We start from the raw sequence: 123,404 nt of genomic DNA, 5'->3' as shown, positions 1-123,404 counted from the left end.
TACATTTAAATTCCCAAGTGCAATGACCCCTAAATGCAAACCATTGTTTTTGACCAGCTATGACTAAAATAGCTAAAAAGGATTGAGAAACAGCAAGAGAGAAACTATGCCCTCTAAAGAAGCAGACTTCCTGCCTTGGCTAGCTTGTGTTAAAGCAGATTCTGCCAAATAATACTACTATAAAATGTGTCCCCAAAAAAGCTGTATCTTCCAAAAGATGATGTAACAATTGCTCTAGGGAGGCAATAACAATGTTCAGATGAATGGTGAATTCCTTTCCTATTGCTGCTCTAACAAATTACCACAAATCAGTGGCTTAAAACAACACAGCTTTGTTACTGTACAGTTCTGGAGGTCTGAAGTCTGAAATGGGTTTCACTAGGTGCAAGTCCAGGTGTCAGCAGGGACATGTTCCAGCTTCTAGAGGCTTCCTGCATTCCTTGGCTCATGGCCTCACTCCTCCATCTTCTAAGCCAGCAATGTCAGGCTGAGCCTTCCTCATGCTGCTGTCTTTCTGATTCTTTCTCTCCTGCCTCTCTCTTGTAAGGAACATTGTGATGACATTGGACCCACCCAGATGATCCCAGATAGTCTCCCCATCTCAAGGTCAGCTGATTACCAATCTTAATTCAGTCTGGAACCTCAAGTCTCCCATTGCCATGTGACATAACATAGTCACAGGTTCGAAGGATTGGGATGTTGATATCTTTGAGGGGGGTTATTCTCCCTACCACAAAAGGGAACACCAGAGTCTTCAGTTTGGCATATCTCATCCTCACAGCAGTCTTCAAGGAATGCTGACAAAGTAAAAATCTGAGGCTTTGAGAATGTAAGTAATTTTCCCAAAGACATTCTGCAAGTAGGAGATAGAGCTGGAACATGACCAGATCTGTCTGCCATGTAAGCCCAGGCTCATCCTCCACATGCTGCCGCCATCAGGAGGCAAACTGGCCCCTTCTACTGAATCTCTACATCAGATGGAACCTGCATATGACACAGCAGGAGCCTCAGAGGAAATTCTTCTTCCTTCAGGAATTTCAGGGCACGCTGGTGATCGGAAAGAGTCAGGACAATTGGCCTCTACTTCTTATTGCATCACAACCACTACGTGACTTTGGGAAGTTTGCTAAAACTTTCAGGTTCTAAGGCTCCTCAGCTGTGAAACCAGGAACTTGGACTAGATGGTGGCTAAGACACTTTTCAGTTCTAAAATTCTGTAATTGAATGGTCTTATGGGTAAAACCACCGTTCTGCAGAATAGTGCCACTCAAAGCATAGTTTGTCGACCTCTGTCAGTCGACAGAGTATTTGGTACCTGTCCATGGCAAGATAAGGAGCTTAAACCAAAATGTTAACCAACTACATCAGTAAGTGAGCTGTTCAGTTCTGCTGCCATTTGATTTTTTGTAGCAAGGCTTTCGTGATGAAGGAAGCAGTATGTTGATTGACTTCCTGGCACAATCTTCTCATCTCATTGCAGATTGTTAGCAAGTAGTTCCTGGATCAGATTCCGAATAATGCTGATGTAGAAAAAACTTCAAAGTTCAGAGGTGAATATGTGTTTAATATCAGAAGATTTTTAGAGAATGACAGCTGGTTGTTCTTGCCTCACAGACAGGAATAGTATCCAGTAAGTATTTGTAAAAATACAAATGATGAAACTATCTTTGGGATCTGTGATAGACTGCAGTATTTTTTCCAGATTATTTACACTCTCCCTGTAAGAAAATTATACATCCAGGTCTACTGCCATGAGCCTTCCTGTGGAATACATTTCTTCCCACTATTTACATCAGACTTGAGTCCAAGGACTTGCCTTGGTTAATGGAATGTGATCAGATAACTTATACCATGCCTCAGCAGAAATTTTAGAAGTCATTCATGCCTGTAATCCAGCATTTTGGGAGGCCAAGGCGGGCAGATCACTTGAGGTCAGGAGTGTTCAAGACCAGCCTGGCCAATACGGTGAAACCCTGTCTCTACTAAAAATACAAAAATTAGCTGTGTGGTAAATAGGGTGTGGTAGCACGTGCCTGTAGTCCCAGCTACTAGGGAGACTGAGGCAGGAGAATTGCTTGCACCCAGGGGGTGGAGGTTGCACTACTGCACTCCAGCCTGGGTGACAGAGCAAGACTCCATCTCAACAACAACAACAACAACAAAAATCATTGCATAGTTCAGCCATGGCTTTTTTTCTTCTCTTAAAAAATGTGGGAGTTGATGGGGGAAGGAAGGGCGTGTCCTAGGTAGGGGTGAATCTTTCAGCCTATAAACCAGAATGAAGAAGACATGTAGAGCAGAGCTACAGCCAACCTTAGCTGACATGTATTGTAAGCAACAAATAATCCTTTGTCATTGTTCCTAAGATTTTTGGAATTCTTTGTTACTGCAACCTAACCTAACAAATGCTGACTAATACAGGTTGTATATCTGTGATAAGGAGAGATCTTTCTGTTATTTTTATATCTGTGGTTCAGAACATAATAATCCAAGGTTTTTTATCCTCAATTTGTTTGGCAAACTTGGGAAAGTTGGTGTTTTTTATCTCAGCTTTTATTTTCTTCAGAGAATTAAATCAGCAATACTAATATGTATAAAGCATATTATGGGAGAAAACTAATTTTAAAAAGCAAATATCTTTTCAATATAGGAAAAAGTTATCTTATGTGACAGGTGTTTATGTACAAAATGCCTTTATTTCACTTCACCTGTAAAATTATAATTTAGCTGAGAATGGAATTCTAGGCTGACGGCTATTTCATTTCAGCACTTTGACATTCATCTTTGGGATCTATTGTTATTAATAACAAGTCTTATTTTGTTTGATTACTATTCCTTTCTTGGTAACCTGTGCATCTTCTCCTTGCATTTAATATTTGCTCTTTGTCTTTAACATTCTAAAGTTTCACCATGACATGTTTAGTGTGAATTTAGTTTTATTTATTATGCTTGAGTATTTAGTGTACTTCTTCAAATTAAAGCTGCATTCTGTTTCTTTCCCGAAAATTCTTAGCTAATGGCTCTTCATTCGTTTTTTTCCCCATTCTCTATGCTCTTCTTCTAGAGTTCCTGCTAGATGTAATTTGAAGCTTTTCTTTAGTCTTCCATGTCTTTTACCTTCTCATTTACATATCCACCTATTTATTTTAGTGTGCTAGATTCAAGATAATTTCCTTATATTTATCTTCCAGTTTTTCAGCTGTTTCTAATAAGATGTTTAATACACACACTGAATTCTTGTTTTTAATGACTTTATTTCTCAAATTTCTATTTGATTCTTTCTCAACCCTGTCTTTTTCAGAGCATTTATTCTTTTATTATGATTTCTAATCCTATTAAAATTATTTAATCATTATAAATATGCTTCTTTTATAGTGCCTTTCAGATTATCCTGTTATTTCAAATTCTCAATGTGCTGATCTCCTGTTTGATATGTATGCTGACTCTCCTTCATAGTGGATGATTTCCTGTTTTGGCTAGCGATTTTTTTATTGTACTCATATTTAGTAGGGATTTTTTTCCATGGTAGTCCTATGAGTCTTGAGTGATGAACAACTTTCATATGACTTGGTCAGAACTCTAAAAATACCACGGCTCTGGCTCATTATGCATGTTCATCTCTTGGCTTGAGTTTCCCAATGCATGCAAACAGGACATATTTAGATATAATGTGCAGGGTTTTTACTTTTCACAGATGACTTTTTTTTCCCATATGCCCAAAGATACGGTAAAAGTTCTCACAACTTCTTCAAGCAAATGGACAAAATTTTTCAAATGTATATTGGATTTTACTCCTATATTTTTCTCTCTTAAGGTAAAATCCAGATTCTGCTGTGTTTGAGGCTTGAAAATTTGTTATCCCGAAGTTTTCTCACCAGAGTTGGCAGCCTCTGGTCACTTCCTTCACAGTTCTAAGGTTTTGTTAAAACCAAACATTTTCTTAACCTTAATTCATCATCTTAGTTTGGTGTCTTAGCAATATTATGAAGGAAGTTAAAAATGAATAATGGCAGCACTCCTGTGGTGGTTTTCTGTGTCAAGTTTGCTAAGCTGAACTCTATTTTTCAGAATTCTCTTCCCGTATGTTTCTAGTTAGGGATGGCCAGAAGAGATATTGGCATGAGGCATTAGCCATGTTTCCTCTCTGAAGATTGATGTAGGTCAGACCCTGTTGCCCCCATGCACATTTTCATGGATCCACTGACTCACTTTGGTGGTATGGGCAGTGGCTGGGTGTACAGCTCCTCAAGCTCCCACACAACTGTTCCTTCAGTTTCACCACATTCTGCACTAGGCATGAGTACAGCTCCACAGCAGGAGCACACACTTCTCTGCAAATCATCCATAGCAACAGGATTGGAGACTTAGAGGTAGGGAGGCAGACATAAATGTCATATGCTCACAAAGGTATATACAGGTAACAGTTGATCATGAGATGCTGGAGGAACCTGGGCTACGAGCAGCAGAACTCTCACTACTCCGTAGCCTGAAGGGATGAGAGGAACGAAAGTTTCCAAAACCCAAAAGTAGAGAGATCTATGCAGAATAGCTACCTTAAGAGATGCTGAGACCTTTGGTTAAGGAGCATGACCATCCCAAGGCAGCCTCACAAGTAAAAACCAGGGTGAACAATTGTCATGACTTCCCTCTCCTTCCTCTCTTAGGTCTCCTTTCAGGGTTTCTAATTGTCCAGACCCTCCTGAAAGCTATAAGGGTAGGGATCTATCGACACAGAACTTGCACATCTACCTCCTGGGGCAGACAGCAGAGTGGAGAGAGGCAGTGAGTAGATATGGAGGAGTAAATGGAGGTTATCTATTACAGGCTCTAATTTACACTATCATTCTTTTTTTTTTTTTTTGTATTTTCTATTCATCTTTTATTTAAAAAAAAAAAACAAACTTGTTTTAGGGGCACATGTCCAGGTTTTTTATATAGGTAAACTTGTGTCATGGGCATTTGGTGTACAGATTATTTTGTTACCTGGGTACTAAACTTACTACCCAATCATTATCTTTTTCTGATTATCTCCCTTCTTCCACCCTCCACCCTTGAGTAGGCTTCAGTGTCCATTGTTCCCATTTTTGTGTCCATGTGTTCTCATCATTTAGCTCCCACTTATAAATGAGAACGTGGTGTTTGGTTCTCTGTTCCTGCATTAGTTTACTTACAAAAGTGGCCTACAGCTTCATCCATGTTTCTGAAAAGGATATGATCTCATTCTTTTTTATGGCTGCATAGCATTCCATGGTATATATGTACTACATTTCTTTATCCACTGTACCATTTATGGGCATTTAGGTTGATTCCATGTCTTTGCTAATGTGAATAGTGCTGCAATAAACATACATGTGCATGTGTTTTCATGGTAGAACAATTCGTATTTGTTTGGGTATATACCCAGTAATGGAATTGCTGGGTCAAATTGTAGCTCTGTTTTTAGCTCTTTGAGCAATCATCACACTGATTTCCACAACTGTTGAACTAATTAACGCTCCCACCAAGAGTATATAAGCATTCCCTTTTCTCTGCAACCTCACCAGCATCTGTTATTCTTTGACTTATTGATAATAGCCAATCTGACCAGTGTGAGATGGCATCTCATTGTTGTTTTGATTTGCATTTATCTAATTAGTAGTGCATTCTTCTTTGTGTTAGTAAATACAGCAAAGCTTTTACCTCAATAGCCTCATGGCCCAGTCAGGACTGCTTTACCTCAAAAAGCAAAGCAGAAACTACAGCTATTGTGAAGTCAATGAAAGTAGCATTGTTTACCCCCAAGCAAATATATTTTTTGTTGCTGAGAGTATACCCACCTCCTCCAACACACACACACATACAGGATATGGATTAAGTTTAATGGTTCAAGTGTTTTATGTTTTCATAGCCATGCTCCACTTCCAATAACTTACAAAGTCCTGTCAGTTCTACCTCTACCTCTTACATGTCTTTCCAATGTCTCTGGTTCCACTGCCGCTATTCCATTCCAGGCCATCATTATCTCTTATCTGGACAATTGTGATAATTTACTAAGTGGTATGGCCATATACGTCAACTCTTCCCCCACTCTAGCTAGTTTTCTATATAATTCTACAAAAGTCAGAGCCAGGCGTGGTGGCTCATGCCTGTAATCCCAGCACTTTGGGAGGCCGAGGCAGGTGGATCACGAGGACAGGAGAGTGAGACCATCCTGGCTAATATGGTGAAACGCTATCTCTACTAAAAATACAAAAAATTAGCCGGGTGTGGTGGTGGGCACCTGTAGTCCCAGCTAGTCAGGAGGCTGAGGCAAGAGAATGGTGTGAACCTGGGAGGCAGAGCTTTCAGTGAGCCAAGATTGCGCCACTGCGCTCTAACCTGGGCGACAGAGCGAGACTCCATCTCAAAAACAAACAAACAAACAAACAAACAAAAGTCAGTTTTCCAAAATGTAAAGTTAATCACATTATTGCCCTGCTTAAAACTCATTCAGTAGTCACAAAGGAGAAAAAAAAGGAATCAAACTTTATCACTACAGAAAATGACTAAACTGCAAAAATAAACAGTGAGAGGAAGTAAGGAATAAGTAATATGCAAAACAACCAGAAAACAATCAATAAAGTGATAAGAGTAAGTCTTCACCTATCAATAATAACTTTGAATGTAAATGTGTTAAATTACTCAGTTAAAACTCATAGGTTGGCCAAATTGAAACAAAGGAAGACCCAACTATATGCTGCCTACAAGACATTCACTTCACCTGTAAATACAAACTTAATGTGAAGGGACAGAAAAAGATATGTCATGAAAATGGAAACCAAAAGCAAGGAGGAGTAGCCATGCCTATATCAGATAAAACAAACTTTAATTCAAAAGCTATACACAGAAACAAAGGACATTATATAATAATAGAGGAATCAATTCAGCGAGAACATATAACAATTGTATATATATGCGGTCAATACTGGATAGTCTAGATAAAGGGAGATACAGACTCCAAAACAACAGTAGCTGTGCATTTTAACATCTCACTCACAGTGTTAGACATATCATCTAGACAAAATTTAACAAAGAAACATTGGGCTTAAATAGCATCATAGATCAAATGGACCTAACAGACATTTACAGAATATTTCACCCAATAGCTAAATAATACACATTTTTTCCATCAGCACATGGAATATTTTTCAGGATTAACCATGTGTTTGGAAACAAAACAAGTTTCAATTTTAAAAAAATTGAAGTCATATCAAGTATCTTTTCTGAGTACTGGAATAAAACTAGACATCAATAACAAAAGGAACATTTGGAACTATACGAATACATGAAAATGAAACAACATGCTTATGAATGACCAAAGAGTAATGAAAGAAATTAAAAAGAAAACTTTTTAAATTTTTGCAATCAATGAAAATAGCAACATAACCTACCAAAACATGTAGGAGGCAACAAAAGCAGGATTAAGAGGCAAGTTTATAGCAATAAATAGCTACATCAAAAAAGCAGAAAAAAGCCAGGTGCAGTGGTTCATGCCTATAATCCCAGCACTTTGGGAGGCCAAGGTGGGTGGATCAACTGAGGTCAGGAAATGGAGACCAGCCTGGCCAACATGACAAAACCTTGTCTCTACTAAAAATACAAAAATTAGCCAGTGTGGTGGTGCATGCCTGTAATCCCAGCTACCCAGGAGGCTGAGGCAGGAGAATTGCTTGAACCCAGGAGGCAGAGGTTGCAGTGAGCCAAGATCGAACCATTTCTCTCTAGCCTGGGCAACAGAGCAAGACTGTCTCAAAAAAAAGAAAAAAAAAAAAAAAAAAAAAAGATTTCAAATAAAAAAAAAAAAACGAATGATACATCTCAAAGAAAAACAAGAGCAAATCAAACTTAAAATTATAAGGAAAGAAATAATGAAGATCAGAGCAGAAATAAAATTGAGACTTAAAAGTAACAGAAAAGAACAATGAAACAAAAATCTGATTTTTTAAAAAGATAAACAAAATTGGCAAGCCATTAGCTAGACAAACTATGAAAAAAAGAGAGAAGACCCAAATAAACAAGATCAGAAATGAAAAAGTAGACGTCACAACTGATACCACAGAAATACAAATGGTCATTGAAGACTACTATGAACAACTATATGCCAATAAATTTTAAAACCTAGAGGAAATATAGAAATTCCTGGACATATATAACCTATCAAAATTGAGCCAAGAAGAAATAGAAAGCCTGAACAGACCAATAATGAGTAACAATATTGTATCAGCAATAAAAAGTCTCCCTAAAAAGAAAAGTCCAGGACTGGATGGCTTCACAGCTGAATTCTGCCAAACTTTTAAAGAAGACATGAGACTGCTTCTTCTCAAACTATTTTAAAAAATTGAAGGGCAGAAAATTCTTCCAAACTCATTCTAAAAGGCAAACTTAACTCTGATACCAAAACTAGATAAAGGCACAACAAAAACTACAGACCAGTGTCCATAAAGAACATAGATGCAAAAATTTTGAACATAATACTATCAAACTGAATCCAGCAGCACGTCAAAAAACATCATACGCCATGACCAAGTGGGGCATTCATTCCAGGGATGCAAGGATGGTTCAACATATGTAAATGTTGACCTTTTTTTTTTTTTTTTTTTGAGACAGGGTCTCATTCTGTTCACCCAGTCTGGAGTGCAGTGGCATGATCTTGGCTCACTGAAATCTCTTCCTCCTGGATTCAAGGAAACCTCCCACCTCAGCCCCCCAAGTAGCTGGGACTACAGGTGCCTGCCACCACACCTGGCTAAGTTTTGTATTTTTTGGTAGAGATGGTGTTGGGTTTCACCATGTTGGCCAGGCTGGTCTCAAACTCCTGACCTCAAAGTGGTCCACCCGCCTTGGCCTCCCAAAGTGCTGGAATTACAGGCATGAGCCACTGTGCCCGGTCAACATATGCAAATGTTGATTGAGCTCAATAAATGTGATACTTTACAGCAACAGAATGAAGGCCAAAAACCATATGGCTATCTCAGTAGATGCAGAAAAAGCATTTGATAAAATTCAACTTCCCTTCATAATAAATATTTAGTAAATTAAGTATAGAATGAAAGTACCTCAAAACAATAAAGGCTGTGTATGATATACCCACAGCTAACATCATACTGAATGGAGAAAAGCTGAAAGCCTTCCTCTAAGCACTGGAACAAGACAAGGATGCTCACTCTCACCACTGTTATTCAATATAGTACTGGAAGTTCTAGCCAAAGTAATTAGGCAAGAAAAGGAAATAAAATGCATGCAGACTGGAAATGAGAGAGTCAAATTATCCTTATTTCTAGATGATATAGTCTTATATATTTAACAACCTAGAGAGTCTACCAAAACAAATTTTGGAAATGATAAGCAAATTCAGTGAAATTGTAGCATACAAAATCAACATACAAAATCCACTAGTACTTCTATACACAAACAACAAACTACCTGAAAAAGTAATCAAGACAGCAATCCCATTTTCAATAACCACAAAGAAAATCAAATGCCTCAGAATAAATTTAACCAAGGAAATGAGAGATCTCTATAAGAAAAATTATAAAATACTTGTGAAAGACATTGAAGAGAACATTTAAAAAATGGGAAGACATTCCATATTCATGGATTAGAAGAATATTGCTAAAATGACCATACTACCCAAATATACAGATGGAATGGAATCTCTGTTAAACTGCCAATGACATTCTTCACAGAAATAGAAAAAATAATTCTAAAATATATATGGAACCACAAAAGACCCTGAATAACCAAAGCAATCCTTAACGAAATGAACAAAGCTGGAGATATCACACTACCAGACACTAAAATATACTACAAAACTATAGTGACCAAAACAGCATGGTACTGGCATAAAACCAGAGAGACCAATGGAACAGAATAGACAACCTAGAAATTAATCCATGTATCTCCAACCAACTGATTTTTGACCAAAGCGCCAAAAATATTCACTGGAGAAAGACAGTCTCTTCAATAAATGGTGCTAGGAACAGAATTTCCATAGGCAGAAGGAAAAAGACCAGGGTCCCACCTCTCACCCTATATAAAAATCAACTCAAAATAGATCAAAGACCTAAATGGAAGACCTGAAAGTATAAAACTTATAGAAGAAAACAATGGGGAAACACTTCAGGACATTGGTCTGGGTAAAGATTGTATAAATAAGACTTCAAAAGCACAGACAACAAAAGCAAGAATAAATATCTGAGATTATATCATACTAAAAATCTTCTACATGGCAAAGGAAATAATCAACAGAGTGAAGAGACAGTCTACAAAATGGGATACAATATTTGCAAACTATTCATCAACAGGGGATTCATATCTAGAATATATAAGGAACTCAAACATCTCAACAACAAAAATCCCCTAAACAATCTAGTCAATAAATGGGCATATGATCTCAACAGACATTGCTCAAAAGAAGACATACAAATGGCCAACAAATTTGTTTAAAAAAAAGTTTAATTTAATTAGTTTAATTCCTCTGATGAGGGAAATGCAAATCAAACCCACAGTGAAGTATCATCTCACCCAGTTAGAATAGCTATTATCAAAAAGACAAAAAATAACAAATGCTGGTAAGAATGAGGAGAAAAGGGAACTCATATACACGGTCAGCAGGAATGCAAACTAGTCCGGCCACTATGGAGAACAGTATGGAGATTCCTCAAAAAACTTCAAACTGAACTAACATATGATCCAGCAGTCTTACTACTGGGTATTTAACCAAAGGAAAGGAAGTTAGTATACTGATGAGACAGCTGAACCCCCATGTTTATTGCAGCACTATTCACAGTAGCCAAGATATGGAATCAACCTAGGTGTACAACAGCAGATGAATGGATAAAGAAAATGTAGGATATATACATAATGGAATACATTCAGCCATAAGAAGAATGAGATCCAGTCCTTTTTGGCAACATGGATTGAACTGGAGGACATTGTGTTAAATAAAATAAGCCAGAAACAGAAAGTTAAATACCACATGTTCTCACTCATATGTGGAAACTGAAAAAAAGTTGATCTCATAGATGTAAAATGCAGAACAGAGGTTACTAGAGGAAAGAGAAGAGGGGGAGAGGAAGAGACTTGTTAAAGAACGTGAAATTATAGCCAAATAGGAGGAACAAATTCTAGTGTTTTATAGCCGTATAGGATGACTCTAGTTAACAGTGATATATTATATATTTTCAAATAGCTAGAAGACAGGATTTTGAATGTTCCCAATGCAAATAAATCATAAATGTTTGAAATAACAGATGTGCTAACTACTCGGATCGAATCACTACACATCATATGTATCAAAATATCACTAGGTACTCCATAAATATGTACAATTATTATGTGTTAACTAAAAATAAACGTCTTTTGAATAAAATGTTTTAAAATACCTAATAAAATACAGTTTCTGTTGTAAAAAGTTATTCAGTGGGTTTCTAACACCTTTTCTCAGCATGATTGTTCTGGCTCCAGCTCAGCCTCATCTGGCCTCATCTCATGCCACTCTCATCTCATGGTCTATGACTGCATCATTCTGGGTTTCTTCCAGTTCCTCACATGGGCCACACTCTTCCAGTTCCCAGGCCTTTACACATGCTGGAATCATGCCTCTGCTAACTAATTTTCTTTTTGTTGGTGTTTGTTTGTTTGTTTTTCGCCCAGGGTGGAGTGCAGTGGTGTGATCTCGGCTCACTGTAACCTCTATCTCCTGGGCTCAAGCTATCTTCTCACCTCTGTCTCCAGAGTAGCTGGGACTACAGGTGTGCACTATGCTCGGCTAAATTTTTTTTTTCGTGGAGACAGAGATTTGCAATCTTGCCCAGGCTGGTCTCTAACTCCTAAGCTCAAGTGATCTACATACCACGGCCTCCCTAACTGCTGGGATTATATGTGTGAACCACCATGCCTGACTTCAGTTAACTAATTTGTTCGATTCAGCTTAAACATAACTTCCTCAAAGAAATATTCCATGACCCTTGCACACTGTTGGTGGGAATGTAAATTAGTACAACCCTTGTGGAGAACAGTTTGGAGGTTCTTCAAAAAACTGAAAATACAGCTACCATACAATCCAGTAATCCTACTGCTGGGTACATACCCAAAAGAGTGGAAATCAGTATATCAAAGGCACATCTGCATTCCCATGTGTTGCTGCAGCACTGTTCACAATAGCCATGACTTGGAAGCAACCTAAATATCTGTCAGCAGATGAATCGATAAAGAAAATAAAGTACTATTCAGCCATAAAAAAGAATAGAGTACTACTATTCAGCCATAGAAAGAATGAGACTCTGTCATTTGCAAAAACATGAATGGAACAGGAGGTCATTATGTTAAGTGAAATAAGTCAGGCACAGAAAGACAAACATCACATATTCTCATTTATTTGTGGGATATAAAAATGAAAACAACTGAACTCATGGACATAGAGAATGGAAGGATGGTAACCAGAGGCTGGGAAGGGTTGTGGGGAGGTGGCGGGAGGAGGGGGAGAGAAGTGGGGATAGTTAATAGGTACAAAAAAATAGAAATAATACAACCTAGTATTTGACAGCACAACAGAGAGACTGTAGTCGATAATAATTTAATTGTATATTAAAAAATAACTGAAAGAATATAATTGGATTGCTTTTAACACCAAGGATCAATGCTTGAAGGGATGGATACCCAATTTTCTATGATGTGATTATTATGCATTGTTATGCCTGTACCAAGATATCTCATGTACCCCATAAACATATATACTTGCTATGGGGTGTGTACCAACAAAATTTTTTTAAGAAAAGTTCCCTGGCCTCCTGACTGGATTAGAACTTCCCCTTTGGATGCTTCTGTGGCACCTTGTTCATTCCTTTACATACTCAGAGCCCGTGTAATCATTTATTCAATGTCTGTGCTACTTACTGGTCATAGGCTCCTTGAGGACCAGGACCACTGATGTCTTTTTTGCTCTTTAGCCCTCGCCTCAAACACAGTATGAGCATAAGCTGCTTCATAAATAAATAATGAGTTAATGAGCAACCATTGCAATGTCTCCTGACAAATGACCTTTTTTTGTTTTGGGGGGTTTTTTTGAGACAGGATCTTGCTCTATTACCCAGGTTGAAGTGCAGTGGTGCAATCATAGCTCTCTGCAGCCTCGAACTCCTGGGCTCAAGCGATCCTCGCACCTTGGCCTCCCAAAGTGCTGAGAGTACAGGCATGAGCTACCACACCTGGCCTATATGTGAATTTTTACTTTTTTTTTTTTTTTTCTTTGAGATGGAGTTTCACTCTTGTCACCCAGGCTAGAGTGCGATGGTGCAATCTCAGCTCACTGCAATCTCTGCCTCCCGGGTTCAAGCGATTCTCCTGCCTCAGTCTTCCAAGTAGCTGGGATTACAGGCACCTGCCACCACATCTGGCTAATGTTTATTTTTGTATTTTTAGTAGAGACGGGGGTTTTTGCCATGTTGACCAGGCTGGTCTCGAACTCCTGACCTCAGGTGATCCACTCGCCTCAGCCTCCCAAAGTCCTGGGATTACAGGCGTGAGCCACCACGCCTGGTCCCCTTTCTTTCTTTTCAGCAAATAAAATATTGCTGCACCTGTTTTCTCATAACATGCAGTCAGGACACACCAGAATTCACTCATTCCCCAACTATTTATTGAGCAACTAATATGTGTGAGGCATTATGCCAGGTACCTGGAGTCAACAGTGAAAGAGTATATATCTCCCTCAACCTAGGAGAGAATCGATGTGACTTCCTGTGATACAGAAAGAGAACACCTACCATTCACTTGCCTAGGGAAATCAATACTTTCTGTACTGGCTGTCCTCTTTGTACCACAATATTATCTGCATATGCATTTGCATTTGCTATCCTTTTCTACTTGTATGAAACCCATAACAAAAATATCTTTGTCAACATCAAAATGACGCAGCCTCAATAACGTATTCCAAGTTACTTCTGGTAAGACTCATTTGGTTGCAAGCAATATAAGCTCTTCCAGAGAGCTCAAGTTAAGGGAATTTATATGAAGATACAAATAATAGGAAAGAGTAACGGTCTCTGAAATTTTAAAACAAAAACTGTTATAGGGACTAGATTGAGAGAGGGTTTCTAGATCTGTGGCTGCTCTAGGGACTTGAGCTGCCACTCAGACATTCCTACACCTTGGCATACCCTCTAGGGCTCTAGTTTTGGTACGACTTTATCTACAATCTGGGTTCTTTTATTCTTGTCCTAGTACTAACTGCTCTACTTACTCAGTTTCCACTTCTTTGTAACTTTGACTGGAACACAGCCATTCTTTCTTACGGTCCCTACTCTATTCTTTTCCGTGTTTGTCCTGTGATCTTTTCCGTGTTTGTCACTAGCACAAATTGACTACATTTCTCCTTATCTGAGTCCAAGTTTTTAAGACAGAGCACTCGACTGGCTCAGTTCACTTTCATGTACCAGAGGTTGCTGGCTGGCCAATGGATTGCCTTCCCTCAGGCCAGGTTCCCTTTCTCATCAGATTAGCAGATGCCAGAATACAAGTGTGGCAGGCCACAGGATGTGGCTGGTGCTCCACTGACTCACACTTGCAGGGCTGCGGAGGGCGGATTTCTGTAGCGTGAAACTTGGGCAATGCACATGCAAGAGAAACTAGTCTTATTTTCAGGCGGACTTTGAAGATTGACAGAGTACTGGGTTACTTGTTGTAATCTTTAAAAATGAAACAATTTCTTTAACTGGCAAAAACCATACCTGTATTAAAGTCAGAAATATGGAATGTCACTTTGGTGCATTTGTTAAAAGTCTGAGGAAGTGGAATGCAAAGAGAATAGGATCTTCTGGTCAAATGACTTCCTTGATTCATAATAATCATTGACCCAATGAGAAATTATTGAGTGTTTACAATGCACCAGGCACAGTTCTAGACCTAGGATTACAGAAACACATAAGATAGATGTGGCCCCTGTCCTTTTGTATATCAACTATTGATATTTTTAAAGTCTTAAATGTATTGGTCTATTCTCTGAAGTAAACAGATTGAACGTACTTGGAGTTTTCTTGATGACTGAAAATGTTAAAAATAATCTCATTGAAGACATAGATTTAATACAATAGAGAAGAAGACAGGGGAAGCTGGACTGATGATCCCACAAGATTCTTCAGGAAATTGCTGTTTAAAAATACAATCTCTTGGATTAGCTGTTTGGTCTTAATTTCTATCATTCCTTTATATTTCACGTACAGAGATAAAAAGAATGTTTATTGAAGTTCCGGTGAAAATTAATTTTGAGTAATTGAGGGAATATGGTTTGGATGTTTGTCTTCTCCAAATCTCATGTTGCAGTGTGGTCCCCAATGTTGAAGACGGGACCTGGTGGGAGGTGTTTGGGTTATGGGAGAAGATTCCTCATGAATGGCTTGGTGCTCTCCTCATAGTAATGAGCATGTTCTTGCTCTGAGTTCAAGCAAGATCTGGTTGTTTAAAAGAATGTGGTATGTCCTCCCTCTCTCTTTCTTGCTTACTCTCTTGCCATGTGACATGCCTGCTCCCCCTTCACCTTTGACTAGGATTGGAAGCTTCCTGCAGCCCTCTCCAGGAGGAGATGCCAGTACCATGCTTCCTATACAGCCTGCAGATGTGTAAGCCTATTAAACCTCTTTTCATTATAAATTACCGAGCCTCCAGTATTTCTTTATAGCAACGCAATGGAAACATGAGGTTTTACTTCATTTTTATTTTAAGTGATTTTAATTTTTATTTTATTAATTTTAATTACACACAATACTTACACAGATTTTGGTGACATTATCAATATTAATTTTTTAAACACATATAGATCCATAGTTTTAAAACTTAAAAAAAAAATTTCAAAGTCTGGCCAGGCATGGTGGCTCACGCCTCTAATCCCAGCACTTTGGGAGGATGAGAGGGGTGGATCACCTGAGCTCAGGAGTTTAAGACCAGCCTGACCAACATTGCGAAACCCTGTCTCTACTAAAAATGCAAAAATTAGCTGGGCCTGGTGGTGCACACCTGTAATCCCAGTTACTTGGGAGGCTGAGGCAGGAGAATCGCCTGAATCCAGGAGGCAGAGGCTGCAGTGAGCCAAGATAGCACCATTGTACTCTAACCAGGGCAACAAGAGCAAAACTCTGTCTCAAAAAAAATGCTTATAATGAAATCCATAGCCATATGCCCTGTCTCCCCACATCCTGTTCCAGCAGCAACCACTCTCGACTTTTCTAGCTCTTTCTACTTGTATTTACCTCGATATTTCCAAATGATATGCTTTAACTATAAATGTTCTGTTCTATCTGGTTTAAGTAGTATTTATTGACTTTCTGTCATGGTAGAAAAAAACTCACCTATTACATTTCCTACTCCCAATTCCCCTCCTAACATTACTTTGGTATAGTTATGACACAGCTTTTGGTGAAGTCAAATATCATCCCCCGTCCATGACTTGTGAACTATGACCAGGTCTCTTTATCATATAATCCTCCATTTTACTAAGAATAAGTATTTGCTTGTTTTCATCTGTGATACTTTATGCATCGGTGGCTAATTTTTCCTAATGTTCTTTTATCATTGTCATATACTCATCGGTAATATTTTCCAGATACTCAACTGTATCAATTACTTTTTGTGTTTTCTCTGGGGTCCTCTGTTCTCCTGCTTCAGCTTGGACTGTTTTCTTCCCAAGTTGGTTATACAAGTTTATCCTGTCACTTTCCTTCACTGTCATCTCAGGACTTTTCTTATGCCATTGTCCTGTGTTAGATCTTTTATTTTACCTTCCTCTTTCTTGGCTTACTCTTTTGTCTTAGTGGAACACATCCTCCAGTAACTTCTCAATAACTTGTAAATGGGAGAACATTGTTTTGAGGATGTGTATGTCAGAAAATGCCTTGATTCTAATATCAGTGTATGTGGCATATTAGATTCCAGAATTCTGGATTGAAGATCATTGTCACTCAGAATTTGAAGAAAGGCCTCCATTGTCTCCTAACTTTTGATGTCAGCAGTCTGCTATTGGTCTGACTCACACTCTTTTGTGAGTTGTTGTTTCTAGAAGCTTTTAGAATCTTTATCTTTTGTGTTTTGTAATTTCATAATGGCAAGTTTTGACAGTCTTTTGTCATTTGTTGTGCTGGACCCTTGGTGAGTCCTGTCACGTAGAACTCAAGACTTCAATTACAGGAAATGATCTCATTTTATTGTTTGATAATTTTCTCCTCCTATTTTCTCACTTCTCCTTATGATACTTCTATTAGCTCCTATAGGACTTTTTAGACTGATCCTCTAATTTTCTTTCCTTTCATATTTTCTATCACTTTAACTTTGCTTCTATTTTACATGAGATTTCATCCATATTATCTTTCAGTCCTCTCATTTTTTAGAAATGTCTCATTTTTAATCTCAAAGAAATATTTCTTTTTGTTTTTCATGTATCCCAAAATCCACACAAAGGATCAACAAAACCAAAAGCTGCTTCTTTTAAAGAACAAACAAGATCAATAGACCACTAGCTAGATTAACAAAGAAAAAAAGAGAGAAGATCCAGATAAGTGCAATCAGAAATTACAAAGGTAACATCAAAAGCAATCTCGTAGAAATACAAAGACTCTTCAGAGACTATTATGAACATCTCTATGTACACAAACTATAAAATCTAGAGGAAATCTCTAGATTTCTGTAAACACACAAACTCCCAAGACTGAGGCAGGAAGAAATCAAAACCAGAACAGATGAATATTGAATTCTGAAATTGAATCAGTAATAAAAAAAAAAACCTACCAACCAAAAAGACCCCTGGACCAGTTGGATTCACAGCTGAATTGTACCAGACATACAAAAAAGAGCTGGCACCAATCCTACTGAAACTATTCCAAAAAAATGCAAGAGGAGAGACTCCTCCCTAACTCATTCTACAAAGCCAGCATCACTCTGATACCAAAATCTGACAAAGACATAACAAAAAAGAAAGCTACAGACCAATATCCCTGATGAACACAGATACAAAAATCTTCAACAAAGTATTAACAAACCACATCCAACAGCGGTTCTTATTCTAGATGCGATATCTTAATGTACTGGTGATATTTATTGTTTTAGCTTTTTGTCTTTAAATAATTATAGATTCAAATTTACAAAGATAGTACAGGGAGGTTGCAAGTACCCTTCACCCAGTTTTCCCCAATGACTACATCTTACATACTTATAATGCAGTATCAAAATCAGGAAGTTGATATTGGGGCAATGTGCATGTATATTTTTATGTCACATCACTGTTGTAGGACTCTCTCCTTAGTTCCGCTAAAGACGAGGTCCCTGTCACATGGCCATGAAAAATTAGGCTTACAGACAATTTGAAAGGTGAGAATAATGGAATTTATTGGGCAAAAAGGAAAAAGGGAAACAGGGCCTCTCCACAAATCCAGAGTCCCTGCTAGTGTGCTTCCCGCCTCGCAGATTGAATTCCAGACTCCACCCAGGAAGAGGAGGGGCCAAGCTCCTCCCCAATGCACACAGCGGAACTCCAGTGCACCGGTCAGTTGGGATTGCTTTGGGGACCCCTTCCCACCTGGCTGTGTCATGGCCACAAAGATCTCCCTCATGCTATCCCTTAAGAGACTCACCCTCACTCCCCCACCATAGAATGTTAAAATTAATGTATTTTTTTTTCTGTTTTCAGCCTGATATTTTTTCTTCATGTTCTATTTTTTTCTGTCCTTTTTTTTTTCTAGTGCTCTTTCATTTTGGAAGCTACCTACAAATTCTGGCAGTCTTGACTATTAATCATATTCAAGCTTGAAGCGAATTGCAGGGTCAGGTTGTGCATGGTTGTAGGACCCACCACAGGGAGATCAGTTGGAACATCAACTTCTTCATTGCCAGAGGGTCCTCCAAATGGTGGTGCCTGAGATGTTTTCTCTAAATTCATTCACATAGTCCAGAGAAGATGCTTCCAATCTCCCCAGGAATGGGGAGAATTGTAATCCTGACTGCTAGCTTCCTTAAAGCAGAGCATTGTGGGAGGGTATTGAGAGTCTACTATTCAATGTGCAGATTGTAAGTTAATTTCTTTGTTTTCAACTTGTACCCATCTATTCTCACTCACGTTCATCATGATTCTCCTGAGTTTCTCAAATTCAGTTTCCATAGAGAATAAACCTCCAGGCCAGGCGCCGTGGCTCCTGCTTGTAACCCCAGCACTTTGGGAGGCTGAGGCAGGCAGATCACTTGAGGTCAGGACTTTGAGACCAGCCTGGCCAACATAGTGAAACCCCATCTCTACTAAAAATACAAAATTAGCCGGGTGTGGTGGCACATGCCTGTAATCCCAGCTACTCAAGAGGCTAAGACAGGAGAATCACTTGAATCCAGGAGATGGAGGTTGTAGTGAGCCAAGATCGCACCACTGCACTCCAGCCTAGGTGACAGAGTGAGACTCTGTCTCAAAAAAAAAAAAAAAAAAAAATAGCCAGGCATGGTGGCACGCACCTGTAGTCCCAGCTACTCAGGAGGCTGAGGTGGGAGAATCGCTTGAACCTGGGAGGTGGAGGTTGCAGTGAGCTGAGATTGCGTCACTGCACTCCAGCCTGGGCTCTGAGAGGGCACTTGCCTAGCTTCATGAGGACAGGGGAGGATGTCTCACCACTCCACATACAGCCTTCCAGAAAATGCCCCCATTCCCACCTTTGACTCATGGTATCTCACACCTGTTTTAAGCCTTTTTGTGCCTCTGAAGAGGAATCACTCATTTCCCATCAAACTTCCCCTCTGTAGACACCAACATTGTTACAAATCTTCCATCAATCAAATTTTTTGTTGAAAATTTTCTCACCAGATGCTGTTTCATATTCATTCCACTTTGTCCTCTTGGACTTTTGTATTTTTTCACTTCCTTTACAGATATTTTATTAAAGTTCTAGGAGGGAGGGGGAAAGCACATTTAGTTAATTTGCCATGCTTATGCAGCATAAAACAATCTTTTAAAAAAATATTTAAATATATGATGAAAATGGAATTTTTGTCTTACATAATTTCAAATATAGAAGTAACACGAGATCATATTTCATAAAAGGTATCACAAAAAAGATTACTTTCACTGTTTCAGAAGATAAGTTATATTTTTGCCTCATTCATCTTTAAAACTTTGTTGGGTGATATGTGGTTCTATTTTCCACACATATTTACCCCAATTTGCTGCTATTGCAATATCAAAGTTGTGAAATTTGACAGGAAATGTGAGGGAAGGCTACATTGAAATGAGCTCTAGACAAGACATCCTTTTGCTTCTAGAGTTTAGCACCTCTAACAAAAGGTAGGGACCCTCAGGGTTTTTTCTTTTAGGATCCTTGGCAGATGATTTGAATGACTGATGATTTTTGTTGGCTCTTGTCTCCTGTGTCTTCTAGAGTCAGGCTGCTTCTGACTGACCAAGGCCCAGGGGTGTCAAGTAGCGGAGTGGGAGCTGGGTACAGGGGTTATTAAATTGAAAAGCTGACTTTGAAAAATATGAGTAAGCTATCCTGAAGTTTCAAGTCTGGCAACAAGCATGGAAGCAAGAGAGAGACCTCTCTAGGAAGAAAGAAGTTAGCAGGAATGAGAATAAACACAAAAGTAGACATTAATGGAGAGTAAAAGACAATGGAGAAAGTATAAGATGAAACTGAAAGCAAGATGAAAGAACATATACCAAGCAGGAAGAAAGCAAGTATTGATCTGAACAGAACTAAAGTTAGCACATTTTATTTATTTAATAAATAGTCAATAAGTATCTATCGAGCAGCCACTATCTACAAGCTTTGTAGAGGAGGAACTAAAATAGACCAACAAACATTTTTTGAAAAAGAGAGGAAGGAAAATATCAGATAGTGGGAATTAAAATAGGTTGACATAGTTAAGAAGGACAAGATGACTCCAGGTGTTTAAGCTCAAATTTGAATGACAAGAAGAAGCTAGCCTTGCAGAAGTCATGACAAATAATCAGCAAAATGCAAGTGAGAGCACCACAAGATATCATTTATACCTACCAGACTGGCAAGACTTGAAAAGTTACTTGATACCAAATATTGACAAGGGTATAGGGCAATAGGAATGCTTCTTCATTGACGATAAGATTGTAAATTGGTATCACCATTTTGAAATCAATTTTATGTTACTTAGAGAAAAGGAATATGCTTACATCCTAGAACCCACAAGTCTATACCTAGTTATATGGAATCAATCTTGCACATGTGTATTAGGAGATATGTTTCAGAAGGTTTAGTTTATTGTAATAGCAAAAAGCTGGAAAACTTCAAATGTCCATCAACAGTAGAACAGATAATTGTATTTTGATGTAATGAAATACTACACAGCAGTGAAAATGGATGGATTACAGCTTTACACACAAACATGATGAACCTTAAGAACATAAAGCAGAGTGAAAAAGCAAGTGGCAGAAGTATTGTGATTCCACTAACATTCAATCCAAACAACATATTGCTTAGAGATAGAAACAGATGTGGTAAAACTATAATGAAAAGCAAGAGAATCTCAACACAAAATTTAGGCTAACGTTTATCTCAGACTAAGTAGGAGAGGGGCTGAGATCAGGAAGGAACTCACAGAGTTTATGGTAAATGACTGAAATGGTTAGCAGGTCCATGAATGTAAGATATGTTGTTGTTCTCTAAACGTGATGTGCATTTTATAAATATAGCATTAGTTCATAAATTAACAGATTAATAATTCATTAATTATAAATATATTTATTATAAATTATTTTAATTATTTTGTCTATATATAATAATATGATTAGCTTATGTTATATTATTATAAATAAGAATATAAATATTTTATTATTATAAGTTATAATTATGGATTAATAATTAATTCATTAATTAATGTATGGATTAATAATTAATTCATTAATTAATGTATGGATTAATTATTAACTAGATGTTTAAAAGTGTTCTTAACCAAAACCAAAACAATGCAAGGAGAACATTCTGGGCAGAGGAGACATCAAGTACGAAGGCCATAAAATGGGACAAGCTAGACGCCTCCCAGGATAGAAGAGAGGCCAGCATGGCTGGAACAAAGCAAGCAGGGCAGGGTAGAGAAAAATGAGGTTGGAGGGGCTGAAATACATAGGGCTATTGATGGTGAGAGAGCACAAGTTTCAAGATATCAAGGGCTCAAAGTGTCAAATAGCCTGAGTGAGGCGAGAAGAGTGAATGGGCTGGAGGTAATAGGATAGTGCTCAGATGGTGAGAGGCTTGGAGTTGAGGTTTCAGAGGTGATGCAATGATTGGTGATGATGATATCACGATTTCAGGAGTGTGTGATTTCAGGAGTGCATGGATGAGGTATGTGGAAAAACAAATACTATAGGCAATGAGGTTGATAAAGTAGAAGGCAGGGCAGGGTTGGTCACCCACATGGGTGCAGGGTCTGGACAAGCTTAACAAGTTGCTTGTATAGCAGTCACGTTGGTTGACCACAGAGCCACCTTTCCCACCACCCAACACACCTGCTGCCTGATCCAACTCCGACTCCTAGTCTTCAGCTCCCATGAATGAATGACAGTTCAGATAGGTAAGTAAGCCTGAATGGTAGCATGCATAAACTTCAAGAGGCAGCAATGTGTGAAGGGACAAGCACACTGGCCCCAGATGGGCAGGAGGCCAGGCAATGGGCCATGTGGTCTCTTCTCATGGGATTTCACATCTGCAGGGAGCTTCCTAAACTCACAAATGGTATGTTCATATTCCTTTTTTGGGAATGGTGACAGAGATGAGCCTCATGCCTGTATCTGATACAAGGCCAAAGCATGGTGGCACACACAGGTGTAGAAACCTAGCGGAAGATAAAAGCATGAGAAGTCAGGTCCAGAAACTCTTAGAATACAAGGGGACTGCTGAGGGATCATTAAAGGAGATTAAAGGGTTATGACAAAAAATGCGATGTGTGATTTTGGATTAGAAGTGGCAAATTTTGAATTAGAACACAAGTGGCAAATTTTGAATAATGTATAGATTTTTAAAAACATAATACTATCATACCAATGTTAATTTTCTGATTTTGATCACTGAAGTCTCATTATGTAAAAGAATATCTTATCTTTCAGCAATACTCATTGAAATATAAAAATATTTGGAGGTAAAGAAACTTCATTTCTGCATCCTCAACTCAGACATCTCAGAAGTACAATATGCACACACACACATACAACACAGAGAGAAGTTCACACAAATGTGAACATTTGTACTACCCAAAGCAATCTAAAGATTCAGTGCAATCCCTATCAAAATATCAATCACATTCTTTACAGAAATAGAAAAAAAAATTCTAAAATTTGTATGGAACCACAAAAGACCCTGAATAACCAAAGCAATCCTGAACAAAATGAACAAAGCTGGAGGCATCACACTACCAGATTTCAAACTATGCTACTAAGCTATAGGAACAAAACAGCATAGTACTGGTGTAACAACAGACACATAGACCAATGGAATAGAATAGAGAACCTGGAAATCAATCCATGTATCTACAGCCACTGGATTTTTGACAAAGGTACCAAGAACACTGACTAAGGAAAGGACAGTCTCTTCAACAAATTGTGCTGGGAAAAGAGAATATCCACATGCAGAAGAAAACCTAGAATCCTACCTCTCACCCTATATAAATATCAACTCAAAATGGATCAAAGACCTAAATGGAAGACATGAAACTATAAAACTACTAGAAGAAAACAATGGGGAACCACTTCACGACATTGATCTGGGAAAAGATTATATGAATAAGATCTCAAAGGCACAGGCAACAAAAGCAAGAATAAACACCTGAGATTATATTACACTAAAAAGCTTCTGCATAGAAAAGGAAACAATCAACAGAATGAAGAGACAGTCTACAGAATGGGATATAATATTTGCAAAGTATTCATCGACAGGGGTTAATATCCAGAATATATAAGGAACTCAAACATTTCAACAGCAAAAATTCAACTAATTCAACTAAACGATTCAATTAATAAATGAGTAAATGATCTCAACAGACATTTGCTCAAAAGGCATACAAATGGCCAACAAATATATGAAAAAATGTTTAACATCACTAATTTCCCTGATGAGGGAAATGCATATCAAACCCACAATGAAGCATCATTTCCCTCCAGTTAGGATAACTATTATTAACAAGACAGAAAACAACAAATGCTGTTGAGGATGAGGTGAAAAGGGAACTCATACACTCTGTTGGTGGGAGTGTAAACTAGTCCAACCACTGTGGAGAACAGTGTAGAGGTTCCTCAAAAAACTACAAATAGAACTACTATATGCTCTAGCAGTCTCACTACTGGGTATTTATTCAAAGGAAAGGAAATCAGTATATTGATGAGACTTCTGCACTTCCATGTTTATTGCAGCACTTTTCACAACAGCCAAGATACGGAATCAATCTAGGTGTACAACAGCAGATAAAGAAAATATAGCACATATACATAACGGAATACTATCCAGCCATAAAAAGGAATGAAATCCTGTCATTTGTGGCAACAAGGTGGAACTGGAGGACATTATGTTAAGTGAAATAAGCCAGAAACAGAAAGTTAAAGACCACATGTTCTCACTCATGTGTGGAAGCTTAAAATGTTGATTTTACAGAAGTAGAAAGCAGAACAGAGGATACTAGCAGCTGGGAGAGGTAGAGGTGAGGGAGGGAGGGGAAGAGATTTGTTAAAGGATGCAAAACTACAGCTATACAGGAAGAACAAGCTCTAGTGTTCTATACCATTGTAGAATCACTGTAGTTAACAATATTGCTTCACCTAGCTAGGATGATATTAAATGTTCCCAACACAAAGAAATAATAAATGTTTGAGATGATGGATATGTGAATTAACCCTGATCTGATCACTATATAGTACATGTATCACATCATTATGTGCCCCTAAAATATATACTACTATGTGTAAATTTTTTAAATTAAAAACAAATCAGTCAATAATAAAGAATATCAGTAGTACCTTCAAAGATCTGGAGTGCCTCTCCCTGATCCTGTCCTCCACCCTTCACCTGTGACAACCACTATGTTGCATTATGTTCATCATTCACGTGCTTTGAAAAACAAAAACAAAAAACATTTCTACCACCTACGGGTAGATCTCTAGTGTAAACAACGTAATGCTTGGCTTTGTCTGTGAAATTTATGGTAAGTGATCACTATTGAATGTCTTCCATGATTTGACTCTTTTGCTCAACTTTGTTGTTAACATTTGTCAAGTGTTAAAATTTGTACAATAGAATACAAACCCTAATTAGCCATATGCTAATTAGCCATGTGCTCATTAGGGTTTGTGTTAGCTAATGTGGCCAATTACGGTTTGTATTGCATTGTACAAATATTTCACAATTTCTTTAATCATAAAAATGTCAACATTTGGGGAATCTAAGCAAAAGGGTATGGGAATTCTCTGTACTACTTTTGCAACTTTCTCTAATTATGAAATGATTTTAAAGTAAAAAGTTTTGTTCTAATTCCTCTTAGAGCTAAGGAAGAAGAAGAGGGGAAGCAGAAGAAAAAGAGGAATAGGCCGGGCGCGGTGGCTCACGCCTGTAATCCCAGCACTTTGGAAGGCCAAGGTGGGTGGATCACGAGGTCAGGAGATGAAGACCATCCTGGCTAACACGGTGTAACCCCGTCTCCACTAAAAAAAAAATTTAGCCGGGCATGGTGGCGGGAGCCGGTGGTCCCAGCTACTCTGGAGGCTGAGGCAGGAGAATGGCGTGAACCCGGGAGGGGGAGCTTGCAGTGAGCTGAGATCCCGCCACTGCACTCCAGCCTGGGCGACAGAGCAAGACTCCGTCTCAAAAAAAAAAAAAAAAAAAGAAAGAAAGAAAGTAAAAGGAGGAGGAGAAGGAGGAAGAGGAAGAAGAAGAGAAGAAGGAGTTAAGGAAGAGAAGGAAGGAGATAAGAAAGAGGAGGAGAAGGAAAAAGACAAACAGGAGGAGGGGAAGACAAGAAAGAAGAGGAGGGGGAGGGAGAGAAAGAGGAGAGGAGAAGGAAGAAGAAAAAGACAAGAGGGGAGGAGGAGGGGAAAGAAGACAAGGAAGAGGAGGAAGAGGAGGGAAAAGGACACGGAAGAGGGGAAGGAGGAGCAGCAGCAGTAGCATCTCCTGTTCTCTTCCCTCTCCACACACACCCCTGCAGGCTTTCTTACAATGAGATGTCTCTACATAAACACAATGTTCCTTTGCCACGTGGTTTTCAATCGGATCAGGCTTTCAAAACTTTCTCTGTACAGAATTTAGTTGTGGGAAACTAGAGACCCAAACAAGTTGCTTCAAAAAGGGGAACGAGGGATGCACTAGGCTGCTACCTCCTCCAGTTCTTCCAGGGGCATGCAGTCTGGTGGCGGCTCGCAGCCCTTCTGCTTCTTGCAGTGGGCTTATTCTCCTCTATGGCTGACACCTAGGCAGGCTCCCTCATGCACTGGCCTGTGTGAGGCCACCGGGTCACCCTGCAGCCTTTCTGCTCCTTGAAGTTTTAGTTTGTGCTCCCACTGCTCACCACGCCATCTTCTGATCCTTTAGATCTTGAAAAGCAGGGATCTCACTGGCCCAAAGCATCTTTCAGACCATGAGATGAATGTCCCAGGCCAGGTTAAGGAATGGGAATCCTGGGGTCAGGTGCGGTTGAAGAGGAGCGGGAGGGATCCAACAGGTGCTGAGTTACAGGGGCTGCAAGTGGGACAGTTCCCCCTTAGAAGAGAAGGGGTATGGGACATTCTCAGGCTTAGCCTGTCAAAGACAATCTTGAATATTTTGGTCTCCTGAGCTGGTCCAGAAGAAAGAACCAGTATCTGTTGTTTTCATCTTTAAAAAAAAAAAAAAAAATCTCCATGACCTATCTCTTCTCTCTCTGGTTTTCTCACACACACAGAGACACACACATACATACACCTCAGTGCCTTCTTTTCATTTCAGCCTGGCACTACTGTTAACACTTTTGGTGCATTTTTACTCCCAGAAAGATGGTGTTTCTGTCCTACCTTTCAACTCCACAGAGAGCGCATGTGAAGTTGCTTTTCCCGTGACTGTTGGTTTTGTAAGTCGTACTCACCTGGTCCACATTTACCCGCCCGTGGCTTCTAACTGCAACAGCTGATGATTGGATTAGATCACTTGCAGTGTGTCTTTCAGCTCTAAAATCTGTGATTCAGCAGTTCATGAGAAATCGGACCCTTAGTTCCTTAGACACAAACAAAGCTGCCTGGTCGTTCAACTGGAAACCTTTTGAGGCAGAGCTGTGTCACCAGTGCCCTCTTGTGGGCAGATCTGAAACCCACAATACCTTGAAATTACAAAATTGTAGCAACACTCATAATAATGATTAATGCTTAATTGAGGGCTTACTAAGTGTTGGGTGCTGATCTACAAACATCACAGACGTTACCTAATTTAACCCTCACAACATCCCTATGCAATAGGTGGTGTGGTTACTACTACTTTTTTTCCCCCCCCTGAGATGGAGGCTCTCTTTGTTGCCCAGGCTGAAATGCAGTGGCACGATCTCCGCTCACTGCAACCTCCACCTCCCGGGTTCAAGCGATTCTCTTGCCTCAGCCTCCCAAGTAGCTGAGATTACAGGTGTCTGCCACAAGCCCAGCTAATTTTTGTATTTTTAGTACAGACGGGCTTTTACCATGTTGGCCAGACTGGTCTCGAACTCCTGACCTCAGGTGATCCGCCCGCCTCGGCCTCCTAAAGTACTGGGATTACAGGCGTGAGCCACTGTGCCCAGCCGTTTGTGGGTAGAAATTAGGGATGCAGGGTGTGGGTAACTGTAGGGGCAACTGTGTGTGTGTAGAAAGAGGGCACTATGGATGGAACCCACAGCCTAACTTAGTTTAGCCCTGCTTCTTTAACGAGATCCTCTGGGGTTCCAGTTAGGACTTCGTTTGCTAGATGACAGAAATGTTCTATATTGCTGGGTGCAGAGGCTTACACCTATAATCCCAGCACTTTGGGAGGCTCAGGCAGGCGGATCACTTGAAATCAGGAGTTCATGACCAGTCTGGCCAACATGGCGAAATCCCATCTCTACTAAAAATACAAAAATTAGCCGGGCACGGTGGCGGGCACCTGTAATCCCAGCTACTCGGGAGGCTCAGGCACGAGAATCTCTTGAACCTGGGAGGTGGAGGTTGCAGTGAGCCAAGATCTCGCCACTGTACTCCAGCCTGGGTGACAGAGTGAGACTCCATCAAACACACACACACACACACACACACACACACACACATTCTAAATGTTCTACAAGTTATACTTCAATACAGTTGATTTTAAAGTTCTCTATGTGATTTCTGAAAAAAAATTACTTGGAAATCCACATGGACATCATAAAGATTTGTTGGAGAATAAATTGTATATAATTGGAGTATCCAATTTGAGAGTTTAGAGTGTGATTACAAGATATGCTTTCACTATTGATTTGCCTATTAAAGAATTTCATGTAGATGGATTCACACAGTATGTTCTTTTTTGCTTCTGGCTTTTGGATTTATCAGCAGTTTGTTCTTTTTATTGTCAGTAGTATCCTATTGTATGAATATAACAAGATTGGTTTATTCATTCTGTTAATGGACTTTGGGTTTTTTTCCCAGTTCTTTTGGATAAATATGTAGGAGTGGAATTTCTAGGTCATGTAGTGAGTGTATGACCAACTGTTTCCCAATGTGTTTGTACCATTTCATATTTCTACCAGTGATGCATGAGCTCCTATTGCTCCAGATCCTCACCAGCATTTGGTATCGTCAGTCTTTTAAGTTGTGAACGTTTGAGAGGGTGTACAGTGGTATCTCATTGCAGCACATGCAGAACTTTGAAGCTTAAAAAGTAGAAAGAAAATATGCAAGAATGTATAAAAGTCAGGTTAAGCTGATGAGTATTACCATGGTCTGCGTTATGCTGAGCTAAAATAATGGATTTCCAACAATTTCTCAGTCTGGACCGGGAGAGAGAATCAAGGACTTGCGATATCTTCACTGAGCTGCTGGCCCAACTGATGGCTCATCCCATATCTTGGGGCAGGTTCAGTAAGGACTCTGATTGAGATACGGAGAATCAACCCAACTAATGGACAGGAGAAAGAGCAACTATGGAAATTCTCCCCAGAACTTTCACTTCCAGGAGATAACACACAACTCTTCTTTTATTTTGAGATGGAGTCTTGCTCCCATTGCGCAGGCTGGAGTGCAGTGGTGCGATTTCAGCTCACTGCAACCTCCGCCTCCCGGGTTCAAGCAATTCTCCTGCCTCAGCCTCCCAAGTAGCTGGGATTACAGGTGTGCACCACCACACCCTGCTAATTTTTGTATTTTTAGTAGAGATGGGGTTTTGCCATGTTGCCCAGGCTGGTCTCGAACTCCTGACCTTAGGTGTAACTGCCTCGACCATCTGCCTCGACCTCCCAAAGTGCTAAGATTACAGGCATGAGCCACCGTGTCTGGCCTAAATAACACACAACTCTTAAGACTGGGTGTCTCCTCCAGGTCTCTAAAGGGTTTAGAATTGCTTTCAGAGATAGCAGTTTGATTACTAAACGCTGTAACTAAACAATATTTCTATAATGTACGATCATTTCTATAATAAGCCACTGCTACACAAATAAAGGCTTTTAATGGTTGGTTGTTAAATTTTGGAAAAGGAGTGCTGGAAAGTAACATTATTTGGGGGAAACACTTTTCTACACCTCAGGTTTTCATACCAAGCAGGGAATCATGATTCCCTGATAGAAAAGAGGAGGTGGGGCACGTTCCTGGCCCCTTTCTCCACACCTAGGATATGACAGTCAGGACGTTTAACAACCAGTGAAGCATGGTCACCACCAATCAGAAAAGATGCCACCTGGAGGGGGGTCTTTGGTGCCCCTGCCAGGTGCTGTTGCTGGGAGGTCTGAGAGTCGGAAGGAGGGGCCGGAGGCTACAGAGGATGTTGTTTGTCAGCTGCATGGAAGTATTCCAGTATTGTCACCACTGGTACAGCCACACTCATGTAGAGGGGCTGACCCGGGAGGAAGAATGAGCTGTCATTGGGGTGAGTTTGGGAGAAGGAACTCGATGGCTGCAGTGAGCCACCTGGGCTTTCTCTCTCATGTCAGCCTGCCTGCTTCCCTCTCCCATACACCAAAGGTTACCGGGCAGGCTCTGCCATGAGATGGAGGCTGGCAGGAGACTGGAACTCAGAGGGTCTGTTTAATTCAAGGCTGAAGATTGATTAAGCCTTCTCAGCAATGTGTTCCATCAGTAATATCTGTCTGATTCATGTGCCTCTCAATTTTTTCCATGTTCAGTGTAGAAGGCAGGACTACAACTAATCTGCACCTCTAAACACCCAATACTATAGTCAGTGGGACCCCAGGTCCATTTATGGGAGGAGAACCTTGCTTCTAAATAACCAGTTCTCTATTTTAGACACAAATATCCCTAATAGTAAAAATTGCATAAGAGTCTATAACTCCATGGATATATCATGTAATATCATTCCATTCCTTCTAGTCAATTTTCAACAATGCAAGCAATTATCTGATTAACACGTTGGTTTCCTAGAATACCTGCTCAGCAGAAGAATGTGTCCTGTGCATGCAATAAAATTATGGTGTATAGACAGGGGATATGATTTGTTTGTGTGGCCCTTCCAAATCTCATGTTGAAATATGATCTTCAGTGTTGAAGGTGGGGCCTAATGGGAGGTGGCTGGGTCACGGGGGTGGATCCCTCATGATTACCTTAGTGTCATCCCTGTAGTAATGAGTGAGTTCCCACTCCATTAGTTCATGGGAGGGCTGGTTTTTTCAAAGATCATGGATCTTCCTTGCTCCCTCTCTCACTACATGACGTGCCCGCTCCCCCTTCACCTTCCACCATGAAGAAGGCCTCACCAGAAGCAGATGCTGGCTCCATGCTTCTTGTACAGCCTGCAGAACCATGAGCTAAATAAACCTCTCTTCTTTGTAAATTACCCAGCCTTAGGTATTCCTTTATAGCAACATAAAATGGACTGACCCAGGCCTTATTCAATTATTTTGTGTTAAAATAGCTAAAAGGCTTTTCATCCAAGGAGCTGAACCCTTTATTTTGAATAAGCTAAAGGCCTTAAAAAATAAATTATGGAGCATATAAATATTCCAACAAGAAACACAGTAGAAGGAAGGCAATTAAGGGATAAATCATCTTCATGTGTGCTCTTTTTCCTCTTCTACTTTTTAGCTGGATGACATTGAGCAGGCATCTCTCTGTGCCTAAGTTGTCTCAATAGTAAAATGGAAATAATGAAATCTAATCTTACAGAGCTGTTGGGAAATGTGTATGAAATATACAATAAAGTGTGCATATAAAAATGCTATGTAAAATTTTAAAATCTGATACAAAACTTATTACAATTCTTATTATACTTTAAAAAAGAAAAGAAAAAGCACTGCTAGCAGTAGATACATGATGGAACATTCCTGATGAAGACGATGGTATTTGTCCTCACAGAGCTGGGCTCCACTGGGTTCCTTCTATTTTTTTCTAGGATGCTACCCTGGTTCTAAGATCAACCAGCTGTCCATGTAAGACATTAAATTCTTTAAGAGAAGAAGGAGGTAATGTGGGGAAGGAAGAGATGAGAAAGCGGTAGAAGAAAGAAATAAAAGATATCTGTGTTTCAGGAAAGTATAACTCCTTTCAGTGGCTTGGTACTTTCTCACTACCTGGATGAAAGATGAGTGATTCAGAAAACATCTTAAATTCAGGATTTTCCCAGTGGTTTGCAGATTTAATTGCTGTCCCTACAAGAGCTATGAAAACCCTATTTTCTCCTCTCATCTTCATACCATTTGGTCCTGACCCTACCCTCCTCCCCAGATTCCTCCTTAGTTGAGAATCTCATGCTTCTTTTCTCAGACAATTGAGGACTGACAACTCTGCTGGTCAGTTTTATGTGTTATCATGACTGGGCTGTAGTACCCTGCTATTTAATCCAACACTAGTGTAGGTGTTTCTGTGGAGGTATTCTGTAGAAGTCATTAACATCCACAATCAACCGACTTTAAGTAAAGAAGATTATCTTGGATAGTCTGGTGGACCTGCTCTGGCCAGTGAAAGGCTTTAAGAGCAAAATTGGGATTTCCCTGAGGAAGAAGAACTGATGGCCTGCCCTAAAGATTTCAGATTTGGCTAGTCAATCCCACACACATGTAAGCCAATTCCTTGCAATCAATCAAGCAACAAACAAACAAACAAATGAACATGTATGTGTGTGTCCTACTGGGTCTGTTTCTCTGACAGAACCCTGACTGACTCTAGGAAAACAGACTGTTGCATGACAAGAGTGATGCCATCTTGAAGTGGAACTGCCATGATGGCAGATAATTTGACTCCTGCAGACCAAGGTGTTCTTCAGCAAGGTCTTTAAACAATGCCTGCGGCATAGATAATTCCTCATAAAGATGCTCATCTAACCTCCCCAGTGGTCATTTGTCCTGGCAAGAAAGTCTGAGACATGGTCAGCTGCATGTGTCTCTACCTTAAAAGGTTGCTATATAAATGATATTTTTTGGAGGGCAGGCATGGGGATTCACTGTCTCACGGCTGCCCAAGACACTGCTTCTGTTCATAAGTCCCCATTAAATGCTTCTGAGAAACTAGATTTCTCAGCCTCTTCCTTCAGCCTTTCAGTTCCCTTGGCCTTTGGGGGTTGGTTTGCATAGACCTGCGCATCATAAACCAGTGACCAAGAGCAGCCTTCTATGCAACTGATGTCATTTTCCTTTTTTACACCCTTACTTATCTGGTGGTTAGTGATGTCACAGCATCAGTTAAGGCAGGCACTGGCACAGATGTCAGCCAAGCCACTGGGAGACAAATTGAGATTTTAACTTTAACTTGATTTTAATGGCAAATCCAAATCTGAGTTTCAATCATAAATCTTTAAGAAAAAGGCTAAAAATTAAGTGAAAAATGGGCCACAGAGCAGGCAGCACTCAAAATAATGTTCTATGAACATATGCTAAGATGCTAAATCTCATTTGTAAATAAAGAAATGTGAATTACATCAATAACATATCATTTGTCATCAACCAGGCAACGGTTTAAAAGAATGATGCTAAATATGTGTGGTTTAGCATATGTCAATTATACCTCAATAAAGCTGTAAAAAGCAAAATGAAAAAAAAAAAAAAGCATGGTGTTTGGGAGACTGCTGAAAAGTGAAAATTCTCAGTCACAACCAGTGAGTGTATGAACTGATTCATCATTAGGGAAGGTAGTTTGGAAATATTTATTAAAATGTTAATTATACTCACATTTTGACCTAGCAGTTCCTTTTCCTAGAATTAATTTTAGGAAAAATTTTCAAACTGGTGCCAAAGGAGTAACTAGAAAGAAATATAACAAGAAGGGAGAAAGAAAGAAAAGAGGCCAGGCATGATAGTTCACTCCTGTAATCCCAGAACTTTGAGGGGCGAAGGTGGGTAGATCACTTAAGGTCAGGAGTTCGAGACCAGCCTGACCAACATGGCGAAGCCCCACCTCTACTAAAAATGCAATAAAAATTAGCTGAGTGTGGTGGTGGGCGCCTGTGGTCCCAGCTACCTGTAAGGCTGAGGTAGAGAGTCACTTGAACCCGGGAGGCGGAGGTTGCAGTGCATCAAGATTGTGCCACTGCACTTCAGCCTGTATGACAGAGTAAGACTCTGTCTCAAAAAAATGAAGAAAAAAAAGAAAGAAAAGAAAGAAAAACACATCCTAAGGAAATAATTAGACCCGTGAATAAAGCTATAGGTATAATATTATACCTTTATAATAGCAAAAAATATTAGGATATTTATAACAGCAAAATATTTGGACAAAAATTAGATTGGTCATATGAATTACGGTAGAACCGCAGAATAGAATACGATACAGGCATTAAAACAACTATGGAGATCTATATGAACTGGCATGAAAAGATATCCAAAAACATTACTGGGAGAAAAAAGTAGTTCACATAACAGAATTTGCTGAATAATCCCCTTTTTAATAGGTGTAGGAGAATAGCTAACAAAACTCACACATTTTCAAAGGTTTGGGATTTTTAGAGTGAACACGAATAACTTTTATAATCAGAAATAGTAATATATTACTTTTCCATTTAGGGAAAAATTAAAATAAATAACAACAAATAAATATGGTCCTTCTTCAAGGGGCTTACATGGGAAGCTGCTTCCAGTAGAAAGCAGCTACAATAAAGCAGAAATTTCACTGAAGCTCTAATATATTGATTTAGGATGTCCCGAGGCTCTATCTGACCCCCAAGAGAAATATCTCTCAGGGGCGATTTCTAGGAATAATTGCATCTCTCCTGATTTTAAAAGGTCTGATCTTTATCTCAGGGGCCTGAATCACATAACTGAGAGTACTGCTCTCTACCTGAGCTGTGAGAAAGTTCAAGGCTAAACTTATGTTCCTTTAGTGAAGGTAAAGCATCTTGCACTTGCATTTTTGTATTCTGACATTTCCTCTGAATTCATGGCATATTTTCTCCTCTTATTTTATCTTCATCCTGATTTTCTCACTGATTTTTACCTTAATCAATGATTCACTCATTCAATAAAGTATATGGAATAGCTGGTGTGTGCCAGAGGAGGCTAAAATGAATGAAATGTGTGTACCCTCAGTTTAGAGGCTACTGAGGGCAGCAGTTGTCAGAAGAGAGCAGACAAGAGAACTGTAACTTCTGTTACATGCTACAATGAAAACATAACCGTGTTGACTTGGAGACATGTAGGAAGAAGACCCACTGAGTCGACCGGGAGGGTAGGGGAGCTGAGCTGAGGTCTGAGGTTGGGATGAAGCCCAACATTTGAAGATGGGAAGCCCTGGGAAGGAACAGAAAACAGCGTCTTCTGAGCTAGGAGTTTAACGCCTTCTGAAAATAGAAAAATCAGTGTGGGTAGAACATAGCAATCCCATGGGGTTTGGAGAGCTTTCAGGTTGGTAGACACGTCAAGACACTGGGAGGGTGCTGCACCCAGAGAGAGTGTGGAAGCTCTGCGCCCACCGCCATAGTCCGCCCTCTGCATCTCTTCCATTTGGCTGCTCCTGAGTTGTATCTTTTATAATAAACGGGTAAATATAGGTACTTTTCTGAGCTCTGAGTCATCCTAGCAAATTACTGAACCTTAAAGAGGGGAGGCTTGTGAGAACCTCCAACTTTGTAGCCAAATTAGATAGCAATGTGAGTAGCCTGGGCACACAGTACTTGGGTCCGGCATCTGAAGTGAGGACAGTCTTTGGAGGCTGAGTGATTAGATGTGTACAGTCCAACACGAACTCCGGGTAGTTAGTGCCAGAATCGAATTAAACTGTAGGACAACCAGTTGGTGTCCTGAGAGAAGGAGAATTGGTCATTGGTGTGGAAAACTCCCACATATTTGGTGTCAGGAGCATTGTGAGTAAAACATTCTGAGATACTCAAGATACCCTCAAAAACCTTAGGGTATAATAGGTGAGCCAGACTAATAATCAGTAAAAAATGTGTCATAGTATAAATATATACAAGGTATAAAAATAATAAAGCAGAAAGAGTAACTAATACTGAGAGAAGTTGGAGAACAAGGTTAAGTTCGCAGAGGACGGCAATGAAGGGTGAATAGGAGTTTTCCAGGTGAATAATGAGGAAAGACTTCCCCTTATGTTTTCTTCTTCATTTTAATGACACAATCCTTCTGGGTTTATGCTTTCAAATACCAACCAAAAATTCAGCAGAAGCACCTCTGCAGCTTTAGGATTGTCTGCTAATTGTAGCAGCTAGAAACACTGAAAACGTGTCCAATGCAAACTCACTTCTATTCAAAAAAGATGTGTTTTGCCCCCACCAGACCAGATATGAGGTACAACTGGGTGAGGGGCCCTCCGAGGTCAACACTGCCTGGGCCGGGACAAGGCAAGGGTGAAAGTCATGTCTCTCTCTGCCGTGGGCTTCCTCCTCCTCACTTCCTTCTTCATGCTCTATCTACTCCCCCAGGCTGTGAACCGGAGCAGCAAGTGCAGCCTGGCCCTTCTCACCGGGAGTCAAACATGCTTAAGCCCCCAAAACCTAACCTAGACAGCAAAGAAAGCCTAAGTAAAGGAGGCTGTGTGCGTGTACTTGGATGTGCGTGTACTTGGATGTGCATGCACACAGCTCTGTCACTAGGCATGTTACCCTGGTGGCTGTGGACTGGGACCAGGATCCTGGAAAATTCCCCCCTTTTTAAAAAATCTGTCACACTTCACAGTTGAAAGCAAGAGTCACCTGCTCCAGTTGCTTTAAGCAGAACAGAGATTTGTAGAAAGGACATCAGGAGCTTCCAGAATAGCAAAGAAGGTTAAAGAACCATGCTTGGAAATAATCCGAAATGAGAAGCCTTCAGTGGCCAGAACCTCAGGCAAAATCACACCACGGCTATGCCCCTGGAATGGGTGCTCCCAGCCCCGCCTCACTCTATCACAAGATCCTGATTTCAGAACTGCCGGGATGCATCCAATCCGTGGTACCTGGGTCACCTGCCAGTGCCCTGCCTGAAAAAAAGATCAGAGAAGGAAGAAGACTGGCAATTTTTGCACTTATGGCAGGATGTGGCCTTGGCTCCCAGCAAGAATCACCAGACTAAAATTTCCCAAAAGTAGGAAGGGAATTTAGATGCTGGGCAGGGGAAAATAATCACTTCCTTTACCCCTCAACAATACTGTAAAGTAAAAATATGATAGAAAAATCTGCAGTTACGTTTGGAATAAAGACTAAGAGGAGAAAGAATTGAGGAATATTTTTTAAATAGCCACGATTTATGTAGGCACAAAACCATTTTATCCTCCCTGCAGCTATCTACTTCCTTTCTTGTTTTTACACTACTATCTCATCATCTGCATATTTGACTTATCACAATTTAACCAAAAGCTTGTAGAAAAAAAAAAAAAAGAGAGAGAGAGAGAAGGAAAAAGAAACAACAACAAAAAAGGAGGCTGTGCTGTGGAGAGAGGCAGACAAGAGCCTGTGGTCCCCATTGCATGTACAGTGCCACCATGAGTGTGAAAATAATATCTGAAGACAGTTTTTTTTTATTCAACAAATGCAAGTCAACTACTTTTTCTGTTGTTCAAGTGTTAAAACAGCAATCTATTCCAAAGTGAGGAACAGCCTTGCTTTGCTGGACTTATTAATTCTCCATATGTTTATCTCCCATGTGACTGCTGCTTAAGAGCTTTCTAGTAAGTAATTTTTAATCCAACTTTAGAACTTCAATCCCCCAGCACTGAGTGATGCTCCCAGGAAGGTGAGAGTCCAGTGTTCCTTCTTGTAACAGAGTTTTGTCAATACTAGCCTCAGAACAGCTTCCCTACCACAATTCTATCTCCATCTTCCATGCCATCACCACAGTTAACTTTCTAAAGGCACAAACGTAGTAGTCCCCTGTTAAAAGTGCTTCTGGGCAGGGCGCGGTAGCTCACGCCTGTAATCTCAGCACTTTGGAAGGCTGAGGTGGGCGGACCGTGAGGTCAGGAGATCGAGACCATCCTGGCTAACACGGTGAAATCCCGTCTCTACTAAAAATACAAAAAATTAGCCGGGCGTGGTGGCTGGTGCCTGTAGTCCCAGCTACTCAGGAGGCTGAGGCAGGAGAACGGCATGAACCCGGGAGGTGGAGCTTGCAGTGAGCTGCGCTCCAGCCTGGGCGACAGAGCGAGACTCCATCTCAAAAAAAAAAAAAAAAAAGGGGGCTTTTGAGACAGTGAAACATAGAGGTGAGGCATAGTGCAACAGCTAAGAGTGTAAGCTTAACCAAAATTATAAAATAAAAAGACTGTGAGCTTGAGTTTCCTGTAAAAATGGCAGCCTGAACATATGTTTACTTTTGCATACTGCTAAAGTCCCTCTAAAGCAACGGTAGAAAGACTACTCAAAAGCAACAATCAAGGAATTATTTTAAAGACATAAACTTACAAGAACAGAAAGGATGAGAGAGGACACATCAGCAACAAAACTTGGGGAGCCGGAATGTCAATGGAGATTCTGTAACTGACTGCAGCATCTTAACCCCACTTCCCTTTTCTGCCTCTTTTCCTCCTCTGTGGGGAACTGGAATTGGGCAGCTACTGAGATCCCACATGGACCCACATGGACCCAGATGGCTGCAGGGGCTAGAGGCAGGGGCCATCAGGGTCAGCCCTGCCCCACGCTTTGGCCATCTGGATGCTACAGCAGAGACAACATGTCACAACTTCAGGTTGGTGAGGAGAGGAGGTAGTTAATAGAGAAAGTTAACCTAATTGGAACCAGGTTTGGTCAGAAAAAGGCAATAAATTCTGCATGTGTTTGTGTTTGTAAGCCCTGCCCAGTGACACATGTTTAACGGCCGCGGTACCCTGACCGTGCAAAGGTAGCATAATCACTTGTTCTTTAAATAGGGACTTGCATGAATGGCAACACGAGGGTTTAACTGTCTCTTACTTCCAACCAGTGAAATTGACCTGCCCGTGAAGAGGCGGGCATAAAATAATAAGACGAGAAGACCCTGCGGAGCTTCAATCTACTAATGCAATCACAACAACATAAACCTATGGGTTTAACATATCCTGACCCTGCATTTAAAATTTTGGTTGGGGTGACCTCGGAGCATAACTAAACCTCCGAATAGACTATGCCAAGACTGAACAAGTTAAAGCGAATTAATATCTACAATTGACCCAATAATTTGATCAACGGAATAAGTTACCCCAGGGATAACAGCGCAATCCTATTCCAGAGTTCATATCGACAATAGGGTTTACGACCTCGATGTTGGATCAGGACATCCTAATGGTGCAGCAGCTATCAAGGGTTCGTTTGTTCAACGATTAAAGTCCTACGTGATCTGAGTTCAGACCGGAGCAATCCAGGTCGGTTTCTATCTATTTAACATTTCTCCCTGTACGAAAGGACAAGAGAAATAAGGCCTACTTCATAAAGTGCCTTCCTTCCATAAATGACCTAGTCTCAACTTAACAAAAAACTACACATACAGCCCAAGAACAGGGCTTGTTAAGATGGCAGAGCCCGGCAATTGCATAAAATTTAAGACTTTACAATCAGAGGTTCAACTCCTCTTCTTAACATCATGTTCACAATAAACATTCTACTTGTCACTTTACCCGCTATTGTTGCTATAGCATTTCTTACACACCGAACGAAAACTACTAGGCTACATACAACTACGTAAAGGACCCAACATTGTAGGACCTTGTGGGCTATTACAGCCCTTTGCCGACGCAATAAAACTCTTCACCAAAGAACCATTAAAACCTTCAACTTCCACTACTACTCTTTATGTTATTGCACCAGCCCTAGCCTTTATCATTGCCCTTCTCTTATGAGTACCTCTCCCCATACCCAATTCCCTAATTAACCTTAACCTAGGACTTTTATTTATTCTAGCCACATCCAGCTTAGCCGTCCACTCTATCTTATGATCAGGATGAGCATCAAACTCAAATTATGCACTAATCGGAGCACTACGAGCAGTAGCCCAGACAATCTCATATGAAGTAACTCTCGCCATTATTTTATTATCAATTCTGCTAATAAGCGGCTCATTCAACCTTCACTCACTCATTACAACACAAGAACACCTCTGACTTCTCCTACCATCATGACCTCTAGCCATAATATGATTTACCTCCACATTAGCAGAGACCAATCGGGCCCCTTTTGACCTAACAGAAGGAGAGTCCGAACTAGTCTCAGGCTTTAATACTGAATATGCTGCAGGCCCATTTGCCCTTTTCTTCATAGCTGAGTACATAAATATCATTATAATGAATGCCCTAACAGCCACAATTTTCCTAGGATCATTATATCCCATTCACTCACCGGAATTGTTCACAACATGTTTTATTACTAAAACACTTCTCTTAACCTCCTTATTCCTATGAATTCGAGCAACCTATCCTCGATTCCGCTACGATCAACTTATACACCTCCTATGAAAAAATTTTCTTCCCCTTACACTAGCATTCCTTATATGATATATCTCAGTTTCCATCATATCCTCTGGCATCCCCCCTCAAATCTAGAAATATGTCTGACAAAAGAGTTACTTTGATAGAGTAAATAATAGAGGTGCTTAATCCCCTTATTTCTAGAATTATAGGCATCGAACCTACTCCTGAGAATCCAAACTCCTCCGTGCTACCTATTACACCTCATTCTAAAGTAAGGTCAGCTAAATAAGCTATCGGGCCCATACCCCGAAAATGTTGGTTATATCCTTCCCGTACTAATTAACCCACTAGCCCAACTTATCATTTATTTTACCATATTTATAGGTACTATTATTACACTATTAAGCTCCCACTGATTTCTAGCCTGGACCGGCCTAGAAATAAATATATTAGCCTTTACCTCAATCCTAATTAAAAAAACAAACTCTCGCTCCACAGAAGCCGCCACTAAATATTTCCTTGTACAATCCACTGCATCTATAATCCTCATAATAGCAATTATATATAATAGTCTATTCCCCGAACAATGAACCATGATAAATAATATTAATCAATCTTCATCTTTAGCCATAATAATAGCCCTCGCTATAAAACTAGGTATAGCCCCTTTTCACTTCTGAATCCCAGAAGTTACCCAAGGAACGCCCTTAATTCCTGGCCTACTTCTCCTCACATGACAAAAACTAGCTCCCATCTCAATTATATACCAAATTTATTCATCAATTAACACAAATATTCTTCTGATCCTATCCATCCTATCCATCATAGCAGGCAGCTGAGGGGGTCTTAACCAAACACAACTACGTAAAATCCTAGCATATTCTTCAATTACCCACATAGGCTGAATAATAACAACCTTAACATATAACCCAAACGTTACAATTTTTTACCTCCTCATATATATTGTTTTAACTACTACTGCATTTCTAGCCCTAAACCTAAACTCAAACACCACGATCCTAATATTATCACACACCTGAAATAAACTCACCTGATTAATACCACTAATATCATCCACCCTCCTATCTATAGGAGGTTTACCCCCACTAACCGGCTTTCTACCCAAATGAATTACTATCCAAGAACTTACCAAAAATAATAACTTCATTATACCTACTATTATAATTATTATAACCCTACTCAACCTATATTTTTATTTACGCCTAATTTATATTACCTCTATAACACTACTTCCCACATCCAATAATACAAAAATAAAATGACAATTCGAAAATACAAAACCCACACTCCTTATTTCCCCACTTATTATTATTACCACCTTCCTATTACCTATATCCCCAACAGTCCTAACTATTCCCTAGAAATTTAGGTTATATAAGACCGAAAGCCTTCAAAGCTTTTAGTAAGTTAAGCATACTTAATTTCTGAAACACACTAAGGACTACAGAATTTCATTCCGCATCAACTGAACGCAAATCAGTTACTTTAATTAAGCTAAGCCCTTACTAGATTAATGGGACTTAAACCCACAAAAATTTAGTTAACAGCTAAATGCCCCAATCAACTGGCTTTAATCTACTTCTCCCGCCGCAGGGAAAAAAGGCGGGAGAAGCCCCGGCAGAAATCTAACTGCTCCTTCGAATTTGCAATTCAACATGAAAATCACCTCGGGACTGGTAAAAAGAGGACTGAACCTCTGTCCTTAGATTTACAGCCTAATGCTTACTCAGCCATTTTACCTTTTTTTCACTTATGCTCATTAACCGCTGGCTATTCTCTACAAATCATAAAGACATTGGAACCTTATATTTACTATTTGGCGCATGAGCTGGAACCGTAGGTATAGCTATAAGCCTTCTTATCCGAGCCGAACTCGGTCAACCTGGCAACCTATTAGGTAATGACCACATCTATAATGTTATCGTTACGGCTCATGCATTTGTCATAATCTTCTTTATGGTTATACCCATTATAATTGGAGGCTTTGGAAACTGACTAGTACCCCTAATAATTGGTCCTGACATAGCATTCCCCCGCCTAAATAATATAAGCTTCTGACTTCTTCCACCATCCTTCCTACTTCTTCTCGCATCGGCCATAGTAGAAGCTGGTGCCGGAACAGGTTGAACAGTATATCCACCTTTAGCAGGAAACCTCTCTCATCCAGGAGCCTCCGTAGACCTAACTATTTTCTCACTTCACCTAGCAGGCATTTCTTCTATTCTAGGGGCTATTAACTTCATTACAACTATTATTAATATAAAACCCCCTGCAATATCTCAATACCAAACCCCTCTATTTGTTTGATCAGTCCTAATTACAGCAGTACTGCTCCTCCTATCCTTGCCCGTACTAGCCGCTGGCATTACAATATTATTAACAGACCGCAATCTCAACACCACCTTCTTTGACCCTGCAGGAGGGGGAGATCCTATCTTATATCAACACTTATTCTGATTCTTCGGACACCCTGAAGTCTATATTCTTATTTTACCTGGCTTCGGAATAATTTCCCACATTGTAACATACTATTCTGGAAAAAAAGAACCATTCGGGTACATAGGCATAGTCTGAGCCATAGTATCAATTGGGTATACACATAGTGTATATGTATGGAGAGTGTTCCCTAGCATGCATCTTCGGGAGACATCTCCAGGGGGTCCTAGGACTACTCTGCAAGGGAATGGGAGGGCCTGATGGCATTTGTGGTATGCAGCCTGACCCACTCTCCTGTCCCCATGGTGTGACGAAGATGTGCTTACTCGAGCATTTTTATAGGTCATGCTTTAGAACCAAGTGAGAGCCTGAGGAGGAGCTGGAATCAGAAGGCGATTCTGACTGTTTAAAACTGTCAACTTTGGAGGCTGCAAGGGTCTCTAAAGTATGCACTGGATCAGGTTCACACCTGTGCTTCCGGAGGAAGGGTGATGCTCAGTGATAGATTTTTAAACTGTCTTCAACTCAGAATTGCTGGATACATGAGATCACCCAAGAAGTAAAGACGCAGAAGATGGGCAACGGAGACCTGAAAATTGTGGTCAGTCTTCCAGTACCAGGAGAGCTTTGTGACGATGCACATATATCAGCATCCTCAGTCGGCCACGGCCACCAACAACAGCTCCCTGGGTAAAATGACTCGCCAAGAGGGTGGCACGTGCTCTGGGACTGGTCAGGACATGGTCAGAATGTCACGTTAGCTCACAGGCCACCGTGAATGGCCATAGTGCAGGAAAAGTGTCCACACAGCTTTCCATAGAGCTCAGGGTTGGAGAAACATAAATATTGCACAGGACATAGATACAGTAAAAATGTAGTCGTATATGTAAAAACTTACTCATATATCTCAAGTTCAGTTTAACTGGATGCCTGAATTTTTATGTGCCAAATCTGACAACCCTACTAGGCCTGTGCCACTCGCATACCATTTCTCTCATCCAAAGACGGGGCCCCAGGAAGCTCAGCCGAAATGTGGACTCTGACAGTGAAAGACAGTTGGCAGGGAGGTGAGTCTGAGGAAATCCAATGGCAACTGACATGTGCTCTGAAGGTGGAAACCACTGGCATGAGGTTTTCATAAGCACTAGCACCAGAAGAGAGTAACTGTTCTAAGCTACATCTCCGTGTGCTTTACATTATAGCACTTCCACTTCCATTATCTTGTTAGATGCACACAATCACCCTGCAAGGTAGGTGTTATGCGCCACTTTCCAGATACGGGAGCCAAGACGCAGAGATGAAACGATCTGTCCAAAGTCACTCCACTTGACAGTGTCTAAGCCACCCTTTCCGTGTAGGTTTCCTGACTGTTAACGGACCACTCTACATTCTCATGATGCCCGTGGGCCAAAACCATCACTTTTTCCTCCCCACGTCACTCTTTTCTCCCTAGGACAAGTGACTGAATGGGAAGGGTCCCTTAGGAAAGTTGATGTTATTTTTATGGAAGACTCAGAGGGTCAGACAAGCAGGAGGCAGGGATAATGATTCAGATGTGTGAATTATACCAGGGCTGAATCAAGAGGTTATAGAGAAGTTATGATTTAGAAAGGAAAGGGGATGGACTAAGGGTAGGCAAGGGTGCTTGGAGGCCAGGAAAAAACATAAAACACTGAATTCTATACACAAAGTGATAGACAAGGTGCTAAACATACTTTTCATAACTTACATCATTTACTCTGTACGACAACCTTGTGAGACAGATTATCAGCATTTTACAAATAGGAAACCTGAGTCTTAAGAAATTGGAGCAACTTTTCACAAATCACAGGACTAGGAGTGAAAGGATCCAAGTGCTTCTGGCTCTAAATTCTGGATGACTTAGACTCACTGTACCCCAAGGGAAAGTGGGGGAAGATTTTGGGGTGTACTCAGGTGAAATCACGGAAAGGGCAAGAGGAATTTTTAAAGAGGTTCCTGGTGGAGGGAAGAGAGGAACAGCTCAGCAGGTGGTGCAGGTCAAGCCCAACAGGAAATCTGCTTGGGTAAAGAATTTGGACTTTTTTTTTTTTTTTTGAGATGGGGTCTCACTCTGTCACCCAGGCTGGAATGCAGTGGCGGCATCATGCCTCACTACAGCTTCAAACTCCTGGGCTCAATCAATCCTCTCACCTCAGCCTCCTGGGTAGCTGGGACCACTGGCACACACCATTGTGCCCAGCTAACTTTTTTTTTTTTTTAAGAGACAGGGTCTCGTTATGTTTTTTTTTTTTTTGAGACGGAGTCTCGCTCTGTTGCCCAGGCTGGAGTGTAGTGGCCGGATCTTGGCTCACTGCAAGCTCCGTCTCCCGGGTTAACACCATTCTCCTGCCTCAGCCTCCCCAGTAGCTGGGACTACAGGCGCCCACCACCTCGCCCGGCTAGTTTTTTTCTAGAGACGGGGTTTCACCGGGTTAGCCAGGATGGTCTCGATCTCCTAACCTCGTGATCCGCCCGTCTTAGCCTCCCAAAGTGCTGGGATTACAGGCTTGAGCCACTGCACCCGGCCAGGGTCTCGCTATGTTGCACAGGCTGGTCACAAACTCCTGGGCTCAAGTGATCCTCCTGCATCGGCCTCCCAAAGTGCTGGGATTACAGGCGTGAGCCAGCACCCAGTCAACTTAATTTTAAAACAAGTCTTCAGAGGGTTTAATCCAGGGAGATACATGATCTGATTTACGCTTTATAAACATTCTGGTGTTCTGTGGAGAATGGACTATAGAGGGGCAAGTGTGGAAAGAGGAGATAGGAGGCTTTTAATTAGGCTGAACCACACAGGAAATTGTCATTTGGTAGCTCAACAATTATAAAATAGCAGCAATGCTACGTAGTTCAACCTAACAGAAGTTCAGGAGAGAGATGGTGGCTTGGACTGTAATAATGTCCGTGGCTGTGGTGAGCCGTCAACTAAGACATGTGTTGTAGGTAGAACTGACAGAAGTTATTGATGGACTGGATCTGGGGGGTGAGGGAAAGGGATAGGATGACTCCTAGGTGTTTTCTTAAGCGACTGGGTCTATGGTGGTGACATTTTCTGAGGTGGAAAAGCCTGTAAAGAAATATTAATACAAACACAGCTATCAGTGGGCTGCTGAGTACATGCCTCTGGGCTGAAACTACAAATTCAGAAGTCATTCAAAGCTATTTCACTAGGTAAGACCATTGCAAGAGAAGAAAAGAGATGGTAAAACCGAGCCCTGGAATCTCTGTCTTTATTTAGAGATGGACTGAGAAAGAAGAGGAAAACCCACAAAGGAGACCAAGAAAAGAGACCACTGTCTGCAGAGGAAGGAGACAGATCACAAATGTCACGATGTTTCCAGGGTTCCAAAGCTTCCAGGAGGAAGGTGAATGGTTGCATCCATCCATTTGGTCCATCTGACAGCTGGCCCTGTTCTTTTTTGCTCACATGGTCTTTAGTAATTTACTAAGTAACCAGGAAAACCAGGAGCTTTGGGTACCAGGCAGCACCTCCATCATCAGACTCTATGAAGTTTCAGGTGGTCCCCAACAGCTAATCTGATTTCCCCACTGTGGGCGCAGACAGCAGAAACGCAACCATCACTCTTAAAAATTGTATAGTACTCAGCTGATTTATCATCCATAATTTATCATTAGTATCATCTGATTTATCATTTATTTAAAATGATATCTAGTCTATAGGGTAACATTTACAAAGAAAATTTTTGAAAATTATTCTAATGCCACTATACAGAGATAATCACCACTACAATATAAAATTCATTATAGCCTAGCTTTTTAGCTATATTTTATTATAAAATATTCTTCTCTTTTGTTAAGAAGAATGCAAGCAACTGTGGTAGAGAGGTAGATGAAGACAATACAGTGACTACTGCATTTATTGTTAGTGACCTTGACAGTTTGGGGAGAATGGTTGAGAGGGAAATGCTATTGTTGTAGGTAAAGGAAGAAAGAGGTGTGGAAGCGATGGCAAACATTAAAAACTGTTCTTTCAAAAATGTTGCTGTGAAAAAGTTCATAGAGGTAGGACTGGAAAGGAATGTGATGTTAAAGAATTTTTTTCTCTCTGCATATTTCTTTATTTTTTAATGTAAGGAATACTAGATAATATGGATAACTCAGAGGTATAGAATAGTTTTTGATGTCTGCATGACCGTTATGGACTGAATATTTATATCTCCTCAAAAGTCATGTGTTGAAGACCTAACCCCCAATTGTGACAGTATTAGGAGGTGGGGTCTTTAGGTGGCGATTAGTTCATGATGGTGGGACCCTCATAAAGGGAATTAATGCCTTTATAAAAAGAGACCCCAGGAAGTTCTCTCTCTCTCTCTCTCCTTTCTCTCTTTTTCTGGGTGGGGGGGAAAACGGGGCAGGAACCAAGTCTCACTCTGATGCCAGGCTGGAATGCAGTGGTGCAATCTCGGCTCACCGCAACCTCCAACTCCCCGGTTCAAGGAATTTTTCTGCCTCAGCCCCCCGAATAGCTGGGACTACAGGCACACACCACCATGCCTAGCTAATTTTTGTATTTTTAGTAGAGACGGGGTTTCACCATGTTGACCAGGATGGTCTCGATCTCCTGACCTCATGATCCGCCTGCCACGGCCTCCCAAAGTGCTGGGATTACAAGTGTGAGCCACCACGTCCAGCCTGCTCCCTCTCCTTTCTAGCACGTAAGGTTACAGTGAGATGGTGCCATCTATGAACCAGGAAGTGGTCCCTCAATAGACATCAAACCTGCTGTTGTCTGGATCTTGGACTTCCTAGTTTCCAGAACTGTGAGCAGTAAGTTTCTGTTGTTTATTATCCACCTAGTGTAAGGTATTTTATTGTAGCAGCCCAAACAGACTAGGACAGTGACAAGCCTGTTCCCTCAGTACTCATCCCCTGGACAACAGGCATCAGGACATCTTATATTAGCCAGAGTAGGTTAGTTCACACTGCAGGAACCAGCCCCACAAAATCTCAGGAACTGAACACAATAAAGGTTTATTCTTGCTTGTGCAAAGTCCAATGCAGGAGCCACACTCCTGAGTAGTTCTATTTCAAACAATCACTCAGGGAGCTGGGTAGGACCCTTGGGAACATGGACCTTCAGGGGCTGCAGGAGCAAAGGGAGAATCAAGTCTCTCTCATAGTCTCCAAGAGACTTTCAAGGGCAGATAGAAAGGATCAAAGGCTGTCAAAAGTTCTGAGAGCTGTTCCCAGTGGAATAATGAGGCAAATGCAGATATCAGAGTTTAAGGAGAAGGGAGCGTGTGTGTGCATGAGCAGTACCCTGAAGAATGAGCAAGATCGGGAGGGAGATGGAAAGGGGAAGGGCCCACCATTCCCATCTGCAGAGCCTAGGCAAGAGCACAAATACAGGTCCACGTGCCATATATCCAAGTATTTAAAAGCTGAAATATGTTTTATCCTCCTGCCATGGTGAATATGCCTTCATCAGGACCCGAGAAAGCAGGTTTGAATTTTGAAATCTTTGACTCCTCCGTGCTCTGCTCTGGAGCATGGTGGCTCAGGTATAGCTAGCACTGGGCCAACCCCTGCCCCTCTCTCTTCCCACTTTGGCTCTGTCCCACAAGCAGCTGCCTCTTGGTCTTAGCAGCGCAGTTCACTTTCAGGAGGCTGGACCGGGGAAAGACCTGAGCAGCCCTAAAAGTGGATTTGAGACGACAGGGCAGGGGATTCTGTCTGGGGCTCCAAGTACATGATCTAACAGGAAGGGTGGGGGCTTTGGGTGCCCTTGCCCTTTGCCTCCTTACCAGTGGGGTATACGTAGCCCAAGGAAGGCCAGAGCAGGGCCTCTTTCCAGGATGAAGGGGCAGTCCTGATCCCAGGCAAGGGATGCAAGAACAAGACCATGGAGGCAGGAACATGGCAAGACAAGAAAAGAGGGGGCAGCTCTGGGGAGACAGAAGGCTGGAAGCACAGGTAGAGGCCAGAAAATGTGCAAGGAAGGGCTGGGCGCAGTGGTTCATGCCTGTAATCCAAGCACTTTGGGAGGCCAAGGCGGGCAGATCACTTGAGGTCAGGAGATTGAGACCAGCCTGGCCAACATGGCGAAACTCCATCTCTACCAAAAACAGAAAAAAATTAGCTGGGCGTGGTGCCACATGCCTGTGGTCCCAGCTACTAGGGAAGCTGAGGCAGGAAAATCGTTTGAACCGGGAGGCAGAGGTTGCAGTGAGCCAAGATCACACCAACTGCACTCTAGCCGGGGAGAGAGAGTGAGACCCTGTCTCAAAAAAAAAGAAAAAAAAGTGCAAGGAAAAATACACAATTTGCTTAACCTATGTGGCTAAGCTCTTCAATCCTTAGTCCTCTTGGCTTGGAGAGCTGCCCAGACGTGCAAGGATGCAGAGGTTCTCATTTTCTCATGTTTGTGCCGAAGCTTCCCAATTGTGTCTGTAGCCTGCTACCTCAGCATTACTCAAAAAAGTATTGTTTTAGTTTCTAGTGAAGTGAAAAAGGGGAACTACGGTTTTCCTTTCCATACCAGTTGAGAAATTATATAAAAACAGAGATCCTTAAATGCTTGTTTTAAGGAAGCATGCTTCTAGAGGAGGTTGACAAATGACACACTTCACTCTCCTTTGGCGATTAGCTCAGGAAGGCTTCCTGCAGGTGGCGTTTGACGATGGCTAAGCTAGTCATGCAGGCTCAGACCTGGGGGCAGAAACTCCGTGTCAAACCCCTTCCCAACACGTCTATCATGCTCCTTCCAGCAGTTTGAATTCTGAAGTCTCGGACAAATGACCACACTCTGGGTGGTTTAAAACAACAGAGCCAGGTGCAGTGGCTCAGGCCTGTAATCCCAGCACTTTCAGAAGCTGAGGCAGGCAGATCACCTGAGGTCACGAGTTCGAGACCAGCCTGGCCAACATGATGAAAACCCGTCTCTACTAAAAATACAAAAATTATCCAGGTGTGGTGGCGTGTGCCTGCAATTCCAGCTACTCAGGAGGCTGAGACAGGAGAATCACTTGAACCCAGGTGGCGGAGGGTGCAGTGAGCCAAGATCGTACCACTGCACTCCAGACTGGGTGACAGGGCAAGACTCCATCTCAAAAAACAAAAAAACAAAAAAGCAGGAATTTATTCTCTCATAATTCTCAGTGCCAGAAGTTTGAAATCAAGGGGTCAGCCACGTTGGTTTTTTTTTTGAAGGCTCTGAGGAAGAATCTGCCCCTGCCTGTCTCCAGCTTCTGGTGGCCACCAGCAATCCTTGGTGCTCCTTGGCTTGTAGATGCATCACCCCAACCTCTGCTTTTGTTCTTCCCTCCATCTTCTCTCTTCTCTCAATTTCCCTTTTCTTATAAGGACACCAGACACTAGATCAAAACTCATCCTAATGCACTATGTCCTCATCCTGACTTAACCACATCTGCAAAGACCCTCGTCCCAACAGGACACAGCACAGACACCTGGAGTTAGGCCTTTAACATATTCTTTCATGGGACACAATTCAACCCACAGCAGTAGCTATTGTTCTAATCCTTGTGTTACAGATTATAAACTGAGACCCAGGGAGTAACTTACCCTGAGATACAGAAAATAGAGGGTATGACTCAGTTTGCAATCTGTCTAGACCTCATTATTACCATTTGCCCTTGCTCATACCAGGCCTTTTAGTGGGTGCTTCATTTTCATTTCTAACCCTCATCTCAACTGCAGAGAGTCATATCCCTCATTTTACAGAAGCTTAGATCATTTAAATGGCTTCTCCGGTGTCTGAGTCTATTTGTGTTGCTGTAAAGGAATACCTGAGGCTGGGTGATTCATAAAGAAAAGAGGTTAATTTGGCTCATGGTTCTGCAGGCTGTACAAGCACGGCACCAATATCTGCTTCTGGTGAGGACTTGTGGCTGCTTCCACTCATGGGAGAGGGGCAGATGAGCCTGCGCGTGCTCTGGAAGTTCACTGGAAGACCGTAAGGAAAGAGAGGAGGCAAAGAGAGGGCAGGAGGTGCCAGGCTCTTTAAAACAACCAACTCTCATGGGAACTAAGAGTGAGAACTCACTCATTACCACAAAGACACCACCAAGCTATTCACCAGGGATCCGCCCGCACACGACGCAAACACCTCTTATTAGACCCACTTTCAGCACTGGGGATCAAATTTCAGCATGAGGTTTGCAGGAGTCAAACAAACCAAACTAGAGAACCCAGAGTCACCATAGGTAGGTAGAAAGTAGCATATTTGGGATCTAATCTGAAGCTGTGGCCAATAATTCTCACCCAGGTCAACACACCAGACGTCTTTGGGATGGCTTGCCCCTCCGCATCCTACAGCCTCTGCCTCGAGATGGTATAACTTCCTCTCTGCAGTTGAGAATCACGACTGTAAATGACACACTACTGGAATTGCCCATGTGAAGAGTGTAGAGGCAGAAAATGAATCACTGACCTTTACAGCACTGCAACTGATGCCTCACAGCGGGTAATGGTCTGACCAGGCATTTGTCTTCTTGCAGCCAAGGAAGAATTGAACAGAAAACCCTCACAATCAGGAAGACCCATTAAACAGCTATCTATGCCACAACTAATCACTTCCCTACGGGGTGCTCCATGTGGGCTGAAGATCACTTCCATAACAAGTGTCTTCCTGGGAAGAAGCCTCTATTATCACATTGGAGAGGAACAAAGTCTCAGACAAATCCCATACTGCAGTTATTTAAATGACCTAATTCTTCCTCAAAATAAAAAATCGAAAGCATCACTTCCTAGCAACTGCTATGCACCCTTCCTTAATAGCAAAGATACGTAACACACACAGGCTCATCAGTGCCTTACAAACACACAAAGCCCGAGCACAGAGCCCTTCAAGCAATGCTCGAGCCACAGCAGCTGCCTGAAATCAACACTGAGGTGAGAAAACACTCCACCCAATGCCAGTTCTGCAGGTTCGAGCAACACTTACCAGTTAAGGTTGTTTTTTCTCCTTTGTCTCGAAAAGACACTACAAAAGAAGCAGGGGCTAAGCATGGGCTTTGGAGGCAGGTGGACTTGAATGCCAACCCCAGCTCCATCATGCACTTCCTTGGGAACCGAGGAAAGTTATTGCTCTTTTCTAGGCCTGTTTCCACGCCTGTAAATGGAGATATAGACATTTACCTCAGAAAGGAATGTGAACATATCACTCCTCTTACCCTTGATTCCTAATAGAGAACATGAGCAATGGGCAAGAATGAAACATTGTTTGAAATCTGGTTTTATTTATTCTGTGTGCCTACACTTCTATAATAGTTAAAAAAGATCTGGCTTAACTGATGAATGTGAGCACAGTTCTGGCAGAGGCATCACGGATGAGAACACACTGACAGAATGAGAAGACTGAATGAAAAGAGACTGACAGAAGTCATTCATTTCTTGCATGTGCTCAATACTATCCCATTGAATAACACACACACATACACACGGCGGGATGGAGTTAGGGGACAATCTGTAAAGCTTCGTTGCCTGCCTGTGCTGTCTGAGAAAATCAAGGTAGGTTTAGTTAGGGCATGTGAATCCCAGGGAATATAACATCCAAGCCCTAGGCTGAAAACCGTTCAGTCTAAAGATATACCACGAAGGGACCCAGCCTCAAGGCCCCTTTCTCAAGTAGGAGAAAGTATATAGAAAGTAGAAGAAAAAAGAATAGGCTCACATGTTTCAGGAAAACATATAAGAACTACTAGGAAAAAGAAATTCATAAAAGTTTTGTGATTCATTTAACCTTATTAGTCGATGTCTATGATTTTAATGTTATTACTAGATTCACACTGTTCATTATTTCCCCCAATTTGTTTAAATCTGCAAATACCTTATGTTCAGTTTTACACCTATAAAGCAAGATCCTCGAGGGCAGGGATGGAGTTCTACTCCTGCATCCCTTGACATTACAGCATGTGGAACAGAGACGACCAATACAGGTTCGATTTGTGCCACCTGAAAGAATGCCATCTAGAGGCGGTTGCTGCAAACTGCACTTCAACTGGATCTACACGCCCTGCTAAGCAACTCAAACTCATCATGAAATAAACCTGCAGAAGAAATGTGTACTCTCTATTCAAACTCTGGAGTAAATAAAATGTGTATGATTGACACAATCACAAAATGGCATTTAAGTGGAAGTCTGTTTCTTGAAGAAATAAAAGCCAGAACAAACAGATTTGGGGTCCTATTTTTGTTCACTGGAAGCACCAAGCAGTTTCATCAAACAAGCATTAGAGGGAGAGAAACTGAGTAATTCATCTTGTCAGTTACAATTCACATAGGTACACACACACACACACATACACACACACACACACACTGGCTCAACATCAGTTAAACATAACTATTCAAATACAAAAGTATAAAAAACCTCTTTAAAAAACCAATAGCAGCCAAAACAGAACATTTGTAAACAAAACCACTACTATCAACTCTGTGCTTAATCACAGATTCTGCATTCTTTTGAAACATTAAGTATATGCAATAAAGAGAATATAGACCATCTTTTTCCTTAATATACAATACCAGAAATCTAAAACAATGTCACCAATAATGGACACAAATCGATGTTATCATAAGGCATGTTGAACAGTCTTTTTCACAATACTCAGGGGCATCATGTTGCTGCAGAGGCCATGCTTTCCAGAAGTTTTCTCCTAGCTGCGATCCTCGCACACCGGGGGCACTCGGAGGACTGGAAGCACTGTTTGTGAAAGCAAGCCCTGCACACTGCAAGCAAGGAAGACAGCCGTCAGCAAATAGGCTATCTTGTTTTCTCACATTTCTGCAGACATTCATCTCCATCCTAGGGAGGGAGGGGGTCTGAATTCAGAACCCAGAGTCTCTAAAAAGAAACCAGCCAGGCTGAAACTCAGGTTTCAGTAGGTCATGTTTCAGCAGACCTGCTGGACTCTTCCAACAGGTCATGAACAGGAGGCTCAGAGAGCCTGATGTAATGGACGCCGCAGTGTCCCCTGGATCTGCTCAAGCACCGAGGCAGGCGTTTCCCCAATTGCCGAGAGAGCTGGTGGCTGATAACTGCTGGGAAGCCACATTGTTTCTCTAGAAATGGCCCTACATCGAGAAAGCTGCTTTGTCCAAGCTCATGCCCCGTGCCTGGCACCAGCCTGCATTCAGTGACGGATCACTACGTAGTGAGAAGGCTGGCCCCAATGTGTCCCCAGTTTGGAACAATGCTGAAAGGCCACCAAACTCCAGAGCTCCCCATGAGATGAGCTGAGGGCTCCACTGCAACCCACCACTGTTCAGCTTCTCCCTCTCCCAGTCTTACTGCCTGCACACCGCCACAGGTATTAAGTTGAGGAACATGAAACTTTTTCTGGCAAATCTCTGCCCCACAGTCTCTTTGCTGGGGAGCCAGTCCTGCAACACTGCCTAAAGGGTTGGAGAGACAACACTGGAGTGGCCTGAGAGGTGGATATGCCCCATCAAGGGTGAAGGTAGAGTTCATTACCAGGATCTCTCCCAGGAAACAGAGTTTACAGAACACGGGATTCTCTCAGGCACTAATACCATAGAAGGGTCGGCAACCTTTTCTGTAAAGAGCCAGATAGCAAATGTTTTAGACCTTGTGGGTCATGTGGTCTCTACAATGGCTACTCAGCTCTGCCTCTGTGGTGCAAAAGCAGCCAGGGACTTCGCCACTGGGCATGACTGATCCAATGACAAGACAGAGAGGTGGGCATAGGCAACAAAGGGACCATCTCCTCTATCCAAACCCTGCACCAGAAGATATCATCCTTTATCCCTGCCCCACCCAAATACTCTTCCTTCTGTGCCCAAAACTTCATTATCTCCAATCCAACATACAAGCACACACCAGCATGACTGTACTTTAAATAACTGTGCTTAAATTATTAAGCTATCTTTCAGCTTAAGTTAATTTTGTGTTTAAGTTACTGAACTTAGTTTAGTTAATTAGTTAAGCTATTATTAAGCTTATGTTATTAAGTTATTAAGATACCTGAACATCGTCTACATGTTGCTGTCTGAAATGGGAAGATGACAGTCGTATTCTGGCAAAATTCACAAATAAAGCCCTTTCCTTGACACAGCTGTAAAAGAAGACATCAAAAAGTTAAAACCTTCGCTTGATGGAGAAGCTGAGTTTTCACTATTACAGAACTTTATAAACATTAGTGTTTGAATATCTATGATTCCAGCCTCTAGAAAGAAAAGCATGTTGTGTTTTGCAGCAATGAATGGATCAGAATCAAAAAAAAAAAGAAAAAAATATAAGGTCATCCAATTCCACATCAAAGCAGTTTTAAAGTACCAGAGTAAGGGCCTAATTGTAAACATGCACTCTGCAATGATCTAATTTCATTTCTCATTGCTGCACTACAGTTCTTCAATCCTTCGAGACACAGAGCTTCCTGTTCCACTGAATCCTGGTTCCACATGACTATATTTGGCACTTCAGGGCAGAGTGGTCCTTGAGCAGAACTGGGCACCCAGACGAAGTCCCTTGGTCCAGGCTTGCATCCCGGCTCTGCCACTTACCCGCAGGGGGATCTCAGCTGCTACTTCACAGGTCTGACCTCAGTTTTCTCATCTCTAACTAGGTCACTGGCACTTCCCTCAGGGTTTGTGAGAGTGAAATGAAGTGCAGAACACCCAGCACATGCCCTGTGCGTCGGGAACGCATCTGCTCCGGGTGCACCCTCACCTCGCAGCCGGCCACGTGTGCAAGGGAAGCTTTCAGAATGACCTTGAGTAAGGGTGCCAGCAGCCCTTTCTTGATCCTGGCCAGGTCCTCAAGGGAGAACAGGTGGAGCTCATCAGTCAAGTGTCCCGGCACCTGCTCAAACTCCTTTAATGCACTGCCAGAGAGGAAACAAAGAGGAATTCAGAAACCCACCCACACAGAGGCCGGGGAAGAATGGGGCCAGTTGTTTTCTCTTGGCACTCACGCTTAATTTTTTTAACTCAATTTAAAAAACAAATAGCTCCAAGAACAACAGTGAGCCATGCTCGCCAGCATTCTACATTTTGCAAGTTTGCTTGGAAGCCAGGAAGTTAAAATTCCATGAAAGCTGATTTCAAAAAGCTGAATAAGCAGAGACACACATCTCTTACAGCCTGCCCATGCACACATGGAGCAAAAGAAAACTGAGCATTAGTTTGTTAAGTCTTAAAGAAGGTGTACCTAGTACCCTTTGATTACCAAGTAATCAAAATTCCTATCTTATTTCTTCCAGCTACATTTCAAGTCCATCAGCCTTATGGTCTATCGGCTCAGCTGGGAGAATTCTCACTCACCCAGCAAGCCTGACTTCCAAACGCACAAGTCAGGCACCGAGCTTAAGGCTCATGCAGCCAACGGCCAGTGGTCATGGTCCCGAGGGCATTCAAAACTTAATCTTCTCCAAAGCCAGCAGGTGTCGACCTGAATTCTCTAAATGGCTAGTAGAAGCACTATTTCCTGCACTTCCACAACAGCCATGCCCTACACTGGACTTGGCATGCTACAATGCCAAATTCTCTTCAATTCTCCACCCAGCCTGAGGTGCCCACTCCTGCGGCATCCTCTGCCTGGAGAATCCCCAATCCCTCTTCTTTGCTCCACCTTACTCTTAAGCTCAGCCTTTTTCTCCTGGACTCCTTGCTTGCTCTCTACTCCACCTCACTCCTGAGCTAAATGCTGCCTCTGTTTGTATCCTCATGGTGCCCTGACACATGTCTAGCATTCAGTGCAGCAATGATTGGTTTGTGCTGACCATCCCCCTGGACTTAACACAGATCTACCAATTTTTTTTTTATCTGAAGCCCAGAATGGATATTCAATAATTTTTGCACAAGGTAGGAAGTATAGGTATTGTTACATGTTGTGGATGAAAGAACTGAGGCCCTGAGACCAATGCCATGCCAAAGTCATGAAGCAAAGGCTCAAAACCAGATGACTATAGAACACATGCTCCTGGCCGGGCGTGGTGACTCAAGCCTGTAATCCCAGCACTTTGGGAGGCTGAGACAGACGGATCATAAGGTCAGGAGATCAAGACCATCCTGGCTAACCCGGTGAAACCCCATCTCTATTAAAAAATACAAAAAAAAAAACTAGCCGGGCGAGGTGGCGGGCGCCTGTAGTCCCAGCCACTCGGGAGGCTGAGGCAGGAGAATGGTGTAAACCTGGGAGGCGGAGCTTGCAGTGAGCTGACATCCAGCCACTGCACTCTAGCCTGGGCAACAGAGCGAGACTCTGTCTCAAAAAAAAAAAAAAAAAAAGAGCCGGGCGCAGTGGCTCAAGCCTGTAATCCCAGCACTTTGGGAGGCCGAGGCGGGCGGATCATGAGGTCAGGAGATCGAGACCATCCTGGCTAACACGGTGAAACCCCGTCTCTACTAAAAAATACAAAAAACTAGCCGGGTGAGGTGGCGGGCGCCTGTAGTCCCAGCTACTCGGGAGGCTGAGGCAGGAGAATGGCGTGAACCCAGGAGGCGGAGCTTGCAGTGAGCTGAGATCTGGCCAGTGCACTCCAGCTTGGGTGACAGAGCGAGACTCCGTCTCAAAAAAAAAAAAAAGAAAGAAAAAAAGAATACATGCTCCTTCCCCCCAAATTTAATTAAAAAGCAATACATTATCATTAAAGATTAGAGACTGAAAAAACACTTTTAAGCTAAACCATTTATTTAAAAACTCTATGATTTCACCAACTACAATAAATAATCTTAACTCCCTTGAGTAACCTATGCTTTTTCCACTTAAAAATCTCTCTCTGAATGAATTCATGCCTAAATCTTTACTGGTTGCATAGTAGTCTATTCTATGGACATGGTATTAATGTAAGTACTGCCCTATTATGAACAGCCAGTAGATTTTTAAAATAATTTCAACTTTTATTTTAGATGTGGGGGTAGGTGTGCAGGTTTGTTACATAGGCATATGGCATGACACTGAGGTTTGGAGTACCAATGATCCCATCACCCAGGCAGAGAGCATAATACCTCTTAATAGACTTTTAATACCTTTTCTTATTTAAAAACAAAACTAGTAGTTTCAGCACTTTGGGAGGCTGAGGCAGACAGATCACCTGAGGTCAGGAGTTTAAGACCAGCCTGGCCAACATGGTGAAACCCTGTCTCTACTGAAAATACAAAACTTAGCCAGGTGTGATGGCACATGTCCGTAATCCCACCTACTTGGGAGGCTGAGGCACAAGAATGGTTTGAATCTGGAAGGCAGAGGTTGCAGTGAGCCAAGATTGTGCCACTGCACACTAGACTGGGTGACAGAGCAAGACTGTCTCAAAAAAACAAAAACAAACAAACCAAAAAAACTAAACTTTAAATCTCTGCCTATATCCATCAGTACGTCCTTAGGATAAACTTCTAATAGTAGAATTTCTGAAGACCATGGTCCCACTTGGTTAGACATGCCTCCCTATAAGGGGTTTTAAAAGGCCCCTGGTATACTCATGGTCACATCCACCCTTATTCACAATAGCCAAGGAGAAGCAACCCTAGTGTCCATGGATGAAAAGATGGATTAAAAAAATGTATATACATACAATGAAATATTATTCAACCTTAAGAAGGAAGGAAATTCTGACACATGCTGCAACATGAATGAACCTTGAGGACGTTATGCTAAGTCAAACAAACCAGTCACAAAAAGACAAATACTTTAAGATTCCACTTATATAAGGCAAGTGAGTGGGTAAAATCATGGAGACAGAAAGTAGAATAGTGGCTGCCAGGAGTTAGGCTAGGAGGAAGAGGGAATGGGGAGTGGTTAAAAATGAGTTTTAGTTTTGCAAGATGAAAAAAAGTTTGGGGGCTGGATGGTGGTGATGATTGCATAAGGATGTTAACACTTTAAAGCCACCAAAGTATATGCTAAAAATGGTTAAGATGGTAAATTTTATATGTATTTACCACAATTTAATGATGACAATAATAATAATGAAAAGGTCACCGGCTAGAGTTGTTTCATCCTCCAGTTAAACCATTCTTAATGAGTTAAATTCTCCATTATATGGTTAGGCTGTGTCCCCACCCAAATCTCATTTTGAATTGTAGCTCCCATAATTCCCACGTGTCATGGAAGAAGCCTGGTGGGAGGTAACTGAATCATGAGGCACGTCTTTCCTGTGTTGTTCTCGTGGTAATGAATAAGTCTCACAATATCTGATTTTTTTTTTTTTTTTTTTGAGATGGAGTCTCATTCTGTCTCTAGGCTGGAGTTCAGTGGTGCGATCTCGACTCACTGCAACCTCTGCCTCCCAGGTTCAAGTGATTTCTCCCGCCTCAGTCTCCTGAGTAGCTGGGACTACAGGGGCACGACATCACGCCTAGCTAATTTTTGTAATTTTAGTAGAGACGGGGCTTCACCATGTTGGCCAGGATGGTCTTGATCTCTTGACCCCGTGATCCACCCACCTCGGCCTCCCAAAGTGCTGGGATTACAGGTATGAGCCACCGTGCCCGACCTATCTGATGGCTTTATAACGGAGAGTTCCCCTGCAAATGCTCTCTCTTTGCCTGCTACCATGGTTGTGAGGCCTCCCCAGCTATGTGGAACTGTGAGTCCTTTATAAATTACCCAGTCTCTGGTATGTCTTTATTAGCTACTTGAGAACAGACTAATGCATTCCACCATTGGCTTAGTAATTCAAAGAGACGGCATGATTTCCCAAGGAAAGCCATGAGGTCATCACTGTGCTAAGAAGCCCTGTGTAATGGGGGAGCCAGATGCAGAAGGCACTAATAGGATTAGCAGATGAATGGAGGGAAGGCAGCCTGTCCCAGCTGAGAATAGTACCTGTCAGCAAACCTACAGGTCTTCAACAGCTTCTTGATATGGAAGAGCTGTTCCTGAATTTCCTAATGGGAGAAACCAAACACAAGGAAAGTTAAACGTAATAAATGACACAGGAAAAGTGTAAGTCAAATTTAAATATGTCTAACCTTGAAATGCTGCATTTGTACAAAACAAACCTTGAAAGCAAACAGCCTATACAGCAAGGCTTCATAACTGAGCCCACTGATCCACAGATTGTGTCCTGGATGGATCCAGGTTTTGTAGAACCTAAAACTTACAGAACTTTGGGGTCTTCTTCAAGAAAAACATAATACTAAGTATAAGATTCAGTGTGGGGTCCTGGAAAGAGCCTGTGCAGGGAGAGGGGTTTCAAAGTGTAAGCTTCACTCTTTTTTTTTTTTTTTTTTTGAGACAGGGTCTTGCTCTGTCACCGAGGCCGGAGTGCAGTAATGCAATCTTAGCTCACTGCAACCTCCGCCTCCTGGGTTCAAGCGATTCTCCTGCCTCAGCCTCCCCAAGTAGCTGGGATTACAGGCATGTGCTACTATACCCGACTAACTTTTTTTTGTTTTTTGTTTTGTATTTCCAGTAGAGATGAGATTTTACCACGTTAGCCAGGCTGGCCTCGAACTCCTGACCTCAGGCAATCCGCCCACCTTGGCCTCTCAAAGTGCCAGGATTATGGGCATGAGCCACCACACCCAGCCACTTCACTCGCTTTATGATCCATTTGCCTCTTAGCGGATGTATCTGTGGGTTCCCTAAGCTAGCGTGATGTGCATTTCCTGCCACAGGACACTTCCAATGAGAGGGATGGGGTTGGGCCTGCGGCTCACCTTCACTCTGCCCAGCTCCTTGGCTTTCGCATACAGGCTTCGGCCAATGCTCAGCAAATTGAAAATGGGCTGGTGCCATATGCTGTCCAGCAGCCGTTTGGAGAAATTGCTGACGTAGTACTTCTTGAAGTCCCACATCATCAGGATTCGGGCAGGGATGCAGGACTCTGCATATGAGTGGCAGCAGTCACAGAAATACTTCCCTAGGTATTCGCAGTACCGGAGCCGCTTCACAAACTCTGCCAAGCATACCAGAGGGTGAGTGCTGCACCTGGTGCTGAAAACCTATCCTGGTCTACCCTCGACTTCCAATTCCTATGCAAGATGCAAAGACTCTGATGACTTGCTTCATAATGATAAAGCCATACTCAACCTCACGACAGCTGGGAAGGCTCCGGCAGAGACTTGGGGAATCAAATCACAGCCATTCATGAGCTCTGCTCTTGTGGAACAGATGTCGGAAAAACAAAACCTTCCCAAAATACTCCTGGATTTGGAAGATGGAAATTGCAAACTGCAGTGTGGCAAAAGGAACATTCATTTTAGGATCTGGAAATCTGGGTGGGAGTCCAGACTCCTCTCACGAGCAGGAAGACTGAAGGCAGGTTGTAATCTCTTTAGGCTAACTGTTTTAAGACCACAGAATGTGACTCAGAACTGGATTGAGTGATATTACACATATGAAAAGTGCTTTATAAATTGTGAAGCAGTATATATACAATGTTAGGAAGCAGCATCATAAAGATCCCTTGATAAATCAATGAGAAAAAAATACAAAAATGCACAAAGGATGGGAATAGGTAATTCATGGAAAGAAGAAATGCAGATAACAGAGAAAAACAATCTCAGAAACAAAGAAATGCATATTTTAAAAGTGAGGCTGAGTACAGTGGCTTATACTGGTAATCCCAGCACTTTGGGAGGTCAAGACGGGAGGACTGCTTGAGCCCAGGAGTCCAAGACCAGCATGGGCAACATAGTGGGACCCCATCTTCACACACACACACAATTAGCCAGGCAATGTGGTGTGTGCCCGTAGTCCTAGCTACTTGGGAGGCTAAGGCAGGAGGATCGCTTGAAGGTGGAGGCTACAGTGAGCCACCACGATGCCACTGCATTCCAGCCTGGGCAACAGAGTAAGATCCTGTCACAAACTGATGACAAATAATAACATGAAATTGAAATGAAATGAAAGAAAAGTGAGATACTCTGTTTTGACTCAGCCTGTCATAAATTTAGAAGACCCAGAACTGGTGCAGTATCTAGAGGAGGGCACTTACGTCTAGCACTGATAGAACTAATTTATAGGAAGACATTTTTGTGATAGACTTAAATTCTTACATGTGCAACAGTAATCCCGCTTCTGTGACTCCATCAGACAGAAGTGCTAACAGGTACACACAGTGACATAAAAAGATATTCATTACAGCACGTTTATAATAGGGGTGGCAACCAAAATGTCCATCAAAAGGCAATTGATTAAGTGTGGTGCACTCAACATGAAATGCCGCACAGCCCATAAAGTACATGGAAGAGCATGGGAAGTGGACATCCAGTTACAAGTAGGTATAATGTGATCTCAATTTTATTTAAGAACATATATATAAACATACACATAAACACATATGCACTGTCTAGATCTCCACCAACAGTGACTATTTCTGGAGGGTAGGGGAAAGAAGAAGTTTTTGCTCTTTATACTTTTTTTTTTTTTTTTTTGAGAAGGAGTCTCACTCTGTTGCCCAGGCTGGAGTGCAGTGGCATGATCTCGGTTCACTGCAACCTCTCCCTCCTGGGTTCAAGCGATTCTCCTGCCTCAGCTTCCCCAGTAGCTGGGACTACAGGGTGCACCAGTATGCCCAGCTAATTTTTGTATTTTCAGTAGAGATGGGGTTTCACCATGTTGGCCAGGCTGGTCTCAAACTCCTGACCTCAAGTGATCCGCCCGTCTTGGCCTCCCGAAGTGCTGGGATTACAGGTGTGAGCCACCACGCCCAGCGCACTTTTTAACCTACTAAAATAAACACTCACTGACCGCTTTTTGAAATGTCTCTAATAAAATACACTAACAAACAAAAGGTATAGAAACAAATGCGACAAATACCTGTGCGCTCACCACTCAGCTTCAGAAAGAAAACAAGTCAGTTGAAGTCTCCTATGTGCCCCTCCCTCAACACTAGGTTCTGACATGAACCAAGTTTGATATTTATCATTCATAGTTTGAGTCATGTATGTCTTTGTAATTGAAATATCATACAGCATAACGCAAATCTTAGTTGCCATATATTGGGAGGATGAATGAAATCATGAATGGGAAAGCAGTTGCTGTAGAACCCGTACACTGTAGATTCTGAAGATCATTTCCAAATAACGGCTTTAAAAATAAACAAGGCCTGGCCGGGCGTGGTGGCTCATGCCTGTAATCCCAGCACTTTGGGAGGCCAAGGCAGGTGGATCACCTGAGGTCGGAAATTCGAGACCAGCCTGACCAACATAGAGAAACCCCGTCTCTACTATAAATACAAAATTAGACTGGAGTGGTGGTGCATGCTTGTAATCCCTGCTACTTGGGAGGCTGAGACAGGAGAATTGCTTGAACCCGGGAGGTGGAGGTTGCAGTAAGCCAAGATTGTGTCATTACACTCCAGCCTAGGTGGGCAACAAGAGTGAAACTCCATCTCAAAAAAATAAAAATAAAAAATAAACAGGGCCTGGCTGGGAGTGACCAGAGAAAGGAATCTTACTGAATACTTACTCTGTGCCACAGATCTGTTCAATGTTTTATGTTTACTACGTCATTCTGCGCTCGAAAGTCTGTGAGAAGGGACAGTTATTTCCCCTATTTCATTGATGAAAGCACAAGACACTGAAGTTACGCAACACGTAGGGACACACGAACAGTATGTAGCCACGCAGGATTCCAACCCAAGCCTGGACTGCCAAAGCTCCACCCCACAGCCACCATGTCCCACTCCTCCTCTGCTGCATTCAATGGCGGGAAAGGGAGAGGGAGCTAATGCCTTTGCACACGCCCAAATTGTCCCTCAGACCCAGGTCACACTCAGTTGATGTTTAAAAGCAAACAAATAGAGTTGTTTTTTGTTATTCATTATAGTTATGTTCTATAGAGTTGCCATGAACACTGAATTAGTCAATACTGAAGCACTGCTCCTGGGGGAAATTCAGGGTTAGGCACCTGTGAGCTTCTGGTAGAAACAGTTTCATCTACTTCTCAACACACACTCAATATCCATTCCCTCATTCATTAAACTTTATTGAATACATGCTGTTATACTATCAATACAGAATACACTAATGCCCATCTTTTTTAGTTTCCTAAGTCCTTTAACTAAAACAGAACAATACAAAGTGACCTAAACCAGTGGTTCTTGGCCAAGCGTGATTTTTGCTTCCCGAGGGACATTTGCAAATGTCTGAAGCCATTTTCAGTTGTCACTGGGAGCTGCATCTACTGATGCTGGCATCTACTGATGCTGCTAAACATCCTATAGTGCACAGGACACCCCCCACGACAAAGTCCATGGTATTGCAGTTGAGAAATCCTGTTCTAAAACACAATTGTTCTCATTTTATGAAAAGTCAGCGTCAGGGGGTAGGGTGGAAGGGAAATATTCTACGACAGAGATGTCCAGTATAACCTTCCATGAGGATGACAATGTTCTATCTCTGTGCCGTCCAATACAGTAGCCATGAGTTACATGTGGCTATTGAGTACTTGAAATGTAGTTAGTGTGACTGAGGAACTGAATTCTTAATTTCAATTAATTTAAATTTAATTTTAAATAGCCACATGGGCTAGTGGCTACCATACTGCATAGTGCAGTTCTAGAACAAAGCTAACTAAAGAGAAACAATGACTAAATGTGATGTATGAAACTTGATTGCACACATCAAGTCTGCAATCTTGATGGAAAAAAATCGCCATAAATGATACCTTAAGAACAACAAGCACTAGGAAGTAGACAATATAGAGAACTGTTTTTAATGTTTTTGGTGTGATAACTTGTTTATTTTCCTTATTGTTGGGACATACTGAACTAGTAAAGGGTAAAATGTCATGTTTGGTGTGTGGAAATTGAGGAAGACTAAGGAAAACATGACAACTACATTCAACATGGAATTCTGAATTGGATTCTGAAACAGATAAAGGATGTTGTTGAAAACCTGGTGAAATCTGAATAAAGCCTGGGGTTTCATTAATAGGACTGTACCCAATGCTAATTTCTCAGGTTGAATAATTATACTATGATTATGTAAGATGTTAGCAGTAGAGGAAGCTGGGTGAAGGGTGTACAGGAACTCTCTCTACTATTTTTGCAACTTTTCTGTAAGCCTAAAATTAACTCAAAGTCAAAAGTTAAAAAAATTTATCCTAAGAAGCTAGAGGAAGTTAACAAGAAAAGCCCAAAATTATTTCTATGCTGTCTGCAATCTGTGCTCCGCCTACCTCTGTGGCATGTTTTCTCCTCCTATTCTTACTCTCTGCTCACACAGGGTTTCTTTTACTTGCCACAGGCCCTTTGCACATGACAAACACCGCTACTTCTGTGGGCAATCAGTTTCTGATGAAACCTCTTACTCCCAGCTTCTCAAGCTCAGACGAAGTTCCCCTGCTGGAAATCCCACAGCACTCTGGACTCTTTTGTTACATACACTTACTTGGCTGATGAGTGTATCTTCCCTAAAAGATAAGCAAGCTCCCTGAGGGCAAGGCCAATGTACAAAAGTGCAGACACACATCTCCATACCTGAACAAGACACACATCTCCATACCTGAACAAGACACACATCTCCATACCTGAACAAGACACACATCTCCATACCTGAACAAGACACACATCTCCATACCTGAACAAGCTTAGGGAAATAACAAAAGTTGGTGGAATGATAGTCATACGTGTACAGTTTCTGACTCATGCATTAGGTATTTATGGAAGTGCCAGGATACAGTGGTTAACCAAAGAGACATGTTCCCCACTAGATGTGCTGGGAAAATGACTCATTCAAAGAAAATCAGCAACAATGGTGATGCCCGTCAGGCATTATCATCCAGTGTGGGAGAGGAAGCCCAGATCGATTCCTGCTCACTATTTTTATCTCTTGAAGTAGGAGCTCCTCATAGTCTTTTTCCTTCAAATACTGACTATCAAAGGCTAAGGGAACTCATGCCACAAAGCTCCTCCTTCCAGCCTTTTGCAGGTCAGACATACAGGTACCATCAGAGCAAAACAAGTGATTCCCAGTCTCAAGGGTAAACTTGCATTTCTGACTGAGGAAAGCCTGAGCACTTTTTTTTTTTTTTTTTTTTGAGACAGTGTCTCACTTTGTCACACAGGCTGCAGTGCAATAGTGCGATCTTGACTCACTGCAACCTCTGCCTCCTGGGTTCAAAGAATTCTCCTGTCTCCGCCTCCCGAGTAGCTGGGATTACAGGTGCCTGCCACCATGCCTGGCTATTTTTTTTTTTTTTTTTTTTTGTATTTTTAGTAGAGATGTGGTTTCACCATGTTGGCCAGGCTGGTCTCAAATTCCTGATCTCAGATGATCTGCCCACCTCGGCCTCCCAAAGTGCTGGGATTACAGGTGGGAGACACCGTGCCTGGCCCAGGAAAGTCTAATCTTCTAGGCCTCAGGTGGCCCAGGAATGATCCTCTCAGGCTACCTCCTCAAATTCCCTCAGAGAAGTTTGGCTAGCTCCTTGGTAAGTCATTCCTTTACTCAACAAATATCTTTCGAGGACCTACTACATGCCAGGCACTCTTCTAGAAGCTGGGACTAAAGTCATAAATATAACAACAGTACATCTGGCCTCACAGAACTTACAATCTAGTGTTGAAGACAGATAATAAGAAGACACATTAGTAAAATATAAGAGACTATTTTAGAAAGACTGTGCTAAGAATAAAAAGAAGGGGCTTCTAAGAAAATGTTGTGCAAGAAAATAAAGAAAAAAAATAAGGCTGGGTAATACAAAGTGTACATGGGATTGTTTGTGACCAGCAGTGGGGCAAGACAGGCATTTTAGATAGAGCAGCAAGGGAAGACCTCATGGCTTTGGAGTGAAAATGTGAAAGAAGCAAAGGAATCAGTCATGGGGGTGTCTGCAGGGAGAGCATTTGGAGGAGAGAAAACCACAAATGCAAATATGTCAGAAGTGAGCCTGGCATTTTGAAGGGGCAGCAGGAGGCCACGTGGTTGGAGCTGATGCCCAACAGGGAGAGAACTAGGAGGCTGGTCCTGGTGTCCTCGGTCCTAGTTGGTCACACAGCCTTGTCAGTCATGATGGCCTCCTCATGAAAAAGAGGGCAACTTCTGTGAAGCCTTTATAACAACTTCTCATCAAAGGCGTCTCTCACACAAGCAATGCGCTGCCCTACTTTGCTATTCTTGACCGTGCCATCACATAATAAGCAGGCGATCCATTATCCGTACTTACTAGGCTCTATCGGAGTTCCACATCCGGCACAGAAAAAATTCTGGGCTGCTACCACCAGGTCCCTCCTGAATACAAAAAATGATACTAGTTACATTTCAGAGAAGGCCAATGGAATATTTTTCACTAATTAGAAAAGAAATTGCCATCGTGATACTTTTCTCAACTAAGGGCCTTAACTTTGTCACCTTTCATTTGGGAAAGAAATAGATTTATTCAATACAATTTTCTAGTTGAAATCTCTGAGTCTTTTAAAACTACAACTAATTTTTATTTTTATTTTTTCCTGAGACAGGGTCTTGCTCTGTCACACAGGCTGGAGGGCACTGGCATGATCATAGTTCACGACTGCCTAAAACTCCTCGACTCGGCTCAAGCAATCCTCAGCCTCCTGTGTAGACAGCTAGGACTATAGGTACACGCCACCATGCCCAGCTAGCTTTTTTTTGGCTTTATTTATTTTTGTAGAGATAGGGTCTCTCTATGTTGCCCACGCTGGTCTCGAACTCCTGGCCTCAAGTCATCCTCCTACTTCGGCCTCCCAAAGTGCCAGAATTACAGGTATGAGCCACTGTGCCCAGCCTTAAAGCTACGTCTCTTTAAAAGCTTCTGCTAGGCCAGGCGCAGTGGCTCATGCCTATAATCCCAGCACTTTGGGAGGCCGAAGCAGGCAGATCATGAGATCAGGAGATCTAGACCATCCTGGCTAACACGGTGAAACTCTGTCTCTACTAAAAATACAAAAAAATTGGCCAGGCGTGGTGGTGGACGCCTGTGGTCCCAGCTACTTGGGAGGCCGAGGCAGGAGAACGGCGTGAACCTGGGAGGCAGAGCTTGCAGTGAGCGGAGATCGCACTACTGCACTCCAGTCTGGGTGAAAGAGTGAGATTCTGTCTCAAAAACAAAAAAAACAAAACAAAAAGCTTCTGCTAAAACCAAAGCAGAAGTCAGTGTCACTGATAACCCCAAGGGGTTTTTAGGGAGGGTCTCAATGCCCATGTATAGGGTTCCAGCTCCAGAGAGAACCAGCCTTTATACAAGGAAGATAGTTATACAAGGAAGATAGTTCAGGGAGCCCATACACCAAAAGATGATGCACTTGGGAAATTCACAAATGGATCTAAAGAAATTTAGATGAATAAGAGGTAATATAAGACAAAGAAATCAAATCAAACATCTCTGGTAAGAGATATTCCATTCCATTGAGGGATTTTCTTTCTTTTTTTTTTTTTTTGAGACGTAGTCTTACTCTGTCACCCAGGCTGGAGTGCAGTGGTGCAATCTTGGCTCACTGCAACCTTCACCTCCCGGGTTCAAGTGGTTCTCCTGCCTCAGCCTCCCAAGTAGCTGGGACCACAGGCATGCACCACCATGCCCGGCTAATTTTTGTATTTTTAGTAGAGATGGGGTTCCGCCATGTTAGCCAGGCTGGTCTTGAACTCCTGACAGCAGGAGATCCCGCCCACCTTGGCCTACCAAAGCGCTGGGATTACAGGCATCAGCCACTGAGCCCGGCTTGAGGTATTTTCTATTAAACTGTTTATGCCATAGTTTTACATGTGACTTGGAAATACCAAGGAAATTGTAAAATGTGATTACAGTTCAGGATCAGTAAAGATGGCCAAGGTAAAAATATGCTAAATCTCTGCCCAGGTGCCATAGCGAGGACTTAGGAAACCCCTAAAGATACCCCAGGCTAAGGAAAGTGACCCCTCACAACACCTAGAGAGGGAATTCTGCCCAAGCAGCCCCAGAGATTTTCTTGGCATTCTCTCAAAAGAAGAAAAACAAAAGAAATATCTAGTCTATAAGGCATCTCCATGAGGCAGAGTCAACCCCTCTCCAGTCCCTTGGACACAGTCAACAACCCTCACCAGTCCCTTTGTAACGTTTGGCGGTTTGCACACCAAATTGAATACAAACCAAGAGGGATGGAAAAATTATACTTGGTTAAAATGTTTTGTGTATAATCTTTTTCCATAATCTGTCCTATACTCTCAGAACAAATTACAATTAAACTATTATTTTAAATTTATAGGTTTATTTCCTTTTCTGCATAATCTTAGTTGTTTTGTCTTTTAGAACTTTTGTTACTTCTTAGAGAGCAAACATATTTTTATTTACATTCTGTTACATTTCTTTTGTTGGTTTTGAGATGGAGTCTCGCTCCGTCACCCTTGGAGTGCAGTGGCGCAATTTCAGCTCACTGCAACCTCCGCCTCCTGGGTTGAAGCAATTCTTGCTCCTCAGCCTCCTGAGTAGCTGAGATTACAGGCCTGCGCTCACCACGCCTAGTTAATTTTTGTATTTTTAGTAGAGAGAGGGTTTCACCATGTTGCCCAGGCTGGCCTCAAACTCCCGACATCAGGTGATCCCCGACCCTAGCCTAGGCCTCCCAAAGTGCTGGGATTACAGACGGGTGTGAGCCACTCCCTGGTCTCTGTAACATTTTTTTAACTATAAGTGCTTTCCCTGAGATTAAATGTTCCTTTTTTAGAAGTTTATTCATTCATTTTTATTTCACACTGACTGTTCTGGAAGATAAAGTGGTCCAGTCTTTTAAAATTATCATAGGCTGGGCGAGGTGGCTCACACCTGTAATCCCAGCACTTTGGGAGGCTGAGGTGGGTGGATCACTTGAGCCCAGGAGTCCAACACCAGCCTGGGCAACATGGTGAAACCCCATCTCTAACTTTTTCAAAAAGGAAACAAATTTTAAAAAAATTACTGTATATAATTTTTAAGTTTTGATATTAGCCACTTTTTTTTTTTTTTGAGCTGGAGTCTCGCTCTGTCGCCCGGGCTGGATTGCAGTGGCCTGATCTCAGCTCACTGCAAGCTCCGCCTCCCGGGTTTACGCCATTCTCCTGCCTCAGCCTCCCGAGTAGCTGGGACTACAGGCGCCCGCCACCTCGCCCGGCTAGTTTTTTGTTTTTTTTTTTAGTAGAGACGGGGTTTCACCGTGTTAGCCAGGATGGTCTCGATCTCCTGACCTCGTGATCCGCCCGTCTCGGCCTCCCAAAGTGCTGGGATTACAGGCTTGAGCCACCGCGCCCGGCCGATATTAGCCACTTTTAAAAATCTCCTTTAAGCCTATTTAATTGTGAGTTGCTATGTAATATTTACAATTAGGCTTGCATAGTTGAATTCTCAACTTGTCAAAACTTATAGAGGCCCCAAAAGTCCATGGTAAACAAGAGGGAAAAAAAAAAAACCTAAGCCAGAAAATACAGCCAACTTTCCTTTCCCTAAAACAAATTTTCCTGTGTTCTTTAGCATATGTATTTTTTCACCTACTGCCATACAGCGTCAGGTGGGATCTGTTACAATGTGATTTAAATGCATTGAAGGCCCAAGCAGCAGCCCATACTTACTTGAGTGGTGGATGAATATTAAATATGATTTGAAATCTAGGAGGAGCCCAGTCTTCAGTCCCTCTGATCCTAGACTTAAATTTAATTTCTTGTACAACATTCATACTGGATTCAAAGTTTTTTCGGACACGCTCTTCATTTACAACCTGCATAAGACATAAAATGATTTAGGAACAACTTAAGCATATTTCAAAGAATTTAAATTAAAGGAACACCTAAATGTATTTCCAACAGTAAAATTTACCATGAAAAATTAATAGTGCTTTTAACTTTAAACACCACCCAGATAAGATCACTTTTCTTAGTATTTTTAGTTCATTTATTTCCAGACTTCAAATTGACTGTAAGTAGGTCATTTTGACCTGGAATGCATTTACGAATAGCAGAAGTCTTACCCCTCTTAGTCAACAGACTGACAAATGCTACCAATCAGAACCCCTATCATTATTAGTCTTCCCCAGAAACAGCTCTCTTAAGACCATTCCCCTTGCTTATAAATGTTCAGTGCCTCCCCCCAAACCACTGGACCCTCCTACTGTCATTTAAAAACCAAACTTCTCAGCCGGGTACAGTGGCTCACGCCTGTGATCCTAGCACTTTGGGAGACTGAGATGGGCGGATCACTTAAGGTCAGGAGTTCGAGACCAGCCTGGCCAATATAGTGAAAACCCATCTCTACTAAAAATACAAAAGTTAGCCAGAAACTGCTTGAACCCTGGAGGTGGAGGTTGCAGTGAGCCAAGCTTGTGCCACTGCACTCCAGCCTGGGCAACAGAGTGAGACTCCACCTCAAAAAATAAATAAATTAAATTAAATTAAATCCAAACTTCTCAAATTAGCATTCTACATCCTCCACAATTTGGCTACCATCATTCAAACCTTATTTCCATAAAGAACAACCTCTCGCACACAAATACTCACAAACGGGTATTATCCAACCGCACCAAATCACTCTGCTCAAGAGCATAGCATGCCCCTCTGCTTTTGCTGCAGCTCCCCTTTGCCAAGAATGTCCTCCCCCAACCTTTCTACCTGCCACAGTTCTGGCCAGCCCAATACTTAGCTCAAGTTCTGAAATCTGCAATCAGCCTTCCTAAGTTCCTCTGGTAAAATTAAACACACCCTCCTCTGCACTTGGAGGGCATTTTCCCTACCCCTATTTTAGCCTTTGTCATAATATTCTCTACCCCGAGAAGGCTGGCTGCTCTCCGACAGCAGTGAGCAGTGTGTTCCACGAGGGAACCAACATGTACTTTCCAGTGAGGCAGCCTGGTCATGACTCCTGCTTCACGGCTGACCAGCCCTGCTGGGAGACTGGGCCCACCACTTAAAAATAAAAATAAGGACAGCCTCTACCTAATAGGATACTTACAAGGATTAAAATATGGACTGCTGGCTGGGCATAGTGGCTCAGGCCTATAATCCTAGCACTTTGAGAGGCCAAGGTGGGCAGATCACTTGAGGTAAGGTGTTGGAAACCAGCCTGGCCAGCATGGTGAAACCCTGTCTCTACTAAAAATACAAAAAGTTAGCTGGGCATGGTAGCAGGTACCTATAGTCCCAGCTACTTGGGAGGCTGAGGCAGGAAAATCGCTTGAACCCAGGAGGCGGAGGTTGCAGTGAGCTGAGATCGTGCCAATGCACTCCAGCCTGAGCGACAGAGCAAGAATCCATCTCAAAAAAATTATAAATAAAATAAAATAATGTGGACTGCTGAGCAGTCTGTGGTGCACAATAAGTACTCAATACATGCCAGTTTCCTCATTCATTTTGAGTCTCCCCTAATATCCAATGACCATACAAGGAAACACAAATGTTTAAAGTGAACAGGGCAGGCAAAATGAGGATTTAGGAACTTTCAATTCAAGGCCAGTGTTTTTTGATACTTACTATTGAGCCAGCTGCACTCAGGGAACCTGCCAGCTGAGAATTAACTAGTGACAGTATCCAGCACTTCCGGAACACGCGGTACAGCTCTTTGGCTAATAGTTCAGCAGAATTGAACTCTGGCTCATAAGTGACACTGAAATGTAAGAGATGTAAAAACCGGAAAATTATATTCATGAGGAGTATGTTCAGGGTCTTCCTGAGGTTTTCAACTGTTCTTCCCAGCCCCCAAAACTCAGAAGAGGCTGTCGTATGAGATGACGCATCAATCACGCACCAGGTATCTTACTCAACATAGTTCCTCCATGTTCAATAAATAAAGCATCTTTTACTTACTGAGGGCACTAAGACTTAGAGGTGTGGTGAAGGAGCACCGGTTTTAGAGTCAGAAGACCTGCATTCAAGCCCTGCTTCTACCTCACAGCCTTCGCGTCCTGAAGCACAACCTATATGAGTCTCAATTTTTATGTCTATAAAATTAGGTTTCAAAATACATAAATACATGGTTGGGCGCGGTGGCTCATGCCTGTAATCCCAGAACTTTGGGAGGCTGAGGCGGGCGGATCACCTGAGGTCAGGAGTTCAAGATGAGCCCGGTCAACATAGTGAAACCACGTCTTTACTAAAAATATAAAAAAAAATTAACCAGGTGTGGTGGCAGGCGTCTGTAATCCCAGCTATTCAGGAGGCTGAGGCAGGAGAATTGCCTGAACCCAGAAGGCGGAGGTTGCAGTGAGCTGAGATCAGGCCATTGCACTCTACCCTGGGTGACAAGAGCACAACTCGGTCTCAAAAACAACAAGAACAAAAATCATAAATATACACACACACGCATATATAAAATTCACCCAGCCTGTTTAACTGAAATGAGGATTAAATGAAAATGCAAACAAAAGCCTTTTATATATTGTAAAACACTATAAAAACTTTGGGGGTGATTGTTTCATTTCTAGGTGGTAATCTCCTAGATTCGTGGGAACAAATTATTGGAACTAGTTGAAGTGGGCCCAGAATGTCAGAGGCCTAGTGTTCACACTGCCTCAGAGGTGACAGCCCAAGGGTCTATGTGCACTGCGCACAGAAGACAGATACCTCTTAGAGGAGCTGCAGGAACAGCTACAGGTTTCTGTGATATCATTAAAATCTCCAAGCTCTGTGGGAAAATAAAAGAAAGAGTGGTGAGGTCATTTAGTCTGTTTCATTTCATTGCAGTCCATTTTATAAGAACACTAAAATCACTCCCTGCATCTCAGAAAGAGCAAATTATTCAGCATCTCCATGCTTCAGGTTCTGAGAAATGGACAGACCAGATAATGAGAGCACAGATAATGATCAAAGATGGGATTTCATCTGAAATTTCGCCAAAATATAACTGAGAGGCCAAAGAGATATCAGACCATAATGAAAATCTGCTTTTTCATTCAACTCTACAAGTGAGATGGGAGATTAGCTATCCAGACATTTGAAACAAAAACATCCATATAGATATATAAAAATATATATAAATATATATAGATATAAAAAAATATAAATATATATAGATATATAAAAATATATAAATATATATAGATATATATAAATATATATATCAGGGACATAATCTGATTTCGGAAGAAGTTGATTTGAATGCCACTGTAGCGTAGTATTGTGTGTGATGTATGTTAGTATGTGTATACAGATGGGATTGGGGAGGCAGCCAGTCACATCCAAGTAGTTTCCAAATCTTACCTAAAATAACAAATTCATCAATGTCGCATTGGCAAATCTCTTTCACATCATGGTAAGTACGTGTTTCAGTCACTGGGCTGACCTGTAACACAGCACAACCTAGACAAAGAAAGGAAGGAGGTTTTTACCAATAAGAAGAAAAACTGTACAACCTGCAACACCCAACTAAATAGAAATTGGGAAATGAAGAGGGCTAAAAATTTAAGAGAATTAAACATTTCATCTTAAAGAATTAAAAAATTAGGGAACTGTTTGTGTGTTCTTTTTGCATTCACTATGATTAAGTGCCTGTAGTCCCAGCTACTCGGAAGGCTTTCATCACAAAGAAGCTTTGCAGTACATCCAATGTTTTAAAATATTAAAACACTGAAAGCACCTAAAGGTTTAATAATAGGAAATTGATTTTGCAAATCACACGATTAAATACTATCATTTAAAAATGTAAATCTGCCAGGGGCAGTGGAGTGTTCTTGTAGTCCCAGCTACTCAGGAAGCTGCGGTCGGAGAATCACTTGGGCCCAGGAGTTCAAGTCCAGCCTGGGCAACGTGGCAGAACACTGTCTCTACAAAAAATACAAAAAAATTAGCCCAGTGTGGTGGCCCGGCCTGTGCCTGTAGCCCCAGCTGCTCAAAAGACTGAGGTGGGAGAATCACTTGAGCCTGCAAGGCAGAGATTGCAGTGTGCTGAAATCATGCCACTGCAGTCCAGCCTAGGTGACAGAGTAAGACCCTGTCTCAAAAAAAAAAAAAAGTGAAGGCCGGGCGCGGTGGCTCAACCCTGTAATCCCAGCACTTTGGGAGGCCGAGACAGGCAGATCACGAGGTCAGGAGATCGAGACCATCCTGCTAACACGGTGAAACCCCGTCTCTACTAAAAAATACAAAAAACTAGCCGGGCGAGGTGGCGGGCGCCTGTAGTCCCAGCTACTCGGGAGGCTGAGGCAGGAGAATGGCGTAAACCCGGGAGACGGAGCTTGCAGTGAGCTGAGATCCGGCCACTGTACTCCAGCCTGGGCCACAGAGCGAGACTCTGTCTCAAAAAAAAAAAAAAAAAAGTGAAAACTAAAGCAACATGATTATTAATACTATTAGTATGAATAGTATTAATACTATTAATACTGGTAATAATAGTATTAATAATCATATGATTAATTATATTGTTAATATAATTATATAATCACTGTAAATATTAATTTGTAAAACTGTCTTCATTTGAATAAACATGGGAGAGAAACACAGAAAAATGAATACAGTTGTTTAGGGAAATAGTCTAGCCCATAGTTTACATAGAAGTTATGTGGGCTGGGCATGGTGGCTCATGCCTGTAATTCCAGCACTTTGGGAGGCTGAGGCAGGTGGATCAATAATTTGCTGTTTCTGAGATGCAGGGAGTGATTTTAGTGTTCTTATGAAATGGACTGCGATGAAATGAAACAGACTAAACAACCTCACCACTCTTTCATTTTCCCACAGAGCTTGGAGATTTTAATGATATCACAGAAACCTGTAGCTGTGCCTGCAGGTTTCTTGAGACCAGCCTGGCCAACATGGTGAAATCCCGTCTGTACTAAAAATACAAAAAAAAAAAATTAGCCAGGCGTGTTTGCAGATACCTGTAGTCCCAGCTACTCGGGAGGCTGAGGCTGCAGAATCGCTTGAACCTGGGAGGCAGAGGTTGCAGTGAGCTGAGACTGTGCCACTGCATTCCAGCCTAGGTGACAGAGAGAGACTCCGTCTCAAAAAAAAAAAAAAAAAAAAAAAAAAAAAGAAGTTATATGAAGGGTTTTGCAGTAGGCTGGCTGACTTTAAGAACCAATTCTAGCTGGATGACTATGGACAACCACCGCTTCCAGCTGCAGTTTCCTCATGGGCAGAATGGGGGTAAGAGCGCACATCTGTGTTTTTCACTGTCTTTTGCCCATCATCCACAGTAACATACAATTTACATTGTGACTCAGTACAGACACAATAATATGTTTAACTGATAAAAAAACAAAAAACTTTCGGGAAACATTGCTCACCCTCAGCAAGATGCACTCTGATACTTTTTACTCTTGTTTGCTTCTTTTTTAATGTTCTCAGGACCAACTGGCAGTTTGAGTAATACCAACCCACCTCATGGAGGAACATCTATTGCCACAAATGTCACAAGAGAAATACTTAATACAAGATAAATATTTATATTTGGAGGATAGAAATGTTCTTTTCATTTAACATATTCATATTTATTCATGTTTTCTTAAAGTTTCAGCTACCATCAATTTCTATGCAACCACTATTTATAAAAATACCTATTTCAGACAAGGCATTATACTAAACACAAATATGAACAAGACAATTTCTCATCCATCTAAGAGTTTAAAATCTCACGAAGGACTGGATGTGGTGGCTCACATCTGTAATCCCAGCATTTTGGGAGGCCGAGGTAAGTGGATCACCTGAGGTCAGGAGTTCGAGACCAGCCTGGCCAACATGGTGAAAGCTTGTCTCTACTAAAAATACAAAAGTCAGCTGGGTGTGATGGTGTGTGCCTGTAATCCCAGCTATTTGGGGGGCTGAGGCAGAAGAATGGTTTGAATGTGGGAGGTGGAGGTTGCCGTGAGCCGAGATCACACCACTCCATTCCAGCCTGGGCAACAGAGCAAGACTCCAACTAAAAAAAAAAAAAAAAAAAAAAAAAAAATCCCATGAGGAAGCTGATAATACTAACAGACCTAAACCACACATACACACAAAACACAGTTGCATTGCATGGGCCTTGAGAAGTTCTGAGGCAGAGCTCTACACTACACAACTCCAGAGAAAGCCATGCATGTAGATGGCTGGAGCACTGTGGAGCAAAACCTGTGTTTCATTCCACATGGATGGTGCCCCTCCCCTGGGATACAAACCAGGGAGCATGTCACAGTGACAGTGGCAGGAGATTGCTTCTGAAGGATGGGAAGGATGAAAGACCTGATGTGTGGTTACTGGGGGAACCTACATTTCAAGACATCCTTCCCAAAGCCATAGGGAGAAATGTCTGCCAGCAACTATACACAGTCTAGTTCAACTACAGCTCACCATCCAGCCAAGGGGAATGGCAGGAGATTCCTGTTTAAAAGACAGGAAGCAGCCAGATGCCACAAGGCTAAAAATTCTAGAATAAAATGTGGCACAAGGTCAGCAAGCCATTATAGAGGACAAGAAGTTGTGATCCAGGAAGACAGATATGTCCAGGATAAACTAGGGGAAACAAGTTGAAAGTAAAGAGAGAAAATTAAACCAAATCAGTATTGAAGAACTAAATTGTAGTTCTTACAAAATGACTAGCCAGAAGGCTACTGCAGTGGGCCAGGTAAGGGATAGAAATAGGAAATGGATGGAAGAGAAGTGATTATGACTGAGAAGTCAGGATTGATTTGTTCACTAACTAGAAACGGGACAGGAGCACAAGACCAAGGAAGAAGAAAGAGTTCAAGATAGAGCCCAGTGTACTAAAACAGGAATTACTTCTTCTCCACCCATATTCATTTTCTCCCTACTGGTAGCCTCAGAAGGCATGATCGTCCATATCACATTCCCCCACCCCCCTGGCTGCATCTGACCAACCAGTCATGGACATCCAAACAAGGCAAGGCCCATCAGGTGCTCTGTCCTGGGATCTGGACTGAGGGTCCTGCAAAACTGAGTTGTTGAGCTGTGAGGACCTGGCTGAGTGGTCAGGAAGACTGCAGAGCTGAAACTAGAAGCCAGGGGTGCGTAGAAGTAGGTAGGCTACAGAAAAAGAATGAAGCAATTGCTAGAAAAAGAAAAAGTGAGAGGCTCAAAGTTCGTGAAAAGATAGACACTGGAGCTATGTCTATACTGGTCATATATGTCCCGATATATTTTCCACAACTGGGTTCAGTGAGAATGTTCTGTATCTTAAGACAAAACAACCCTTTTAATTTGAGCCAGTTAGTGCATTCAACAGACATTTGATCATACACCTATTCTGGGCCAGGCATTATGCTACACAACATATGGAGTGAGTTCTTCCTTTGTTATTGAATATTCCTAATTAACGTGTAGTAAAGGAAGCCAAGAAGAAAAGCAAGCTTTAGTGGTTTTCTTTGGAAGAAAGGGGATTATGAGGGAGTGATGGAGAAATGACTAGTTTAGACATATTAAGTTATAGGTTAACTATGCCCATCTTTATGTTGCAGTGAACAAAATCAACAATGAATAAAATGAAGCATTTTAAGTCACCCAGAAATGAAGTATTAAGTCAGAGGTCCTGCGGGGTCAGCCAGACGGACAAGTCTCCAGCCATAGACAGTAAGCACTTAGAAGAGATGTCCAGGACTGAAAACACAGATTTGGGAGATAACAGCTGAGAAGGAATAACTGAAGGTGATAATTTAAGGTGTATAGTAGGTTAAATATGCCAGGAAGCAAATACAGATTTAAAAAAAGAATATAGGACTGGAGGCAGGACTTAGGAAATGGTAAGACAGTAGCAAACCCTAACATGAGCTAACAGCTTAGGCACTCGTCCCTCGAGGAAGAACCCCTGGGTCCCAGAGTGAGCCGAGCCGCTCCTCCTCAGTGACGGTGATGCACTGTGCTGGGTCCTCGCCTCGGTTCTACAAGTTACCCCACAGGGCTTCCCGGTCCTGTGCTCCAGCATGCAGGCTCCTTGAAGGAAGGAGCACATGCTGTGTACTGCTGATGCTCAGCACCTAGCATGACACAGGCTCATTACTGAATGAAAAAAAGAAGAGGCGTTGGAAAAGGAAAGATGGTGTAAGAAGAGCCAGGAGAATGTCACGTGACAGAAAACAAAGGAAGATGGGACATCAGTCACTTTTATTTCCAGTGCAAAAGAAAAGTAGGATCGGCTGGGCACGGTGGCTCAAGCCTGTAATCCCAGCACTTTGGGAGGCCGAGACGGGTGGATCACGAGGTCAGGAGATCGAGACCATCCTGGCTAACATGGTGAAACCCCGTCTCTACTAAAAAAAATACAAAAAACTAGCCAGGCGAGGTGGTGGCACCTGTAGTCCCAGCTACTCGGGAGGCTGAGGCAGGAGAATGGCATGGACCCAGGAGGCGGAGCTTGCAGTGAGCTGAGATCCGGCCACTGCACTCCAGCCTGGGCGACAGAGCGAGACTCCGTCTCAAAAAAAAAAAAAAAAAAGTAGGATGAAGTCCAAGGTTAAAACAAAAAACAAAACAAACAAAAAAAACAAACAAAAACCCATAGGATTTGACAACTGAATGGAGCATGATAACCAATCCTGACCCAAGACAGCAGAAATGGTGAGGATTACAGAGGTTACTCAAGACGTTTTTAGACAAAGGATTTAAAGACATACATGTGTCCTCCTTTATCTGCAGTTTCGCTTCCCGTGGTTTTAGTCACCTACAGTCAAGTGATCCAAAAATATTCAATGAAAAGTTCCAGAAATGAACAATTCTTAAGTTTTACATTGTGCACCATCCTGAGTGGGATGATGAAGTGCCACACTGTCTTGCCATGTCCCCTCTGGAACATGAATCCTCCTTTGTCCAGCATACCACACTGTATATACTACTCACCCACTAGTCACTTAGTAACCCTCTTAGTTACAAGAACAAAAAAAAAAAAGCAGTGTATGTAGGGTTTGGTACTATTTGAGGTTTCAGGCTTCCACTGGGGGTCTTGGAATATGCCCTGTGGATAAAGGGGAATTACAGAGAGATATATGTGAAACACATAACGTACAGCTTTCTCATACTTGCCCAACTTGCCTTCATAGCCACTGTATGAAGAAGTGGAAGACCCAGACTCTTGCTTTATGTTGGTATCAAAAGTCACGTCAGAGTCAGGCTGATCACTCCCAAGTAATCCACTGGCTTCTTCTTTACTCCAGTTCTCTGTCTGCTGTTGACTCAGAATGTTACACTTCATTTTCTCCATTGCTGATATAATCATATCTGCAACATGAAAGTGGGCATTTTCCTGCAGAAAAAGAAATCAATTAAAATACAAGCATAATCAACTTTTTTTCGTAGAGGGTATATTAGATTTGAAAAATCAAGGCGCTCTATCTAAGTGGAATTAATGCATATCAACATAAATATGTATTTAACTGAGTTGTCATAGGTCACTCTATGACTTACAGCACACATTGTCCAGAGCCGTACATTTGGCTTACTGTAATCAACAGACAACTCAAGTTGGATTTCTTGTTATATAAAACCTTAGGTTGGGGGAAGCCTAAGCCAGACATCATTCATCAATCACAGAAAACTTTCCAGCTGAGCACAGGCACTGCCTTGGAACCCTTCTTAGCTTATGTTTCTGGCAGTCTCTATCAATGAAATGCTGAAAGGAAACCTATTTGTAATGCTTCATCAAATTGAAGTTTCCAGATTAAATCACAACAACATTATCTAAAGGATTAAGACTCTATGGTTAAAAAGAAAGAAGACAGCACTCACCTTTTCTACATCAACAGGCAGCACAAATACTTCTGGTGAGAAGGAATTCAAAGAAATGGTTCTTCGACTGACTTGAACAGCACCTGCCAATATAGCAAATTATTAAAAAATGGAGAAAAGGGAGTTTAAAGATTACCTAATAAAATAAAACAATTCTAGGAAGCAGCTTTTAAATAATGTAAAAAACCAATAAGTACAATTCTAGAATAAATTAAGATGACAGAAAAAGAAAGATCTTTCCCATGGCAGGTCTTGCAGATATTGCTTTAATGATGGTCATTTCTAGGAGAGGCTGTTGGAGCAACTGGGAGGTATCCTCAGCCACCGGAGTGGAGGAGACCAATGGGGAAAAGGGTAGAAAGAGAATATGGTCCTGGGAAATCCCAATAGGGACTGGGGTAGGGTGAGAAGCCACAGTCCAGAAGCAGGGTCCTAAGGATTATGAGATCACTTCTCTAACTCATTGTGATTGACCTTAAACTTCCTTTTTTTCTTCTTCTTTTGAGACAATTACCTCGCTCTGTCACCCAGGCTAGAGTGCAGTGGCGTGATCACAGTTTAGTGCGGCTTCAACCTCCTGGGCTCAAGCGATTCTTCCACCTCAGTCTCCCTAGCAGCTGAGACTACAGGTGCCACCATGCCCAGCTAATTTTCTAAATTTTGTTTGCAGAGATGGGGGTCTCATTAGGCTGCCCAGGCTGGTTTCAAATTACTGGGCTCAAGTTACCCTTCCACCTCAGCCTCCTAAAGTGCTGAAATTACAGGCATGAGCCACTGCACCCAGCCCTAAATCTCCTGTCTAGAGAAATAAAATCCATCCAAAAAAAGGTCAGCATTACTTCTCTAAGATAGTCTTCTTCCAGTCAAAACCAACAAACTGCAGAAGGTATATTCTGCTGACACATCCATTCCTGCACCCTTAGCCACTCCATTACTGGCAATGACCACCATCAAAATGAACATTTTTTCTGTCATGTGATTTCTTACTGCAGCATTTAAAGCAAAATTTTCTGTGTCAAGAGCTGAGATGTCCCAACCTGCTAAATTAGAACAAAATGCTGCACATGGTGGTGACACAGCTCTCAGCGTGATGGAGTTGCAAGCAGGATCATTCAAATCCCTTGCTTCATGTTCAAGAAAGTACTTGTTGCATGGAAAAACTTGGACTTCTTAGCTTCAGAAGCTATGGGTTGGCAAACTTTTTCTATAAAGGGCTAGGTGGTATATATTGGAGGATCTGAGGGCCATACAGTATCTGTTTCAACTACTCTATTCTGCCACTGTAATGAGAAAGCAGCTATAGACAAAAGAGAAATTCATTTATAAAAACAGGAAGCTGGCAGGATTTGGTCCCTAGGTCATAGTTTGCAGACTCTGAGTATAGAGGAAAGAACACAGAGAAGAATTGAAACAGAGTAGATTCCAGTTCCAGCTGTCCATTCACCGGCTGTGCCGCTGCATCAGAATGCTCTCAGCCCTGAAATTGAGATATTTATCAGGACATTGAGGAGATAAAGGTAGGTGAACGTGTAGTTCCTACGCAAACCAAAGAAACTGTGGAATCCCTTCCTACAGTCTCAAGAAATGCTTACAGATGCAGGCAGTCTTTCCCTAAAGTATTTTCCCAAAAACAAAACAAAACAAAACAAAACCCTTTTGCTGCCATCTGAGATGCAGCGGTCATAGGAATATCCACGTCTTAGTGGCCAATGGCTGTTTTCCCTATTGCTGCCTCCACACCAGAGAAAGAAAAAAACCCGATCACTCATGGCTTCTTTTTCTTAGTCTTATAGAATGAATCCCCTCTCTGAGTCTAAGAGATATTCTCAAAACATTCTGTGAGTTCTTTTTTTTTTTTTTTTTTTTGAGACTGAGTCTCGCTCTGCTGCCCAGGCTGGGGTGCAGTGGCGCGATCTCAGCTCACTGCAAGCTCCGCCTCCCGGGTTCACGCCATTCTCCTGCCTCAGCCTCCGGAGCTGCTGGGACTACAGGCGCCCGCCACCACGCCCGGCTAATTTTTTGTATTTTTAGTAGAGACGGGGTTTCACCGTGTTAGCCAGGATGGTCTCGATCTCCTGACCTCGTGATCCGCCCGCCTCAGCCTCCTAAAGTGCTGGGATTACAGGCCTGGGCCACCGCGCCCGGCTCTCTGAGTTATTTCTAAAGTCACTGGCAGGAGCTGCTGGGAGTCCTTGTCTTTGGGCAACAGGGGCTGGGGTACCTGTTTTCTTTCTGAGAAAAAGACAAAGCTACAGGATAATTGTAAATTGTAGAACGACCTCCTGTACCGTGATAGAACAAAAGGTTTCAGGCAAGGGCATGCTAGGCCCCAAAGATCATCTTCAGTTTATTATAACTTGTCGTTATGGTGGTGCTCTGTTGGGGAGAGGGCTTTCCTCGATGAGACAATCTATTAAGACTGATCTCTCACTTAGGGCCGGGCGCGGTGGCTCAAGCCTGTAATCCCAGCACTTTGGGAGGCCGAGACGGGTGGATCACGAGGTCAGGAGATCCAGACCATCCTGGCTAACACGGTGAAACCCCGTCTCTACTAAAAAAATACAAAAAAAAAAAAAAAAAAATCCTAGCCAGGCGATGTGGCGGGCGCCTGCAGTCCCAGTTACTCGGGAAGCTGAGGCAGGAGAATGGCGTAAACCCGGGAGGCGGAGCTTGCAGTGAGCTGAGATCCGGCCACTGCACTCCAGCCTAGGCGGCAGAGCGAGACTCCGTCTCAAAAAAAAAAAAAAAAAAAAAACTCTCACTAAGCCATTACTAAATTTGCAAGTCACTCTTACATCTTAGAACTATCCAAGCAAAAAAAAAAAAAAAAAAAGAACTATCCAAGCAAGTGAGCAAAAAAAGAGAGGAAAAAAAAAAGGTCTGTCATCAGTCTTGTCATTTCGCTTACACTTGGTCCTTATCTCAAAATTAACCATTGAAAAATTGTCCAAAATGTGTTCTTCTTAAGCAATGAATAAATGTGTTAAAGAGTATCATCATCTTTGATTGCCCAAACATTTCCAAAGAACATTCCAAAAGAACGAATAACAAAGATGAGCTCCTGCTAGTGAGAAATAAACATACAGAGAAATAGGCAGGCAGCAGGCAGACTGATGACTTTTTAAATTGTTTGGAAAGAAAAAGCTTCATTAATTATTTGTACTAGGGTTCTAACAGAAATGTAAATTGATAATGACAAGTGTGACTATAACATAAATATTTAAAAATGAAATAACCATGTCACAGATGATAACAGTAATAGCTACCTTATTGATTCTTGAGTAGCACTTTGCATGGATTATCCAAGTTTTAGGAATTTTAGGGTCTTAGGGATATGTACATTACTTCATAGCAGTGAGAGCCCTTGTTTTAATAAAAAGGGGTTTGGTATAGTCGTCAGGGGGTACTGTGGTTATTGTTTTAAAATCTTCCTATTTTCCCGTCAGACTCTATACAGATAAATATAACAAGTGAAGTGAGTTTACCACCTACTAGGTACTGGTGTGAAATGGAGCCCTCTGTGACTGTCTGGAAACACCTCCAACCCCCACACTGACTTGAGAGTGCTTCTGATGCTCTCCCTTGCAGACAATTTAATGAACTCTAAGTTCCTGAAGGCAGACACCAGCTTAAAGATGGCACATGGCATTGATTATCAACTACATTAAGCTAAAAAGGTAACAATTCTCTGCAGTCGAAGGAGAAAGCCAATACTGGATTTCACCTGTTGTGACCACCCAGCCGGCCGGGCTGCTGACAATATTAAATGAGGCAATGCACTGGCATCTGGTCAAAGTGGAAACCCACGAACTTTTCTCCCATGGGGAAGACAATATGGCAGGCTTTAGAGCAAGGTAAAGCAAGGGTGTGAACAGAGAGGAATGAGGGAGGTCACCTAGTCACCTACTAAAATTACCTTCAGCAGCAGCAGATGTCAGGTGGGAAGGCTCAAAAAAAGCACTGTCAGTCTCAGGATATGGGGAGGTGACCAAAGTCCTAGGGCTTGTGGGCAGAGACACTTGATGAGAGTATCCTGGGCGGACCATGTGTACTTCTGTTGAGGACAGAGAGAACCTGCTACTCTTTTCCCTCGAGCCATGGGGAGAAGCGCTGCCAGTGGAGTCTGTAGTAGCCTCAGACAATGTTGTCTGTGCCAGTGAGTCCCTGAGGCACGAAGGTGAAGGGCCTGAGGGAGAGGCAGCATCTGTCACAAAATGGGTCCCACTGTTCCCGGCTGCTGGCACCTGAGGTTGCAAGTCCTGCAGCTGTTGCTGTACATCCTGGGGGTTGATCCAGGCAGCTTTGTGCCTCATGAGCCGGATGTCTAATTGGCAAGGAGGATGGTCAGTGTTCAGGAGTCCAGGCGAACCATCAATAATGCCAGAGTAATGGGTGATCCCTTCCCAGGGGTCCTCAGGAGAATCCTGCCTGACTGTAGACTGTGACACCATCTTTCCAGGCTTGTGACTGGTGTGCATCCATTCAAAACAGATAGAGGGAGTTCCCTGATTGCTGGTACGACTTGATTTGGGCCCCGAACTCACCACATGGCCAGCTGGGGGTCTGGAGAGCTATTCTGCAATGAGCAAAGAATCATTCAAAATAAGTAAAAATTCAATTGTATTTTGGCTACAAGTTACTTTGAGATGGCAAAACCCAAAAAATGTAGAAGTCTGTACTTGGTTCTATCCAACACAGTAAACTGCACTTGGATTTATAAGTCAAAAAATAAATAAATCAGCTATAAAACTAGCAGTAAACCTACAGAGGCTTGACATTGGGATAGGAAACATTTTTCAAAGCATATATTAAGAAATCACAAAGGATCAACTGATAAATCCCATAAAAATGTAAAACATCCATGCATCAAAATTATTTTAATAAAATTAAATGTCAAATCCAAGATAGGAATACTATCTGGAAGTAAAGACACATTTCCATACTTTCTTTTTTTTTTTTTTGGAGACAGAGTCTCACTCTGTCACCCAGGCTGGAGTGCAGTGGGGCGATCTCGGGTCACTGCAACCTCTACCCCCCAGGTTTAAGCTATTCTCGTGCCTCAGCCTCCCGAGTAGCCGGGATTACAGGTGCCCACATCATGCCTGACTGATTTCTGTATTTTTAGTAGGGAGGGGGTTTCACCATGTTAGCCAGGCTGGTTTCGATCTCCTGACCTCAGGTGATCCACCCACCTTGCCCTCTCTGCGCCCAGCCATTTCCATATGTTCTTATTTTCATTTAGTTTGTTCTTGTGTTTCAATGAAGTAGGCAAAGTGGTATATAAAACAGAGGGATGATCTATAGCACTAAAGGCTTTGCTTCATGTAACTTATATTACCTTTCATACTTATAATATCAATATCAATGTATTCTCAGTTCATAATATTTAAAGAACACAGTATGAATCTAGAATCCATCTTTAAAACCCACTCACTTCTAAGCTCAGGTTTTAGCTTTAGTGAGGAGGTAATGATTAAAATGTTGAGAGCTACACAAACAAGAAGCACTCTTTGTCACTGTAATTACAGGCTCGAGAAATGTTTTGCTTTTCTGTTCTCCCACTGCCCTTTGCATTGTGAAGCTAAAAGCAACTTTCAACAGCAAAAGTAAGAAGAGCCAGGGGAAGGCCTAGAGATAGAAGGGTGGCCTATGCCACATTCATCCTGCACAGTGGTGAACGTGAGACTTGGGAGTCAATTACAGGGCTGTAAATACCATCGCTGTGTATGTAGACAACTCCTACATGTATCTCTCTATTTCCGATCTCCCGGCTAGCGCATCTTACTGCCTATTTGACATTTGTCCAGTAGGCATTGCAACCTGATACATCCAAAACAGTCACTCATTTCTCCTGAAACCCGCTCCTTCCCTGCTTTTCCCCCCTCTCCCAATTGCCCAAGCCTGAAACTTAGGAGTCATTTCTGATTTTATCTTTCCTTAGCTCTCCAACTTCATTCCATCAGCAAGTTTATAGCTATAGCTGCCATCTTAGTCTGAGTTACCGTCTTCTCACACCTGGATTTGCAGCCATAGCTTCCCAATAGGTTCCCTGCTGTTACTCTTGCCCAGGCTGGAGTGCAGTGGCACAATCTCAGCTCACTCCAACCTCTGCCTCCCAGGTTCAAGCAATTCTCTGCCTCAGCCTCCCGAGTAGCTGAGATTACAGGTGTGTGCCACCACACCCAGGTAATTTTTGTATTTTTAGTAGAGATGGGGTTTCATCATGTTGGCCAGGCTGGTCTTGAACTCCTGACCTCGTGATCCACCTGCCTCAGCCTTCCAGTGCTGGGATCACAGGCGGGATCCAACATGCCCAGCCAGTAACACCATGTTTTAACACCCAGAGGGGTGCACTGTTCCTAGAGGTACGGCAATACCAGGTTGATGCGTGGAGTGGACACAGCAAGCTCCTAGTCCATGTCCCTGCTCCAAAAATCCATTTAATATTTTGTTCCCGGATAGAGGACATATCAGATACTAAACTGATAAGAACAGATACTACACTTGATCTTAGCCAAAAGGACGAGAAGCGATTACTCTTGCCCATTTACAATCAAGAGGTGTTCGGAGAGATCTTTTATAAACCTAAATCAGATCATGTCACTGCCCTAATCGAAATCCCCCAAAGGCTTCTCATCAAATCTGGAATAAAATCCAGACTCCTTACCTTGCCCTCAAGGCCTGACATGATGCTGTCCCTGTAAACCTGTCTCACTAATCTTCATCCAGCCTCCAAAAGCCCCAACCACACTGCAAGCTCTTGAACCCTATAGGCTCCTTCTAACCCTAGGAATCCTGTTTTATGTCTCCTCTTTCTGAAATGCTCCTCCCCCAGATGATCACACATTTGGCTCTTTCCTGTTGTGAATGCCCTGATTTGTAAATTACTTCCTCAAAGATATCTTTTCTAACCACCTTTCTTCTTCAGGTACTTCCCCCATCATTACCTCTCACATGGCCATAAACACTGAGTTTTCGTCACAGAGGTGCTCACTTCCTGCTATTTTTTAGTTCATTACCGCCATTCTCCCCCCACTCCCACCTAACTATAAGCTTCATGAGAGGAGGGGCCTTGTCTGTTCCCTGTTGGGTAGCATGCCCCATACCTAGAGCTGCATATGAGGTTTCAATAAATGTTTACGAATTGAAAGAACAAATCCAACAAAATGGAGACAAAGTTAAGAGCTAGAGAAAAGGCCGGGCGCAGTGGCTTACACCTGTAATCCCAGCACTTTGGGAGGCCGAGGTGGGTGGATAACCTGAGGTCAGGAGTTCGAGACCAGCCTGACCAACAAGGTGAAACCCCACCTCTACTAAAAATACAAAAATTAGCTGGACGTGGTGGCAGGAGCCTATAATCCCAGCTACTCAGGAGGCTGAGGCGGGAGAATCGCTTGAACCTGGGAGGCAGAGGTTGCAGTGAGACAAGATCGTGCCACTGCACTCCAGCCTGGAAGACAGCGAGACTCCATCTCAAAAAAAAAAAAAAAAAAAGAGCTAGAGAAAAGACTTCTGTGGCAGATATAACTGTTCTATTAATGGGGCAAAATTACTCATATAGGAATAGAAGTGAATCCATGCTTCCTAAAACATGAAATTGTTCTCACCCAATAATAAAAGTTCAGTAGACCAAAATAAGGTACATATGAAAACTGTTTTTGAGACTTTGAGTCTCAAGAGTGTTTCAGACTTCTTTATTTGGGGGCCCTATATTCTAGTTTATACCTTTTCGAGTAATAAAGATTATACGTACAATTTACATACACACGCACGCACGCACACACGCACACACAATTGACCCTTGAACAACATGGATTTGAACTTTGTGGATCCACTAACATGTGGATTTTCTTCCATATTTGTCACCATGAGGCAACAAGACTAATGCCTCTTTTTCCTCCTCCTCTTCAGTCTACTCAACATGAGAGGACAAGGATGAAGACCTTTATGATGATCTATTTCCACTTAATGAACAGTAAATATATTCTCTCTTCCTTATGGTTTTCTTAATGACATTTTCTTTTCTCTGCTTTATTGTAAGAATGTAGTATATAGTATTATACACTAACATACAACATATGTGTTAATCAACTGTTTATGTTATCAGTAAGGCTGCGGTTAACAGTAGGTTATAAGTAGTGTTAAGTTTGGGGGAGTCAAAAGTTGTGTGCAGATTTTCAGCTGCACAGGGTGTTAGCGTCCCTAACCCCTGCACTATTGAAGGGTCAGCTGTAGGGTTGTATATATATATGTATCTTTTGCAAATGACATATATTGTTTCTGGAGGCATACACACACACACACACACATATATATATCTTTTGTATATAACATATATTAATACATAAATGCACTGTTTGTATGTAGTACACATATATAAATGTATACATGCGTCTTGAAAACACCACGAAAGCCCCAAATCACCATTCACAAAATATCAACAGAGTACATCTGGTTGTGTTAACTGCCAGAACTCACCAGCCCAAAAGGCCTATCTTCCTTCTCCTGACCTCAAATCTCACCTTGTGCACCAATTTCTCTTTGTCACACATCTTTTCCTCTCCAATAATTCTGGATTTTATAATTACAAAAGGAAACCATGACGTTTTTATAAAATGCCCAAACATAGAAGCCTAGAGTAAAAAGTGAACAGCTCTCATCACCCTAAGCCCCACAATCCTACTTTATTCTCAGAAATAACATTGTTAACCATTCTATTATTTCTAGACCTTTATCTATGAATTAACGTACATATTTCAGACCAGAAGATATGTTTTCTTTTTTATACACATCCATGGGATCATACTGGAGATATTCTACAACTTACCTTCTTTTTCACTCAACAGTATGTCTTCAGGGTGTATCTGATTCTCCTAAACTGTCTTGTCACTTTCTATAGTATAAATACATCGTACTTTACTTAGCCAGACCCTACTGATATAAATTAATGTATAACTTTTTGCAGTTACAAAGTATATAACAATGAACATCCTTGTTCGTGTCCTTTTTTGGTTGACTTTCTTTTTTTAGTTCCTTTCTCTTACTAGTTCCACTCTTAGTCTGAGTCCATAGTTCATGACAGCCTCATTATTTCCAAGAGAATAAAACTATATAAGTTATGGTTTACTCTCAATTTTCTACACATATCTTTTGTGTGTTTGGTGAGGGGAGATGATTATAGATGTGAAACCACATGAAAAATATGCAATCTCAAATGGTAAAGCAGTAGTGATTCCAGGTGGTTTTGTTTTTAATTTTTTTTATTTTTTTTGAGACGAGTCTCGCTCTGTGGCCCAAGCTGGAGTGCAGCAGTGCGATCTCGGCTCACTGCAACCTCCACCTCCCGGATTCAAGCAATTTTCATGCCTCAGCCTCCCTAGCAGCTGGGATTACAGGTGGGCACCACCACGCTGGCTAAGTTTTGTATTTTTAGTAGAGACAGGGTTTCACCATGTTGGCCAGGCTAGTCTTAAACTCCTGACATCAAGTGATCCACCCAACTCGGCCTCCGAAAGTGCTGGATTGCAGGTGTGGGCCACTGTGCCTGGCCGATCTCAGTGTTTTTTTTATAAACAAGTTAAAGGCAATAGTTCAAAGAGAATGACCTTATTTGGAGCCTCCCATACATGGAATGACCCAAGTGAACTGAGCAAAAATCAACTTCCTCATAAAAAGCAACTGTCAGAAGCAGGCGCTTGCTTCACTTCCTTCTAGAAAAGTGTTGTTGCTTCACAAAAACAACCAGCAGGTGCTGCTTTGCCAGGCTATAATATCAAAGCATTGAGAGTTAGAATAGGCCCATAATATATTCACAACCATGTCTAAGGTCACAGTTGGACAGTGGCAGAGACAGGACAAAAGGCCAGGTCAGATACTCACCAGGAGTATGAGTTTCTCGAAGAGGCAGATTGACACAGAGGAGAAAGTAATGATTGGAAACCATCAAAGTCCATGCAGTAGTGACAGGAGGTCAATATCCCCATTTCCCCATTTTTTATTTTACCTTTAAGGCAAAAAAACAATTTGCCAGGTGCTATGATACCATTGCCAGGTATGTCACTTGTTTCCATATTGTTTGTAGTGTGTTATTCAGTTAAGAAATATTTATTGAGCATCTACTACAGGTCTGGTATTGTTTTTGTTTTGGTAGCACTGGGGTAACAGAGGGGACTAAAATGAGCTTCCTGCCCTTCCTCAGCTTATGTTCTGGTGGAAGGGAGACAGTGAAGAGACACACATTTATACATTCAGATATACATACATTTTAAGGATTGATAAGCAGAGGTAATACAGGTCTAAGCAATACTTAGCATCTTCTCAACATACTTCCTCCCACTGTCACAAAGGGGTCCTTTGAATCAGATATACTTAGGTACAAAAAATAAAATCCATTTCCAAAAACATTTAAAGGAAGAGATATCAGTCTCAAAGCTTACCATCATTCCTACTGAGATTTTCCAGCTGGGGTTAAAAGGTAAGCACAGGCCAGATTACTAGTGAACATATAAGCTGCAGCAAAGGCCCTAGACAAACAAGAGACTTCAGGACTCCTCCAGCTAAATCATTGTGACATCAGAGTCAGTGGCCCCATCGAGAATGATTGCATCACTAGAGCCACCACACAGGCACAGTATTAACAGCAAAGATGCAACTTCTGCAGGAGGGACAGATGCCTCAGTGCCACCATGACACCTACAGTGACCTCACAAAAGTCTTTCAGATCATAGGCAGTTAGCACTTTGAGCACAGAGCAGCTTTAGCTCCCACTACATATAATGCTCTTGAAGTTATTTCATGAACAGGCAAAAGTACATCAGATTTAGGATTTAGGATTTTCTATGCCCCAACCCTAACTGCCTATTGAATACACAACTGGGGACATCAGAGTAAAGACACATCTTTTTTTTTTTTGAGACGGAGTCTCAGCCTGGGTGAGTCAGTCACCCAGGCTGGAGTGCTGTGGCGCAATCTTGGCTCACTGCAAGATCCACCTCCCGGGTTCACGCCATTCTCCTGCCTCAACCTCCCATGTAGCTGAGACTACAGGTGCCCGCCACCACGCCCGGCTAAAAAACTAAAATTTTTTGTATTTTTAGTAGAGACGGGGTTTCACCGTGTTAGCCAGGATGGTCTCGATCTCCTGACCTCGTGATCCGCCCACCTCGGCCTCCCAAAGTGCTGGGATTACAGGCGTGAGCCACTGCACCTGGCCAAAAGACACATCTTAAATCTTACCTTGTCAGTGAGGCCTCCCTGGTCAGCCTATAAAAACTAGCAATTGCCTCTCCCAAACAGTTCCTATCCCTCTTTTTAGCTCTGTTTCTCTCTTTAGCACAAATCTCATTATATTTAACCTCAATGACTAGCACCCACCAGAATGTTAAACCTACGAGGGCACTTTTTTGTTTTTTTTTTTTGAGATGCAGTTTTCATCTTGTTGCCCAGGCTGGAGTGCAATGGCACAATCTCAGCTCAGTGCGACCTCTGCCTCCCAAGTTCAAGCAATTCTCCTGCCTCAGCCTCCCAAGTAGCTGGGATTACAGGTGCCCGCCACCATGCTTGGCTAATTTTTTGTATTTTTAGTAGAGACGGGGTGTCGCCATGTTGGCCAGGCTGGTCTCGAACTCCTGACCTCTGGTGATCCACCCGCCTCGGCCTCCCAAAGTGCTGGGATTACAGGTATGAGCCACCACGTGTGGCCGAGGGTACTTTTTAAAATAAGGTATTTTGGACACTGCTTTGTCCCCAGAACCCAGAACAGTGGCAATAATAGGTGTTCGATAAATATATTCTTTGCACTGATGAATGAAATCATGAACAAATTATCAAACAATACCTAGGTATGGTTATGTTGGTTATTTCTTTGTCACTCAAGAAAGGAAGTCAAGAATGGATGTCACCCTTTAGAAGAAATTAGAAATCATGACCTAAACGTTCATCAACCATTTCCTTAGAATAAAGGATATCAGAGAATAGAAATCACAAATAAATAAGAGTCTAGAGTGAAAGGTAAAATTCATTTTTATCAATTTTATGCTACGTTACTAAGCACAGGTGCTACGATACCATTGCCAGCTATGTTCCTTGCTGCCATATTGTTTGTAGTGTGTTAGTTATTCAGTTAAGAAATATTTACTGAGCATCTACTACAGGTCTGGCATTGTTTTTGTTTTGGTAGCACTGGGGTAACAGAGAGGACTAAAATGAGCTTCCTGCCCTTCCTCAGCTTATGTTCTGGTAGAAGGGAGATAGTGACCCCCTTTGTCACAGTAGGAGGAAGTATGTTGAGAAGATGCTAAGTATTGCTTAGACCTGTATTACCTCTGCTTATCAATCCTTGAAATGTATGTATATCTGAATGTATAAATGTGTGTCTACTCACTATCTCCCTGGCTAGTAATAAACAAATGCTGAGTGGAGCACGGATAAATCTTAAACTGTAGCATGTGAGCTGCTTGGTTACCACAGTTCCCCAGAACTTCTTCCCTTCTTTCTCGGGATCTACGTCTCTTCATGCTTTGATGTTAGGCAAAGATTCATATCCCCAAGAGAATAATAGAGTCTAAAACTATCACATATCAAATACAAACCATCAAGACGCCCAATAATTTAACTCGACAGCTTCCAAAACAGTGTCCAGGAATTGTGGTAAACTGCAATTTTCCTATTTCATCTATATACTATATACTATGTAGTAATAAAAGCCACAGAAAGGAAACAGTGCTATCCTGCGATGTGGCTGGGTGGTGTCACAAAAGACTCCACTCCAACTGACTTAGCCTTTGGCAATGACCATTAATTTTGAAGGTTTGCTGTCAGAAGAACACAAAAGATGGGCAGAAAGCAATCAAGAGAAATGGGTAAGTAAGAAGGGAAAGGCAACGTTCAGGGAAAATTGAATATTTCACCTAAAAGAACTGCAGGGTTGCCCAAAACACCCAAATGACTAACTCCCTGTGGTCACTGCATATGACACCCTTCCCAGTCTCATTTTGCAAAATAATAATTTGCAAATTTTCAGGTGTTATTATGCCAATTTGAGAACTGAAATGGAGACCATTAGGTGACTTACTCAAAGGCTCGCTGCAGACTTGACTTCCTTGGCTCAAGTGATCCTACTGTCTCAGCCTTCAGAGCAGCTAGGACCCAGGTGTGCCACCACATCTGGCCAATTTTTTTATTTTTGTGGAGGAAAGGCCTCACTATGCTGCTCAGGTTGGTCTCAAACTCCTGGCCTCAAGCAATCCTCCTAGTTCAGCCTCCCAAAGTGCTGGGATTATAGGCAAGAGCCACCATGCCGGGCTAGACTTGTACACTTTAAATCAGTGAAGCGTTTGGCATGTAAATTCTATCTCAATCTCAATAACAGTATTTTTTTAAAAATACGAGTAGGAAATGCTCATCTCCCTTCAAAAAGATCTAGAACTAAAGGGAGCTGTATTTCATGGGCTACAGGGATCCAAGGAGCACAAGCTACACATCTGGCTGTGAACAAAAATACTGAAAGGATAGGAGAAAGTTAAAAGGAGAAGTAGAGAGTAGATAAAGGAAATACTGAATAAATGTGTCAAAAATAGGTAAGGAGAAGAAAGAGGAAGTAAAAGTGAAATTGTCATGATAGAACTATCTAGAAAAGGAAAAAACAAAAAAAATCAAGACCTGGTAAAGACGGAGTTTTTTTTTTTTGAGATGGAGTTTCGCTCTTTTCACCCAGGCTGGGGTGCAGTGGCACAATCTCGGCTCACTGCAACCTCTGCCTGCAAGGTTCAAGCAATTCTCCTTGCCTCAGCCTACCAAGTAGCTGGGATTACAGGCGCCTGCCACCATGACCGTCTAATTTTTTTTTGTATTTTTAGTAGAGACGGGGTTTCACCATGTTGGCCAGGCTAGTCTCGAACTCCCGACCTAGTGATCCACCCGCCTTGGCCTCCCAAAGTGCTGGGATTACAGGTGAGCCACGGCACCCGGCCTATCCACGCTTATCTTTAAACCAGTGCTGCAAGAAGGCTCTAAGGCCAAGATTTACAGATGATAAACAAGGTCAAAAAAGATAAGTATTGTGGTTATGTTTTAAGTGCCTATTTTTAAGAAATATATACAGAAGTATTTAGAAATAACTGACAGAATGTCAGTGGGGATGATAAATAGAAATAACTGGTAGAATTTCTTGAATTTGCTTTAAAATGATGCCAGTGGGCAACATGGATGAAGCACAACTGGCCATGTTGATAACTGCCAAAGCTAGAAGAAGGGAGAAGGCTGTTCATTGTACTATTCTATGTTTAAGTTTGAAATTTTCCATTAAACAATTCCTGTAAGTTTTCTAAAAACCTTCAATTTGCTACATCTGTCCATGAGTCCCTAGGTTGCCTATATGACCTCCTTATCTGCTACCTGGACACCTCTACGTCCCTCTACCCATACCCTCTTGTGGATCTTTATTCAAATGAAGACCTTACCCATCACCTTCAAAACTGAGACCTTTCCCATCACCTTTGACAAAACCACATCTCTACAGGTAACTGCTTTCCCCATGTACTGCCCTATAGTCTTCTCTACAGCATTCATTTTCTGACACCTTCCTCCTCATCAATTCATAACTAATGCTTACATGACATTTACTTTGTGCCTGGCACAGTTCCAAATTTTCTACACACACATCATTTCCTTATGCCTCGATTAGGTCAGAATCTTTCAAGGTGCTTCAGATTATTACCAACTTAGCCCAGCCCCCAAGAAAAATGAACTCTCTTGGTTTCTACACAGCAACATCCAAAGGGCAGCTGGAGGATGGGGGTGGGGTGAAGACTATTAAAGCTATCTTGATTAAGAAATAGTCAACATTATGAGCAAAACCCACAAGTCCAGGTGGCATTGTTTGGAAAAACAGAAAGCAAGAAAACTATCATCTGTAATTTCACAGTATAACAGAAGATACATGGAGTGAATAATGAATTGTTTCTGCCATACTAAGACACACACCCAGCCTACTTGAGGAGCTATTTTCAAATGACCAAGACCCAGGAGGCCCAGGCTAAACTAATCTAGCCCTAATTCTACAAGCACAGGAGTGAAAAGAAGATCTTTAAATCTTGTGGACTCAAATATCTCTTTCGAATATTAATATTCACCCAGCATGCAGCAGACTGCCTATACCTTGGCAATGCTAGTGACATTGACATGTCTACCTCCCTGAGCCCAGATCACCATAAAACCAAGCCTAAACTAAGAGTGAGCAAGCAAAACATCCTCAGATTTTTATATAAGTCATGGGACAAACAAAATGATTTAACAATTGAGCCATATTTTAAAAAATACCTGCAAAATATGCATATAGATAAGTGGAAGTCTCTTCACTTAACAAAGTGGCCATGCCAAAAACTAAGAATCATTTCCAAGTAAATACAGAGAGAATAGGGAAGTGCCCTATGTATATTTTTGGAATTCAGTTCTTTTCTGATCAACGGTAGCTTGTTGGAATAAAAGAATGTAAAAGAGTATAAGAAGAATAAAATTCTTTATAAGAATAATACAATACCTTTGAATATAATTCTTCTTATACTTACTCTACAATTTTCTACAAACGTACTTACTCTACAATTTTCTTTTTGAGACGGAGTCTTTTTTTTTTTTTTTTTTTTTTTTTGAGACGGAGTCTCGCGCTGTCACCCAGGCTGGAGTGCTGTGGCCGGATCTCAGCTCACTGCAAGCTCCGCCTCCCGGGTTCACGCCATTCTCCTGCCTCAGCCTCCCGAGTAGCTGGGACTACAGGCGCCGCCACCTCGCCCGGCTAGTTTTTTGTAGTTTTTAGTAGAGACGGGGTTTCACCATGTTAGTCAGGATGGTCTCGATCTCCTGACCTCGTGATCCGCCCGTGAGACGGAGTCTTACTCTGTTGCCCAGACTGGAGTGCAGTGGCGCGATCTCCACTCACTGCAAGCTCCGCCTCCCGGGTTCACACCATTCTCCTGCCTTAGCCTCCCGAGTAGCTGGGACTACAGGCGCCCGCCACCGTGCCCGGCTAATTTTTGTATTTTTAGTAGAGACGAGGTTTCACCGTATTAGCCAGGATGGTCTCCATCTCCTGACCTCGTCATCCGCCCGTCTCGGCCTCCCAAAGTGCTGGGATTACAGGCGTGAGCCACCGCGCCCGGCCTACAATATTCATCATCTAAAATCCACCAGCGAACAGCACCTGTTGACTATGGGTGCTTTTCAACATTATCTGTTAAAAAAAACTTTGAGGTCTAATTTACATTTACTTCTTTTAATAAATATAAAGCTAAGGATCATTGGAATGAATGCATTTTTAAACAATAATTTTTCAACTTAATTGTTGGAAAAATCACATTAAGTGTACAGTTTATCTATTCATTTTCCAGCCTACTGATGACAAAAAGGCTTGAATCTGAAACTTTTTACATTCGGAGAAGTATTTTACTTTCACAGAGCATAATTTATGCTCACTAGAAACAAAGGATTCATTCAATGTAGAATTATTATCACCATGTTACGGGTCAGAAAAGGAAGTAAAGTGATGACCACATAGCCACTCAGCAGCATGCTCAAGTCCAAACTCTGGAACCTTGTCCAGAGCCCCTAGTTTCACCATCCATGTCGCCTCCGTGTGTGGGATAAAACACAATGCAACAGTTAAAATACTCGCACACACAGGACCCAATTCAATATAATTTTTATGCCAATCTGAGAAAAATGAATTACTAGTTGTGTGATTTTGAGCAATGCTCTTAACCTCCCCATGAAAGATGGTGTGACAATGAACAGAATTGTAGCACGTGTATCAGTCTGGTACACAATGTCCTATGAAGGTTAGCTTTATTATCACCATCATTATTATTGCAGAAAGACTTTCAGTTCAGAATAAGACAGCACAGTCAAAGAGACCTAGTTTTATTTTCCAGCTTCTTAACTGAGTCATCTTTCAGCTCCTTTTAATTAAAAAGAAAAACAATCAGAGATCTAATTGGGTATCAGGAAGACACACAATATGACTAACAGGCACTAATATTACTACATTTATAGTCTCTGGAAGGCTGGACATACCTATCCAAGAACTGCCTAAATTGTTACAATAACACACCACGCTAAATCTTCCATGTTAGAAATTCCGTATTTCTCTCCATACTAGAAATAATCGTTCCATATTAGAAATATGAATGTAGATTTGGTAACAAGGGAAACTATTCAAATTTTCCAGTGCTATTATGTGTGCCTTCAGATGGGTGGGGGAAAAATATGTCAGCAAGCAATGTATCCTTTCTTTAATTTTTCACTTATAATCCTCTAAAGATCATGCAAAACAAAAACAAAAACAAAAACCAACAAACATTTACTCTTGGATGTTTAACCTTGGCTCTGACAGAATGTTCCCTGTATAAAAAAACAAGAACTCAGCCAACAATGTTTTAGGAGTTAAACGGTTGCATGAAGACTATGTCCAGTCAAATCTAACCACCCACCCCTCCCCGAGGCTATGACCCTCAATTTTCATCAAAGTTCCTACCAGCTCCCATTTTGTACAGGCCCTAAAGAAGTTAATGAAAAAGGCAAAGTTCCTGTCCTCTGCTGTCACTCAGTAATGAGCAGTTTCATGTGGCAGTGCAGAAACTGGGCTTTGAGAAACAGATGTGTCCTGACACTCTGGACCGGTAATCACGAAAACCCCAGTACTGCCATAAAGATGCTGTCTTAACTCGGCTCCAGACAAGGTTCTGTCGGCGGCCGGCAGTGTTTGAGCTGGCAGCAAATGTGGGGATACCTTCATAGGATACTTTATAGGCTTCAAAACACCTCCCTCCCTTCAAGCCATTAACCTTCTAAACCATACAGTGGGGTACGGCTGGAGTATTCTCCCCCTGAGGCAAGGGAACTGAAGTTCAAGGTTTCTTGACTTGCCAAGATCTCCCCGCTACTTTGGCTTTAAGAAACTGGGTCTAAGAAACTCAAGCTTACGGATTCTCTGTCCTCTGCGCGCTCCCACCACATCTTCAATTCAAAGATCCTTCCAAATTTCATAGAAATAACCTAGTAAGGGCAGCTCTTGAGTATACCTTTTCCTTTGGGTCTTAATTTTCACTCAAGGCGAAATAACCCCTCCTCTGAAAGTTCTCCAAGCGGACAGCATCAAGTTCGCAGGGGATCCATATCAGTCTCAGCAGGTGGACTTCACAAGGGGCGGGTTGGGGGAACGCCCGCCTGACAGTGTCCTGCATGGCAGGGGTGGCGAGAGGGGGGAGTTGCTACGTAGGGCGCTGGGACCAAATAACACGCCGCGATTTCACACTCCAGCCTAGCTCAGTTATGTAGCAAAATGTTTTTCTGTCACCAGATAGCCACGACTTTGGCTGTGTTGAGGACAAGAACAGAGAAAAGACACATCCCGGAACACTGCGCCTGGGAGGACGCAGGACGCAGGCTTTGTAGTCACTGAGAATCCCCCCGCGTAAAAGTGCCCTGAGGTCCCGCTTCTGCGCCTTTCCCGGCCCAAGCCGAACACAGGATCAACCTCACTCTACAAAGTCGGCGGGATTGAAATCCGCCACCCCGCGAGGAGCCCCTTCCCACTGTCTCCAAGGGGTCCCCGACACTAAGATACCTGGGTGTCTCTGCTGGGCACAAACCTCTCTGGCGCCCCTTCCACCATCCCACCTCTCCCGCTGCCCTCCCTTCCCTTTCTCCAACCACCTTCTCCGTCCCACGCCGCTGCACTCTGGCCCCCGGCCCCGCCCGCCTCACCCAGCCAAACCCGAGCGGTGGAACGCTGCGCCGGGTAAACGCTGCGCGTCGGGTCCTCCCTCGCGCGGCTCGGGGCAGCGTTCCGTGGCCACCGCGCTCCCCATAGCAGCAGAAAGGGGAGGGAGGAGAGCTACCGAGGAGGGGACTGAGACGCCCCGACGCCGCCACGCCCCCCGCCCCACCTCCCACACGGGGGCCACCGTAGCTCTCTAGAAGCTCCTCAGGGAAGCCAACAACCATTCCCGCTGCGGCACTGAGTCGCCGCTGAGATGGAAGGAACTATGCCCATGCGCGCTCCTACACCGGTGCCGCGGCGCCCTGGCCCAGCACCACGCACCCATTCGCCCCTCTGCTGGTCCTGGTAGAAATCCCGCCCTGCCCTACCCACGGGGCCAGACGCAACGACGCTTTCAGGGATCAAAGACCTGGCAGAAATGAGTTCCTAACCCCAGATGCCCCAAGCAGCTGTATTGAGCAGTCATACAATTGCCTGAAATGAAGATTGAGTAATCTGACTGAGTCGGCCCTGAAATCGACCTGCAACTTAGCCGGAACGTGAGCTGCCTTACTCTGACCTCTGCTGGCTGCTTCACCTGGAGTCGGAGTCCGACTCATTTAGCACTTCACTGTCCGTGTTAGTTCAGCCTTCACTGTCAGCAACTCGTCACCTTGTCCTCTTGCAGCGAAGGTTTGGAATCCCATCACGGGTGTGCAGCGGTTAGTCCTGAGATCACGGTGGTGCTAGGAGAACCTGCCAACCAATACAGAAAGTTGTCACGAATAGAAACCTAAGCTCTGGCCGGGTGCGGTGGTTCACGCCTGTGATCCCAGCACCTACTTTGGGAGGCCGAGGCGGACGGATCACTTGAGGTTAGGAGTTCGAGACCAGCCTGGCCAACATGGTGAACGCCTGTCTCTACTAAAAGTATAACAATTAGCCGGGCGTGGTGGCGGGCGTCTGTTATGACGGCTACTGGGGAGGCTGAAGCAGGAGCAAACCGGGAGGCAGAGGTTGCAGTAAGCCGAGATGGCACCATTGCAGTCCAGCCTGAGCGACAGAACAAGACTCTGTCTAAAAAAAGAAAAAAGAAAGAAAGGAGAAGAAGGGAAGGAGGGAGGGAGGGAAGGAGGGAGGAAGGCAGGCAGGCAGGAAGGAACTCAAGGGAGGGAGGAAGGAAGGAAGGCAGGAAGGAAGGAAAGGAAGGAAGGAAGGAAGGAGCCAAAGCCAAAGGAAGGAAGGAACCTAAGCCAAGGAAGGAAGGAAGGAAGGGAGGGAGGGAGGGAGGGAGGAGGAAGGAAGGAAGGAAGGAAGGAAGGAAGGAAGGAAGGAAGGAAGGAAACTAAGCCAAGCCCCCCTCTCGCGGTACCCTAACGTCTCCTGGGGAAGGACCTCTGAACTGCCTGCGCTGGTAATGACAGGTAGGTGAACCGGTCCTGGCTTTCTTAGAAGATACGGGTCCTGGCTTTCTTAGAAGATTCCCTGCTGCATAAAACCAAATCCCGTTGCACTTTCCTGGGTTCCTTGACTTTGTCCTTTGTCATTTCCAGGATGGAGCAAAGGCACTGGTAATTTGGGTTTTACTTGCCTGGTACCTCTGGCATGGTGGCACCATGTACTAGTTGCTGCCATCTTCAGATAAAATCTTGAATCAATATGACAAAAGTCAGATGAATACTAGCTGTCAATCACCCTGCTTCCCTTAGGGGCAGCCTGTTTGGAGCCTAGACCAGCTTCAACCTGCAAGAACTCTGGATATTTAGAACATTTAAAATTCCAAATACAGTATCCTAGGAATTCAGGTCAGCTGAAGGCCAATTGGGAAGGGCTTACCTTAAATGAATCAGAAAGAAAAAGGTGTGGGTGTATGCTAACATTTTTTGAGTATCGGGTATGTGCCAGGTACTTTTTCTTATTATTTTAAGCAAATGTATGAACATCCCTGAGAATAACAAATCATTGTTCCCATTTCACAAGGGGGAATCTGTGACTTAGAGAGGTTTAAGTAACTTGCCCAAAGTCACAGAGCTAGTAGGTAGCACAGTTAGGCTTTGAAGTCAGGTGTATCTAACACCAAACCCTATGTCCAATTTCTACCATACCACCAGCAAGATGGAAGAAAAATGAAATAAAGGGACCAGGCAAGAGCCAGTTTCAGGAACATTTAAAGGGAAAGAGGAGTAAGGAGGAACTCAGAGAAAGAATCTTGAAACGAGGAAATGTCGTGCCAGGTAAATCAATGAGTCAAAAACTAAAAACAGCTGTACTAGTTGGCAGATTGGACATAGTCCAAGGCAAGAAAATCATTCTTGTAGGGAGATTAAGATATTTTGGACCAAGATTGTGGGCTTTAGTCATCCTGTCTGAAGCCACTCTGAAATCACCTTTGTCAAAACTGCCATAAGGCAGGCCTAGGCACTATCACATGGACATCCTACTAAATCCCAGTATAGACGCTCGACATCTCATCGCAGATGCAGGAGGTTCACATTCTGAAAGAGCATCTCTAGGACTAAGGAGGAACATTCAAGGACGGAGTTTTCAAGTTAGGAATGCTCACTGGAAGTCTGCTCTGTCCTCTCTGGGATCTGAAAGTAGAATTTCCCAAGCACTAAATGCTGAGGCGTGGGCTTTCCAAGAATTTCCTGAATCGTTAATTCTGAGAATGTCACTGATTATTACAGACGGATCACCATGCAGGAAAAGGAGAGGCTGGTTTGGGTTTTTTTCATGGGGAAGGTGAACTTCCAGATCACAGTGCCCTCTAGGACACAGGGTTTGAAAGTCATGAGCGTCAGGGACAACTCACCGTTTTAGCTGGCCCAGCCGGGCTCCTGCCCAGCACCCCTTCATCACACACAAAGCTCCACTGTGGCCAGGACAGCCTCATAAAAGACCGAAAGCCTAGCAGCTGCCCGCCAAAACCCAGCCAGGCTTCACAAGAAGTGATTTGTGCTGTGAGCAGAGCTTTGACCCTGGTTTTGAACTCAGCTGACAGTCAGCAAAGGGGAAATCAGTCCCTGTACAAAACAGGAAGGAAATGAGATGAAATGAACTGCATTGTAAGCTACCAGAGGGTGCCTAATGGCATCCTCACCACACAGAAGTCCCAGGAAGAAAGACTGATGATTTTGCATGGGGGAGAAGCCCAGACAAGTACCAGGGAAGGAAAGAACCGAGGGAATCTGCATTTGGCTTGGCTGTTTCTCTTCCTCCTTGCCTGTCTGACTTAAACAGCCACTGTCTACAAAAGGACGCATCTGTATGAATCCACTTACATGAGGAACCTAGAATGGACAAATTCATAGAGACAGAAAGTAGAACAGAAGTTGGCCAGGCCTGGCAGGATGGGGAATCCGGAGTTATTGCTTAATGGACACAGAGTTTCTGTTTGGATGATGAAAAAGTTCTGGAGAGAGACTGTATTGATAGTTGCACAATGCTGTAAATGTACTTAATGCCACTGAATTGTACACTGAAAAACGGTTATGATAACACATTTTATTATATTTTACCACATATGTGTGTGGTGTATGTATATTTGTATATATTATTTATATATTTTACATATACATTTATGTAAAATTACACATACACATATATGTATATGTAAAATTGTATGTATATGTAATTTATGTATACATATATATGTAAAAAATATAAATGTATTATCATGATGTAATACTTCGTTGGAGTAAAAGCCCAGGTGAAAGCAATCAGCTGACAGGACGTCTACACATGGAAATTCTTTGCTTGAATTTTTGTTTGTTTGTTTCTCTTTTTAATTTTTATTTATTTATTTTTGAGATGGAGTCTCACTTTGTCACCCAGGCTGGAGTGCAGTGGCATGATCTTGATTCGATGCAACCTCCACCTCCCAGGTTCAAGTAATTCTTGTGCCTCAGCCTCCCAAGTAGCTAGGATTACAGGCATTCACCACCACACCCAGCTAATTTTTGTATTTGTAGTAGAGATGGGGTTTCACCGTGTTGGCCAGGCTGGTCTCAAACTCCTGACCACAGGTGATCTGCCTGCCTTGGCCTCCCAAAGTGCTGGGATTACAGGTATGAGCCACCGCACCCAGCCTTTTTGCTTTTAATTTTTTTTTTTTTTGAGACAGGGTCTTGCTCTGTTGCCCAGCCTGAGTGCAGTGGCATGATCATGACTCACTGCAGCCTCGACCTCCCAGGCTCAGGTGATCCTCCCACCCCAGCCTCCCTAATAATTGGGACTACAGGCAAACAGCACCACACCCAGCCAAATTTTTTAAGTTATTTGTAGAGATGAGGGTTTCCCTATGTTTCTCAGGCTGGTCTCGAACTCCTGGGCTCAAACGATCCTCCCGCCTTGGCCTCCCAGAGTGCTGGGATTATAGGCATGAACCACCACACCTGGCTCTATGAATGTTAATAAATCATTGCCAGGCATGGTGGCTCATGCCTGTAATCCAAGCACTTTGGGAGGTGGAGGTGGGTGGATCTCTTGAGGTCAGGAGTTCCAGACCAGCCTGGCCAACATGGAGAAACTCCATCTCTACTAAAATACAAAAATTAGCCGGGCACGATGGCAGATGCCTGTAATCCCAGCTACTTGGGAGGCTGAGGCAGGAGAATCGTTGAACCCAGGAGGCAGAGGTTGCAGTGAGCCAGGACAGCGCCACTACACTCCAGCCTGAGCAACAGAGCAAGACTCTGTCTCAAAATAATCAAATAAGTAAATAATTCTTAATTTATTTTTCTTTCCATTTAGGGGTGCCAGGGCCCAGCTTTTGGGTTGTTGCAGCTCCTTATTCAGAAGGAAGAGTAGTTATGCTGTTTTACTCTCTGCTCCAGCTGGTGTTAAGTAGCGGGGGGTTTGTGGTGGCATATTCAGAGATGTGGCCCTAAAAGGGACTCTTTACCTTTGAGGACTAAACTCTGATTTTTTTTCTTGCCCAAATTCCTATCTAAGGGGTTTGGGGAGTCATGCCCTACAAATCATAAATTCTCATTAGATGGGTTTTATTTAACCCTGTATGCTGCGACTTACTTTTCAATCTGACTCTGGCATAACATCACAAGACAAGGAAGAAATTCAAAATATTTTACCCCAAAACATGTTTCTTTGTCATATTTTGAAATGGCCCCACAAAGATGTTCTTTGTAGGGGAAAATTTACATCTGTAAAGAATCTCTATTAAAATAGCTAGATCTTTTTCTTCCAGACACTCCCAATCCTAAAGAGATTAAGATCTGAATAGGAAACATTTGTCATCTATTATCTCTAAGGGCAGACACTATAAGACTTCAAAACAACTTTGGTCACCACAATTTTTATCTTAACCTGAACAATCCCTTTCTATGAATCCCAGGTTTTTAGACAAACTCAACCAATTGTCAACCAGAAAATGTTTCAATTCACCTATAACCTGGAAGCCCCACCACCGCCGGCTTTTCATTGTCCCACCTTTCTGGACCAAACCAACTATTTCTTCAATGTATTTGATGGATGTCTCATGCCTCTCTAAAATGTATAAAACCAAGCTGGGCCCTGACCACCTTGGACACATGTTCTTAGGACCTCCTGAGGGCTGTGTCACGGGCCATGGTCACTCATATTTGACTCAGAATAAATCTCTTCGAATATTTTATAGAGTTTGACTCTTTTCGTCCACACCTTCGATATTAAATCTGTGCACTACTTACAAAGAGAGAGGGAGAAGGAGAGGGAGGGAATGAGAGAGAGAGAGAGAGAGAGAGAAATTGAAGAAATTAAAAGGATTGTAGACCCAAGTGACTATTTGCTTCCAGCAGCCAAGATGACCAGATAGGACCATCTCATAGCTTCAGGCTGACCATTATCCCCATGGTAGGTCTTTTCCTGGAAAGGACTGGATGAGGGAATGTGCTCTCGGTCTTACAGATAACAAGAAGTAACCGTTGACTTTTAGTCCTTCCTCCTGTGTCTTCAGTACACAGCTGCCACTTTTCCTCTTTGAAGATGCTCTTAGCTGGACTAGTAGAACCAGAAGCTGCACCTGTCTTATGGTCTACTTTTATGACTAAATATGTGTATAGATAAAATCTGTGGTTCCACATGAGTGCAATGGCAATCTACCGTTAGAACTAAAAACATTAAGTTGTTTGTACTCTGTCTTGCCCACTGGGTTGTGGAGCCAGGAAAACGTTACTGATTCTTGAATTTCTTCCCCATGCCCTATCCAGAACCTAGCCACATACTTTGTATACTTTAGGTGGTTCATAAATATTTTTAACTGCTCACATGGCTTGTGTGGTATGATTTGAATGCCATTCTGCAAAACAGGAAGACATTAAACTAAGATCCCATGCTTGGAAACAGTTAATACATTCAAAGTTCAAAGCCTTCATCTAACATTTATAGTGTTGTCTGTAATCTCAACCTAATTTTCAGTCTCTTCTTTCAAGCCTGCCTCAAATACCCTAAAATCCACAATGGCCACCAATTGTTTTGGGAACATTCTCCATTTTCCTACCCTTGTACCCCAAGTCATGGACCACATCTTATATTCTTCACATGTACTTCCTGGTGTTGACCCTATACTTCAGTGTTTTGTGCCTGACACTTCCTTTGTTTTTGGGGTAGCCTTGTAGCCCAGTTTAGACAACCCCAAGTCATTTCCACATGAAATGTTTGATAAGGAAAGGCTAAAAGACTCAGATAAAATCTTAGGTGGCTGGTATGAATTTTATTCCATAACTCTGGTATCAAAAAAAAAGTGACATTACCTTATTTTTCTAAAACCTCTTCTAACTCAAATTAAATTGACCTGGTATTTCCTACTTGAGTAAATGAGAAGCAATGGAGTCTGTCATGTGTTGGAGAGCCTTACTCTTACCTCCCTAGAGCTTCTTGAAAGCCCAGGTGCTTATGGAACATCCAGGGAAAGATTTCTGGTCTTTGTTCCATCATTATCACTGCAGAAGTTCCCATTTTCAAAGCCTGTGTTAATTAGGAAGTTCTATCAATCTATGCCCAGTGTAGGTACAGGGATCCTTTGCCAAGCCCCTAGAGGTTTAATGGCTCAGCATCGAAATGCTACCCTTTCAGAGAGTCTCTTCCTCATTCAAACACCTTCTTCAAACTTCCCAGCAAAACAAACAAACAAAAAATCCCTCTCCCTTATCTCCTACCTGAAGAAGGTACCTCCCAATCAGGCAACTCCTGCCTCTCTGCATACCATATCCTAGAGACAAAAAAACTAAAGACAAAAATCTTGAACTCTACCCCTTGGGACTCCCAGTCCTGCTGGCTGTCTTTTGGGAGGGGGGAGAAAAGAGGTCTCATTGATTCAGATTTTTCCACAAAGCAATAAGAACAAAACAAATCAATTTCTTAATTATCAGCAGCCACAAAATACAAATTAACTTCTCAATAAATTATCCTGCCACAGTAGTTCAAAAATTCTAATGCACTGGTACAGTGAATACCAATGGATACTGCTCTGTGACCTAAACAGAGGTTGCATCTCTCTGTAAAGTTTATAGATCCAGCTTCTCTTGCATCAATTCACTTCACCAACCATTAAACTCATTCAGCTTAATGCGATACTCTGATTTTATGCTCACCAAGCCATCTACTTAAAAGTGGATTTTCTATGCCAATTTGCCTATAGAAAGAGAAGGAATTTATAAGTGAGAATATGCAGTGTTTGGTTTTCTGTTCTTGTGTTAGTTTGCAGAGAATGATGGTTTCCAGCTTCATCCATATCCCTGCAAAGGACATTAACTCATTCTTTTTTGTGACTGCATAGTATTCCGTGGTGCATATATGCCACATTTTCTTTATCCAGTCTATCATTGATGGGCATTTGGGTCGGTTCCAAGTCTTTGCTATTGTGAATAGTGCTGCAATAAACATTCATGTGCAAAGTGGGAGTTGAACAATGAGAACACACGGACACAGGGTGGGGAATATCACACACCAGGACCTGTGGAGGGGTGGGGGGCAAGGGGAGGGAGAGCACTAGGACAAATACCTAATGCACGTGGGGCTTAAAACCTAGATGACAGGCCAGGCATGGTGGCTCATGCCTGTAATCCCAGCACTTTGGGAGGCCAAGGTGGGTGGATCATGAGGTCAGGAGTTCAGGACCAGCCTGGCCAAGATGGTGAAACCCCATCTCTACTAAAAATACAAAAATTAGTTGGGCGTGGTGGCATGTGCCTGTAATCCTGGCTACTTGGGAGGCTGAGGCAGAGAACTGCTTGAACTCAGAGGGTGGAGGTTGCAGTGAATCAAGATTGCGCCACTGCACTCTAGCCTTGGTGACAGAGTAAGACTCTGTCTCAAAAGGAAAAAAAAAAACCTAGATGAGGGGTTGATGGCTGCAGCAAACCACCCTGGTACATGTATACCAATGTAACAAACCTGCATGTTCTGCACATGTATCACAGAACTTACAGTATAATTAATAAAATAATTTCTCTCATTAACATGTTTGCAAAGACCCTAAATAAAATATTAGTAAAGCAGCTGGGGGTGGCAGCGGGCATCTATAATCTCAGTTACTCAGGAGGCTGAGGCAGGAGCATCGCTTGAACCCAGGAGGCAGAAGTTGCAGTGAGCTGAGATCACGCCATTGTGCTCCAGCCTGGGCAACAAGAGTGAAACTCCAACTAAAAAAAAAAAAAAAAATAGTAAAGTAAATATAGCATTGGAATAAAAGAGAAAATACACCGAAAAAAAAAAAAAGGAGAGAGAAGACATTTACCAACCAGTATGGACATTCCCACCAACTCCAGTCCCCTAATGTTATATTTTTATAGCACATAGTAAGTAATTATCATTCTTACTTATATATTAATCTCTAGTGAGTTTGGTCCGATTACATCAGACCTGTAATAAGTGGAATAATGGTCCCCCAAAGACGTCCACATTTTAATCCCAGGAGCCTATAATTATGTTACATGGTAAGGGGGAATGAAAACCGCAGATAGAATTAAGATTGCTGGGCTGGGCATAGTGGTTCAGGCCTGTAATCCCAGCACTTTGGGAGGCCGAGGTGGGTGAATCACTTGAGGTCAGGAGGTCAAGACCAGCCTGGGCAATATGGCGAAACCCTGTCTCTACCAAAAATACAAAAATCAGCCAGTCTCATAATGCAGTCTTAAAAATAAATAAACAAAAATTTAAAACAAAATATTTTTTAAATTTTTTTTAAAAAATTAAGGTTGCTAGTGAATCAGCTGGCTTTAAAATGAAGAGATTATCCTGGGTTATTCATATGAGCTCAATGTCATCACAAGGATCCTTATAGTAAAAGAGAGTCAGAGTCAGAGTGATTCACTGTGACAAAATTTTCAACAACCATTGCTGCCTTTGAAAAAAATGGAAGGAGGCCATCCATGAGGCAAAGAGTATGGGCAGCCTCTATAAAGTGGAAGAGACTGGGAAACAGATCCTCCCAGAGCTTTCCAAAAGGAACACAGCCCCACAGACACCTTGATTTTAGCCCTGCTAGGCTCATTTCAAACTTCTGGCCTCCAGAGCTATATGATAATACATTTCTATTGGTTTTGTTTGTTTGTTGGTTGGTTGGTTTGATTTTTTTGAGGTAGAGTCTCACTCCGTCACTCAGGCTGGAGTGCAGTGGTGCAATCTCAGCTCACTGCAAACTCCGCCTCCTTGGGTTCAAGCGATTCTCCTGCCTGAGCCTCTCAAGTGGCTGGGATTACAGGCACATGCCATGATGCCTGGCTACTTTTTGTATTTTTAGTAGAGACAGGGTTTTACCATGTTGGCCGGGCTGGTCTCAAACTCCTGACCTCAAGTGATCCGCCCGCCTCAGCCTCCCAAAGTGCTGGTTTACAGGCGTGAGTCACCATCCCCAGCCATTTCTATTGTTTTAAGCACTAAATTTATAGTTCCTTGTTACAGCAGCAATAAGAAACTCATGGGACCCTGAGAGCCTGGATTATTTTGGTTGCACTGACGAAATATAGTTTCCGGATTTCGTATACCTGCCAAGTGGTTTCCTGGACTCACCTGAAATATCTCAATTCTTTTCTTTTTCTAATTATCCAAGTGCTTTGAACATAATATAGGCTCTTTTTTTTTTTTTTTTTTTTTTTTTTTGAGACGGAGTCTCGCTCTGTCGCCCAGGCTGGAGTGCAGTGGCCGATCTCAGCTCACTGCAAGCTCCGCCTCCCGGGTTTACGCCATTCTCTCGCCTCAGCCTCCCGAGTAGCTGGGACTACAGGCGCCCGCCACCTCGCCCGGCTAGTTTTTTGTAGTTTTTAGTAGAGACGGGGTTTCACTGTGTTAGCCAGGATGGTCTCGATCTCCTGACCTCGTGATCCGCCCGTCTCGGCCTCCCAAAGTGCTGGGATTACAGGCTTGAGCCACCGCGCCCGGCCGTAATATAGGCTCTTAAAAATGTCTGTTGAATCAATGAATTTTGGCTAACTATGAAGTCTGTGAGTCATGGCTGGTGTGTTTTTGAAAGTCTGAAAACTTTTAGGATTAACCATTTCTCTCTCTATGAGTTGTGAATAAATGCCTCTAATATCAATGTGATGTATCATTTCACATGTCACCGGGATAAGAGGATGCCCAGATAGCTGGTCAAACATTATTTCTGGGTGTGTCTGTGAGGGCGTTTCTGGATAAGATGAGCAGCATTTGAATCTGTGAACTCAGTAAAGTAGGTTGGCCCTCCCCAGTGTTGGGGGGTATCATTCAATCCCTTGAGGGCCTGAATAGAACAAAAGACAGAGGAAGGAAGAATTCGCCCCTTTTTCTCCGTCCCACTGCCTGAGCTAGGACATCTCATCTTATCTACTGTGCCCTTGGTTCTCAGCCCTTCAGACTTGGATTTCCTTATGCCATCAACCTTCCCGGGTCTCCAACTAGCAGACAGCATATTGTGGATTTCTCAGCCTCTGTAACCTCCATAGTCATGTGAACCAATTTCTCATAATAAATCAACTTCTCAGCCAGATGCAGTGGCTCATGCCTGTAATCCCAACACTTTGAGAGGCCAAGGCGGGTGGATCACCTAAGGTCAGGAGTTCGAGACCATCCTGGCCAACATGGTGAAACCCTGTGTCTACTAAAAATACAAAAAGTAGCCAGGTGTGGTGGCGGGCCTCTGTAATTCCAGCTATTCAGGAGCCTGAGGCAGGAGAATCGCTTGAACCCAGGAGGCAGAGGTTGCAGACCGAGATCGTGACACCGCACTCCAGCCTGGTGACAGAGGGAGACTCCATCTCAAAAAATAAAATAAAATAATAAATAAATAAGTAAATATTTCTCTCCCTCATATATATAATATATAGATATGTATGCAAATGTACATATACATGTATACATATATTATGTGTATATTATATATACACACAGAATTATTATGTGTATATATATACATAATATGTATACATATACATATGCTTTTGTGTATATATACATACACATATACACAATGTATACACAAAAGCAAAATGAGCAAAAGTCCTCAATTTCAATATCCTATTGGTTCTATTTCTCTGGAGAATCCTAAAAATCAAGAAACTGTAGTTAAATTATATGGACTTAACAGCAAATTTGTGATGATAATACCTCACTCTTTTTTCTTCTTTCGGGGAAAATGTGAATTCATTTGAAAATCAATGCCTAGTCTTAGCATACAGTAGTGACTTTCCCCAGAGGAAACTTTCTTTTTTTTTTCTTTTAGACAGAGTCTCACCCTGTCACCCAGGCTGGAGTGCAGTAGCACCACTTTGGCTCACTGCAACCTCCGCCTCCCGGGTTCAAGCGATTCTCATGACTTAGTCTCCCGAATAGTTGGGACTACTGGGGCACGCCACCAAGCCTGGGTACTTTTTTGTATTTTAGTAGAGACGAGGTTTCACCATGTTGGCCAGGCTGGTCTGGAACTCCTGACCTCAGGTGATCTGCCCACCTCGGCCTTCCAAAGTGTTGGAATTACAGGTGTGAGCCACTGCGCCTGGCCCAAGAAGCTTTATTTCTATTTAGAGGTGTGTGGAAGCTCTTTAGGCAGTCTAAGAAGTTTAGGCAATTTGGGAAGCTGGTGACATTCTGATCAACACAGCTGACAACATATCATGTCCAACACTAAACACTGAGCCTCTCTGAAGAAGAAAAGACAAGTAGAGTGTTTCAATGAACCATGACAACATTTGGTCAGCTACGAAGGGCTCCTGAGAGACCAGCTGTTATTGTCTGGTGCTAGAGCTGCTGTGACAATGTCAAACCAAGTGTAAATAAAAAAGTCCCTTGAAAAATGCCATCAGTTGGAAGTTGCTGGCTTGAGAACCCTCCTGGGAAGAGATGTGCTTCTTGTATTGAGACTAGCCACACTCACTGGGCCTGTGTGGGCTTGGGGACTTTAAAGAAAAAAGTTTGGCGGGGTGCAGTGGCTCACACCTGTAATCCCAGCACTTTGGGAGGCCGAGGCCGGTGGATCACCTGAGGTTGGGAGCTCAAGATCAGCCTAACCAATATAGAGAAACCCCGTCTTTACTAAAAATACCAAATTAGCTGGGCGTAGTGGTGCATGCCTGTAATCCGAGCTACTTGGGAGGCTGAGGCAGGAGAATCGCTTGAATCCAGGAGGCAGAGGTTGCTGTGAGCTGAGGTCTCGCCATTGCACACCAGCCTGGGCAACAAGAGTGAAACTCCGTCTTAAAAAAAAAGAAAAAGAAAAAAGTTCATTGTCCCTAATTAGTGTTGTATTTCTGTGGCTTTAAAGCAGTCCTAATATTATTTTTTCTTTTTCTTTTTCTTTTTCTGAGACAGAGTCTTGCTCTGTCACCCAGGCTAGAGTGCAGTGGTGCCATCTTAGATCACCACAACCTCCACTTCCCAGGTTCAGGTGATTCTCCTGCCTCAGTCTCCCGAGTAGCTGGGACTACAGGTGTGTGCCACCATGCCTGGCTAATTTTTGTATTTTCAGTAGAGATGGAGTTTCACTATGTTGGCCAGACTGGTCTCAAACTCCTGACCTCATGGTCCTCCTGCCTCGGCCTCCCAAAGTGCTGGGATTACAGGCCTGAGCCACCATGCCCGTTCAGTCCTATTTGTTAAAGTGTTAAAAAGCATAAGGGTTGGCAGAAAGATGTGCAACACATGAAACAAAAAGAAAGCCTGGCTGGTTTGTGTTGCTGCTCTAAGTTGAACTTGGCTGGACTATGAGAAGGAAGAGTGAGCAGCAAAGTCTGGAGGTGGGAGTCTAAAACCACTTTAAGGAGCTGTAGACTTAATTGCAAGGGCAGTAGGAGCTACTTAAGGGCTTTGAACAGTGGGGCACGATCAGGTTGGAAGCCTGTATTTGCATTTTCCTTCCTTGGTGATCTAATATTCCTTAGGCAGTGCTTTCCAAACTTTAACATGCACAGGAATTACCTGGAATCTTGGGAGAGTGCAGATTCTGATTTAGTCTCACGTGGGGCTCCAGATGCTGTGAAAAGCTCCTAGGTGATGACAGGGCTGCTGAGCCCTAGACTGCTCCCTGAGTAGCAAAGTCCTAGACAGAATCATTTGTGAACCTGCCCCATTAGCTTTTTCAGAGCCTGCAAGAAAGCAAGTAGCTGTAAGGCATAGACAAAGCTCCTTTCCATCCTCAAATGGCTACATGTTTTCCTGGGGCGACCTAATTGCTCAGGCAGAGAACATTGTGGCAATGTCTTTAGTCATTCCTTCTGAGCATTTTGTGTTCTGCACAGTTACTTAGACTCTGCTCTTTCAGCTCAGAACTTTGTGTCTCATCTTGCTCTCCATGTGCTTAGTTACCAAACGGACTTCGAAATTCCATTTGGCCAGGAGCTGTGGCTCATGCCTGTAATCCCAACAATTTGGGAGGCTGAGGCGGGCAGATCATCTGAGGCCAGGAGATCAAGACCAGCCTGGCCAACATGGTGAAACTCTGTCTGTACTAAAAATACAAAAAATTATCTGGGCATGATGGCACGCACCTGTAATCCCAGCTACTTGGGAGGCTGAGGCACAAGAATCACTTGAACTCAGGAGGTGGAGGTTTCAGTGAGCCGAGATCACACCACTGCATTCCAGCCTGGGCCACCAGAGCAAGGCTCCATCTAAAAAAAAAAAAAAAAAGAAAGAAAGAAAATGCAATTTTCCTGCCATCTGCAGCAGGATTAACTTCCCCATTCCTTGAGATTGACATCAAGCCAAGAATATCAGATTCTCCAAATGTGACCACTATGCCTTTCTTCAAATAATCTTGTGATGTGAAGGGAGGTTGCAGAGTCATAAATTTGACTCTTTTTAAAAATTTTCTTTTCTTTTTAGGCTAAAAAGACTAGATCTGAGAGAATATTTTAAATTGATGTTGCAGAGAAACACAGGATTCCTCTAGCCTTTGTTTTGGTCAACATAGCATAGATAGATACACACACACACACACCCTTTTATAGTACAAATAAAATGATAAAATGTAAAATACTTAGCACAGTGTCTAGCACACAGGAAGCATCTGAAGGAAATTAAAGTATTTTACCACAAAATAAATTTCTTTGACATATTTTGAGATGACTGCTCAGAGAGACAGAAAGCTGTCTTGTGGGGGAGATTTGCATCTGCAGAAAATCTGCATTGACGCAACCAGGCCTTCCCTGGGCTACATGTGGGAAAGGTGAACTGAGAGCCTGCCACCTTTAAACATCTGAAAGAAACAGTTACCATCTATTTTCTCTGAGGGCTGCTACCAGTGAGGTTTTATTTACATGAAAAAGACCATGTTTACTAGCCAGAGCTCCTCTTTTCCCTTTGTCTCTCTCTCATGTAACTTACCTTGCCACTGTAACCTGGTTTATTACCAGAACCTGTTTCTGGCCATACTCTGAGCCCCCATGCTTTCTGTAACCTTCTGTACTCCACTGGGGGTTGGGTAATCATTCTGTGATTCTCCCAATGTACATGTTAAAAAATTTGTAAGCATTTTCCGCAATTAATCTATGTTTTGCAAGTTGAGTTTTCAATGAAACTTCAGAGGGCAAAGGGGAAGTTTTCTCTTGGCCCCTACATATCCAGTATATGGTAGCTATGATCAAAATACCTACTTTAAGTCTGAATGCCATGGCTCACACCTGTAATCTCAGCACTTTGGGAGGCCTTGGCCTCCCAAGGATCACTTGTGGCCAGGAGTTTGAGACCAGCCTGGGCAACACAGTGAGACTCTATCTCTACAAAAATTTTAAAACATTGGTCAGCCATGGTGGCATACACCTGTAGTCCCAGTTATTTGAGAGGCTAAGGTGGGAGGACTGCTTGTGCCCAGAAGCTCGAGACTGCAGTGAGCCATAATCGAGCCACTGCACTCCAGCCAGGGCAACACAGTGAGACCCTATTTCAAAAAAGAGAAAAAAAGCGGGGGCCGGGGGGAATACATGGTTTACAGAGATGATGTGAAAGTTAAGTAACACGTGTAAAGCACTTTAGGATAGTGCCTGGCACATGATAGATGTTGAATACACCATAGCTTTCACAATGGTGATGATGATGGAGATGATGAGGAGGAGGATAAGGAGGAGAAGGAGAGGATGGGAGGAGGAGGAGAGGATGGGAAGAGGAGAAGCAAGAGATTAAGAAAAGGGGAGAGAGGGGGAAGAGAAGAAAGGGGAGGGAGAGGAGGTGGTGGTTGGTGGGGAAGTGGAGGGGAGGAGAATATAAAGTTTGACTTAAATAGGAATAACTAATCTTAACCTACCGCTTATACAGTGGTGTGCTGATAATGTTTAACAACTGGCCTTCAGCACACCACTGTATAAGCGGTAGGTTAAGATTAGTTCCAAGAGTCTCCAAGGCTGGTTTTGGTGGTAACAGCATGAATGGGAGGTGTGAGGAGGTATGGTAGGAGCTCATGGAGCTTTGGGATTCTCCCTTCCTTCCTGCCATTGCAATGACACTCATTCCATAATTAAGACTGGGTGTATCTTTATGGTTTAAAATGATAACTTTTATGTTATGTATATTTTACTATAATCAAATATTTTTAGTTAAAAATAACATTAACAAGAAAACTGGTGAGATCAAAATAAATTCAATTGTTTAATAGTTAAACAAAAACCCTGAGAGATCCTCATGATAACCTTGTTTGGAATTAAGACAGAATCAAGAAGTCAAGCCACTGTAACTTGAAGCGTTCATCTTCAAGAACCTCTCCATCTTCTTCAGTTTCTAACTGTTTTCTCTTTTTCCTCCTGTTCATCACCTGAATGGCCCCTTAAGTTTGCAAGTCCTGAGAGTGGTGCCTCACCAAGGGCTCTCTGTGGGGCCTGCGTCTTTGCTGAGCTCGCCCTAGTTTGAGCAGGTGGTCAGGCAATGGTCAATTTCTCCTGTCAGTCACCATTCCCTTATCTGTGCTCTTCTAAGCCTCTGGAAATTAGAAACTTTCCCCAAGCACTTTATTTCCAGGAAGGAGACTCAAAATATTCATTTTCCTGTGCCCCACACCTGCATTCTCAGCACTCATACTTCTCCGGGTTATATTCCTGTTAGTTATGGTAAGGTCTTTTTCTGTCTTTTAGTGATTGAAGCAGATGCATTCAATCTGAAATCTGAAAATCTTGTATCAAATCTTGGCTCCACTTTGAATAATGTATTAAAGTTGGATGAGCTTTCCTTCCCTCTTCTGTCAATAGAATTACCTTCCTATGGTAAGACTTGGTGAGAGGATTAGGGAGGTAAAGTAATTTACTTAAACATACTTCAACAACCAACAACAATTATCATGCAACCAGTGCAACCAAAACTCTTTATTTGCACTTTTTTCTTTTCTTTTTCTTTTTTTTTTTTTTGAAGCAGAGTCTCACTCTGTTGCCTAGGCTGGAGTGCAGTGCTGCAGTCTCAGCTCACTGCAACCTCTGCCTCTGGGTTCAAGCAATTCTACTGCCTCAGCCTCCCGAGTAGCTGGTGCCTGCCACCACACCCAGCTAACTTTTGTGTTTTTTGTAGAGATGGGGTTTCATCATGTTGGTCAGGCTGGTCTCGAACTCCTGACCTCAGGTGATCTGCCTGCCTAGGCCTCCCAAAGTGCTAGGTTACAGGCATGACCCACCATGCCCAGCCTCTTTGCACTTCTTGAGGACCACCAAAGGCAATCACACTCATAACTCGCCAACCTACATCATTGCATTCCATTTCCCCTCCCCTCAGCTTCATTTATACCCAGAGCCTCCTCCCAAGTGTCTGTCACTCTCCAAATGCCACTTCTTACAGGAAGTTACTCCACACACACTGTAGCTTGTGTTTGTGTCTATATCTTCCACAGCAACTGACACAGAGCCTACCACATAATGAGGGCTCCACAAACATTTGTGAAACTGAATGGAGTTTTATCAGAATACAGAGCTCTTACTGCAAAAATACTAGAGTAAATAATTTTTTCTTCTAAAAAAAAAAAAGTTCAACCTCAGTTACCTCTCTCACTGCAAACCTCATTCCCTTCCCCCTCGTACCCCCCATCACTGCCCCAGGGCAGAAAGGGCATCTGGAACATGATGTGGCATTTCCTTCAGCATCCCTACCTAGACCATCAGTTTAATTTGTTAGGACAGTGACCAGGGAGTGACTGCAATCAAAAGGAGGGTGCTGTGTGCTTCTCTCCAGCTCTGAAGTGCTGCTAACTCTCCTTAGGATGTAATCAGATGTTCTTCTTCAGAAGTCCTTGGCATACTTTTCCTAGCTCACCACAGTTATTTCTTCAGTTCACCTCCAAGAAAAATGGGATCATGTCGTATAAATTAAACATTTTTCTTCTCCTCTATCAACCCAGGTCCATATTTACATCCACTATTGCTGTTCTGATAACAGAAGATTCCCATCATTGCTTCTTTGGTTCACACTCCAGCAGCAGAGTCCACAGAGGCATATCCTGAGTCTCACATTCTCTAAGGTCACTATAGTAGTTACTGGATAAAAGTAACATCAAAAAAGAAGGAAAAGGAAAGAAGGAAGGCAGGAAAGGAGGAAGGGAAGGAGGAAAGGGAGGGAAGGAGTGAAGGAAGAAGGGAGAAAAGGAAGAGAGGGAGGGAGGAAGGAAGGAAGGAAGGAAGGAGCTTATTTAGCTTATTGTGGAGTTCAAGAGAGGCTCACAGTTTCTTTATATATAGCAGTAATTTTTTCAGAACCAAAACTAAGGATATAGCCTGATGAATGACATTTTCTGATTTTTAATTATACAATTCATAAAGTAAAATTGTGCTAAAGTTACTTGAAAACATGTATTAATTAGCCTTTATTGGAAAGAAAACAATTTAATGTAATCATGTTTGTCTGAAAAATTCATGAGATCCGATTATTTTGCCTATGTCGATTGGTTGAAGTGCCAATGGACATAATTCTGAAAGCAGCATAATTTTCCAGCACGGTTTCTATTCCTGTGACTCTATCTTATGCTTTCTTTTTTTTTTTTTTTGAGACGGAGTCTGGCTCTGTTGCCCAGGCTGGAGTGCGGTGGCCGGATCTCAGCTCACTGCAAGCTCCGCCTCCCGGGTTCCCGCCATTCTCCTGCCTCCGCCTCCCAAGTAGCTGGGACTACAGGCGCCCGCCTCGTCGCCCGGCTAGTTTTTTGTATTCTTTAGTAGAGACGGGGTTTCACCATATTAGCCAGGATGGTCTCGATCTCCTGACCTTGTGATCCGCCCGTCTCGGCCTCCCAAAGTGCTGGGATTACAGGCTTGAGCCACCGCACCCGGCCTTGTGCTTTCTTATGAAATTGAAATGGCATCGAATCTTCTTAAACACATTTCAAGAACCAGCAATATTAAGGCTGCAGTAGGCCATGATTGTGTCACTATACTTCAGCTTCAGTGACAGAGCAAGGTCGTGTCTCAAAAAAAGAAAAAAAACAACAACAACAAAACAAAAAAACCCAGCTATAATTACAATGCAACCAAAACTTTCTTTGCATTTCTTAAGGATCATCAGAGGTGATCATAACTTTCTACCCTACTTCACTGCATTCAGTTGAGGTAGGAGACCACTGGCAGGACTTATTTTTTGGTCCACATGGATAAAGTAAAGAAACTGGTAGGAATCAGCAGATGTCCAGAAAAGTGATCCCTAGCTGCTCATTAGCATAAGACACTCCTACCAGCACCATGACAGTTCACAAATGCCATGACAACCACCCAGAAGTTACTGCCCCTTTCCTAAAAAGTTAAGAATAACCTGCCCCTAAATTTGCATTAGCCCACCTCTTAATTTGCATATAATTGAAAGTGGATATAAATAGAGTTGCCAACAGTCCATAGCTGCCAACTTTGGGTGCAATGACTATAAGTTAGCTGTCCAGTGCTCCACACACTAGTGTACATCACACATTATTATGAAAACTAATGAAAAATAGACATATTTCATAGACTGAGGTGCAGGTTTGAAGACACGGAATCTTTTTTATTTCAATCTCTCATGGATTATCTAAATGAAAAATGTAACTGGCCCAAATTTCTCTATCTGGTATTGAGATGGATCTCTCAGAGATATGCTAAGCAATAATGAGGACTGTTTCGTGAAAGGGCTGTGTGTGCAAAGTGGCTCTCAAACGCCAAAGGAGCCAACAAGCCAAAGGACAAAGCAGACAAATGTGGTGATCACTACGGGACTGAACAAAGGGAGACGAATGCAGAAATGAAAACTTAAGACAAAAGAAATGGTTTTAAAGAAGGGGCCAGGGGCCTCCTTCCTTCTAGTGAGCAAGGGGCTTGAGCTTCCACAGTACTTTGTATTTATTGGGTAGAAAGAGCAGGGAGGAGGTGCTATCAGTTGGTCAGCTGCTTAATTTATCACAGGTTCACATGATCCCTAACAGGCTTCAGTTGTGCCTGCAGATAATTACAAGAAACACTGTGAAACTCAGCATTCCTTCTGGGCAGCAGACACAGTTTGTCAGTTTGTCAACATGCCGCTTTCATGAGAACAGTTTGCTGTTTACTCATATAGCCTCCAGTGGTATGCTGAGTTGATCACGACCCTCTCTTTCGGCCTCCAACAGACAAATCAGTTTGTAGGTAAAAAGTGGTTTACTGGGGTAATTTACAGACAGAAGCATGGTCTTAGGTGGCTGCAAGATAGGCAGATCTCTGCACTGTTACTCCCCAGACCCAGGGCCTATATACCGTAGGGAAAGGGTATATGTGCTTTGTGCAAGATGATTAAAGGCAACCCTCCAGAATAGGCAAAAATGTTACATGTGCTTATAATATGTGAGATAACATCAAGGTTGACATGTTCTTATACTGAGGACAGTAAATAAAGTAGGAATCAGGAGGCATTCATTGGACTGGGGCTAATCATAGGTCAACATGGCAGATATATAAACAAAAACATACTATCTGTTAGTAATGTTAATGATTAGCTATAACTTAATTTCTCTGTTTTTGAAAGAGGATAATAAAACCTATTTGTATAGGTTTTTATGAAGATTAAATGAGATCATATTTAAATTATGTGTGGTACACTCCCTGATACATGGTAAGAGCTTAATAATGATAGCTTTTTAATTTAAAAATTTTTTTAAATTTTTATTTATTTATTTATTTGAGATGGAGTCTTGCTCTCTCTCCCAGGCTGGAGTGCAGTGGCACGATCTCAGCTCACTGCAACCTCCACCTCCCAGGTTCAAGCGATTCTCCTTCCTCAGCCTCCTGAGTAGCTCGGATTACAGGCGCACACCACCATGCTTGGCTAATTTTTGTATTTTTAGTAGAGATGGATGGGGTTTCACCATGTTGGTCAGGCTGGTCTTGAACTCCCGAACTCAGGTGATCCTCCCACCTTGGCCTCTCAAAGTGCTGGGATTACAGGCCTAAGCCACAGTGCCTGGCCAATAAATGTTAGCTTTTTAAAAATACATCTCTGGTAGTTGCCTGCTTCACTAGCCCTACACACACAGACACACACAGACACACACGTGCACCTGTGCAATTTTCCCTGGTCACCACTGATGACAGTGAATAAGAAGAAAATCTATACATTGTTTCATGAAGCTTTGCAGTGTTTGAGGTTTTAGAAAGGCACAGATCTAGTTATATAGACTTGTGCCATCAAACTTGTGCAGATTTAAATGAGTACTTTTTTGTTTGACTGGGAGTGGTGGCTCATGCCTGTAATCTCAGCAGTTTAGGAAGCTAAGGCAGGAAGATGGCTTGAACCCAGGAGTTTGAGTCCAGGCTGAGCAATGCATTGAGATCCCATCCCTAAAAAATAATAATAATTTTTTAAATAAAAACAATTTTAAAAAAATAAAAGGAGTGTTTTTAAAATTGTATTTTTAAATTGACAATAATTGTATACATTCATGGGGTACAGAGTGATGTTTCCATATATATAATGTATAGGGATTAGATCAGGGCAATTCGCATGTTTCTCATCTCAAGAGTACTCTTTTTAATGTATCCTTTCCTCAAAGAGGAAATGAATATTCTGCTTGCTGGGGAGGGTGAAAAAGGCAGTTGCTATTTATTCTGTGTCCACTCATTTTTTCCCCCTAATCTAAAAGAAAATAATAAACCACATAATCTGTTTGAACCACGAAGATTCTTCCTTATAGTATTGTTCTCTTCTTCCTCTGTCATTGCCATAAAAAGCTTGTTCCTTGCCATCTGAATTCTCATAAAGCCCAGCTGGCCTTTGTCCTAACCCATCAGATCTCAGCTTATTTCCCTTTCAGTGAATCAGATAACATCATCCTTTTTGACTGACTTTCGTACTTAGATTTATGAGTAACTCGGCCATGTAGTAATGTCTACCAATGAATGCCTTTTTTTCTTTTTTTGGTTAACAAAGAGGCATTTGTAAAAGCAGCTAAATATAGTAATTGCTGGATTCATTTTTCCCTGCTTCCACATACTTTTAGCCAAGGAACTGTGCACTGTCTAGGGCATTGAGCAATAGACAGTATAATGATATGCCTATTTGACCTTGGGCAAGATATTTAGAATCTCTAAACTTCAGTTTGCTCATCTGTAAAGTCTGCATAAAAGTATCCACTTCATTAGTATAATTATAAAAATTAAAATAACTAGTATGAATATTTAGTATGGAGCTAATTTTGCTTTAAACAACTGATTATCTTTCAAAGACATCTAAATAATAAGAAAGAAAGTCTTCCTATTCACCTATATGGAACCACGGATTGCTGGACGGGCATGGTGGCTCACGCCAGTAATGTTAGCACTTTGGGAGGCTGAGGCAGGAAGATCACTTGAGCCCAGGAGTTCGAGACCTGGCTAGGCAACACAGAGAGACACTGTCTCAAAAAAAGAAAAGAAAAGGAAAAATAAAACCATGTATTTACCCATGGAGTCACCATTTCCAGTGCTGTCATTCATAGGTGAGGATGATGCAGTTGACCCATTAAAAGACAAGGGCTTGGGCCGGGCCTGTAATCCCAGCAGTTTGGGAGGCCAAGGCAGGCAGATCACAAGGTCGGGAGATTGAGACCATCCTGCTTAACGCAGTGAAACCCCGTCTCAACTAAAAATGCAAAAAAATTTAGCTGAGCGTGCTGGTGGGTGCCTGTAGTCCCAGCTACTCACGAGGCAGGAGAATCACTTGAACCCGGGAGGCAGAGGTTGCAGTGAGCTGAGATCACGCCACTGCACTCCAGCCTGGGCAACAGAGCGAGACTCCGTCTCAAAAAAACAAAACAAAACAAAGCAAAACACAAGAAAAGACAAGGGCTTCAGGCTGGGTGTGGTGGCTCATGCCTGTAATCTCAGTACTTTGGGAAGCCGAGGTGGCTGGATCACCTGAGGTCCAGAGTTTGAGACCAAGCTAGCCAACATAGTGAAACCCTATCTCCACTAAAAATACAAAAATTAGTCAGGCGTGGTGGTGGCACCTGTAATCCCAACTACTTGGGAAGCTGAGGCAGGATAATTGCTTGAACCTTGGAGGTGGAGACTGCAGTGAGCCAAGATCACACCACTGCACTCCAGCCTGGGCAACAAAGTGAGACTGTGTCTCAAAAAAAAAAAAAAAAGAAAAAAGAAAAAAGAAAAAAAAAGACAAGGACTTCAAGCTGCTTCACCAGCAGTTATCAGTGTCTCTTCTGTCTCTTGTTTTAGAGACAGCTCTGCAGATTTGGGGTAGCATGTGGCCAGGGAACCAAAGTAAATAGTTAGCAAAATGATCTAATGTGTCTTCCTGACATTATCAACATCTAATGTTCATCTTTTGGTAATGTTCCAGAAAATAGATTAGACACTTTGGGAGTGATAGCAATTCTTAAACAAAAATGTTTTTTTTCTGACATTAAATAAAATGTTCATTGTACAATAGTTGGAATGGAAAAATATTCAAAATGTCTAAATCATATATAATCCTAAAACTTATAATCATTATTAATATTTTGGCATATTTTCTTTCAGTCTTTTTTGCATATATGAGTGCATACTATATATGTTACACATACACATATTTAAAAAATCATCTTATCAAATATCCAGCTTTTTAAAACAACATTATAGCATAAGCTGTTTTAAAATCATTAAATGCTTTTCAGAAAACCTGATTTTGAATGACTGTGTAATAGTCCATTATATGACTGATCCACAATTTATTTAACCAATGCTCACTGCTTCAAACAATAAAATTACCATTCTACCACATACTCCCGGGGTACAATTCACTTTTTATACAAAAGAGTGGGCCAAGCTCTATTTATACAGTTGGAGACCAACGGATACATTAATGGTTTAGATACCAGAAGTGTCAGATGTACAAAGAATGACAGCAAATAACTTCCGTCTCCATTTCTATTGTGACCTTTAAACTTTGGCTTTGTGAAAGGAAAATAAATCTTGGAACCCCAACATCACTAAGCCAAAGGAAAAAGTCAAGCTGGGAACTCTGTCAGGCAAACCTGCCTCCCATTTTATTCCTAAATAAGATAGCTACAAAGGTTTATTTATTTATTTATTTATTTATTTATTTATGAAGACACAGTCTCGCTCTGTCACTCAGGCTGGAGTGCAGTGGCATAATCTCGGCTCACTGCAACCTCTGCCTCCCAGGTTCAAGCAATTCTCCTGCCTCAGCCTCCTGAGTAGCTGGGACTACAGGCACCCACCACCATGTCTGGCTAATTTTTTTGGTATTTTTCAGAGACGGGGTTTCACCATGTTGGCCAGTCTGGTCTTGAACTCCTGACCTCAAGTGATCTGCTCACCTTGGCCTCCCAGTGTGCTAGGATTACAGACGTGAGCCACCCCACCTGGGCCAAAGATTTTTTTTTTTTTTTTTTTTTTGAGATGGAGTTTCACTCTTGTTGCCCAGGCTGGAGTGCAATGGCATGATCTCCACTCACTGCAACCTATGCCTCCCAGGTTCAAGCGATTCTCCTGCCTCAGCCTCCCGAGTAGCTGGGATTACAGGCGCTCATCACCACACCTGGCTAATTTTGGGGTTTTTAGTAGAGACAAGGTTTTGCCATGTTGGCCAGACTGGTCTCGAACTGCTGGCCTCATGTGATGCACCTGCCTCAGCCTCCCAAAGTGCTGGGATTACAGGCATGAGCCACTGCACCTGGCCAAGAGTTTTAAAAAGTATATATATATACTTTAAAAAGTATATATATATATATATACCTCCCTCACAACTTGCCCATCAGGAAATTCCTTGTGAGCCCAAAGACCTTTACCCTAAAACAGTTCTGTTGAATTTTACCCTGACAATGTAAATTGATAGCTTATCTTCACAGGTACAGGA

The 123,404-nt window shown here is 42.3% G+C and overlaps 1 protein-coding gene, 2 long non-coding RNA genes and 1 other non-coding gene across 16 annotated transcripts; 1 reads left to right on the top strand and 3 right to left on the bottom strand.

Moving 5' to 3' along the window:
* Positions 1 to 19,898: 19,898 nt before the first annotated feature.
* LOC117063281 lies at positions 19,899 to 27,551 on the bottom strand. Its single transcript, XR_004428847.1, has 3 exons — positions 26,560 to 27,551; positions 25,016 to 25,106; positions 19,899 to 19,927 (listed from the first exon to the last, which is right to left on the bottom strand). It is a non-coding gene; the product is annotated as an uncharacterized LOC117063281 (long non-coding RNA).
* On the top strand, positions 22,761 to 58,890 carry LOC117063280. Its single transcript, XR_004428846.1, has 5 exons — positions 22,761 to 22,773; positions 41,361 to 42,582; positions 44,345 to 44,354; positions 48,902 to 48,907; positions 58,861 to 58,890. It is a non-coding gene; the product is annotated as an uncharacterized LOC117063280 (long non-coding RNA).
* Positions 47,415 to 99,047, bottom strand: RUBCNL (rubicon like autophagy enhancer). Of its 13 annotated transcripts, none has more exons than XM_033176927.1 (17): positions 86,607 to 87,179; positions 83,856 to 84,515; positions 79,940 to 80,022; positions 79,238 to 79,457; positions 73,493 to 73,591; positions 72,857 to 72,917; positions 71,768 to 71,900; positions 69,878 to 70,023; positions 66,507 to 66,571; positions 60,050 to 60,288; positions 59,214 to 59,275; positions 55,119 to 55,272; positions 54,414 to 54,504; positions 51,372 to 53,158; positions 50,859 to 50,918; positions 50,690 to 50,773; positions 47,415 to 47,552 (listed from the first exon to the last, which is right to left on the bottom strand). In XM_033176927.1, exons 2-14 carry the CDS (start codon positions 84,415 to 84,417, stop codon positions 53,046 to 53,048), a joined length of 2,028 nt encoding a protein of 675 aa, XP_033032818.1. In that variant the 5' UTR covers positions 84,418 to 84,515; positions 86,607 to 87,179; the 3' UTR covers positions 47,415 to 47,552; positions 50,690 to 50,773; positions 50,859 to 50,918; positions 51,372 to 53,045. The 13 variants fall into 13 exon arrangements, with proteins under 13 accessions (XP_033032818.1, XP_033032817.1, XP_033032825.1 ...); XM_033176926.1 differs by lacking the exons at positions 47,415 to 47,552; positions 86,607 to 87,179 and adding exons at positions 98,011 to 98,166; positions 98,696 to 98,829 and having other exon boundaries at positions 49,605 to 50,773; XM_033176934.1 differs by lacking the exons at positions 47,415 to 47,552; positions 86,607 to 87,179 and adding exons at positions 89,819 to 89,942; positions 90,376 to 90,858 and having other exon boundaries at positions 49,605 to 50,773.
* Positions 86,283 to 86,473, bottom strand: LOC117063780. The gene has a single exon (XR_004429070.1). It is a non-coding gene; the product is annotated as a U2 spliceosomal RNA (small nuclear RNA).
* Positions 99,048 to 123,404: the final 24,357 nt, after the last annotated feature.

Source organism: Trachypithecus francoisi, unplaced genomic scaffold, assembly GCF_009764315.1.
Source record: "Trachypithecus francoisi isolate TF-2019V2 unplaced genomic scaffold, Tfra_2.0 Lachesis_group18, whole genome shotgun sequence".
In the NCBI taxonomy this organism is placed as follows: Eukaryota; Metazoa; Chordata; class Mammalia; order Primates; family Cercopithecidae; genus Trachypithecus; species Trachypithecus francoisi.
The sequence above is the reverse complement of the archived record's forward strand: the minus strand, read 5'-3'. Positions and strand labels throughout refer to the sequence as shown.

Excerpts from the sequence above, each read along its gene's own strand:
- RUBCNL (XM_033176929.1), bottom strand. The coding sequence starts at position 84,417 with ATGCACACCAGTCACAAGCCTGGAAAGATGGTGTCACAGTCTACAGTC. Across the intron at positions 71,901-72,856 it reads TCCTGCAGCTCCTCTAAGAG|TGTCACTTATGAGCCAGAGT; the intron begins GTATCTGTCTTC and ends CTTACATTTCAG. Across the intron at positions 59,276-60,049 it reads AGGAGCTGGGCAGAGTGAAG|GAAATTCAGGAACAGCTCTT; the intron begins GTGAGCCGCAGG and ends TTCTCCCATTAG.